The sequence below is a fragment of the Magallana gigas genome, chromosome 1 (assembly GCF_963853765.1).
Source record: "Magallana gigas chromosome 1, xbMagGiga1.1, whole genome shotgun sequence".
Lineage (NCBI taxonomy): Eukaryota > Metazoa > Mollusca > Bivalvia > Ostreida > Ostreidae > Magallana > Magallana gigas.
This window is the reverse complement of record NC_088853.1, coordinates 6,584,974-6,713,838: the sequence shown is the minus strand read 5'-3', so window position 1 is coordinate 6,713,838 and position 128,865 is coordinate 6,584,974. Positions and strand designations below refer to the sequence as shown.

The 128,865-nt window shown below is 32.5% G+C and overlaps 7 protein-coding genes and 1 non-coding gene across 14 annotated transcripts; 4 read left to right on the top strand and 4 right to left on the bottom strand.

Annotated features, from left to right (window-relative positions):
• Positions 1-9,262: 9,262 nt before the first annotated feature.
• LOC117680632 (transient receptor potential cation channel subfamily M member 2) lies at positions 9,263-21,866 on the bottom strand. 5 transcript variants are annotated; one of them, XM_034465626.2, is made up of 21 exons: positions 21,732-21,865; positions 21,011-21,209; positions 19,655-19,815; positions 18,927-19,059; positions 18,431-18,620; positions 18,248-18,359; positions 17,760-17,871; positions 17,349-17,635; positions 17,064-17,171; positions 16,916-16,981; positions 16,549-16,726; positions 16,168-16,323; positions 15,787-15,886; positions 14,719-14,950; positions 14,224-14,286; positions 13,980-14,132; positions 13,123-13,389; positions 11,777-11,969; positions 11,261-11,405; positions 10,611-10,783; positions 9,263-10,380 (listed from the first exon to the last, which is right to left on the bottom strand). In XM_034465626.2, exons 5-21 carry the CDS (start codon positions 18,574-18,576, stop codon positions 10,268-10,270), a joined length of 2,604 nt encoding a protein of 867 aa, XP_034321517.2. In that variant the 5' UTR covers positions 18,577-18,620; positions 18,927-19,059; positions 19,655-19,815; positions 21,011-21,209; positions 21,732-21,865; the 3' UTR covers positions 9,263-10,267. The 5 variants fall into 5 exon arrangements, with proteins under 5 accessions (XP_034321517.2, XP_034321516.2, XP_011425440.3 ...); XM_034465625.2 differs by having other exon boundaries at positions 18,431-18,578; XM_011427138.4 differs by having other exon boundaries at positions 14,112-14,132; positions 18,431-18,578.
• Positions 21,867-29,658: 7,792 nt separating this feature from the next.
• On the bottom strand, positions 29,659-40,775 carry LOC117687352 (uncharacterized). 3 transcript variants are annotated; one of them, XM_066081849.1, is made up of 12 exons: positions 40,577-40,775; positions 39,892-39,944; positions 39,338-39,405; positions 36,649-37,872; positions 36,096-36,183; positions 34,483-34,543; positions 33,857-33,956; positions 32,596-33,430; positions 32,088-32,138; positions 31,136-31,609; positions 30,646-30,744; positions 29,659-30,248 (listed from the first exon to the last, which is right to left on the bottom strand). In XM_066081849.1, exons 1-12 carry the CDS (start codon positions 40,726-40,728, stop codon positions 30,070-30,072), a joined length of 3,384 nt encoding a protein of 1,127 aa, XP_065937921.1. In that variant the 5' UTR covers positions 40,729-40,775; the 3' UTR covers positions 29,659-30,069. The 3 variants fall into 3 exon arrangements, 2 of the variants coding, with proteins under 2 accessions (XP_065937921.1, XP_065937926.1); XM_066081854.1 differs by having other exon boundaries at positions 36,096-36,180; XR_010713047.1 differs by having other exon boundaries at positions 30,226-30,248; positions 31,103-31,609.
• Positions 40,776-40,993: 218 nt separating this feature from the next.
• Positions 40,994-44,059, top strand: LOC105326910 (uncharacterized protein KIAA1143 homolog). The gene is made up of 3 exons (XM_011427144.4): positions 40,994-41,154; positions 42,068-42,200; positions 43,600-44,059. Exons 1-3 carry the CDS (start codon positions 41,050-41,052, stop codon positions 43,818-43,820), a joined length of 459 nt encoding a protein of 152 aa, XP_011425446.2. The 5' UTR covers positions 40,994-41,049; the 3' UTR covers positions 43,821-44,059.
• Positions 44,060-49,832: 5,773 nt separating this feature from the next.
• Positions 49,833-50,915, bottom strand: LOC136275493 (paraneoplastic antigen Ma3 homolog). Its single transcript, XM_066084889.1, has one exon. It carries the CDS (start codon positions 50,913-50,915, stop codon positions 49,833-49,835), a length of 1,083 nt encoding a protein of 360 aa, XP_065940961.1.
• An 8,666-nt stretch (positions 50,916-59,581) lies between these two features.
• On the top strand, positions 59,582-64,016 carry LOC117687328 (uncharacterized). Its single transcript, XM_066081841.1, has 8 exons — positions 59,582-59,704; positions 59,829-59,976; positions 60,649-60,720; positions 60,954-61,074; positions 61,755-61,864; positions 62,008-62,121; positions 63,115-63,241; positions 63,904-64,016. The coding sequence occupies exons 1-8, from the start codon at positions 59,666-59,668 to the stop codon at positions 63,974-63,976; spliced, it is 804 nt and encodes a 267-aa protein (XP_065937913.1). The 5' UTR covers positions 59,582-59,665; the 3' UTR covers positions 63,977-64,016.
• A 2,797-nt stretch (positions 64,017-66,813) lies between these two features.
• LOC105326912 (kielin/chordin-like protein) lies at positions 66,814-90,571 on the top strand. The gene is made up of 21 exons (XM_066084885.1): positions 66,814-66,931; positions 67,372-67,519; positions 67,970-68,044; positions 68,613-68,735; positions 74,215-74,334; positions 75,111-75,308; positions 75,745-75,867; positions 76,157-76,279; positions 76,697-76,888; positions 86,006-86,100; positions 86,463-86,484; positions 86,701-86,823; positions 87,175-87,291; positions 87,545-87,661; positions 87,920-88,036; positions 88,587-88,703; positions 89,007-89,123; positions 89,453-89,569; positions 89,662-89,778; positions 90,118-90,246; positions 90,546-90,571. The coding sequence occupies exons 1-21, from the start codon at positions 66,893-66,895 to the stop codon at positions 90,554-90,556; spliced, it is 2,340 nt and encodes a 779-aa protein (XP_065940957.1). The 5' UTR covers positions 66,814-66,892; the 3' UTR covers positions 90,557-90,571.
• Positions 90,572-97,199: 6,628 nt separating this feature from the next.
• Positions 97,200-98,684, top strand: LOC117687695 (uncharacterized). The gene is made up of 3 exons (XR_010713040.1): positions 97,200-97,310; positions 97,939-98,055; positions 98,568-98,684. It is a non-coding gene; the product is annotated as an uncharacterized protein (transcript).
• Positions 98,685-105,302: 6,618 nt separating this feature from the next.
• LOC109617062 (kielin/chordin-like protein) lies at positions 105,303-122,980 on the bottom strand. The gene is made up of 14 exons (XM_066084881.1): positions 122,895-122,980; positions 122,447-122,492; positions 122,200-122,316; positions 121,765-121,887; positions 121,320-121,453; positions 113,696-113,755; positions 113,049-113,091; positions 112,745-112,861; positions 112,357-112,479; positions 111,852-111,988; positions 106,351-106,387; positions 106,140-106,256; positions 105,747-105,869; positions 105,303-105,442 (listed from the first exon to the last, which is right to left on the bottom strand). Exons 1-14 carry the CDS (start codon positions 122,940-122,942, stop codon positions 105,303-105,305), a joined length of 1,365 nt encoding a protein of 454 aa, XP_065940953.1. The 5' UTR covers positions 122,943-122,980.
• Positions 122,981-128,865: the final 5,885 nt, after the last annotated feature.

Sequence of the window (128,865 nt, the reverse complement as noted above, 5' to 3'; positions counted from 1 at the left end):
ATTTGTCATATATTTCTTACACAGAAAGTAACTACGGTTATCATATTATTATTATTTTTATCGTCTCGTTGTCCACAGACACTGCAGTTAACATGGAAATAAATTATGCAATGATTTTATTTCTTTTTTAGATAGAGTAAAATATTAAATTCATATGAAATTTTAATATTTTTGTTATTAATTCGCTTTTTAAGTGCAATTTTTGACACAAATATTAAAAAAAAACCCTTTAAAAATAGTTTCTGATAATAAAATAATAAAACAATAGTTTATATATTTTGTGTTTTGTATTGTGTCTAGTTAAAGTATGTATGTGAGAAAAAGAAAAACAGAGAGAGAGAGAGAGAGAGAGAGAGAGAGAGAGACAGAGACAGACAGACAGACAGACAGACAGACAGACAGACAGAGGGAAGATATCAGTAGCAACAGAATAATTAAGTTGATTTAACAAATTATCTCTGTGAAATTGTATTCTTTTACAAGCCGCACTTGGTGTTCCGGTTGACATCATTTGGAATGTATTCCTTTGATGAATTCAACATGGTAAATATTTTTAAAGTTTCAACTTGAAGTAAACATAAACCAATCGCTTCTTCGTGTGTGGCCACAATTAAGGAATATTACGGATATCGCCCTCATTATTTTATTCAAATATTCAAGACAGAAGTTCAACAAATTTATCTTGAGACACAACGTGTGCATTGAAAATGTGGACTACATTGCAAATTTATCAGGAATCTAATAGATTTTGTCGTAACTAATTGTTTGCTTGTGAGCCGAGAACATTCGACAGTTAGGTAAAGAAGTTATAAAGGCTGAAGATTCAATTAAACAAAAAAAAAAGATTTTTTTTAAAACTACGACCGTGCAAAAATGTTTGAAAATGATCTCAATGGAAACAATTTTTGATCGTGGTATCATCAGTTCCGTTTAACTTAAAAATACACTTACTAATCCGTTTCTTTGAGCGTTCTTGATATTCTATTGATTCTTGCAGAATCATAAAGTGTTTAACAAACTGCAGTCGCTGTATTTGTCCCAGTGACATTGTACTAGTAATTAAATTTAAAAGGTTTTAACCTTATTAGTGTTTTTCTAAATTTAGAATCAGGAGTTTTGTTTTCTTCTGGTTTTGCTTGTTTTTTTAGGGTAGAATGTTTATTAATGTTAAAATATCACTTTCATATATTGATGCAGACCCTACATAATCTTGAATATACACCGACCACGATCTCTTGCATTTTTGTATCAGCCATCGCAATGAATTTGAATAGAAAAAAAAACCTGTCATGCTTTTTCTACCACATTATTGTTTTAAAAAACTAAAAATAAATAAATCTAAAATCACTTTAAAATACTTTCAGCCAAGTTTGTCAAAATTAATTGACTGGTTAAGGGTAGTTCGTGGAAAGTTTCAAAGGTTTACAAACAATAAAAAACCTATCAACATGAACAATATTGGAAAATGTATTGGATACGGGATATATGCCATTAATAATTCTGCAGGTTTTCTCGATTTACTTTGCTAAAGACCAAAAAAAGCCTGATAAAGTTTTATTTTTTCTCTTTTTTTTTAATAAAAAAAAATCTTTAAAACTACTTATTACACTTAAAGCAATATCATAGAATATACAGTACAGCTCACGAGTATCCCGACAAAAACACCGACCACCGTGTTTGAAAGTCCACGCTGAGCGTGGAAGTGTCGGTACCTTTGATCTATTGTTCTCTGTTACGGCCCCGAACGAGAAAAAACACGGTGCGACACGGTGCAACGCGATGCAACACGGACAATAACACGGTGTAACACGCAGTATTTACCTGTGAAAAAAGGAGGATTTAGGAATAAAACTTAAAAAGAATAAAATATTTATTGATGTACGTAAGAGAATGAAAGAAAAAGAAATAGAAATAAATAAAAATTTTAGGCACGCAATTTTCAGACGTATGTGATTGTTACGGTTGATTTTTGGTGATATTAAAAATCGATATCGCCCACATAAAGGTTTGATCAATTAAAACACTAACACTTTCTTTTCCTTTTTAACATTCAAATAAACGGTTCCATAAGTTTTTGTTTCAGTCCGTTTTTAAACGTAATAGTAATCGTAGTAACTGTAGTTTGGCAGTTTCAATAGTGCATAGAACCATAACTGTGATCTTTTCTCACTTATACTCTATTCAACGATAACAAATCTAACGGGTTGTCGAAAACAAATGTACTTTCTCTAAGTAATATAATTATACAGCTTTATATCTAATATATTTTCAAATTTTCTTTCTTTTATACATATGTGTGATGTACTTGTCCATGTAGTACAGCACGGTACATATTCATAGCGCTAAGCATCCGTGGATCGGTACTTGATATTTTTAATTTCATCTTTACAGCAACTTGAGTTTAGAAATTATTTGTGTTCCACGAAACTACAGTTTACTCAGTATTGCAATAATTACTGTTTGATTGTTTAATGACCGTCATATAAGAGAGAGAGAGAGAGAGAGAGAGAGAGAGAGAGAGAGAGAGAGAGAGAGAGAGAGAGAGAGAAAAGAAAGAGAGAGAGAAAGAGAGAGAGAGAGAGAGAATACCAGTATGAGTTTGATTTAAGTACATTTTACTTGTAATTCAGTGTAATTAGTTAGATTTATAGTTTCCATTATATTGAACCCTTTTCCCTAAAATTGCGATAGAATATATGCAGTCAGGGTTCACGTGCTATCCCTGTCAATCAAATCAGCCACGTGTTCCTTCCATGATATGGAAAATGCCGTTCTGTTGTTTTTTTAAGTCCGCAAAATAGAAAAATGTTTAACGATGAAGTATTCAGTGTTTGAAATATTTAGTTTCTTTATTCTTATACTGCATTTATGAGGGTTGGGATATTACGTTGTAAAATTCTCTCTCTCTCTCTCTCTCTCTCTCTCTCTCTCTCTCTCTCTCTCTCTCTCTCTCTCTATCTCTCTCTCTCTGTACTTTTGTGCAATAATTTTAGAATTATCAGAGTTCTATTTGTATGAATTTAATTCATCTATTTTAGATCCATGGTTTTAATAACGATTTCAGCACAATGACTTAAAGTTTGTAAAGTTCACGATGCATAAAGATTTTTCGTTAAAATTTCGACGCTATTTCACATCAATAAAGTTGTGTGTTCTAAATGCTTGCAAAAAGTGACCGGTATTATCTCATTCATCTTTTTAATCAATCAGGTATTTTTCGTACATACATGTTTGTGTACCCGGTAAATAATTACTTATCGGAAGTTAATACTGTGAAATTCCCTCATTTATAGAGTTGCTGAATTGTTTCCCGGATCCACGCGCCGATAGTCTTACGTGTAGTTGTTTGTGTACATATCTACAGACAATTTTTTTTGTTTGTTAGAGATTAGGAAAAATCATTGAACTAACAAAGTAGAAGTAAGATATACTCAGACCATACACACGACGGGTTGTGATGAGTTACCAAACAGGTGTTCGCGAAAAGGTGTGAATAACGGCATCTCGAGTACACCTGTTCAGACGTCCAAATATACACAAAGTTAGTTGTAAATTCCAATGACACCTAACAAGACAGACGATAACACCTGTTGTGTATAGAACCCAAGATGAAAGACAATGTTGTGTATCTGATCAGCTTCCGTACATTGCACGAGTGATTTTTTTCATGCGAAATCCCGAGGCCATTACCAGCTATAAGAAAATGAAGTTTAAAATTATTTTATGAAATGCGGGTATATTTTTAATACATGTACAATGCTTGAATATAATTTAACAAGAGTTTGTTCATGTATTTATCTATAATCTATAATATAAAAGTGATTTTTTGTTTATTTATTGCTACATAAATAGCTGAAGTCCAAATTATTCGAGTAACCCGTAATATGGGGTTGTTATTTACCACAGCACATCAACAGCACAAATGTTTTCATTTCTCATTTTTTATTGGTTTAAGGTAAGGCTGTAAATTAATTGATAAATCAGAAAGTGTTTACAGATAACAGAAATAAGACGTTTAAGCTCCCGACATTTTAATAGAATCGTCAGTTACAACATCACGTGTGTTTAGAAAAAAAAACAAGATGAATTAAATTGATTTGAATTTTGATTATATATTAATTGATTATTAAATATTTTTGGTGAATTTATTTCAATTTATTTAAGTACAAATGAATTAAAAGGTACCCATTTACGTCGAGTTTTCAGATCACAAAAAATGAACTTCACGTTGACAGCCTCGACAATTTTTTGGGTCCGTGCAACTTAAGTCGACATTCTTTTTTTTTTTAAATGTGAAAAGGATATATATGTTTCAACCCTTGTTTAGCCATAATTTCTTTATTTCTCAACATACGCTTTTTCTATCAACGTCTCAGGTAACGATATCCACGGAGTGACACATTGGCCACGGAGTTACACAGGCGGCCACGGTGCGACACGGTGCTTTTTCTTGAATTTTCCAATACACATACACGGTGTCACACCGTGTGCACGGTGCGACACAGACCTTTTCCACCGTGATTTTTACACGGTGGGTGTCGGGATACTCGTGAGCTGTATGAAAGGATACGTTTTGGTTTGTGTTTACATTACTACATTGGAATGAGATATACAGCAGCCGAAAGTTATCATTTTTGTTTTGGGGATTTCTTTGTATCATTTCTTCGCATATGTATGACTATAAGTTATGATATAATTTTATTGATTCTCTGTACTTCATATATACTGGCCAAAATTTCTAACGCCCCACTTTTTCTTTATTGTTTACAAAAATTTAACATTTAACAATTTTTAAGTCGTTGCCACCATCGACTGCTGTTTAAAATGCTCAATTGTTAATGTTAAACAATTGTAATCGAATAAGCAATAACTCGACCATGACCATATGTTTATCGGTTACATTTTTCAAAAGGACTCGATTCGATCGATTTGTTAACTGATACTAAAAAAACATAAAAATAATTAAGAAAAATGCGATGCATGTCTGCCCAAGCACCTTTAAAGTCAGTTGACTTGGTCCAAACAGAGCACGGTTCACAACTGGTTTGTTTCCTTTCACAATATTTGCTGTATTTACTTTTAACCTTTAAAAATGAAGTACTAAACAATAAACCAGCTTTTCCTGCTTTATAATTTTCACCACAGATCGCAAGATTTTTTACAGACACCACTAAATCATTCTAAGGCTTCAAGTTCAATGCAACTGGCAGTGTTAAAGATTCGCCAAAAAGGCCAAAATGTTATGTAATGACAGGTCAATATTACCGCTAAATTAGCGTAACTCACCTTTCTGATAGACACCGTACAGCACGTGCAACTGCACAACACGTTTTAGACCAAATTAATGGCCTTTAGGGGCGAGACGATATACATCCTAGAGTAAGAAGGTTCCTCAGCATCCGCATTTCGCAGAACTAGACCACATAAACATACGTAATAACCTTCCATAAAGGTTTTTTATTCAATCACGGAATCGCTATGAGATGCTACTATTAGTGCAAATGGGGAACGTATGAGGTATTAATGTTGTGATATTGATATCTTAGAGTACATATACCTTATTGGATTTCATAAAGCCCTAGAATATTTTTTTCTTGAGTTTTTAATAAAATGTTTTTGTTATTCTTTAATCGTTATATTTTATCATTGTCATGGTCAAAATAATTAGAATTACGAACAGTATTATACAAACACTTGCCTGGGGCGTTAGAAATTTTGACTAGTATATTTTACCCTGTTTTCTACACTTCCCACTTAATGTCATCAACACATAACGCAGAATGGTTTCCGAGGACGGCTGAAATTTGATATTTTTTTTTCCTTTAGTGTCAAAACACCTTATATAATTGCCTTGATCTTTGACTTTATTTTCAAAATGTACCAATAAGATATTGAACACCTTTTGAATTGTTCAAGAATGGCAATCTCCAAATCGGCTCCTCAATAACAACCATACAACTCATGTACCTTTTTATAAATCTGTTTTAGATTCTTCCAAATTTGAATGGAAAGTTTTCTTTTGTGAAAAGGCTTACCTTATGAAATTGCACTTCAACCAAGATTATATTTTATTAAGAATCCTTGACACATTTGCACAAAACGTTCAAGACAATGAAAAACATTTAAAAATAGATAAAGTGAGACATGACCACCATTTTTAAACGAAACTAGCTTTATTGGACTTTTGTGATTGAAGTTGCACTTTCAAACCTTCATGCATATTCGCTATTTGGTGATAGTGGCCTAACCATAGGTTCTGAACCCCTAGTTCAGGGGATATGAATCTCTCAATTTTGGTAGAGGGCATTGTGGATAAAATAATCAATAATTTATTATTTTTCAGTGTGTATTTTGCATCTTATCCTAGATATGCTTCAAATCTGAAACGAAAGAATTTGTCATGTAGTTTTGAAGAAGGTAAAATCGACTAGACACGTAGCACGACGCCGGACGAAAACCAATGGCACTAAATCACATGAGTGACATAGGTGACCTAACAATGCGTCATATAATCACAGATTCAAACTAATTTTTTAATTGTAATTCTTATTTATCTCAACAGTGAATCAAGATAAAAAGTTTAAAAGTTTTACTTAGATAAAGAAAAGTTCTCAAATAAATAATCTGAGGACTGTTTGTGTTTCTTTTATGCATATATACTTCTCAACATAAACTCTCCGAGCTCCTATTGTGATCAAAGCATGGATCGCGGAGGTCGCGGGCTTCGTGTTATTTTTTTAAATTTTCCATTTACTGCCTTTGTTAAATTCGCCGTGCGAATTTTGATTTTGGTGTAATTACTTTATCAATTCGAAATAAACAGGATGAATGGGTAATACATACCCAGTACAAAATAATTTCAAAGAAACTCCATGCACTATTCAAATATGGCATTTTGTTTCCCTCCTGGGACTTAATCTGTGGGCAGAGAATAATATTAAAATATAGGGCTTTACAAATATGACAAATGTTCAAGAGGAAAGAGACATAGAATAACGGTAATAAGATGCCGTGAACTAGTTACCGACATGTATAGACATTTTTATTGCTTCAATATGCATATGTTATGCATCAAACTTTGTTACCATTCGTAGGATGAAAAAATATATCTCGCAATGCATAGCCTTTAGATTGTATATCTTGTATTCGGAGAAGAATTAAAATAAAATTGAACGCAGTTATATGGGTAAGGGGGGGGGGGGTGTGCTTTAATGAAAACGTTTTAAAAAGAGTGCTTTAAAAGTATGTCCATGTATTATTGTTATACTAATTCACATTACCCCCGAATATCATCATTTTAACAAACATAAATTAACTGTATCATGCTTTCACATCAGATTTTTATTTTCTAGCTGAATAATTCATGAAAGGAGTATTTTAAAATGACAACAATTTATAAATATTTATTGATCACTTCCTTTTACAATAAGGTATTTTCTTTCATTTTATCTTAAATCCCATTTACCCAACGATGCGTTGTGTCAAGCTTTGTAGAATTCAGGAAATTGATTCCTAAGGAGGTAATAATGTTAACGTTACAGACAGACGGACCGACGACATACAAAATGTGGTCATAAATGCTTGCTTAAGATTTTAAGTCCAGGTAGGCCAACAAAATGTCAAACTGACAAGTACTTTAGATTTAAGACAAAAATGTTTCGTTATTTTTGTTTTCCCCTATTTTTCCCCCCAAAGACGATCATTAGCTCTCGAGCCTGGATCTTTTTTGTATTGAAGTCCGTTCGATTCATTAACAGCTATATTCCCTGTGCTGGTATCGGGGTAGAGTAGAGTTAAAAACTAATCAAATGATCAAAGGTTTTGTACTTGTATAGGACTCCATCAGATTATTCCACGGAGCCCACATTACTTAACCAGGAAGTGGTCTACAAATGGTTCAACACCGTGCAACGTAACCCACATAAAGGAGCTTTAAAAACTAATATTCCTTACATTGCTGGCAGCGATTCAACAATACGACATCCAGAAAAAGGACCAAACTGTTCAACTGATATACGGTCTTATACATAATATTTGTAACAAATTTGAATCGGTATGACATAAAAATACAAAAAAGGATCATTTATGAAAAAGAAAATGCGTATTCGTAGGATATCGTGTTACCGAAATGAACTTAAACTATTTCCCTTCGCATAAAAAAAAGCACTTCAGGAGCTCAAAGTAAACATCCTTTCAATGTCTTACATAAAAGCATAGATAAACAGGAATACTGTTCCTTTTTTATCATTATACCGATTGAACACTTGTGTCAGAAAATTGAAATGGACAAACACAGGATGAATTTCTACCATTCAGTCATTTTATAGATGACTGAAAGTTAACTAATAGGTTACTAAATGACATAGTTCTGCAATTTAGTCATTTTCCAGATTTTTCGGTTTACATTCAGTTAAATGAATGGCAGAAATGTATCTTCTTCATGTGAATGTTGACTGAATGGTACAGGTTTATCGAGGTAAAAAAAAAGAAAGACAGGTATACTTCTTGATAGAAGAAAAAATGTTTCTAATCATTTAAGCATTTCTTCACAAAATTGTAAAGTAATATGAAGGATTGTTTTTATTGATGACATTTGACCTCTCTGCACTTAAAAAACAAGTCTACTGCACCTGGTGAAATTGCTAAACATGTATGTTATTATCAAAATGTATTTTCTTTATTTTATGCAGTAGTTTACTGATATGATCAAGGATAGGTACTGTTTCTCTATAAAGAAAACGGTTATGTTTTAGATATATTAAAATAATGGTTACAAATTAACCATAGCGACAACACTTTTAATAAATTGACAAAAATAATTTTAATTTGTACAAAATCATTTTAAATTACTTTGTTGTTATAACTTTCCAGCTTAATCAATCTTACCTAACTTTTTCAGAGCAGTTAGTGGCACTGAAATAGATTTCTATGAGCCTGTGTTTTCTAGCAACAAAGTATCCGAAACACAGATTGAATGTTTATTAATGTTCACTGCTGATATCTTAACATGTTTATAAATAAATCGTCTGAATTTCGTACTAAGAATAAATCACCTCCTGTATGACTTTAAGGCGGGGTAGTACTTTATGTCTTAATAATGTCTAGAAGTACAGTAATTCGGAATGTATGTGTTTAGTTGATTAACTTTTTTATGCACATATGAATTTGATTGTTATGTATATATTTGGTAAATACTACAAAATGTATTTTAATAGATTCATTTTTTTATGATCAAAGAATTAAGATAACAAAAAAAAAACCCTCGCTGTAAAACAAATATTTATTTTTATCTAAAATGGAGTTCATTACAAGTACTAAACGGAAATTTGATACATTTCATATTTCCAATGTATATGTATGACGATGGTCTACAATGAGTTTTGTTAAACAGCTAGACATGCATTACATATGGATATGTTTAAAACAATGCATAACAACACGCACAAATTTACTACAACTACTACTTATCTATTACTTACGACATAAAAACAGAAGAGCTACAGATTTTTAACATGAAAATAGATAATAAAATGTACAGCAATTCATAACATTATAATAAAAAAAGTATGTATTACTTATTAGGTTTCTTACTCACTGACAACGGAAATATATCGGGTTGTTCAATATCGTAGACGACGAGGCGAATCCGAGCCGTCCTAGAAATTGATCTACCCGATACATTTCTGTAGTCAATCAGTAATGATCCAAATAAGTGTTTTGTTTTCCTGAGGACTATCAAGTGAGACATGTTTACAACAAGCAATGAGCGGCCTTACATCTTGTCCAGTTTTACTCAACTAAATGCTTCAAAATTATTTGTCGCACCTTTTAAATACTATTTCTTCACTACACCGTTGATTTCTTATAATGTTTTGTTGCTTTTCAAATTTTAACGCTTTCTCCTTTTCCTCCGCATAGTTTTGAGGAATTTGACAGTGTCATTTTTTTCTGCTCGAATGTCAATTTAAAGGGCAATTACTGTAATTTAGAATTAATTAAAGGACGACTACTCCAAATAGTTTTAGACCTTACAAAACGCAGTGTCGGTATTAAAAATTATGAAATATCTAAATGAGTAGGCAAGCGCCGGCCATGTAGCCGAACATAAATTCTCACTGGACGGACATAGAGTAAAGAAATGCAAACAAATAAATTTGTATTGGCAACAAACATTTTTATAATCCTTTCATCCTTTATGCTTCAGTTACTTTAATGTTTATACCTTATTAAAGGGTAAGTATGTTTCATGGTCTCCTTGTGAAATTGATCATAGTTTACTGTGGTTTCTAAGTGCTGTTATTTTCTGAAGGCTCCGCTGATATGCCTCGTTTTTCTCTCTTTTTCTCTTTTCCTTCTTCTTTTGTTCCAAGATGCTAATTTCTAAAATACAGACTGATTCATTTTATAACAATAATTTTAATTGTTGTTTTAATAAGCGGTAGGTCCAACACTTTATGATATTGAAACACGAATTAACCGATGCAGACTCCAAAAAATTAAATTAATTTAATTGCTTTATAACAAAAGAAATCTTTAAAAATGCATTCATAAAATCTTAAAGAATAACAACATTAAATTAAAATGCCATAAAAACAGATCGCAGTGCGTACGTTTACAGTGTGGTGAACAACAATCATGTTTCGCTAAATAGCGAAACAAGCGGTATGGAAGAAAGACAAGGTTAATAGGAGAGGGAATCCTCCAGTCGTAGTCGTTGATGACGGTGTATCTCTCAAATCTCCACAGCTTTTCCGAGTTCTCCTGTACCCTCTCAAATGTGTAGCTGAAACCATGTGTAAAAAACCATAACTCAAAACATATTTGAAATTCGCCATCAATTTAGATAAATGCATGAATAAACATATTTCCCATTATATTTTTTTTCTCTAAGCTAAAATCTTAGTAGTTAATTCCAGGTTTCTATCTTTAAACGACGTTTATATTGCACGGATAAGTATTGTAGTTACATTTCCTTTAACGGTTTTAACTGCCGTAAAAACGGGAACGAATGTACATACGTATTTGAGATCAGCAAGTTCTTAATTATTGGGGAAAAATTTAAACACTATCAGATATTTTGCTCTTTTATACACGAAATTTAATTTGTGTCATGCTAATAGAAATCCACATATATTGTATACTTATAAAAAATATACTATTCACGCTAGATTTGCTGTAAATGAAACATTTAACCAAATAATGCATTATAAAAGCATTGTAACTGCAACAATGTATTAAAATTGCCCGATAAATCCCAAACCTAAACATGGCGATGACAAGATTCACCAACAGGAAATTTGAAAATAACATGTAGATCGCTGCTATTGCCTGAACCGTCCAATCTTCCCGTGGACATTTCGAGGAATCTGCTGAAGTCACACTAGTACAATTGCTTTCATTACTACCTAAAAAATTCAAGTAACATTTTGTTTAAGTTTCATTGATTTCTGTAGGTCATTTCTATTTTTCATAATGCATATATTCGCTCAAAGGCTGAACTTTTAGCTTCACCGTATTTTGAGAACAAACAATATTATTAAAGGATTTAAAAGTACATTTTCTTTGAGTACATTAATAATTTTGTATTTATTTTAAAATTATCTTAAACATTTTCATTTATTTAGGATCCTAGTAGCCAAACCACACGATTCAAATGTGTGCAAAAGAGCTCAGAGCAACAACTTTATTTGTTCATGTCAGCTTTCCGACCTTTTTTTTCATCAAAAGCGTTTTTCAAAAGGTGAATAGCAGGATATATAGAGAAAAAGAAGCTAACCATCAAGATGATCGAGGTTTATTTCTGCATACAGTTGCCAGTATGGGTAGTATAGAATTGTCCATATTCTCCAGTTTTGCCAGCCCCCGTCCCACATTGCTTCGTAGTCAGGCCATAGGTTGGTGTGGTAATATATCCCTACTCCCAACACCACAAATACGGCAATAAAGAGGAACCTCAAAAGATCTTTCAGCTTGAAAAACACAATTTATGAATGATTTCATTCAGCAATCTTCAGTGTTTTAAGTGAAATACGTGTTACAAAGGATCGTACCTGTCATTATTTTATTGTCATTATTCAATGGGTATTTAGTTGTTGTTATGAATGTCCTACAGAAAGACAGAGATAAATCACATATTCAGAGCCGACAATAAAGGTAACTCCAATATCTTAATGGATCAGGAAGGGCTGTGTTTTAAATGCAGCTGATATAAGTGAGGCTTTACATTGTAGACAATTTCTCCATGCTACTTCTACATGTAAAAGGGTCGTCGTAAATTTGCATAGACAAGTGGTGTTATTCAGCAAATTGAAGACACAGGAAGATGAACTTGTGCCAAAAATTAGGTTTTTTTGCATCAAAATTATGTTTTGGTACCAAATATAGTGCGATATTAAATTAATTCAATTCAATGACCGCATACCTGAACAGTAATTCGACATGCGGCGCAATGTTAAAAACGAAATATCAAAGAGAAACAAACATTCCAAGAACGAGTTTTATTTTTTTTATTTTTCAAAAAGTAGAGATTAAAAAGAATGTAAATATGTTGATTAATCTATTATTTATGAAAACAAAATAGTTCGGTTATAACGAGATTTTCAATGATTTTATGTTTGTTTTTTTTTATAATTTGAAGTGAAATCGTAATAAAATGACGATGTCAGCGTTTAAGGCCGCGCAACGGTAATACATACAACTGTGAAAAAGAAGTGAACAAATCCCTTGACGATTTTAAAGTAAGTAAAAAAGACATTATCACTTGGAAATGACTTTTGATGCGTGATCTATAGTCAAAGTTCATCGAAAATAATTTTGTAAACTAAATATCAAATCATTTTAAATTTAAACAAAGTTGTTAGCAAGATACATTTCTAAAGTTTCACATACATATTTGAACTTTTTTTTTAATTGAAAACTTATTTGAGAGCAGTATTTTTGTATTGATCATAAAGAAAAAATATTTTCTGGTGCGTCTCAACATCTATTATAAATGAATATAAACAAAGAGATAATAATGTAAAATAAAACCCTATCTGTAAGTTTACATAAAGTATAATCCTTTTTTATCAAACAAATTTGAAAAAGATAAAATAATATAATAATGCAATATAAAACGCATACCATCTCCTTGATCATAATTAGCGTGGGTCCCAATTTTCTATGGATTAGAAAAACTTCAAAAAACCTCAAGTACATGACCAACAGGGAGAGAGCATATATGCGTCTTGCGTCAGTAAAGGGTTTAGATTGATGCACGTGACGTACAAACAGCGCCACAATAAGCAATGCATAGGAAAGTAAGTCAACCCCATTCCAGAAGTCATACAGATATCTCTTCATTCGTGAATAGTAACCTCTGTGGGAGCGACCTCTAGCCTCTAGACAGCCCTAATTTAATTTGTGAATAGAGATTATAAATGAGATAGTACATACTTCTACGTTTTATGATATATATATATATATATATATATATATATATCTATATCTATATCTATATATATATATATATATATATATATATACTTTTAATATATATTGTTTTTTACCTATGTTTTGTAATGAAACAAATGACGTAAACAACTTTTTACACCAAATAATTTTATCAGCTGTATTTTGTCTATTTTTGTATTTACTTTGTTGATGAAAAATAAAGTTAAAATGTCTATCTATATCTTTAATACTTAAGATTTTCTGAAATTCGATGAATACTTGTTAGGTTCAGTAATGCAGTGATTTATCTTTTATTGAATATATTTTCTTTGCTGTTTTAAGGAAAATGTTCGTCACAATTATTAAGATTTCAATGATAAATGGACTCATCCTGTAACATATACATGTTTAATTGCCGACATAAATGGAGCTTGGGTCCACAATAGGTAAACTAAGATATGTTCCAAATATACATAACTCCATTTTACAGGTATTTATGTTGATGATAGTTATTACTAAATGGATTTAAATGATTCGAAAATATTTACAAAACAGCTGATGGTTTCTTCAATCAAATCCCCTAATCCCCAGAGGTATACAAAATATTCAAACACTCTTGCGAGGAATACTTCAGAATAATTCTTTTCAATACTTGTCAGTACGAATGAGCTGTACATTACCAAGACTGTCAAAAACACCATCTGAAATATTTGAAAGTAAATTCTATTTACGTGAACACACCATGTATAACAAATGTATCGTAAGACATTTTTTTTAAATGTTACTTCTTACATAATTAAAGATGTATTTCGTAAGTGGAGCAGTGAAGAAGTTTTTCGGCTTTCTAATGGCAGACTAAAAAATAAACAACAAAAAAGAAAAATACTATCTAATATATAGAAATTCATATATTTTGGTATTGATATATAAATTTTATGATCCTAATATACGGTAAGAGAAATGAATGTGAATTTGCAATACACAATGAAGTATGCTATTAGATATAAAATACATGACATTATGAAATCGTCATTATATTTCATTATTAAGACTTTATTCACTGAATCAAAATAACATAACCCATAGAAATTCGAACATTACTAACACTTAATTAATTAATTGTTCCATACCTATTCAATGTTGTATAAAAACAGTATTGATATTGCAAATTTGAAAACACATTTTTTTCGGTGAACATTGATTAATTTGAAGAATTTTTTTTTGGAGGGGGGGGGGGGGGGGCGAGTGGGGTGTTATGGTTTTGATACTTATTCTGGTTGTATCCACCTGTAAAAAAGGCACTAGGTCAGGAGCCAAGTTGTTGTACCACTTGATGTTTATATATTTTTGAGAGCACGTGTGAGCCACCACGTCATACATGAAATTCTCGTAAGCAAAGGTTAATGGGCTCGAGTGAATTCCCCAAACTACAGCCTCGTCATCCATCAAATCTATCGCGTGTTGTGAATCTTCTTGGTACATACTGTCCATTATGCTAATGCACCGTTCTTCGAACAATCTACAGAATACGTTAGTCAATACATTGTGTTTATTCATTCATGATTATTACATCTTGATTTATTATTTTTACGATACTATTGTACTTATAATATAAAAAGATAACCACGACCAGAACAAGTAAATTGTATGGTCCGATTTGTTGATTATTTTGGGAAGAATTTTCTTACTGATTTCTAGACTTTTTTTGCATTTAAATGATTAAAATTGCATTTGCATTTCTTCAAAGATTTGATAATTACATATCGTAACAGTTTATTCCGTCAAAGAGAATGTAAAAGGCAATTTTTATAATACAAGGTATACATAAAGTTTTCTAACAAAAACTATCCTTGTGTATAATTACGTGTAACATGTCATATAATCAACACAACATGTGTAAGCCGTTTGGCCCAATACTTGTATGTCTTCTACCTATCAAATATCATCACAGTTATTGTTGTCCTTCTTTTTTTGGTTTTGCTTATCACTATGTTGAAGATGCTGACGTATGTCTCTATCACCCGCCCCTGTTGACTGTCTGATCAAATAATAATGCAAATGCCCACTGAAATCACTCACACGGTCTTAACCATTAGGGGAATTATTCTTCTCTACTCTAAGGCCCATTCGATACTTTAGTATGCTTCATCACTTAGACAATTTTATTTACCTTAGAAACACTGCTTTTTACGATAATATTAACAAAATGCTCATATTACGACATATTACGACAGATACCTCTTAACTAAAACCAAATTAAAACAGGGAATTCTAAGGTATTGTATAAAAGAGAAAATGCGGTTGCAGGTTATCTTTTATAACAGTACTTAGTTAAGTTATTTTGTATCCTCTTACTTTGAATGTTCCTCCAAATCAATGGATAAGATTTGCTCCTTGACATTGCTGGCTTTTTTTGAAAGTTTTCGAAGAATTGCCGAACATACTAGTCCAGTCACTACAAATACACAAAAACTGATACTGAATATTAGATTAACCAGTGATGAAATAGTATCACAGTTACTAACGAGGACCCAATAATAGTGTTGAAAGAAAAGGTGTCCCAAACATCTGTTTAAGGTATTAAATAAACAAACAAATAGTATACATTTTCTTCATTTAAATCATGCAAATTATGCCCAATTAAAGTTAATAATTTCTTATTGAATACTCGAAAAGCACGCAATCTGCTTTTATCACAACTATTTTAATAGCTTAAGTAAATGTACATAAAATTACGTAGATGGTTGTCGCCTCTGAGCCAACATATTTCTGCCAATTCCTTTCGATTTGCAAAAATTGCCCAGAGTAAAATGTCAGAAATGGTCGTATCTTTAAGGTTTACGTTAATTGTTGGTGACTTTTCTTTTTCTGAGAATTCGTCAGTGCTATATTCTATAAGAAATATAGATAAATAACGATTTTAACTACAAGTATGAAATTTGAAATTATATATAAATAAAATATAAATAACGTTATCTAAAATACTTTAATAGTGTTTAAAATTCCTGTAAATAAATGTTCAGCGTCAATCAAGATGACAATCGATAATCAACATCATACATCAGATGTCATTTTCAGCAATCGCGTTTTATACTTTAGCAAGATAGTCAGTTGTACCTTTGTATCGCAACAGTTTTCGACATAACCCCGTGGCTGCATCTGCTACAGAAACTGATAATTCTGAAAGCTCTTCTACAATATATTTTGCATTTTGTTGATTGCCGTGCTTTATTCTTTTCTTCATCATAGATCTGTATTCATGGCAGAGTTTTTTTGCTTGTTTCTCCTGTATTTGCTGAATAATACAATGATCTGTTAAGGCATTCTGGACCAATAAGACTTTTATTATGAACTTCATATGCAAAAGTTGAGTTTGTCCAATTAATGAGCAAATTAAAGCAAAACTTGAAGGAAAAAATGTCAATTATTTTTCTCTTGTTTTTTTTAATGTTTTACAATGTTGTTTAAAAACGCATTAACATACCTTTAATATCCACTGCATGTGAAGACAATCTTTTCTTTTGAACTTACATTTCTGGCAGGAAACGGTCTAGAAGAGAAAATAAAACCATGAAAATATACCAAAATTTGAAAATTTGCATCAGAAGTTCAACTATAGTACACATATTGACCTGTTCATAAAGTTCTGGTAAATTAATCATCTTTAGATTAACTCCTCGATCCAACAAAACCCTCACGTAATCGCATCTGTTCGCCTTCAATGCCTCCAACAGAAGTACCTGCATCCAAATGTATAAAGTAATACATGTGATGACGATGCAAGCACTTCATTACAAAAAATTAAGATATTTTAAAACTACATATGAATCATTGAACCAAAGAAATGTAGGATATTAATCTACTAACAACATTACAGATCTATTTTGACAAATTTAAATGTATAGCCAAAAACATACGGGTCCACATTCTTCTATCAGTTCTAGTTCTTGTAAAAGCTGATATCCGAAATAAAAGTACAACGGCAGGGATGTAGGAGTGGAGTATTTTGGATTCAAGACATATGGCTTAGACTCCTTAAAACCTTCAAGAACTTGATATATGATCTTTTCCTCGGGGCTGACGAAATTTCGACGCAGAAGTTTCCAAGCAAGCGATGAACCCTTGTTTGTGTTTTCATTCACTTCTGTGTGAGCGACGTCTGAATGGAAACTTGATTTGTCATGTTTTGGTATCTTAACACCCTCTGAAATGTGAATACATGTATACAGAATAATGTTTAATAAAGAGAACTTACCAAGGCAAATCTTTTTTGTGTATGAAGAAACAAGTGCTTTTCTAAAGTGAGATGATAACTGTTTATAACTCACCGTTTGTGTATGATTGGAGAGTACTCTCTATTGACCAGCAACTGACTACTGTCTCCCCTACAATGTTTGACAGCATTAAGGGGTCATCTCTTTCAAGGTCAAATACTCCGACCTGGAAGACAGAAAAAAATCGTGTTTTACTTTAAGCATTTATAATATGGGAAAAAGGAAACTGTTCACATCTAAGTTTAGTTTTTTACAAAGTCATAGACATCATTCGACACAATTACATACATATCTTTAAAGGGTTGCAGATAAAAAGACATTTTTGTCACCAATTTTGGATCTTAAGAATAAAAGATATTTACATACTTGATAACGTGAAAAAAGCTTACGTAAGCCATAAAATTATGCTTTTTGGTTCGTGTTTACTTTCATTTGTAAATTTAGGTTCAAATTCTCTTTCAACGGTCCAATGAACTAAATATCAAAATATTTTTATCTCTAAAGACTATAATTAAACTGTTAATTATGAATACATCACTTACCAAGTCCTTAGCTTTATCAATGCTTTTCAAATGTTTTTTCAACTCCTGATATGTGGTGTCATCAAATCGAATACCTAATAAAATGCTGGCTTTCTTTCGAAGTGAATTTTTGCTAAAAACGAAAAACGACGTTTGACATACATGTATGTTATCTAACAATTTTAAATTGATCAACAATAATACTTTTCTAGATAGTCGACAACTAAGTCTGCGGCCATTCCTGATCCTTTCATGATGATAACTGGGAGTTTGTGTTGGAGAGCCTTTGAAATATGAGCTATCGTCTCGATGTCTCCCTCACAGACGATGATTGCTATGGGAACCGGCATTTCTACAATTATTTGTCACTTGAAACACCATTTCTTAGTAGCTACTGCAAATAAAAACAATCCTTGGTCCCAAAAATTAGGAAAAAATTATATTTAAGTTTAATAGTTCCTGTTTCTTCACATTATTGAATACACGATGACGTTTCATTACTTCTTGGTCAACTTGACCCTAAATGTATTAAAAATCAATAGAGTAAATTTGTAAATAACGTACGATAGGTCTTAGTTGTGTTTTAATATGCATATACTAGCCTTATATTTTAATCTTTATTCTCAAAACATGTACATAATTATAGTGAACTATTTTAATTGTATAAACATGGATCATATAAGAATATACGCATGCGTACTGGTGTCCATTTGCTGACTAAAGAAGGACACGTCTTGTTCAGACACGAATTTTTCAAAGTCCAACAGAAATTCCTGCCCTTCCCCAAGTGTAGTTTTGAATTCCGTGGTTTTTTCTGAAGTGTTTTGAGATACCTGAAAAATTTATTGAGTGCCTAGTTGTTTAAGATATCCAATGTATATTCAGCGTATCGCAGAAAAACAAAAAAAACATGCAAATAAGTCATAATTTACCTTCATCGTTAAAATTGTAAGGCCAACACAATCACCCGTCAAAAATTGAAAACTTAGTATACCGTGAAATTGTACGATTATATAATCATTATATAAAACACTTTTAAAATATATATAATCTTTAGAAAATCACATTTTATGAAATAAACGTTACCATTTCAAAGATTCGGAATTTTACTAAGAACTCATTATTCAAACAGTCATACCACCTACAACGTATAATCAACATATATAATTATTTAAGATCATATTATCGGGGCCTTGCTTTCATATGCTTTCAGTTTTAATTTTTCCTTGTGTTATGAATCGTAAATGTAGTTGATTTGGTAAAGAAATTGCAGAAGAAGATCAAGATTTTCTTGAAACGTGAAACTCGTATTTTAAAAGGAAAGCATACCGCTGCTGCGATTTAATGTTCAAACATTAGATAGCCATAATCGTTGTCATTATCGTAAACATATCGCATTTAATTCATTCAGTTACGTAATTTTTTTACCTCTTTTCCTGCAATATTAACGAGTTTGACATGTCGGTCTGGATCACTGATTTTATTTTTAGCAGCCCTGGTTTTAAATTCAATATCCTCGTAGTTTTTGTAGGCCTCTCTTACAACTTTGGATAGTCCGTGTTTCTTTCCATTGTACAAAATCCAGGTTTCTAAAAAAATCAAACGTGCACATTTATTTTGAACCTGATGACAGCCGACAGCGTATTGACTATTGTAATTGTGAATATCTAGTTCAGCATGGATTGTCAGAGTTGACATACTCAATGAGTATTGACATGCTCAATGCAGAAAGGAATGAATGATAAATAAACCTTTCCTTTTGATAAACTCACCCCAATGTGGGAATGCACTTCGAAAATTCGTTTTTATTTTGTCTTCAAAAGTGGTGATTGAGTGTATATTTAAGCATTGCATGCATATTTTTGGATGTCGTCGGTCCTACAACACACCAAGCGGTGCAGACAAATTGAATATCTCGCGTTGTCTGCACCGCTTTGATTGTAACAGGACCGACGACATCCAAAAATAATCAACCAATGCTTATATTTATATTCATACTGATGTCTATTTCCATGAAATATGTGTGGTGTATTGACACTGTATATGCTCTCGGTCAGGGATATGAAACATACATGAAACAGTCATATTAACATGTATTTAGTTTGCTTCCTCGACTAAGGATATAGTGCCAGAAACTTTGTAGAGAACAATTTTTTTTTAAAGTAGTAAATATAATCTAATGATTATTTTTTTTTTCGACAATACATATCAAATTGGTTACGTAAGGTTAAAAGTTTAATCTTACAGAAATAAATATACTCAAAACACGTAAAGACGTTTATATTTGTGCTCATGGCGCATCGATTAGGAAAGTGTATTCATAGAAAATTGAACTTCGCAGATTTCCAATGGAAACATAAGAGCAAATATACACTGAGTGTAATTATAGGAAATTGAACGTCGCCAAATGCTAACATACATGGGAAATATACACTGAATATAAATATCATCATTTTAACAGGGAGACATCTAATGCACTATGTACAAGGAAAGGACAACCAAAGATACAGTCCTCTCTTTTTTATAATCTTATAAACACATCAATGGCGTGTAAAAAGGGGAAAATTGAACACGCTTTGCAGTAATTAAAGTATAGTCATAATTAAAATAAACAAGCTGACACAGCAATAGTTTCTTTCGTGATATTATACAAACTTTGTATCTGTCAAAGCATCATAACGTTGGTTCGAAAAGAAACCTTCTGAAACCAAACAATTATCTTCATACAATTTGTCATTTTTTCTCGCATAACCTAATGTTCTGAATCTAACGACAAAGACCTACCTCCACCACTTTTCGCCGCCTCTATGAGAGCTGTCTGAAACACTGTCTTTGGCCAGGGTCTGGGTACGAAACTGTCGGAGTCCCCGATCACAGAAAACACCATGGTAGGGCTGGTGTTCCCATCATCGGACGTACTGACGTTAGAGGTAACACCCTGTGTGATTTCGTTCCATGTGAATTTAAGGTCATTTGCATCCATCTATGAATATATATTCGATGTCAACGATAAACGATAATATTGACTTAAACTTTAAATAGGATTGTTGATTTCAAATCGTCCAACAACACTTTAGGTAAATACCTGCCTCATTTCGTTACTTAGGTACATACATCTATAAAATAGTCTTCAAAAATAGTATGGTTCTTTTTACTAGTTTATTCCAAATGAAAGAGTATGAAGTGTTTTATGAATATGTGGTTTTGCTAAATTTTCAATATTTAGTCTTTTTTCAAAGGTCACAATGCAAATTAAAAATTTTCCTTTAGAAAAAACAATCAATACTATTATTTGGAAAAAAAAAATAAAACTATTATTTGTAATTATATACATATTTCTCTTGCATATACAAAACGAAACAAGAGAGTGAAATAAAGTTCCAATAGGATTGATCTATAAATGATTTTATTGACGCCTAATTACAAACATAACAAAAGAAGTATTATCATTCCACTAGTCCCCTCATAAATATGTGATATCGTGATATAAGGAAAATATATCTACCTTGATATCCAAAGCATGAGGAATCAATCATTACCTTCACTATCCCTTCAAAACGAATAGATAAGTTTCCAAGAATCCGTTTAAAAAAGAATGCAACTGCAATCTAAACCTCCCTTTAAATTGAATGATATTCGTGCAATATTAAATTCATGAAATTGAAATGTTCTAAAGCAGGTTGCCAGTCAATAGGATTTGAAGGTCGAATTTGACTGTGAAAACTCGTCATCAATTCACGTCTATTCAACAATATTTTGGATTTAAATAACGATTATAAAAAGATTTATTCCGAGAACATAATGGACATTGATTCGCAAGAGAGCTGAATATACCTACAACTTGTAGAAACATGCAACTGGCTAATATCAAATTGTTTAACAATCTGCATACACCTATATACAAAACAAGACAAAGTTGATCTATCTACACAGTTAACAATGCTTGACACATGTCAAGATAGAAATTTCTATTTTAAAAAAACTTTCCCAAGAGTTCAGGGACACACGGATTGGTGTACATTAACAGTTGATTCTTATCGAGCGTTTTTTGTTGTTGTTGTTGTTATCATGACATACGAAAGGAATCACAATACCTTACAAAAGATTGTTTTGGGATTTATCCAATATGTTTTCAATAATGGGGGTGAAAATGATTGACTACGTTAAAATTTGTGTTTCCTTTATCATAAATAATTAGCTGTGTCACTCTACAAAAGATCTTTGCGGGACTTGAATGTTTTTGACTTGACAAAAAATTGAAGTACTTGGTTTGTGTGTAATCTAAGTAAATATTCCAAATGCGCGAAAGTCAGTTTATGTTTCCTTTACATATCTTTACATAAATCTAGATTCCAGTAGTGACTATTTTCTCGCATATTTTCAACAAAAATCCAATGTTCTTAAGGTGTGAACGTAAATTACTAAGCGACATTGTTGCAGAGAATTAGAGATATTCATCAACTCACTTTTGCTGTGGATTCATTTAAATACATGGAGCCAATTTTCGTTGATTGTAGGTTTTTTTGCTTATTCGTGAGGATAACTGCACGGAGCCCATATCCCGTAACCAGGAAGTGGTCCACAAATGGTTCAACACCGTGCATCGTGACCTACCTAAAAGAGCTATATGAACTAATATTTCTTACATAAGGTCATACATTTTACATTTTAGATTTATCTTTTCCTAGATATGCTTCAAACCTGAAAGAAAAGAATTTGTCTTGTAGCTTTGAAGAAAAAAATCGACGAGACACATGGCACGACGACGGACAAAAACCAATGGCACTAAATCACATGAGTGACTTAGGTGACCTAACAATGCGTCATATAATCACAAATTCAAACCAATTTTTTAAATTGTAATTCTTATTTATCTCAACAGTGAGTCAAGATAAAAAGTTGAGAAGTTTTATCTAGATAAAGAAGACTTCACAGCAATGCAAATAAACGGTTTGTAGGCATCAACGATCGCCTTGGTAACGATGTGATTTACAAAGTACATTATCTGGTCGGATGTAACTGCTGACTCTGCTATATCCTATACAATAGCATACCATTGTATAAAGTTATAGCGGGTTTTATGCAGCAACTGCATTCATATCAAACTATGAAGAAGTCGAACACCCGTTTCCCCAAGTATAGCTTTTTCGTACCCATATGGGCAATGACATGATTAAAACTATCTATATGATACATTAAAACTATATGACCATCTGAAGGTAGTTTGCCACGGGCTGATTAGTATATGTATAGCAATATATGATACACCAGATAAAAGAATCAAAGATTAAAACCAAATCTCGTATGAATACATTGCACTTAACGAATATGTGCTAGCAATTAATACAATCTTTTTAATGCCGGTGTAGAAATAGGTAAAAATAACCCATTAGAATACCGAAATCGAATAACGATAGTTAGAATGCTGACTGTATTTGAATGTATTGTTCATACTTATTGTCATTATTATTTACCAAATTGTCTCAATTATTTGGATCGATTCTTTTGACCATTTAAATAGTCTTTTTTATATATCTTTTTAAGGTGTCAGGTAATGTCGATGCCTTTCTTTTTAAGTTTTAATTATACATTTTGTAAATTCAACAGATTACCAGCATAACTATGTGCATAGGAATGTTAAATTTTTGAATTAAAATAAAATTATGGCTGCTATATATTAGGAGTGCGATTGCACTGTGGGGTAATTGGCGAAATGTAATTGTTGTACTTTTAACAGGGATTGAAAATGATGTTTAAATGAATTTTTTTAAAGTGTGGGTTTAAGGAAGCTAATTTATATTCTAAATAATCTGAGGATTGTTTCTGTTTCTTTTATGCCTGTATATGTCTCAACCTAAACTCTCCGAGCTCCTATTGTGGTTCTAACCTTGATCGGGGAGGTTGCCGGCTTCGTGTTATTTTTAAATTTTGCATTTACTGCCTTTGTTTAATTTACAGGTGCGAATTTATGATTTTGGTTTAATTGCCTTATCGATTCGAAATAAACAGGATGAATGGGTAATACATATCCAGTACAAAATGATTTCAAAGAAACTCCATACACTATTCAAATATGGCATTTTGTTTCCCTTCTGTGACTGTGGGCAGAGAATAATATTAAAATATACGGCTTTACAAATATGACAAATGTTCAAGAAGAAAGAGACATAACATTACGGTAATATGATGCCGTGAACTAGTTACCGACATGTATAGACAGTTGTATTGCTTCAAAATGCATATGTTATGCATCAAACTTTGTTAGCATTAGTAGGATGGGAAAAAAAATATATCGCAAAGCATAACCTTTTGATTATATACATGTATCTTGTATTCGGAGAAGAATTAAAATGAAATTCAACGCAGTTATAAGGGTGGGGGGGGGGGGGGGGGGGTAATGAAAATGTTTTAGAAAGAGGGCTTTGAAAAGATGTCCATGTATTATTGTTATACTAATTCACATTACCCCCCCCCCCCCCCCCCCCCCCGGATATCACCATAACAAACCTATATTAACTGTACCTGATCATGCTTTCACATCAGATTTTTATGTTCTAGCTAAATAATTCATGAAAAGGGTATTTTAAAATGACAATAATTAATAAATATTTATTGATCACTTCCTTTTATAATAAGGTATTTTCTTTCATTTTATCTTAAATCCCATTTATCCAACAATGCGTTGTGCCAAGCTTGGTAGTATTCAGGAAATTGATTCCTGAGGAGGTAAATATTGTTAACGTGTATAGACAGACGGACGGACGACAAACAAAATGTGGTCATAAATGCTCGCTTAAGATTTTAAGTTCAGGTAAGCCAACAAAATGTCAAACTGACAGGTACTTTGTTAATTTATTCTATAGATTTAAGACAAAAATGTTTCGTTATTTTTCCCTAATCTTTCCCCCACGGACGATCATTAACTCTCGAGCCTGGATCTTTTTTTTGTATTGAATTCCGTTCGATTCATTAACAACTATATACTTCAACAACGATAAACAATTCCCTGTGCTGGTATCGGGGTAGAGTAGAGTTAAAAACTAAACAAATGATCAAACGTTTTGTACTTGTATGGGACTCCATCAGATTATTCCATGGAGCCCACATTCCGTAACCAGGAAGTGGTCTACAAATGGTTCAACACCGGGCATCGTGACCTACAAAAGGGGGCTTTATGAACTAATATTTCTTACATTGCTGGCAGCGATTCAACAATACGACATCTGGAAAAAGGACCAAACTGTTCAACTGATATACGTTCTTATACATAATATTTGCAACATATTTGAATCTGTATGACATAAAAATACAGAAAAGGATATTTTAAAAAAAGGAATGCGAATTCGTTAGTTATCTTGTAAGCGGGATGGACTTAAAATATCTCACTTTGCATAAAAACACACATATTTATCGTCAGACAAAATAGCTTATATCAATAAGAATATTGCTCCCTCTCTATTGTATTGTATTGTTTATTGGCTAAATTCAAATGAATTATAAGCTGTTGAAACATATGTACATAATTATAAATATATAATGCTACACTCTATCCAATCAAAATCAAACAGTTCGCTATTGACGTTAAACAATATTCAAAAAAAATATTATTCATACATGTACATTCATAGGAGGAGAGACCCTATAAATCAATAAATCAAATGATTATAATAATGATAATAATGATAATAATAGTAATATTAATAATAATAGTGATAGTAATAATACATCAGTTGGATGTACTAGTTATCCGACATCCCGTTTTTTACCTGCCTCACGCAGAAACATTGCGAGATGGCACAATTGTTTGCGATTATGAATGGCAAGGAGTTGAACTAACTTAAACATTGAAGGACGAGACCAGTAATATTTTTTTAAATACAATACCCGTAGACTTTTATAAAATGGACAGATAAGTATGAAATGGAATTCATCCTCGACTTCACCTAAATTACAATATTTACAGATACGCATCGATCTGACAGTTCCATTATATCGGCCTTGCTCTACCAAAAGCATATGCGATGACAGTCTATATTTTGTTAAAAGGACAACAAGGTTTTCCGGAATATTTTTACTCAAATAAAATTGTAACGAAAAAGTGTCAGGCAGATACTTGTACAATAAACATTTAGAGGATGACTCAAAAAATGCGTCTCTTTCCTGAATAAAAAAATCAGACAATCTCTGCTTTACAATTTTTAAGAAAACATTAGTGTTAGCCACATTTTGTGAAAGCCAGACCTCATGCATACCCAGAGATACTAATAATTCTCTGACATTAAAACACCATGTATTTGGTATCAACTGTGAGACCATTTCCTCATATACATTGCGTAATATACAATTTTCTGTTTTAATCAATTTCAACCAATACTTAATGATACGCAATTTACGTATAATACTCATAGGTAGACGACCTAACTCTGAATAAACCATAAAGTTTGACGTACATTTTTTAACTTTCAAAATTCTTTTACAAAAATTTGTGTGAACTCGTTCTATTTCATCACCAGAGTGAAAACCCCATATCTCGGAGCCATAGTTAAGAACGCTAGATACATAGGTGTCAAAAATGCTTAATTTAGTCTCAATATTTAAATAAGTTTCATTACATAGTTTTAGAATACCAAACATACATTTCCTACCCTGCATTGCAATTGTTTTCTGTGTAACATTAAAATTCCCATTAAAATTCAAATTGATTCCTAAATAATTGAAACAATTAACAACCTCAACATGCTTTTGGTCATAGGTCCAAAAATCATTTTTACACATTCTACCCGCATGTCGAAAAACAACTATTTTAGTTTTATCTGTGTTCACACCAATATTCCAATCATTACTAAATTGATACAATTGATTCAACATACCCTGTAGACTCTCCCTTGAATTAGCTATTAACACAGTATCATCAGCATACATTAAAAGAAAAAGCGAAAGGTCTCTGAAGTCAACAGGTTCACAACAACTTCGGATAAGATCCATTTCAAAATCATTAATATATAATGAAAAAAGAAAAGGCGACAAAGCCTCTCCTTGCATAAGTCCAGTTGTTGACGAAAAATAATTTGACAGTTCAGACTTATATCTGACACATGATTTTAACTCACAATAAATATGCTTAATAATACTTAACAACTTTCCCGTGACTCCATTTGTAGCAAGTTTGTATAATAACTTGTTTCTATTCACACTATCAAACGCTTTTCTGTAATCAACAAAACAACAATATAGTTTCTTTTTCTTTTTCAAATATAAAGATACTAAACTAGTAAGTGCAAAAATAGCATCTGTGGTACTATGACCTGGCTTAAACCCAAACTGCGCATCGCTTATGATACCATTGTCGTCAGACCAGCGAAGTAATCTATAGTTCAACACTGTGGTAAATATTTTTGCCAGATTACTAACAAGAGTTATTCCCCTGTAATTGTTAACATCATTGGTGTTACCTTTTTTAAGAAGTGGAATTATTACACCTATAGACCAGCTCCTTGGGAAAGTACCTGCATCCAAAATTTTATTAAAAAGTCTAACTAAAACTGGTAAAAAAAAACTCTTTAAATTTAACAAAATATTCATTTAACAGGTGATCTGTTCCGGCAGCTTTACCACATTTTAATTTTTTTAATACTGAAAGTAATTCCTCCTCATCTATGGCTTCATCTAATTCACTAAAAACAGTATCAGTACTCCTCTGCTCAAAAAATGGACTTTCAATGTCTACAATATTTTCATCTACATTACAAACACTCTTAAAATATTGATAAAAAGCATCTAAATCTAAAGAGCTTTTAATTGTTTTTCTTTTCTTGAAAATCTTGTAAAACTGTTTTGGGTTGTGCTTTCTTAAATAGTTGAGTTTATTACCTTCGTGTCTGACAAACCTATTTCTAGTTCTAAGTACATGCTTTTTGTAGACACGTTTGTTTTCACATAAAGTGATACGATTTTGAACAGACCTTTCCCAATTAAAAATACGTAAGGAGCTTTTATAAACTTTACGGAGTTCTTTACATTTGTCATCGCTATTATTATAGCTATTGAATACTATGATATTAAAATCTACATACACAGGATACATTTCTGTCAGTCATTCATATTGTTTCTGACTGATTGTAACTAATAGGTGATGAAATGACATAGCTATGCTATTTAGTCATTTTCCAGATTTTTCAGTTAACATTCCCTTATTAAATGGCAGAAAATTAACTTCTCTCGGGACTAGATCTTTTTTTGTGTTGAAGTCCGTTCGATTCATTAACAACTATATACTTCGACAACGATAAAACAATTCCCTGTGCTGGTATCGGGGTAGAGTAGAGTTAAAAACTAAACAAATGATCAAACGTTTTGTACTTGTATATAGGACTTTTATCAGATTATTCCACGGAGCCCACATTCCGTAACCAGGAAGTGGTCCACAAATGGGTCAACAACATGCACCGTAACCTACATACAGGAGCTAATTAAATCAATATTTTTGACATTGCTGGCAGCAATTCAATAATACGACACCAAGACAAATTGGTAAATTATTTAACCGATTTATAAACGGTATTAAAGTTTATGTTTGCAATAAATCTGAACCTTTTGACATAAAAATACACAGCAAAAAACGAGGGAGAAACAAATATTTATGAATTTTTTAATTATAGGTACTAATAGCCTGGTTTTGCCTTGTCTTGGATCGGAGTCAATTTGAACAGCCGTTTTTTGCCGAGGATGCTTAGCATTCTTTAGATACCTTATTACCGAGAAAAAACTTTTAACTATTCCAATAATATTAAAAAAAAACATTGCAGGTGCCCAATGTTTTGTCTTATCTTGATTTTAAAATTCTTGTCATATACATGTAATTCACATGTTGAACGTTCCGCCATTTTTCGGTCTTTGTATTTTTTCCCTTAGAATACCTATTATAAACTCATTTCCGCAACATTGCAGGATTTTATTAAGTAAACATCCGATCAATTGTCTTATATATAGGTTAAGTCAATAGGAATACAGCAGTTTTTTGTTGTTTTTTTTTGGATGCACAATTGTGTACCAATTGTTGCATAACTGACAAAAACGTCATTAAAGTGTAATTTAAGATGTAACATTGGTAAGAGTTACATCATCAAAGGAGTACACATTTTTGAAGACCTCACAATGACAACAAATAATACACAACAATTCTGATCATTAGCAACATTCATATTTTATTGCAATTTCCATCGCTTTTTCTTCAATACTTCAAGTATTATAAAACACTAACATGCGATTATATATATATATATATATATATATATATATATATATATCATTCATAAAACGGCTTCCTCTAAGACTAAATGAATATCCTAATACTGTAAATGGAGAGATACCAGTATCATTAAATAAAGTGGGACCTACATGCTATTCCCAGTGTGACTTAGTTGTGTTCTTTCTGATACGTTCTTGCCCATATCACTATTGTGTCTATTCAGTAATGAGACATTACTCTTATATTTGCCAATTTTTTCCTCTTGCTTTCTTTATTTTGTTTTGCAGATCACTTCTCTTCTTTTCCTGTGCTGAGGCTTGATGTTCAACTCGACCAGACACAGTTTATTTTGTTCACATTCTAGCTGTTAATACTACTGTGACTACTCAGTACCACGACTTTTTCACGTCTATTACTCAGTTACTTATTCCTCAAGTGCATTGTGCCTTTACATGTAATTTGGTCGTACATTGAGGTTTTTCTTTCCTTTTCTTCTTGTATTAATGTAATGCATAAAACAAATCAGAAACTGTTCTTTTTCCTGAATTTCTTTTTTCTGCAATAACTTGCAATGATGTTCTGCTAACTATATGGCTCAGTTCACAGTTCGTTTTGCAGCTTCCATTTCCCGCAGTTTTTTCCATCCTCTCTCACGCGATGTTTTCCTTTCGTTGAAAATCTTGGTTCTGATTTTTTGGATCTGTGTTTTCTCCTTCAGTTCTTTAATGCAACCAATTGTGTGGGACTTCAAAAAGGCCTGGATTTCTTTCTTACCTGAAAAAAAAATAATCAATTTGAAAGTACTATTAATGAATACTAGGGCAAGTACAGTTTAAGTGCGCATGACTGTGCATCTTTTTATTTTCATGCAGACTTAGGTGCAAAGTTATAACTATCATTTGAACTATGTTTCTATACAAAATTAACATATTTACGTAATGTTCATTAGTTGAGAAAATGTGAATTTATGAATTTCATATGAATTTTGAAAACGGCAACTAGTAATAGAACAGACAAAATCACAAAGTGTTCATTATGAGATCTGTGTTAGAGATAATTGAAGCAGGGTGGACAAAAAATCTAAAATAAGCAAATATATGGCTAGTCCCAAAATAATGTAATAATAGCAGGATTCCGTAAAATATGTGTTTAAAATATTTTAAATACTTACCTGGTAAATTACCAGTGTTGTCATCTTTATCATTCTGTGTGTATATGTAGCTATGAAAATGACGCCTCAACAGGTGGGTTTCTTCTCTAGACCATTTTACTGCATGAAAAAAATATAGTTCTGATTCAACTGGGCAAAAATATTGAGTAAATATTACAGAAGAATTGAACAATCGGTAAAAATTACAGAAGTAATAAGAAATCATTCCTTGATTATTACGAGGTGATCGAATATGGTCAGGGGTGATCAAATCTATCACAGAGTTTTCCGGGCTTTACTGAATTTGATAACCTCATAATATTAAAAAAATGTTTCCTTATTTCTGAAATAAACTGTTTAAGTTATGTTATATGTATATCATACAATTGACGAGGTAGAAATTCAGTTGACATGTTAAATTGATTTGCACATGAAAAATACTTCTGGTAAGAAAGAATAAGATATTTTTAAATCATACCAACTTCCAGTTTTCATAATTGATCTGTCTAACCTGAGAATCTTCCAATCTTTTCAACAGGACATTTTTCTGTCTCCTCCTCAGCCTCGCTATGGACATTCCCCAGTCTGATTCTCTTGGCTGATCCATTCACTTCAACAGGAAATTGTTTAGGAACTGGTGTCCTGCCCGATTTCCTCTTTGGTGAATCATCAGATGTACCTACATCTCTGACCCCCTCCTCAGTGGCTGGCATACTGCTCGATGTATTGGTTGATGCATCAACATATGTACCCTGTTCACTGCTCTCTTCTCCAGTGATGTATTCCGTGACCGACATTCCAGTTGTTGTATCTTCAGTGTTAACATCCCCAGTAATGTGTTTTCTTGCTGATATAATAGATGACGTATTTTCAAATGTACCCTGTTTTGTGGTATCTTCAGATGTGACTTGTTTTGTGCTGGGTTCCTCTGTAATTAATTCACACATACCATTGTCTGCCTCCATTGAAGCATTATCAAATGGCTCTGTAATAACAAAACAAAGTGCATTATTCAATTGCTCAAAAAGCCATTCTAGTATTCTAGTATTATACTCATGATTTGCTAAGAATGAGGCAATGCTTTTCATTCTATTTCATGTTATCAAAAAGAAAACGTGTTTTTAACAAAATAATTATTGTTATTCTTTTCTGCTAGTCGGGTAGATTTAAATTTTCATTCAAATGGTATCTAAAGAACAGTTTCTGTATCTCATTATAAGTTGTCAACTGTTTTGGTTCGAAATTTTCCAAAATCTAAAGGGGTCATCGAGAAGAAGCTTCTATATCTCAGTTTGTTGTCACTTTTTCCCTCAAATGATTCTCCTTATTCTTAAATTATCAGCATCACTTTAATATTCCAATGTACTAAACATAGATACAAACCTATCACATTTCACAATGAACCAATATTAATTAAGAAAAGCTTTTTTGATTTTTTTAAATTTCATAAAACAACACTTTACCTGGGGGAGCATCCGATTCTGATATCCTTGTCTGCTTTTTTACAGTAAATCCTAATATATTTATGGAAATATCATTATTTCATTGCAATGTATCGTAATAATAATATGTATATCATTATATAACCATCTTGTAGAGAAAATTGCAAATGATATCATATACAAAAGTTAAATAACAGTATTAGATTTATAAGGCCAGCATTTACATGCAGTTACACACCACTATTATGAAGTTGTCATTTATTATGTTATTAAAAGGAAGATGATGTCATAACAATTTTATTTTACCTTCCACAGAACATTACAATTTAGTGGTTTATAAACCCAGAAATAAAAACAATTGGTTGTCAAAAGTGATTTTTTTTTAATTTCCTCCTCCTACAGACCTTTATCATTTTGTGGTTTGTAAACCTAAAAATAAAAAAATGCTGGCCTAAAAAAAATAATAAATATCAGCTATGCAAGAAACATAAAACAAGCAAAAACAGATAAAAAAAAGTTTTTATCTTACTTTTAATTTTACTGGTGAATGATTTCTTGAAGTTTACAAGGTCCTTCTTTGTTTCAAACTGTCTGGTACAGGTGTAGAATTCATCCAGAGATTTCACCATTCGTACGACAGTGTTATAAAGGGCTGATTCCTCCCCAGTCTCCGTATAGTTGCTAGATCCATTCAGGGCCTCCAACAGCTTCATGGCCTCCATCAAGTCCTTCATATTGTCTGTGTCAAACATGTCTTCTACTGCTCTTCCTGTAGCGCAGATGATACGGAAATGGAAGAACAACCTACTTAATTCCCTCATGTCTGTGATTGCAGTTTGTCTTGCTTCTTCACTCATCCCTTTCTTCATTCGATGTGTGTTGTAATACTGGTATCCCATGGTTTTTATTGAGTTGTTGGACTTGCAGAACTCATCAATCTCTCCGTGAACAAACCTACCCAGAATGTTCTGGAAGCCTATGTCTTTTTCCATGTTATCCATGAAGACTTTCCTGAGTCTTCTAGTGTCTCTGGAAATATCATCGGACACACATTTATGTTTGAAGAAGCAGCGTTTGGAGTAGAAGCCTTTGCAATCACTACAGACTTTTATTTCGTCTTCTTTGGATCTTGATTGGGTCCTTTCTCTCATCAATGGCTGATTTTTGCCTTTGTCCATTAGGAGAAGATTGTACAAGTAATTTCCCTCCCTCCGTTTAGCAGTGAAAAATTTCATCTGAGCTTCAAACGGCTTCTTTAGAATTGCCTGCACCTCTGGTTCAAACTTGTGTTTTCCCCTCATGTGATCGGCTATTCTTCCCCCTTTGATAATTTGTCTACAGTAAACACAGAATCGATCTGGTCTCTGGAATAAAAACAACATTTTCCATTAGGTAATTCAATTACTGTCTACAAGGTTATTTTTGCCCTACATAACTTTCGCCATTCTACACCTGTGAACAGTTTCGCCCCGTCTTGAATTTGTCAGACACAGTTGTGTTTTAGGTGAGATATTTTGAGGCAGTTGAATTCGATCAATCTTACATTTCTCTGATGACGAGGATAAAAGTGGCAAAAATAAAACAGGGCTAAATATTTTCCTGCATACATGTACAGAACATATAGTTACAGAGTTGTCATGGCTTATACAATTACATTATTGGAAGGGATTTACGAAAAATGTAGCACAATCGAATAATTATACACTTAGAATGACACACTGTCTTTATGATATAAGCAAGAAAACAGTATGTTAATCATTGTTCAAGAATCCAGCTATAAATCTACATACTCTCTTCTTTTTAAAGTTTGCTCTCCCTTTTCCTTTTCTATTTCTTCCTTCAGCTTCAGTGTCTTTTGATGGTGAAGGATATTTGGTACCAAATTCAAGACTGATAAAAAAATTAAATAATTTATCAACAAATATTTGCATCTACCGAACAATTTCTGATCTATTTCTAAAAAAAAAACCTTTTTTGATTCATAGGTCTATAAAAACTGACAGGGCTAAAATTTACATTATTCAGTTCTAACCAGTTTATTGATTGGACAAAACCTTCAACAAACTATGAAGAATCATTGTCAGCACGAAACATAACAAGTGATGTCAGACTCAAACTCTAATATAAGGCAACTTGGTTATTTTTTTTATCTAATGTACCAACATTCAATAACCATAATTTACTAACTCTTATTTACTCTTTAGTACTCTATACTAAGTTTGGTTAAATTTGACCCTTTGGTTCTAGGGAAGAAATCAAAAAAAAAAAAAAAGCTTACAGACAGATGGAGATACAGACACAGACAGATGGAGAGACAGACACAGACAGACTGACGCATGCAGTATAACAGATAATCAAAGCTCACTCAAGCTTGAACCTTTATTATGATAAATGTCTTATGTATTGTGTTACTTACTTTTTTCTGCTGGGCTTTTGAATTGTTGTTTTCTTTACTGCTGATGAATTTTTGGATGGTGCTGAAATACAAATTAAAACTGGATAAAAATACATGTAGATCTTCTTTATTCTTCTGAATCCTTCTACACAGTTATCAATTACATAAGAAATTTAAGACATTAACACTTTGATTATTATAATGATTTTTTGGACACAAACTATTTCATGTTAAGTTAATTCTGCACATTTCATGATGAGTGGGGAAAATTTAGTGTTGTCTATCAGAGAGAGAGAGAGAGAGAGAGAGAGAGAGAGAGAGAGAGAGAGAGAGAGAGAGAGAAGAATGAGAGACAGAGGAAGCAATGGAGAGAGAATTTAACTTAAATTAACCATTTCTTTATTATGCAAATAGACATAAAAGGATTGGACATCAGACAGTGCCAATGCAAGACCTCTCCCCAGTGTTAATGTAAAAATAAAAGTTAGGAAAATATCATACCGCATAAAAATTGAAATACCTGATCACATCTGAAACATATTTAAGCAGTGTTAAGTAATCTAACAGTGGCATGGTCAGCAATACACATAACTACAGTGTACAAGGGATGGGGGGGGGGGGGTCAAAATATCTTATAAAATTCCAACCATATATGCCTTGAGTACCATTAACAAAGATAAATCCTGACTTAGACCCCCAACTCCTAGACTAAGTAAAGATTCAAGAAATATTTATGACAACTAGAGGTACTGTGCAAGCTCACAATTGATACCCCCCGCTAAGATAAAAATCATAATGCGTGTATTTTTCCAATTATAGAAAAAATTGGATGAATCAATTTCAACGTCCATTTTCTATAAATAACAACTGCTCCATTTTTTTTTTAACTGTTGGTCATAAGCTATATTTGTGTGAAGTAAGAACATTCAATGCTTCTCCAAAAGAAAGATAATGACTGGACACAAATTTTGCACTTTTCTGCCAGTGACCTTGACCTTGCCCAAATGACCTTGGGTCAAGGTCATGACACACCCTTAGGTCATAAGCAATCTTTGTGTGAAGTAAGAACTTCCAATAACTCTCCATAAGAAAGATATGGACTGGACACGAATTTTGTATTTTTTCTGCCAGTGACCTTGACCTTGCCCGAATGACCTTGGGCAAGGTCATGACACACCCTTAGGTCATAAGCAATCTTTGAGTGAAGTTAGAACTTCCAATTATTCTCCATAAGAAAGATATGGACCGGACACGGATTTTGTATTTTTTCTGCCAGTGACCTTGACCTTGCCCGAATGACCTTGGGTCAAGGTCATGACACACCCTTAGGTCATAAGCAATCTTTGTGTGAAGTAAGAACTTCCAATGTTTCTCCATAAGAAAGATATGGACCGGACACGATTGCAAAGACAAAGGGACGGCCAGACGGACGGACAGACGGACAAGGTGATTCCTATATACCCCCCCAAACTTTGTTTGCGGGGGGTATAATTAGGCTCTTGGGAACCTCAAAAAGAACATTATAGTCAAGACACTTTCACAAGTATTTACAATATTTTGCCAAAAAAAATATGTTTTAAAAATGTTTGAAAGTGTAAAAATAATAAAAGCCCCACTTCATGATTCAGACTCACCATCACAGGGTTGCTCCTTTTCTTGTGGTTTGTAGGATATGGTAGGGGTTCTGGATTTCTTTATGACTGTTTCTTGGTTTGCTGCCTTCTAAAATAATTGATCATTGAGACTGGCAGAATTTCATGTACCGAAGTAACATTGATAGGAAACTGGGAAAGTTATAGTGATTTATAGTCAGTTTTAGGCCTGATAGAATCTTTGCTCTGGTTCATATGTTTAATATTTTCAAAAAAAAAGGATTAAAAGTCAACTTTTTTCTTGTTTACATATTAAATAGGTGAGGGAAGTACCTTTTTCATAGCACACAATTTCATAGCACACAATTTAAATTAAGTAACCAAAGCAAATAAAACAAAGAAAAATTGTTCAAGTTCACTACACATTCTTTAATCACATGCCTGTCTGGGTTAAGTTTATGTCAACTTACGGCAAAGGGAGAGAAAATATTTTCTAGACTAGAAATATACATGCAAAATGCAAAGAGAGGGAGGGACAGACTGATTGCTATATAGCACTCGCATGATGGTGCTTTAATTATGAAATTTTATGTACCTTGTCTGCGCCAGTTTGTATAAATTGGGCCTCCATCAGGGTGTGCAATATCTTGTTCTTTAACAAGACCACCACTGGTTGTTTACCCAGCACCTGCTTACTAGAGGTGGGTACAGCCACCGATTTATCAGGCTCTGGACTCTCCTTCTCAACGACATTGGATAATGACTCAACACTGACAATTACTGGCATAAAGGGTGCAGTCAGTGGACACTGAAGATTGTCTGTGGCAGTGGATGTAGACTGAAGATTGTCTGTGGCAGTGGATGTAGACTGAAGATTGTCTGTGGCAGTCAGTGAAGACTGAAGATTGTCTGTGGCAGTCAGTGGAGACTGAAGATTCTCTGTTGCAGTCAGTGGAGACTGAAGATTGTCTGTGGCAATCAATGGAGACTGAAGATTGTCTGTGGCAGTGGATGTAGACTGAAGATTGTCTGTGGCAGTCAGTGAAGACTGAAGATTCTCTGTGGCAATCAGTGGAGACTGAAGATTCTCTGTGGCAGTCAGTGGAGACTGAAGATTCTCTCCATCATTGAAGGCTACAGAATTTGAGTTCCCAGATAAAGCTGGTTCAACAACACAAGAGGACACTGTTTTTGTAACTGATTTATCAAATGCTGGGCTATTCTTGTCTTGATGAAGGTAAGCAGTGATGGATGTTGAGTTAAATGCTTCACAATTGATAACAGATTTGGAGTTTTCAGATAAAGCTGTTTCACTGTAATTTGAGGGCATTGTTCTCTGAACTCTGACTCCATGACTAGTAGAATTCACTTGATCAGTCTGTGAATGATTTGGCAAATTTCCATGAGTTGAAGCCAAAGGTAACACTGAAGAATTGCATTGTGTTGGAGGAAGTTCTGATTCAGCACTCAATAATAAAGTCTGCAAGGCCGCATCAAAATGATCTGTTTCTGCAGGCTGAGTGACGCTGGGTGACTGTTCACAACGTAACAATAGAGAGGTTTCCATGGCTCCCCTGGAAGGAGCCGATTCTTGTCCCTGTGTTACTTCACAACTTAACTCTGCTGCCTGATTCTTGTGTTGTGTTGAATCATGGATGTTTTGTATAATGACTGCCCCTTGACAGAATGAGCCATTCTGGTCTTCTTCAGCAGAGGTACTGGCCCATCGGTTGTCTAGGCTGGCTGGTGGAGGTCCTGTGTTGTTAACACCCTGGCAAAACAATTCCTGAGGATCCATGGATTGTGCATTACTGTTGGTCTGTTAAAGAGCAAATAACATCATGATGTCATTGACAAAACATTTATTATCATAATATATAGTTACATTTTATTCTCTCAGTGAGTGTGGTCTTAAATTTACATCTTACACTAAAACACCTAAGTTCCACTATAATTTCACATTTCATACATATTAACAATGTGTTTTCTTTGAGGTTGGTGGGTGGTATTGAAAGCCTTTTCTAGGCATACAGCAAAGTGATGAATAGCAATGTGGTGTGGTGGTTTTTTACAATTTAGACTTTCCCTTGTAAGTGGGCAGTTGGTCTGTGTTTTCATTCATTAATTTAATCAGAATCCTATTCTTTTATTTTACGAGATGTGAGTGGTGTTCTAATTGTATTTGTATGAAAAGCCTCTTTCTGAGCAAATTCCCCAGCAATAAATTTTGTTTAAAGTTAAATCCATCTCCAAGACATGAAGTCACTGAGGGCAGATGTTTATCTCAAGGGAGTTATTGACTCTCCTTGGATGGGACACCAGTTTATCAGGGCTCTACATTAACTTTTTTTCCTACTTGTCCATTCGGACAACTGACCAAGACATTTACTTGTCCGAACTTCAACTTCACTTGTCCGAAAAATTTTCAATATTAATGATCAACTATTGTCAACTTGAAAACTACAGTTCTGTATTACTAAAATAAAGTCATTAATTGATTATTCTAGCTATAATTAATAACCTGGCTTTTTAAAGGGAAACTTAAAGTGTAATTCCTAAATGTAACATTTAACATGATTTGTCAGCTGTAGCTTTGTCATGGCATATTACAAGACAATTTAAATTTAGCATCAGGTTTAAAAATACATGCATAGTAACTGTTCTATTGATTTCTCAGCTAAACACAGAAAGTCATCATAGTCTATCAATGATGAATGAAACCTAGAATAAATTACATTTCTTTCCATAACCCTTTATTTTTGCTACCTTTTCTTCCTTAACATGTGTGTTTGGTACTTTGTAAGATCAAATATTGAATGTTGTTTGAAATTAGTGAACTTCAATCTCGATCAAGAGTAACACAATTGCATTGCAATTTGAAATTCAAAATAACTAATCGATAAACTTATAACGAGACTACTGATAAACTTATCACAAAACTTTCTTTTTTAAATGTTGGAGACTTTTTTACATAAAAATGCACTTGTCCAGTCGGACAAGTGGCCAGCAATATTCACTTGTCCATATATTTTTTATCTGGTACCAGACAAGCGGACAAGCGTTAATGTCGAGCCCTGTTTATATTTAGCCAATCCCCTCTCCACCCAATGTAAGTTGGACCCTATTTCAGCTTGTTTGATTTATGAAGATACAATGCCTTGTCTAAGAACTTTACACACAATGAGTGAACATAACCTGGTTCTAACCAGCAACCTTTGGATTAAACTGATGACCACTTGGCCATGTGCCTCACAAGTGATGACATATTATCAGTCTGCCCTCACCTTATTGGTCCTGCTTTGATCAACTTGACCATCAATACTGGTAAATGGCTCTGTTTCTTCTTCTGCATCTTAAAAAGCACCACAAATAACAATTAACATTCAATCAGATACTGTGGAATCATTAAATTTCGTGGGGGCCAATTTTCGTGGATGGCTTAAATTTTACAGGTTCGTATGGACTTAATTTCATGTATTATTATATATCTACAAAAGGAAATATGACTTTATTATCCTAATTTATCAATTCGTGGAGGATGTTTTTTCGTGGACGAGAGGTACCCACGACTTCCATGACAATTGAGCCACCACGAAATCTAATGATTCCACAGTAAACAACAATTTTAAAAAAGACAGAATCATTAATTTTCATCATACTAAGTCATAGACTCTCCTCTTCAAAACAAAGTATTTGACAATGCGTTTGCAATTTTAATCTCTCTACTTCGCTCATTCAATTTTCCTATTTTAATTACACAGATCTGTATGGTGTTCGTTGACTTTACAGATATAAAATGCAGGCATTTCTTCCAACTTCCTTTAGATCGATAACTTACCTGGATCTTCATATATAAACTCAGGCAGTCCCAATTCATCAGCTTCAGGAGTGCTGCAAAATCATGGGGACATCTTTAATTGTAAAAATATAATCAATCAATTAAAAATAAAATCAATATATTATAGTGGCAATAAACATAATGTTATAAACACAACTTCAAAAATATGCTAACTGTAAAAGAATAGGAGAAATTGCAATGAGAAATGGACCAGACCAGGATTAAAGCAAGGCCCCTTGAATCGTAGTCAGTTGCTCTACCAACTGATTAGAGCTATCTGGTGCCGTTATTCAAACCAATCTGACCATTACACAACATTCAAACCAGTTGTATCTGCCAATGCAAGATATAGCTTAGTTTTTAACCTGAGGCCACAGGAAATCCAATCTAGTCGGTAATTACAGTTGCTGCTGTGATGAACTATTGAAACTGACAGGTTAACTATTCTGCCAGGTTAAAGATTAGAATGCTGTATGGGGTTTTTTTTCCTTTTTTTTGGGGGGGGGGGGGGTACCACTTTTTCTATTTTTTCTTCTTTGCTGTAATAAAAATTAATGGGATGCCAATGCGAATTAGTCTTGATGGGATTATAAACAACAAGCTCTATATTAATCGGGGTTTAATTAATTCTGCTAAAAAGTCTAGTGTTTCAGCATCACCAACTGCTTTTGTTATAGATGCTTACCTGTCCAGTGAACAGTGATCTTTACACGACAGACCGTGTACCTCCACCAGGTGTGAGATGATCTGACTGTCGGGTAACCAGTAGTAACGGCCCACCAGCCGCCGCCACGTGCTGGCGTCTTTTCCCGTCAGATAAAATCGATATTCGTTCATCACATTGTTTACAAATATAGCAAACCGAAAGCGCGGTAAAAATTGGAGAAAACTATTTACCAGAAAAAGACACAAGAGAAAATTGGAGGAGCAATACAATTTTTCTGAGAAAATCTTTTTAAAAATATAGTTTGACCGTTACAGCAATGCAAATTCCTGTTAAAATTTGAGATTATATTATTATTTTTTTGATAGAATATGGCGTAAAAACAAAGTAATGTTGACGGTAACCTGTGAAAAAAATTCAGATTTTACCTGTTATTAGTGAAATCGGAGTATTATTTGTTAACTTGTACTACGACTAGGTTGCTTGTTTACAAAATGCCAAAGGCTAAAATAGCTTATGTTCAGAACGACGAACCGGACTTCATCAAGAAATTCAAGCAGAAAGTCGGATACAAAGAGGGCCCCACAGTTGACACCAAGGTACTTGTGTCAGTCGTCTCATGGTAGACGGGCACCTGTTTATACCGATTCCGAATTTCCTCAGGAGAAATGTAGTGTTTAGTTTGTTTTATTTAATCGGGTCGGGATCTATTGCCTATATGGGTTAAATTAGGTCGTATTTTTAGTTATAATAATCCGTTTATAATTATAAATTTTGCGTATGATTTATTTGTTTTGGAATAGAAATGACATATCTACATGTACTATCGAATAGCTTTACTGTACCCGGAGATTTAGTTGAACGATCGAATTTATATATGGGTGTATCAACTGTAACCATGGTAACAGGATGGAATGAATAATGACCAAACAGACCGGGATTCGATCTTGAAACCCTAGTCAGGTGCTCTACCAACTGAGCTGTCTGGTGCCGTTATTCGAATCTTCACCCTCAAAGATGGAGGTTCATTCCCTCTGCAGGATTTAACCTATCAGTTCAAGGTGTTGACATGGCACCAAATGTAATGGGACGGGAGAAATAATGATCAACCAGACAGAGGACCTTGATTAGAACCTGAGCCCTCTAAAACTCTAGTCGTTGGTATGCGAACTGGTCTGACTGGCACATATTTCCCCTCCTAAATGATAATTGCCCTCAGACTCTTGACCTCAGCAGTACTCAGTGATTTTAAGTAATAACAACAATTTGAGTGCTGCATTGAAGTTGGTTCTTACATGTAAGAGCAAAGTCGATTGGTCCTTATAATAAGAGGAATTTCAATCTCATACCATCCCCCACCCCCACCCCCCATACCCACTGTCCACCCCGTTAACTCACTTTTGTGTGGATTGGTCTAATATGCTTGATACTATAATTATATTTACCTGCTTGATTAGTGAATCAGAAGATGCTATTTACCCTGATTCTACATTATTTGACAACTTTTTTCAGAGGGAGATCCCGAACTTTGAGGATGACGGTGATGAGGATCGACCTGACAATGACGATGAGAAGCCGATGATAGTACAGCTACGGGAGGGTGATCTAACGGCTGAGGAGGTGGAGGAACTGGAGAAGAGTCAAGGTGTGTGGATATTAAGAGGACTGGATAACGGGACCATATTTATACAGTATTGATCTTCTTTACAAGAAGAGCTCTGAATAAAGATAAAGGAAATAGTCAAATCTAAAATACAAAATGTATGGAATTTTTTTTTAACAATTACAGTTTTAAAATAGCAAGCAAATCATATTTAAAAACTTCAAATAAATCTGATGGCCATGGTACTAAAAACATACTACATTTGGCTGTGTATTCTATTTAGAGCTTTTGGCGGAATGCAGCTTCCGCTAAATCAAGTACATTGCTAAATGCCATGCATAAAGGTATAAAAAAAAAAGTCACATTCAGGAATACGCTAATTCAAATCTACCCAAACTTGTTCAAAAACTAATTTTTGCAAAATATACATGCCAAATGTATTACATTTAATATTGTAATTTGATGACCCAGCCACCTTAAGCAATTTTGCCTTCAATCATAAGCTGCAAATATGTAGCTCTACAAGGAAATGCAATTGGAAATTAACTATAGAGCTACAATTTGGGATTTATCACACACAAACTTGCAATCTTTAGCGCACAAAAACTTGCTCTTCTTTTAGACTTATTAACCGTTTTTCCTAACACATTCTGTACATTTAATACCTTAAATTTTCTCAGACATTTAATTTTAACAAAAGATGTCACATTCAGTTCAGTTTTTTTCTTCATTATTGCAAATCCTATTTTTTTAACACTCTCATTAGTCATTCCATGTTCATGAATTTTGTCCATTCATGACAGAGTTATCTTTCTTGGAACATGCTGCATTTAACTTTCTTCCAAAAAATGATGTGCATAGCAATAAAATGGTTATGATTTATATACATGTATTTACATTTGACCATGTTATCAACAACAAAATCAGTGTAGATGGTAGAAACAGTGATTGACCAGACAAGGATTCAAACCCCAGACCCCAGAATCACATTCTGGTCGGGTGTTTTACTAGCTGAGATAAATGTATCTGGTGCTAGCATGTGTGGATCTAGAAGTGGGAGGTGGTTACACCCCCTCCCCTCTCTAGAATATTCAAACTTACTAAGATTCCAGTCCATCAAAAATAGGTCCCTGACCCCCTACAGAATTATCACCATGAACCACCCCCCCCCCCCCTTTGAAAATTTTCTCAAACCACATATGTGCTAGCGATAGAACTGGCCCCGGGGCCATAAATCTTAGACGAGCTCACTTTTGATCTCAGTCTCAGTTTTACACTATAGGTTCCTTTAATTTTGTAAAAGTGAGACTTAGATCAAAAGTATGCTCATCTAAGTTTTATGGCCCCGGGGCCTGGTCTGACTTTAACAAATTCATATTCCTGTACATGTGTAAGTCTACAGCGTATGTTGTACATGTAATCACTTCTTTGATTTTTTCAGAGCCTGCGTCAGATGGGAAAATCAAGTTCAAGAAGCCGGTGAAGAGAAGTGGGGATGAAACAGAACTGAACACCTCAACAAAGAAAAAGAAGGAGCAGAAAGATGAAGCAAAGAAGGAGGAGAAAGAAAAGAAAGACAAAAAGGAAAAGAAAAAGTCAGGGAAGGCTGTCAAGAACTCGACGCTGTTGTCTTTTAATGAGGAAGAAGAGGATGCTACTTAGTGTTATCTTAATAGAGTGTTGACTAACTTGTATTCCGCATGAAAATGTTGCCATAATGAATCTCTTGTGGGTAGAGGCAGTTTGATACAATTGATGAAAGCCGTGCTATCTTAAATGATCATACAGAGTCCTCCATGCAATAATGAAAATGGTATAAAAATCGTGTAAGGGTTTTTAAATGGAGAATTGTAACCTGTATTAATATTTGCTGAAATGAAATCATCTTAAATAGTGGAGAATTTTTTGTTTACTTTTCACTCCAGAAAAGTCACTTTAAAAGTAACTCTTCTTTGAGAATTATGTATTCTCAACAAAATACCAGTGTGCAATTTTGAAAATGCAATTTTGAAAATGATTAATGTATTATATTGATCATGCAGTCATTGACATTTTTTATGAAAAAAGTACATGAGTTATTTTTTTTATCCAGGTTGATCAAGTCACAAAGTCGCATATTTAATAACAAGAAAGCAATTATAGCTGATAATTGTTTTTCATTCAATTTATGATTTAACAACAAAAAATAAATGAATGAATGAAAAAAAGTTTCATTTTGAGTATCATTGTTGAATATTGAATTTTATTTTAGAAATGTGTTATATGTTAATACTTATATGTAACCGTGGGTTTTATCATCAAATAATAACACGCACAGCCATTGAGATTTCGATTGATGATTTATGGTGATACAATTTAAACACCCTACAAAATACATACAACATAATCAATATTTAATAACAATAGAACGTATTTGATCACATTTGTAAATAATAATAAATAGACATATTTATCATCAAGCATAAAATCTAAAATATTACACTGTTAGCTAACTTCATGAATTTACTATTCAAAAGGAAATAGGTCTTATTACCCAAATTATAAATAGTAAACTTATAGATGGAAAAGATCAATAATTACCGAATTGTGGACTCAGGTGACTATTACACGTAATTAGTCTAATACAGACATTGACAATGTATGATCAGCAATACATGGCTTTGACCTGTATATACAATAAGGTACTTGTCAATCTATGTACAATGATATATAATTATCAATTGGTCAGATTTATATCAATCTATATAACACGTAATAATTGATTGCTATAGCTCCGTGTAATTAATAAAACAACTTGATATTCTTTATATCATCAATTGCTTATTTACTTCTCACATCAATCACTTGCACAGAATCTTTCATTCTCTCACTAGCAATATTGTTAATGGAAATATTAATAAAAGAACTTACTTTCTAAGGTCATTGTTGTGTCCAATATAAATGACTTAAGAAATATATATAAACCACTTTAGGACCTTCACTCTTTGACTGTAGAGTTGAAATTAAATTATACATAAAACAAACTGAACTCTCTAGGAATTTGACCCTAGAATAACCAATGGAAATCCAGAATTCTTGTTATGACCAATAGACTGTCACTGACCTCTAAACTAGTTCTTATCTAAAACTAGTCCTAATGAATATTTAAAGTAAGCTAAGAAAGATAACTCTAATAATAAATTAGTAAGTTCCTGCTTAGTGAAGTTAGTAGTATGTAAATGTACTACATGTATAATGTGTAGTTTAACTTTTAAATTGTTTTATTTATTTTAAAAATATTTTATTTCTGAATTTAATTACTTAAAGTTTATAACCCTTAAAATAACACATTATCACATACTCCCCCCTGTTGAAAAATGACGTCCTCGTCATTAGGAGTATATGCATGAACAGAATTAAAACACATTTACTTGTTCATAATATTTGCAATCAACTGAATAAAAACATTTTCATACTTTTTATCGGTAGTTGCCATGAGTTGCTGTAACATAGACACTCTTTCTTTCCAGTCATCTGATACTCTGTAACAATGATAATCAGATAAATGACTGGGTGGTTTACTTACCCGTTTACTTCTTCTGACTGATCTATGCGACTCTTCCTCATCTTGATCTATATCAGTATCATGTTCTTGAACATGATTTTCTACTTGTTCAAGTTCGTCTGGTGGAGTAACTTCCGCCTCCTCCTGGGCTCCGGAGTTCCCAGTTTCCATCACCTGACTCTCCTCTCTAACCTCAGTACATCTACGCCTAATGTCAGTGGGGACATTTTTATGTACTATCCTTACCAGCTGGTTATCTGAATCTGAATCATCATCAGAGTCGTCTGAGTCAGTTTCTACAGCCTTCTCTCTAATAGGCTGTTTTATCTGTCTTGGTCCTGTTATTCTTGGTCTTGGTTGTGGCTTTGGTCTACTGATACTTCTCTCAACACTAGTCTCTTTATTACTGAATGAAACATCTGTATCTAAGTAGCCAATTGGAAGTAATAAGTTCCTATGTAATGTTCTTTTCTTTCCTTCGCCATCCTCTCTTTCTACGACGTAGACTGGGATATCTGCATTTGGCTGCTCCTTCACTATATACGGCTTTTCCTCCCATCTATCCATTATCTTATGCTTTCCCTCAAATGCTAAAATTTTCACTAACACCCTATCCCCTATATCTATCCTTGCCCCTCTGGCCTTAAGATCATATCCTTCTTTCTGCTTTTCCCTTGCTTTATCTGCAACGTCTTTTGCTATTCTAAAAGCATCCTTCATTCTGGTCTTCAAGTTCTTGACATAATCGTTTAAACCTTTAAAATCTTTTCCACTGACATTTAAAGCTAAATCTATAGGTATTCTTGGATGACGTCCAAACATAAGAAAGTATGGTGTTTGGCCTGTACTTTCATGTCTTGTACAATTGTAGGCTGAAACTAAAGGTGCTACATATTCTTTCCACTTGGTTTTCTTATCTGGGTCTAAAGTTCCTAACATGTCAAACAATGTTCTATTGAAACGCTCCGTCATTCCGTTTCCCATCGGATGGTAAGGTGATGTCCTGGATTTCTGAGTACCTGTAATTTTACAAATTTCATGAATGATCTTACCTGTAAAATTAGCCCCTTGATCTGAATGAAGTCGATTAGGATATCCATAATGAAAGATGAAGTTCTTAAGTAGTGCTTCTGCTGTAGTTCTTGCAGTCATGTTTCTGGTTGGTACAGCTTGGACATATCTAGTAAAATGATCTGTAATAATTAACATATGTTGATATCCTCCTGATGATCTTTCCAAAGTGACATAATCCATACAAACCAACTCTAATGGATAGGTGGTCCTGATATTAACAAGTGGTGCTATCTGGTTGGTCTGTGATTTCCTGTGAACACACCTGCTGCATGACTTTATCCAGTTCTCTACATTCTGTGTCATACCTGGCCAAAAGAATCTATCTTTAAGCAATGACAGTGTTCTGTCTCTACCTGGATGTCCAAATTTGTTGTGAATTTCTGTCAAAATAAAATCTATTTGGTTTGCAGGTACTACTAACTGCTTTCTTGTTTCATCCTCAATTTTGATTTCCTTGAATAAAATATTGTTTTCAATGAAAAATCTATCAAAATTTCTGTTGAGGACATGTGGCAAAAATTTCGCACAAATTTCATCTGATCTAGGTTTCCTTCCACTTCTCACTACTCTCTTCCAGAACCTTAGAGTCTCGTCTTTATCCTGTTCTTTAGCCCAGTTAATGTGCTTGGTAACAATTTTCAGTGATGAATCACTATCTTCCAGATTCTCAAAATTGTCATCCAATACCAGACTCTCTACATAAGGTTGTTGGTGTAAAGTTTGACAAATAGCCTTGATACAGCTAGGAATGATAATACCTGCACCCGATGAGTCTATCTGTTTTTTGTCTGATAGTCGGCTTAGTCCGTCTGCATCTGAATTGTTCTTACCAGGTCTATAACAAATTTCTAAATCAAAATTGGATAGGGCTGCTAACCACCTATGTCCCGTCGAGTCTAACTTGGCAGTTGTCAGAATGTAAGTTAAAGGATTGTTGTCAGTAAACACTGTCGTTTTCCGTCCATAAAGATAATCAGAAAATTTTTCCGTCACTGCCCATTTTAAAGCCAAAAATTCGAGTTTGTGTGCGGGATAATTTTTTTCTGACCTACTTAGGCTTCTACTTGCATAACTCATAACTCTATTGTACTTACCTTGTTTTTGATATAGTACGGCTCCCAAGCCATGATGACTTGCGTCTACATGTAATTCAAAAGGTTCCTGATAGTTTGGGAATCCCAGAATTGGAGGTTGAGCTAAGTGTTGTTTCAGCTGTTCAAAAGCTGCTTCTTCCTCTGAGCCCCACTTCCACTTCTGCTGTTGAACCTTGTGGCCTTTCTTCTTGATAGGATTTGGAAATAATGCAGTGAGGGGTTTGGCAATCTTACTGAAATTAGGTATAAACCTCCTGTAATATCCTATAAACCCTATAAATTTCCTTACCTCCTCGGGTGATCTAGGTTGTGGCCAGTTTAGCACTTTCTCTGTTTTCTCTGGGTCTGCTTCTATTCCATTCTCTGACACTATGTGGCCTACATACTTGACCCTCTCTTTGCAAAATACACATTTCTTTGGTGATAACTTCAATCCAGTTGTTCTGAGTTTTTCAAAAACCAGTTGCAATCTCTCTAAATGTTCCTCCAATGTTTTTGAAAAAATAATCAGATCATCCAAGAAAATAAAACAAATTTTCAGATGTAACTCCCCTAAACATTCCTCCATTAATCTTTGATAAGTTGCTGGTGAATTAGATAACCCAAATGGCATTCTATTGAACTCGTAAAACCCTAATGCTCCAACTGTAAATGCTGTTCTTTCCTTGTGTTCTTCTTTAATTTCCACCTGATGATATCCTGATTTAGCATCCAAAACGGTAAAGTACTTGTTTCCGGATAAATTCTCTAAAATTTCTTCTATTCTGGGTAAAGCGTAGGCATCCTTTTTGGTAATACTGTTTAATTTCCTATAATCTATACACATACGGAGTTCATTGTTCTTCTTCCTTACTAGAACAATATTGCTTGAAAATGGAGACTTGGATGGTCTAATAATGCCTGTGTCCAAAAGTCCTTGCAAATGATCTCTCACCTCCTGGAACATTGCAGGTGGGATTCTGCGGGACCGCTGCTTAAACGGAGTGTCATCTGTCAGCTCAATGCAGTGCTGCACTGTTGTCACATGGCCTAGATCATTTGCGTTCCAAGCAAAAACATCTCTGTTCTTGGCAAGTAGTTCTCTAACTGCATCATACTGATCACTTGTCAGGTTATCTGCGTTGATATTCAATGTGTCAATATCCTGTTGTTGTTCACTCTCATCATCATTTTCTTGTGATGCTTCAATACTAACAGGTTGAATTTCAGCTATAATTGTTCTGGGATGAATCTTTATTGTCTGCGTTGTGACATTGCTTAGTACAATTGGTATCTGGCTATTTGTATTTTCATAGTCATACATGATAGCAGTTGGTGTTACATCAACATCCGATTTCCTTTTGTTCATCTGTATCTGCTGAATAATAGCACATGTTCTGCTGTATGGAAGTTTCTTCTCTATAAATCCGTCAATACTCTTGAAAGTATTTGGTGGTATAATGACAGGTTCCCGATTTGCTGATCTGATGACTGCTAGCCTCAATTCCTGTTTCTTAAGTCGTTTCTCCCTAAGATTGATGCATCTAAACGCTATGTACCAATTCGTCCTAAGATTAGCTTTCTGAAGAAATCTTTCACCAAAATATGCTTTAGTGTCTTCCATCAAAGCTTTTAGTATGTTGGTACCAAGTAAAATTGGCACTGTTGAATGATAATCAGTATCATCAACGATCAAAAATAATCCTATATGTTCTTTTTCACTTCCTATTCCATCTGATTGTAATTTTACCTCTATACATCCTTTGTAGGGCAAAATGCTGCCATCAGCACATTTTAGATTGAACATCTCTTGCAGCTCTTGAATAGGATAATTGCTCAAATATTTCTCATGAAAAGATGCTGCCATAGTAGATACAGTAGAACCTGTGTCAAGGAGTGCTGTTGTCTGAATATTCTCAATCTTGATTAAAACTTCCACTGGCTCTCCTACTAATTGATGACGCTGTTCATTCATCTGCAGACCTACTTGCCGCGTCTCGCAGTAGGCCTCCTCATGTTTAAACCATGAGGTCTCCTATGATCTAAACGCACCCTGCATCCATACTGAAGATGTCCCTGTTGTCCGCATCTGTAACATGTTACATCTCCTGCAGATTGTCTCCCTTGAAACTGTCCTTGTCTGTAAAACTGACCTCTTCCTCTAATATTTCCTCTGTAATTCTCAAATCTAGGTGAAGAATACTGTGGAGACATATCTTTGTCCGAGTTCTCATTTGTCGAGTATGCTCTGTTCTTCATATCTAATACATCTTTATTAAGGTTTTGAATCATAGCCTTAATTTCTTCAATTTCCTCTGTTGTTGATATTGCTTGAGTCCTTTCAGTTTTTCTTGACTTCTTCCTCTGGATCATTTCTTCTTCTTTGATCCTTATTTCATGCCTCAAGTCATCAAAGTTTAGTGTTTTGTCAAATATAAATGCTGTGGTGTCTTTCAGCTCTGGTCTCAATCCTTCATAAAACATGTTTTTGAGCATATCATTTACAGCTGCGGTTTGAACTAATCCTTCTTTCCGAGCATGATTTAACAGATCTTCCAACCTGCAACCCCATGCTGCAACATTTTCTTCTTCCTGCTGTCTTGCAGAATAGAATTTTGACAAAACAGTTGCTTTACTGTGTATGGTGCCATAAACACTCTCAAATTTGGACAGAATATCAGTGATATTGGCATCAGGACCCAACACCATGACAATTCTAGCTGCATCACCCTTCAGTGACCTCCTTATTGCCTGTGATATGACTGATTCACAGTAATTTTCCTTAAGTAAGCACTGCACCTCATATTTCCAAAGATCAAAATTTGTGTCTCCTTTCTTATCCCCACTGAAAATTGGTAGCCTGGGATTTTTTTCCAGAAGTTGAGATGTTGTACCTCCAGCAGTTGCACCTTCTTCTGAAGTAGATTCTCGCTTTACTTTAGGTTTTGCTCCTTTTTGAAATTCCTCTAGCCACTGTTTAAAATGTTCAGGTGTATCGGCTTTGGGTTTTAAACCCATCTCGGTGAAAACTTCCGTCATAGAATCAATTTCCTTTTGTTGTAACATATTGAAACTTTGATTGAATTTGTAGAATTCAAATAAACAAATGATGAAGTATGTGACAAAAATCACAAAAATACATGAAACTAAATGCATTCGCTACCACTGCAAAAGTAATGCCACTCACTCACACGCGACACAAAAACCGAAGAAATTTTGAGTAACTTCGAATGAAATTACACGTCGGATTCGGAATTTTCAACGATTCGCAGAATTTTAATTTGATTAACACTGAAAACAAACTGTTATTACAATTTGTTTCCTAAAATTTGACTTTGATGTTTAGTTTAAATGTTTATACCAGTTTTGTTTTTTTTTTAAACCCCAACAGACAGACAGAAAATGACTGACCTTACTAATTTTATGATATAATACCTTTGTTTAATATGTTTAATATATACTGTTAAATGAACAGGTTTAAGTTTTTACTTGTACTTTATATTTGTATGTGCTCAAAGTTTAAGTGCAGTGAGATTAGTAATGTGCTTAAATTCTAATAAAGTCTTATCTAGACTCTCTAAAGTCTTATCTAGACTATTCTAAACCAAAAGAAAACAAAGAACCAACTGAACTGAAATCAATATCAATCAAGTCAAACCTTAGAAATATCTTACCAAAGAACTGCAACACTGTCTGGTCTACAATGTAATGTATAAGGTCAATAAAGATAGTTGTTAATACTAGTGTTAGAAAAATTAACTTTTCTCACTCAGCTGTAGTCACACACTCTCTCTCTCTATCCTACTTTCACTTTGAAAAAAAAATTGCAAAAAAAAAAATCACATTCAATTAGATAACTTCAACAAAAAGTAAAAGTGCACTAATGAATAATTATAGGCCTGTTGAATAGTTATTGTAATTGATATTGATGAATAACTGAAACACAATTATCAAAATATTGCTACAACATGTAGAAATCAATCAGCTGTTCGATGTTCGTCACCACGTGGGTTTCCTCGGAATTGGGTCAATTCAAGTTGAACACAGTATGCATATATTGCAATACAAGGATTGTCTATGCAAAGTTAATAACAGTTGGTTACGATAAGTCTTTGCTATCTTAGTCTTACCACAGAATCTTCAGTAATGCGTCCATACGAAGGCACAGCACATTTTCTTTCTCGCTTCCAATGTTTACAGTCTTTCGGAATACCTCCGGTGATTACTAGTTTCACTCTCGACTTCCGGTGTCTTCGGAATACCCTCCTACGTCACAACACCAATTGGCGGGAATTCAAATCACTCATCTTTGTGAAATCACAAATCACGTTGGGCGCCATTCTGTAACCGTGGGTTTTATCATCAAATAATAACACGCACAGCCATTGAGATTTCGATTGATGATTTATGGTGATACAATTTAAACACCCTACAAAATACATACAACATAATCAATATTTAATAACAATAGAACGTATTTGATCACATTTGTAAATAATAATAAATAGACATATTTATCATCAAGCATAAAATCTAAAATATTACACTGTTAGCTAACTTCATGAATTTACTATTCAAAAGGAAATAGGTCTGATTACCCAAATTATAAATAGTAAACTTATAGATGGAAAAGATCAATAATTACCGAATTGTGGACTCAGGTGACTATTACACGTAATTAGTCTAATACAGACATTGACAATGTATGATCAGCAATACATGGCTTTGACCTGTATATACAATAAGGTACTTGTCAATCTATGTACAATGATATATAATTATCAATTGGTCAGATTTATATCAATCTATATAACACGTAATAATTGATTGCTATAGCTCCGTGTAATTAATAAAACAACTTGATATTCTTTATATCATCAATTGCTTATTTACTTCTCACATCAATCACTTGCACAGAATCTTTCATTCTCTCACTAGCAATATTGTTAATGGAAATATTAATAAAAGAACTTACTTTCTAAGGTCATTGTTGTGTCCAATATAAATGACTTAAGAAATATATATAAACCACTTTAGGACCTTCACTCTTTGACTGTAGAGTTGAAATTAAATTATACATAAAACAAACTGAACTCTCTAGGAATTTGACCCTAGAATAACCAATGGAAATCCAGAATTCTTGTTATGACCAATAGACTGTCACTGACCTCTAAACTAGTTCTTATCTAAAACTAGTCCTAATGAATATTTAAAGTAAGCTAAGAAAGATAACTCTAATAATAAATTAGTAAGTTCCTGCTTAGTGAAGTTAGTAGTATGTAAATGTACTACATGTATAATGTGTAGTTTAACTTTTAAATTGTTTTATTTATTTTAAAAATATTTTATTTCTGAATTTAATTACTTAAAGTTTATAACCCTTAAAATAACACATTATCACATATACACTAAACAAATATTATATATAATTGTAAATTAAGCAGTGTTATTTCATACATACCAAAGATTTGATTTTTTTCTTCTTAAGATTAATGACAAGATTAATGACATTATGAGAAAGGATTAAAGTAATGAACATTTTTGTGACTGTTATTTATTATTTAGAGATCATACAATTAAGGTACATGTGTGTCTCCCACTGGTGTTATGAATTGGACCCAGGTTCAATACCTTGCACCCTGTAATAAAGTGTGTACATGTACACCTACATGTAAATATGGCCACATTTGTTTGTTTGCTTTCTCCTAAATCAGTGTTTTACGGGGGATGTTTGAGAATAAAAAGGTAAACCTTATTTGAACTGGCTTGTTTCTGCTCAAAACTATTGTCCAAAAAAAGAAAGAAAAGCCAATACTTTATGAGATTCTTCATGTTGTAGAACCGGAACATATAAATCGTTAAATGATTTATCAAACATTTGCTAATGACCTTTACAAAAACCATACTCTCGGCCTAAAAGTGGATAAATTAATGCTGAGCTTGATAACCTTTAAGCCACGTCACAGAAAAGAATGTCAGTATGAATATACGTTAAAAGGTTATTGAAGTGTTTATTTTTATATCGTTTTCATACGTAATATGTTGCCTATATTTACCTTTACAGATGCAAGTCACTCATTTACATGTACACATGTGAAGTAACAACCCGCTTAAATGAATGTCCCAATTCAGGTGCAGTTGCCAACTTGCAGACACATACACTTAGCATCGTTTTTTAAAGTTTCATGTCCGTAAATGGAGGGGGATTCCCCAACACAGTTTGAACAGACAGGGTGCCCTTGCTTGACATGCATGTCCTCAAAGGCTCTGTGAGAGTGAAAAAAGTAGTTTGCAGTAGGTGTCAGGAGACGGGACACTCTTGGGCTATATGACAACCCAGAGACATAAATAACATGCCATTTATGTCCCTGGACAACCTTATATAATTATTCAGTTGCAGTGTTTAATTAATGTACATGTACGGAAGTACTGATGGGAGTTGATTTTATGGATAATTGATTTAAAATTAACGCTATGTAATATCGAATGACAAGTAGTTTCTTAGTAGTATTAGAAATACGCACATTTTTTTCTAATACCAGTATGAAATTTTGTTTGTTTTTGTTTCCCGACAAAAATTTGGATAAAACCCCACAGAAATCATGTTGTGTAATATTTATCGATGGAATTAATTTCATTAACCTATGTATCTGCATGGCTGTCTCCGTAAAGCTCCGACAAGCAGAGTCTCTTTGCTTGTCGGGGATTTAACAAGCTTATCTTTTGAAAAGATTGGTGAGCTAACCATTATAAAACACAGAAGCAGATTTCTAAAACATTGATTTAAATATCTGAATCGATTAAAATTTAGAAGTGTAAATCTAGAGTGGGCTTCACATCGGCAATGTCATAGCTCATTGACTGCGCCTTTATCATTATGTATCTACTTTAATTTCAATTTCGAGGTGAAAATTTTAAAGAACCATTGGTACTGTTTTGTAGCATTCGTATCTTCTCGGGCCTTTCCGGCAAGCTCGGAAAACATATCCGAGGTTATTTTCCGAGCTTGAAGGAATTTAAGATAGAGCAAGCTTTTTATCATAATATTTAAAATAACCTTGCATTAAAAGACCTAAACTACTCAATCGCAACTTCTCGGGCTTTTCCGGCAAGCTCGTAAAAACACCTCGAATGTATTAACATCACCGGATGTTAGAATTTTATACAAAATGGAGTCGCTTCCCATTATAATAAATATCGGCTAGACAGCATTGTAAGTCACCTCTGTGGTATATTTTAGGGTATATCATTGATTTTAATAGAATGTAACTCACATTTCAACAGATCTTAAAATGTGTTGAATTTATATCAAGTTTTATAAAAAAGGGGGTTGTCATGGACGCTTAGGTAATACATTCGAGGTGTTTTTACGAGCTTGCCGGAAAAGCCCGAGAAGTTGCGATTGCTAAACTACTGTTACTTTTTGACCAATCGCAACTTCTCGGGCCTTTCCGACAGAGCTTGGAAAACACCTCGAATGTATAAATTCACATTGCCGGATGTTAGAAGGAGTCGCTTCCAATTAAAACAAGACAGCCTTGTATATCGCTTCTGTAGTACTAGTATATTTTAGAGTATATCATTGACTTAATACACTCAAGTTGGTTTCCGTGCTCTGCGGAAAGACCCGAGAAAGTTGCGATTGACTTTTCGACATTTACAATCAGACACAAAACTTCATGTAAAGATGATAAAACGGTTCATTTTATCTACAGTAGTACGATATTCCCAGAATCCCCTATTATGGAGTCGAGCATGCGTATTCCAGTGAAAAAGACTGGCGTAGTTGCTAGCGCTCTCGAGCGCTAGCAATAAGACAGCAGGGCGTCTAGTTGAATAGACTATCATAAATAAACCCTTGTATAGGAAGGAATTATTCCTACGCCAGAGTTCAAAATGTAGTTTCGTATTCCGAACGCATTTGACTACAAAATTATCTGAAATGCTCGTTCCATTTAAAATTTAACTATTTTTAAGGTATTTATAAATATTTTTCCTTGAAAAACTATGCCTCTGAAAACATTACATCGAATTTATCGATTATTTTCAATAACGAAGTCTTGTCAACGGTTATGATTCGAGCTTAGGTCTGTTTCACTTCCGGTGTTGTATAGCAGTTTTTCCCCCATAATAGCTTCTCCCCCCGGAAAACCTACTATATAGTAGCCTTTCCCCCTGGGGGGAAAAGCTACTATATAGTAGCTTTTCCCCCATAGTAGGGTTTCTCCCTCACGTTTTTGGTTCAGATTTATAAAAATTATTGATGGAAATCCAGTAAGGATTAAAATTAATGTTTCTACTCTCCCAGGTTACATACATGTTAAGTTAAGGCTAAGTTTCGTTTTGCCGATTTATTATTTTTATAGACTATGCTAAAAAATGAACATGTGTGTAATGGAATTACACATAAAACTTAATTTAGGTAATTAATTGAAAAAAAAAAATACTTGGTTTTACAAGTTATACACTTATATGCATAGTTCTGTGTTCTGAAATTGTACTAAGCGAGAATGTTTTAAGAATTTTTGATAAATCTACCAGACTGTCTGTCTGTTTTTGAAAATTTCATCCAGGCTAAACCTCTGTTTTAAAGAGATTTTGTTTCCAATGTTTCAGAGCCCGATTTTTAAAATCCTATTATAATGATTATAGTGCTTATTCTTAAGGGTCCAATGTCTCATAAACTAGAGATGACCATATCACCATATTTTCATAGTGGCAGTGGTTTACCACTTGTTGATGACTCTAAAAAATTTCAGCCCTCAGGGTAGGGGACATTGATGTTTCAGGACCCGATGTTTAAAACCCCATTATAATGATTGGATAGTGTTCTATAAGTGGGGATCCGAATCTCATATTCAAGAGATGACCACTTAACCATATTTTCACAGTGATAGTGTTATACCACTAGTAGATGACACTGAAAATTTTAGCCCCCATGCAGTGTAGGGGCATTTGTTGTTTTCGAGCCCGATGTTTGAAATCCAATTATAAAGAAAATGTATTTTTTAGGGCCCCATATCTCAAAAACTAAAGATGACCACATGAACATATTTTTACGGTCATTTAAAAGTAAAAACATCATATAAAAATACACAATCGCTCATATATTTCCTTATCAAAATGATTGAAAATTACGATTCTGCTTTTCTTTTTTAAGAACTATATATAACATGATTTAAATTTGGCCCCTATAATTCGCAATTTTTGAAAGTGTTTCTGGTACAGTAAAATGTTATGTTATTTTTTAGAAGAGTTGATTTAAAATATATTTTTTACCTATTCATTTGATTTATTTGCACTCACTTGCAGTATATGACGTCAGAAGTAACGCTATTACTACAATCCAATCAAAATCGGTCAAAAATTGACATTTTTCTTATCCGTTTACGAATGGGAAATATAGAGCGCATGCTTGAACAAAGATATTTTTTGTTACTTATTAGTCTTGGCTATATATATCTCTGATTAAAATATTTTGTTTGTTCAAGCATGCGCTCTATGTTTTCTTAAAGAAAAACTGCTTGAAAACAAGCTGTTTTATGCTAAACTTGCAAAAATGGCGGGAAAAGGTTGTCTTCACGATGTCATATTTCTTAAATGTGAGCACTTGAATCAAAATGAACATTTTGTATAAACATCACATATATATCTGTACAAAGAAAAAAAAAAAGAATTGAAGTAAAACGACGATGTTCATTTTAGGGGGCCATCTAAGGCGCCCATATCATATATAGTCCAAAGTTTACGAACAATTTTTTTTAAAAAGGTACGCTGGTAAATTCATTATTCTTCAAAACATTTAATCAATTCATAAGATGACTAATGATATAATAAATAACTAGATAAATAAATCAATAAACTTTTATTCATAAAAGGAGCAATCGAAAATCAAAAATAAATAACCAACCTAAGCGCATACATGTATACGACTTTTTTAACTTGTTAGTTGATTAGAAGACCAAGCTTATATTTAAAAAAAAAAATAAGTCAGCTCCTCACAATAGATATGTTGGTTTTTGGGGGTTTGTTTTTTTTTTAATTACCCTTGGTTCATTGTTCGAAGAAATGATATGGTACACAAGTAAATCTTTATTGCAAAAATATGAAACAAATAGTAATATACGATTTTTAGGTAAGTGAATCGTATATCTTGATTTATATGGCATCGTTTTCAAAATTGTATATTTATAAATCACGTTGCAAACTTAAAAGTGGAAAATTAGCAAATACTGAGTGTAAATATATACATAAGGTCAGTTCAGGCTCCATTTCACATTTTCCAAAGTAACCAGGAAAGATACCGACATTGTTCTGGTTGTGAACACATTTCTTTTTTTTAAAACAAAATGTTTACATTATAAAATCTGGCGTTTCGTAAGAAATGTCCTAAAAAATATGAATATTCGTAACTTAAAAAAAAAAAATTGTAAACACTCACTTTTCACATGATTTTAATATATAATCAATTAAAATACCCCTTACCCATGATTTAGAACCCCATCAATCAAAATAAAACTAAAACATTTCAGTTCTCGATCATCATATCATTGCACCCTGTCTCCCGTTTGATATTTAGAAGAAATATATAATTGTTTTTAAGATCGTCAATTCGAACGGTATTAATTTAAAATTGATAGCCTTTTGGACGAAGGGAGTAATACATTTCCACTTTTTATTCCCTTCCTCTACAAAATTAAGTCAAGATTGTACAGTTAGTTCCCTCGGAGAAGCTTATACAGAGATGTTAGTACATTAGAAAATGAAAGTTCCAAACCAGCGTATTTTTACTCAAATGTGTTCTCACGTGTTCTTAACGTCGAAGTCGAAACTGTAGATAAGCATCGATTAGATGAAAAAGATTCGAGGTATTCCGAAATCCGTGTAAAAGGTGTTCCAAAAAGGTGTAAAAACAGGTGAAATAAACGATGATGACACATGAATGTTATGGAGGCGCATGCCTTAGTTCATATTTGGGGTTAAAAAAACCATGAAATACTAATTTATTCTATATATTAATAAATGCCATAATCATCCTTTTTTATGAGAAAATAATATCATATCAATTATTGACACGAATGGTCCACCATATACATGGCCGGAATGTAAAAAAAGGGGGAAAATCCACTATATAGTAGGTTTTCCGTGGGGGTAATCTGGCTATAAAATGGGGGAAAGCCCACTATATAGTCAGCTTTCCCTGGGGGAAAAACTGCTATATAGCCATTTTTCCGGGGGGAAGAACTGCTATATAGCCATTTTTCCGGGGGGAAAGATGGCTAGGGGGAAAAGGCACTATATAACACCGGTTTGCAAGGGTAACTGCAAAAAGGATTTATCACTGATAGAAAAATTAATCTGTTGTTTTTTTCTAGTCCATCTTGTTCGGGTGTGTGTACTTTAACTATATAGGATTTGGGTTTTTAAGGTTATATACATTTATATCAACGGGGGATAATATCATATGCACTTAACTTTATCAGTTATTCTTAATCAAAAAAAAAAAAAAAAGTCAACATTGAAAGGGTTAATCATGTGGTGATATCATGTATGTAAATTAATTGGGTTTTTTTCTTTATATATGGTAGATTGCATGGTAAGGGCGTGTTCACAATACAAATACGCTTCAATAATTCACATTAAAGCCTAAGTATTCCCCAGCATATGCCCTCTCAATGTTACAACTGTTTTAATATAATTAAGCTTGGATTACATACATTAACGCGTGCATCCAACGTAAGGGTAGGGGTATATAAGTCATATACTATCAGAGTATATACTTAATAGTTACCAATCACGGACAGCTATAGTACACAATGAATCTGGCATTCACTGTGATCCTCTTTGTCACCAGCGTAAGTTAAGCAACTTTTTCAGGCACTTGTGAGTGTTTTGCTGTCGGATTTAAAAATTGTTAAAAACGGGGGGGGGGGGGGGGGGGTGTAGTTATGAAACGCAGTTTTTGTACATTTTCTGTAGGTGTTGGCGACCTACGCCTCTCGCCGCCCTAACTTCCGCCCTGTGGGCAAACAGAAGCCCGGCAGGTGCCCAGTGTCCAATATAATCACAACCTGTGACTGTAGACCCGAGAACATCAAGTGTAGAGGCGACCAGGACTGCCCCGGGGGTAAGGCGTTACAAGATACACAATTGTTACTGTACATTTATCAGGGGTTTTTTTTTGCGGTTATGCATTGTTCGTCCTTTTCGCTATCATTTTTTTAAAGCAATACACGCACATATTATGTGGTATTTTATGTGTGGAATTAAACACACCTTTTTTAATCGAAAAAAAAAATACGAGAGTCAATTAATAACACCTGAAATCAAAGTACTGAAGTACTGACGGGAGTTGATTTTATCGATTATTAGTCTTTATTTGAATTACGCACTTTTTATAATATGAATTTTAATTAGACTTTTCAGACAAGAATTTAGAGAACCCCCATATGAATCATGTTGTGTAATATTTAAAGATAGATTTCAAACTATGTATTAGTAATCGAAACAATTCTAAAAATTGTATGGATCCAAGCTTGCACTATTGTTATCGAACTCCAGTCTCGTTCAACCAGACGCTCAGCTGTCTCCGTTAATCTCCGACAAGCAAGAGAGTCTCTCTGTTTGTCGGAGATTTACGGAGACAGCCGAGCTTTTGGTTGAACGAGACTATATTAAACTCTGGCTTAGGAATACACGAGACTACATAAATAACTAAATTGTTCGTATTATATAAAATCTTACTATTTTCAAAGTTTTTATAGATAAGTTTCCTTGAAAAACAAACTTCCTTATCCAGTTCAGAAATGCTGTTCCTTTGGCTGTGGATGCAGAACTAGGTGTGTCAATCCTGCAGGGCGTCCTCGTAAAGGTATATCTATCTAAACTTTTGCTGGAATACCACAAACGTTGGCCCAAGTAAATGTCCCATCCTTTCCTCTGTGGTACTGGAAACTGATGAACGTTTATGTACAATTGTACTATAATGTCCGAAAACTGAGTAGATATTGGATATTATCCTAAAGTCAGCTTATAATTAAAATAAAATAAATTTTATTGCACACATGCAAAGGACGAATTATATCCACTGTTTTACAATTGCAGTTTGTAGGTATAACATAAAGCTTTATAGGGTGGGACAGAGGTTTCCCGCCACGGACGGGTGTAACACGTGTCGATGTGGGGCTCAAGGTCGGGTCACGTGTTCAAAGAGGAAATGTGCGACGTAAGAATTTGGAATTATGGAAGTAAAGCTGAACACCGCTCGTAAATAGGGAAGTCCGCCATATACTTCTCTTCTATCACCGGTATCCCTACAATCCCAATGAAAGACATCTTAACAGTTTAAAATGTTTGCGGTAGAGGTCTCGCTTGTGTGGAGTACATCTTGCTCTGACGTGTTGGTTGCGATAAGTAGCAAATTCTACGCACTTCTTTCAAATCAGGGGAGCACTAATATCAAACAAAACAGGTCAATGCATCATATACATAGAGAATATGCCCATAAAATAAAAAAAATAAGCACATAAAATCCAATGACCACGTAAGGAATACTACACGTTGGCCACGGATTTCAAATGTGCAATCGGAGGTGTGTTCAACAAAGCGAGTGCTCGCCAAATTTCCCTGTACATGTACATGCAACGCTTTTAGCGAGCGCTCCCTCTGTTGAACACGCCCATGGTATATGAAACCTTTGATTTCGTTACACTATTTGCGAGCGGTGTTCATCATTACATATGTAATATAAAAAATTAATTCGATAGTTTCCGTATTAATTTTAATATTCTGTATAGACTGCATAAGACCGGTCTAGCATCAAAAAAGACTCTTATGCAGTTTATATTATTTTAATACATACTGATTTTTCCCATTTAATACCTTTATTTGAAATTTTTCAAAAAGGGGCAACTTTTGTGATCGAGAAGGGCCGATATCATTTCGACCCCGTTATGGAAAGTCCATTCCAAACTGTCTGCGAGCTCCTGGGCCCGTGAAAAGACACAAGTTTATAAGTAGGTCATATACAATTGCTACTGATGGGTTAGCTTGTCGAATTACTGTTACTGTTTTCTAACGTCACAAGGAACCAATCATAGGGTAAATACCAGACATCATGCTTTATCATTTATTTATCATTATGTATTTTGAAACCTAGATATCAACATAAACAAGTCGGTGCCTTACCGCTGTCCAGGTAAGGGGTATGTGTGTGGATATTCCAGGGTCCCCAGGGACAGGCAAGGCAACGTCCTAGTCAAATGTTGTACAGGTACACAGTACATACCGGTATAGTGTAAGGTCCAACTATTAACACATATACTTATTTCTTCTCAGTATCAGACATATCTAGTTTAATCTGAATTTGCATCAACAGTCAGGCACGAAGCATCGTTTTTGAAAGGGGGGGGGGGGGGGTGGGAGGGCAAACTCATCCAAAAAATTTTGACGAGCAAAAAAAAAAAAGGGGGGGGGGGAGTTTAAACTTTCCCAAAATTTTCAAAATCCTAATCCATTGGGGGGGGGGGGGGGGGCAACTCCATGATAATTCAATTTTTTATATGTATATTTAAAAAAATGTGTTGCTGCGAGAAAAAGTTTTTTTTTGGGGGGGGGGGGGGGCATGCCCCCCCCCCCCCCGATGCTTCGTGCCTGCAACAGTTACATGCAAAAATTTAAATTTAATGTATTGTTCTTTAGAAAAAAATAATAAATGAAAAAATAATAATAAACAAAGTACAAAAAAAAAAATAACAAAAAATTAAAAAAAAAAAAAATGAAAAAAAAAAAAAAAAAAAATAAAAAAAATGCTATTATATAATAGTGCCTGTTTGGTAGGGTAACAGTTGAAATTGACACCCCGAGAAAACCATGCAATGTCAACCGACGCGAAGCGGAGGTTGACAATGATTTTCGAGGGTGTCAATTTCAACTGTTACTCTCCCAAACAGGCACTATTTATTTTATTATACTGAATGTCTTAATTTTAGAGAAAATTTTACTGCTTTTATAAAGAAATGACATTGATTCTATGGCGAACTGTACGCGCATAATTTCCGCGCATGTAACAATTCATTGTGTTACCCGTTGCCAAGAGTGTTGCTAACGCTGAGGGTAATAGAACGGATTGTCAACTGCCTTTAAACCAATCAGATTTCAGTATTTAAAATGAAAGTATAATAAAATATTTAAATTGCCTGATTGCACATTTACAATATATATATGATAAAACAAGTCAAGTTTACTTCCATCTCCTTGGTTACAGCCCAGGATGTTTCCTACGACGAAAGTGAATGCGTCCGCTATTTCCGGATCGAGAGTCCGAAATCCCTGTCACCAACGAAACCCGGATATTTTCTTGTTGGCTCAACACCTTACTGTCTTTCCAAAAAGTAATTATTTTATTTTTGAAATAAATAGAATTCACTTGAACTTAGTTTATGTCGATTTCGTGGGCAAGCTCCATCCACAAAAAAATCAGAATGATTAAACACTATGAACGACTCAAAATCTGAAAATCTATTGCGGTCCTTGCGAATTCAATGAATTTACATTATAATATTTACATTTTCCAGTGTCTTTGCCTGTGATAACACTACGTATCGATTTTGTACTATATAACCCATAACTTCAAATGACGCCAAAGCGGGCTTCATTGGATTTGATCACGCCCAGACCAAAATTATCAGCTCATAATATTTACTCAAAGATTGATTTCTTATTCCTTAATTGAATAGGTTATTAAGTTCTTAGACTGTAACAAAAACCGAAAAAAATATAAAAGCATGTACACTGGTGGCAATTTCTTGGTTAAGTGGCGAAATCCATTTATTATATCTAAATTCATAACAAATCAAATTATGGGAATCAAAACTTTACGAATTAACTCGTCCGTTAATCTCTCTACATGTATATTAAATAAATATATTTTTAATTCGTTCTGTGATCTGTGTGGGGAATACAATTATTATACTACACAGATTTTTATGATCCAAGTGCATTAATTTCCTATTTACAAAAAAAATGTTCTTATTTCATTTTTTATTTTTTTTAGCAAAATTGGATTTTACAACGTAGAATGCCGTTTCCGAAAAGTCAAAGACCAGCAGAAAAAATACAGACGATAAAATTATCTGTTACCCATAATGAATAAACATTTAATTCGTATTTGTTTCATGGCTTTCTATGTGTTGTATTTTTGTTATTGCCATCTATGTGACTTTGGACAGTCTCAAGTAGCCTAACAACAGCAAATCGCTTCAATAAGAATCAGTCTCTTCGAGGCGGTGGCGCATTTGATAGCGTCTGCTGATTTGTTTTGAGACTGGTCCGTCGCTATCGCGGTAACATTGTAACCTTTGACAAGTAACTTTACTCCACTAGTTCGCCCCCCCCCCATCCCCCATGGTCCTTCTGACTGCTATTATCTATGTTATCTTGGTGAAAATGAGGAAGACGCTATTGATGACATTCACAGCTTCGATGGGATGGGGGTAAACTGGAAATAAAAGTGGCATATGTTGTTACCAACCAAGTCAATTCAAAATGTACATGACACAAGAATAGGACGAGTTACCCCGCTTGTAACCGTATGCACATTCTTCTTTTAATGGAACTTAACCAGTCCACTTACACTCAGAAATTGTTGCATCTTGTTAACTCTCAGCAGTTTTCAGCAGATAATCAAATAAAATGTGTTTAAATGACACAAAACACATGCGTTGATCCATACAATTTCTTTAGGGATATTTAAGTTTGCTAAGGGGTCAGAGGAATATTTTCGGTAATTTTACAAAGGCCACTGAGCTACATGTTTCACTGGTGACAGTTATATACATGTAAATAGTTCCTCTTTTTTAGAAATAAGACTTGAATGAAATGAAATCGAAGAACGCCAGATATGGACAGCTAATTTTCAGAATTGATTTGTAAAAAATATTAATATGAAGTTTTTGAGAAATGCATACTTTTAAAATCAATGAGTGTTTATAGATCATTCTGCCACGCCCGTTTTCATTTTCAAAACAGATGAATATTAATGTCAACAATTGTCGATCAATAGTCACATAAATGTCAGTTAGTACAATATTAATAAAAGGTCGTTTCATTGTAAATGCTTCTCAATCGTCAACGTCACAGCGTTAATGTGTCTACATGTAATTTTCAGAACTTATTTCTTACATTGGTGACTTCTTATGTGACAACAAGAAATGAAATATTGATTAAGTGTCCAATTTTATCAAATAAAGTTTGGCTACATATTGTTTTTTCAATTGTATAAAAGAACAGTGAAATGTAAAACACGATTGCTTTGAATCAGAAACCGAATTAAATGTTACAATTAAATTTAATTTCAATCCTAAAATAAATGCTAAATGAATGCAATAAAATGATGAGGCAAGGCGAAACGATTTTGTCGGTCATTAAATGTACCACAGAATGCTACATAATCAGGAAACATGAAAAGATACGATTCTGACGTTTATTAAAATAGGAGCCATCTAATTACACGTAAATGCATTAATCTAAAGGTTAATACATATAAGATATGACATCAAGACCAATTGAGTCGGTGCGAGACTTTTAAACTTTATTAACTGAGAATATGTTTGGTCCGTTTCTATGATAATGATAACATTAAGGTATCACTTTATATATGTCAACAGGTGCTTGATCCGACGTTTATTATACCTGTACGGAACAGTCATAGATCACAGAATACGTGTGTATGCAAAACAGACGACTAGCTGTCACTGCCTGATTCGACATAATTACCTGTACATGGAGGAGTGAGAAATGACAGTTTAGGTGTAAGCAAAAACAGAATTAGGCCAACGACCGTCCTAGTTTAGAGACAGCCGTCTTTCAGTTTTTTGCCATACCTGTAAAAAAAAAATAATGAATTCGGTAAATGAAATGTATGGTGACATATGACTGCCCCTTTATGCAAGATAAAATTATGTCAACATGCAGGATAATTATATGTCTACATGCAGGATAATTATATGTCTACATGCAGGATAATTATGTCTACATGCAGGATAATTATGTCTACATACAGGATAATTATGTCTACATGCAGGATAATTATGTCTACATGCAGGATAATTATGTCTACGTGCAATATAACACTTTTGACATGAAAGTTACAAATCTTTCAAGATGATCTAATTTTTTATGGGTAAAATGACTTTCTAATGCCACATCTGACATCATGGATGCAAGATGCAACATACATGTAGTTATGACAACATTTGACTTACTTATGTTGACATAGGAGATGATTATGTAGACATGCAACATATTTATGTTGACATACAACTTATTCATGTCAACTTGCGAGTTAATAATGTTTAAACAAGCAAGATATCTAGTATGTCAGCATGCAAGTTATCTCGCATGTTCACATAAATAAGCGCATGTCAACATATAAATAAATCACATGTCAACATAATTATGATGCATCTTGCATCTATGATTTCAGATACGGGCGTAAGTGTTTTTACCCATATAAAATCAGGTTCTCTTAAAAGATTTGTAACTTGCATTTAGACATGATTATCTGGCATGTTGAAATAATTTTCTTGCGCATGTTGGCATAATTTATCTTGCATGGGGGGGGGGGAGGGGGTAGAAATATGGTACCTTAGAAAACCTTAAATGTTGAAAAGATGAAAATAATGACGACGAGAATTGATTTCTCGTCAGAAAACTTGTTAAAATTTACCTCCTCCTTATAAAACCAATGGCATCTTTATTACCTATCAAGGAGAATATGTTGCAAAAAGTGTTTACATTTGCATTGCTAAAAAAACGATAATACTGAGTAAATTCTAGCATTTCTTAGCATGTAGTCCTTCGTGTTACAACTGTAATACGTGTATTTCTATGTTAATTTAATCAAGCGATGGTTATATGCGCGAACAGTGTACATTTGTATGTGTATTCAACGTTGGGAATCAAATCAAGCTGAAACGGAAGTGTATAAATATCTTGCAAAAATTCACTTAAGACTTAACTCAGTGACTATCTACTATAGGAAGATGAAACCAGCCTTCCTGGTCCTTCTGTTTGTCACCAGTGTAAGTGTTACAGCAAACCTCAGAGATATTCATCTGCTCATATCTCATATGCCAAAATCTACATGTGTATTTTTATAATACCTCAATATTTATAAATGGAAACGATATCATTCTCGCAGTTTTAAATGATATTCCATGTGAATGATGATTATAAGTTAAGTCGTAATTCATTCTGGGTTCTAAAGGAGTGTAGATGCAATATCAGTCAAAAGTAATTGTTTGTTACCCTCTCTCTCTCTCTCTCTCTCTCTCTCTCTCTCTCTCTCTCTCTCTCTCTCTCTCTCTCTCTCTCTCTCTCTCTCTCTCTCTCTCCATGTCACGGGTATGTACACGTAGATATATAGACTGATGAAAATTTTGACAACTCGACCAATACTCTTAAACCCATAGATGACTTTTGAAATGTCTCCCACTCTTACGTCTAAACATCTTTTCTGTAGGTGTTGGCGACCTACGCCCCTCGCCGCCCTAACTACCGCCCTGTGGGCAAACAGAAGCCCGGCAGGTGCCCGGTGTCCAATATAATCACTACCTGTGACTGTAGACCCGAGAACATCAAGTGTAGAGGCGACCAGGACTGCCCCGGGGGTAAGGCGTTACTTATTAGTGATTCATAATTTTTGTGTTATTTTAATTTTTTGCTATAATATTGCGTGAAACATTTTGCAAAAATGGAGTCCCCTTTTGTAATTTAAATGGCAAATTGTGTTTCTTTGATTTCATAAATCTTTTATGATGTGTTAAAAGCTTATTACCTTATCCATTGAGCGATATTTCCCTCTGTATTAAACAATTCCGAAATGTTCAACGGAACATTAGTTAGAGAACAGGTATGGATTTGTAATCTAGGCGTATTAGAGATTTGTACATGTAATAATGACAGGTATATCTAGGCGTATTAGTGATTTGTACATGTAATAATGACAGGTATATCTAGGCGTATTAGATGACTCTGTGTGTTACTCAATCGTTTATATATAGGCTTCCTACATCTCTTCCAGTTCAGAATCGTTTATATTAGACCTATATCTCTTCCAGTTCAGAAATGCTGTTCGTTCGGCTGTGGATGTAGAACAAGGTGCGTCAATCCTGCAGGGAGCCCTCCTCGTAAAGGTGAGGTCACTGACACAGTTCTCGTTAATCAATAACTCCAATGTACAGGTGATTCCTGTTACCTGCGTTAAAGTTCATCATTCAAACAATTCAATTAGATACATGTGTATGTGCACTGTATGTCATGCGGTTTACCAAACATTTGTCTAGACCGCAGCTAGGAAGTAAAAAAATGGCTTCAAACTGACAGTTTGTGTTGTTTTGACAATGCTACTGTCAATATTTGACAGCATACATGTGCATTTACGACACATGAAATAAGGCATCTAGTTGTCCTACTTTGAATATGCAAATACAAAGAAGGTCGCGGTTTACTTATCATAGCAAAGGAAACCTTGTATTACAATGAATTTAGAAAGGAAAAGATTGATTATTTTTCAAATCAATTACATGAAGGTTGTGTGAGAGTGCAAATAAAATATGGAAAAGTTTACAAAGTGAGCCAAGATTTTGTGGGTTGTTTTTTTTTTCAATCTGATGACACATTTATATTAAAGTTGAGAAATGAATTATGACACATTTTTTGTAAGTTGAGAAATGAATGACATTCACTACGCTGTTTTATTAGTGTGCAGATATAACGGGAAAATCTACAAAGTCGGTCAGAGCTTCCCCGCAGTAGATGGCTGTAACACGTGTAGCTGCTCCTCCAATGGGCGTGTCCGATGTACACTCAGAGCATGCGTCAAAGGTAAAGGCAACGAACACTCGAATCTAGAGGGGGTTGGAGGGGGTTTATCAAATTAATAATTTATCATTAAGGCCTCTGACCCTCACTTTTCCTCCGGCAGACAATTTGTCCGCCGACCCCTTCCTTCCTGCTCCTGCGTCATTTTTATTTAAATCTGTGCATACATACTACATGTATATGTAAATTAAGTATCTCAGTTAACACAATGTAACATTAGTGCATGCATAGCATAGGAAAGTCTGCCTAGAAAACAATGAATTGCATTTAAAGCAATATGTACGAAAGCCGAGAAGGATCATTCGAGATTCGAGATTCGAAATACGAGATTCGAAATACGAGATTCGAGATTCGAAATTCGAGATTCAATATCTAAATTAACCAATCAAATCAAGGATCTGAAAATATGTATCCTAGCGACATCAAACTGTTCTAAATAAAAATCATACGTACATGCTCTTATATACAAATAAATGCTATGTTCACTTCTCCCTACCTAACTAAATAATTATTTGTATTTACTTTTACACAGAATATCTAAGTAGACTAGTAATAATGCAGTGTGCTTCGCGGATCTAAGTGATTTTGTTTGCCCTGGTGCATTTCCACCTGATGCGTTTGAACCCTAAGGTATTTCACCACCAGTAATAGTTTAAAACCCGGGTTTATTCACCCCTTTTGTGTAAAAATGCGGTTATGGTAGAGAACTTCATAAGCGTAGCTAATTTTTTCTGTAGGGGGTCCTAGGCCAATTTTAAAAATTTTTACTATGTAAATCTAATAAGCTCCAATTTTCCCGAGGAGGGGGTCCAGATCCCCTGACCCCCTCCTTTCTAGATCCCCGCATGAAGATTAGTACATGTATCTAAATAATCTAAATATAAATAATCTGTCCTGTTTCACTAATAAATATAAGCATTGCTTATCGTTTTTATGTATGCATACAGTGATACACTAGTACTATGATTATAAACAAATCATTGAGATATTTTCACATCATACGGAATTATTAATAAATACAATTTTTTTTCCTTTTCCTCAGTAAACAACTTATTATGAGTCTTACTTTTGGAATTGTTTTCAATATAGAAGGATACCTACTCTCTACAATTAAAGGTAGGGATGATAGGGTGCCAATTTGTTCACATTGCCGATTTCTTGTGCAGAGAACAGTAAAACCCTTTATTTGATTGTGCATGAATATTTCAAAATTAATTGTTGTACATATTCATTCATTGATATATCAACAAGAAAGAATAAAAGCATATGTTTCACAGCCAAGTTCAGTTTCTCTGTAGTTTCCTACCCCCTACCCCCCACCACACCAACATTGACAATAATTACATATAAGTCATACAAATGTTTACTTTTTTTGGAAGTAAAGATCTAAAGATGTAAATAAGCACTGCAAACAAAGATGTGTGTATTTGATATACTACTACATTACACTTAGCCAGATAAAATGTAATCAGGATGAAGCTACAAGGGGTGAGTGGTGCAAATTTACCAATTTGTCGCCATACACACAGAACACCAAATAAAGAAACTGTGAGTGGCCATGGTGTGTGGAATGCATAAAAGATGGCGGCAAATTATCTCAAATAATCAATGCAAAAACCCACAAATAGGCTGTTATTTGTTACATATCCTGCAAAAACATTGATAAAAAATGTTATCGTCCAATAACATAGCCGATTAAGTTAATGTGTGCATATGGTCAACGTACATGTAATTCTAATATACAAGAAGGCGGACGTATCAGGCGGGGATCCAGAAAATTAAATTTCAAAAATGATCGGTTGAATTACATTAAATGCTTTGAAAATTGTTTTAACTATCGCACGGGTCAAAATGCGTGATAGAAGCTATGTACAGTGTAATTGGAAACTTTCATTTTATATCAATATGTAGTATTACCTATATTATAACAAATGAGAGTATAGCACAACTGCCACAAGCAATACATGTCCTTTACCGGCACCACCTCCCTCCCCATAAAAAAATGAAACAATTGTCGTTTTATTTGCTAAAATGTGTGTGGTTCAAGATTTTTCTAAAGGACATACCCGATTAGAATTGAAAAAAGAGTCGTACGTTTAAAACTAATTTTGTCAAAACTTTTAGATTCATTTGGTTATATTTTGGTCCATTTGGGTAAATATATGCACCAGCGCAGCTCTAATTTATATATAATCAGGCCATAAATTCAAAATATTTTCAAAAATTAATAGCTTTAAATCCAGTGGATGAAAAAAGAGGAAAGCAAGTCGAACTCGATGAGTGCTAATACCTGTGTTGAATGAATGGTACAGTAGGATATGCGCAAAAAAGTCCCGTCTACTCTTTCCTACCCTAAAATTATTGGAATATTATATCCGATTATAAGAGTAAAATTAAAAATCAAGTACGGATATGTACCTGTTTATCAAAAGTAAAACTACTCATAATTCATCTACAGTGCATCGTTATGGAGCTACACAGAAAGTTTTATATTAATTTGCCGAGCCAAATAAAAAAATCCTGGAAAACGAAGAGAAAACAAAGAGAAAACAAAGTGGGGACAGAATAACTGACAAATTAATTAGGACTATATAGCCCCCCCCCCTCTTGAAATGTATATACTGAAAACAGATTATTGGCATATAACATCCGCACACAATTCAAAGAAAATTTCATGGTTTTTTTTTTTTATCATTTTCGCTAGCTAATGTAAGACATCACAAATACCCCAAGCCCCCTCACGGAAAAGGAAATGCTAGGTGATGAGAGAGAGAGAGAGAGAGAGAGAGAGAGAGAGAGAGAGAGAGAGAGAGAGAGAGAGAGAGAGAGAGAGAGAGAGTAAATCACAGGTGCGCTAACACCGTTAAAATTAAAGCTTGCTAGTTGGTCTGCCCTACCCTAGCTACTTCCTCTCTTTTCTCGTTTTAGAGGCTTAATTATTGTCTATATATGCTTGTAACAAATCAAATCAATTTCAAATTTTAAATCAAACTGAATTTGACACTACAAACGCTCTCTGTGTCTGTCTGTCTGTCTGTCTGTCTCTCTCTCTCTCTCTCTCTCTCTCTCTCTCTCTCTCTCTCTCTCTCTCTCTCTCTCTCTCTCTCTCTCTCTCTCTCTCATATCGACAATGGCATTGTCATACCCTACAATACACTATTCTTATCTGGATTTTTGTCTTTGAGGTTGTAAATCATTATATCTTCTATGGTTTAAAACTTTATCATAACCTATATTTTGACATGTCGATTATTTTTTTGAGTTTCGTTTCATAGCTAAAACATTTAGATTAAACAGATCTTTCTTCGCGAGCCGATTTTTACACAGTTGGGGCGAATACACTTCGGGTTAAAATTGTTCGGGGGGAAATACATACTGGGCAAACAAAACCACTTAGATTCGCAAAGCCAACAGTGTTATTTCTAATTTAATTGTTTATACTGTGTGGAATTAATTCATCAATGTTAATTTAACCATTTTATAACCACTATATAAGAGCTATTAAGACATTTATTTGTAGGAAAGAGCATGTACGAATGATCTTTATTTAGAACAGTTTGATGTCGCTAGGATACAGGTTTCAGATCCTTGATTTGATTGGTTAATTTAGATATTGAATCTCGAATTTCGAATCTCGAATCTCGTATTTCGAATCTCGTATTTCGAATCTCGAATCTCGAATGATCCTTCTCGGCTTTCGTAAATATGAGCTGTATTTTTTAGAATTTTATTTTGCTGCAAAAACCTGCTAGTATGATAAGTCTATCTGTAACTTAAACGTTTATGATGAATAAGATTTGTAATTTAATTAAATTTTGTCAGGAGAAAGATCTCACTTATAAGAAATATATAGCCGATCAATTTTTGTACAGGACGACAATAATTCATTTTTTCTTCAATTAAGAGTTCTTAATGGCTTTTTTTCCACAGAATTAGAGCTAACAGAAATTTAAAACCCATGATAATTTTTGTCATTTTTGTAGAAAACAACATTTTCTTTTTTTAAAAATTCCAACATGAAAATTGCAGCTCATATTGCTTTAAACAAAAAAAAAAATGACTACAATACAGACACAATATTGACAAGCTATGAATTTTCAGATATTGATCGGTAATGGTTATAAATAACATCAACTGGGCGTGTACCTGCTGTTGTACGATCCGTTAAGGGGTTCACATAAACGGGGCGTCACCTGCACACGTATATATGTTAATGCGTCGGGTTTTAGTTGTAAAGGCATTCAAATATTACATGTATGTATATAGTCGGTCGGCATATGCTAAAATGTGAAGTCGACGAAGTGGCAAATTGATACGCACCCACAAGATAAACAAAACAAACAATAAACACACTTATATTTCATCACTTTGTCAGAACAAAAGAAAATAAAGTGCTTCTTTCATTATACATTCAACACAATTTACATAACATTATTATCAGCACGATTATTTGTTTCTTTATTTTATAAACCCAATTTAGTATTGCAACAGTCCATATTTTTCGCCATTCCCTTGTACACGCCGCGCTTCACAAGAGCATGACCCTATAGAATGTAAACATTTAGATCACGTGACTTGAATCTAATCAAACACGTACAACCACGCCACGCGTAATTTTAAGAAACCAGTCATCATACACGTAATTGTTTTTATTACAACTAAGGAACGGATAAACAAAAAAATACAATAAAACGTTGTACCATATCTACCAAGTTTTTTCCCCCCTATTTCTACTTCTAGTGTATCCCATGTAATGATCCCGATTGCAAAGAGTGAGTTATATAAGAATGACATGTTTTATATACAGAGTCGTGAGGCTAGTCACTTAATCAGCTAGGTGTGTACCATGATTTCCTGGTAATTTGCAAGGAATGAACGATTTATTCGTACTTATGCAGTAAGCTTTCAATAGGCCAAATGTTCTTTAAATGACAATTCTGATTTCCTTAACATTTAACTGTTTCTTGTCATTTCTTTATCAAATTCACTTTATATTATTTCGATTATCAGTAATGCAAACCATTGTTACTGATTAATCACCATATTTTAAATTACTATGTTTTGTAAGTTTTGTGTTCATGAATAATTATGATAAAGAAGGTAGATTCATGTTCGATAATCTTCATTCGGCAACAACTAGAACCATTTTAACAAGACCTTGGACTTTCAATAGGACGTTACTATCTATTTCTTGCACCATACAAGTTAAAACTGACGCTGGTTTCGAGTGAAATATACACCGATTGCGTAGTATTAGCTCAAAAGCCAAACACATCTTGTTGATTTCAAAAAGCAATGGCTGAGTCGCATACAATGAAATAGACAGGCCTACGTCACATTACTGTTTGACACCAACTACCCAAAGTCCAAGCTCCTGCTAAAATGGTTCTAATATACATCTTTTTCTGGCCGTTACATATCTGCTCCGGCTGTAGAATTGTCTTTACACGTTACATGTACTCACATTTATTCCTGATTTCAGTGTGTAGGTACCACGGCAAGGTGTACAAAGTGGGTCAAAGGTTTACCTATGGCTACAGGTCGTGCAGGTGTTACTCCAGGGGAAAGGTCATCTGCACTAAACGAGGACGCCCGACCAAAAGTAACATGCTTAACTTTTTGTCTACGATTAAGGTGGTATAGCACACCTACAAAAAGTCTATAAAATACCAGTTAATTGTTAGATTATGAAAGATAAAATGAAAAATAAACTTCACACATGTCAAATAAGAAATTTTGTTTGCAGATTGGGGAAAGAAAATGAATATCTAAAAAACTCAATTCAGTATGTAAAAACAAAAGCCCCCGAGAGATTCGAACTCGGGATGTACCGATCACTCGCCCGGTGATTTATTCACTCGGTTATGGAGTGACTTAATTATTGTCGTTGATAAAATCCTTTTATTAAACGAAATGTCGGTTCGATTAGAGGGCAGCTACTTTGTGATGGTGTGTTATTCCACCTGAAGCGTTCTGAAGACTAAGGACGTCGTTTTAGCTAACGTTGACTTCCTCTAGTTATATGTTGTCACAGCATGAAGGCACGTCACAACCGGTAAAAATTAGGAAGGGGTTGGGGGTGGCTTCTCTACAAACTAATGGAAAAGAAATGCGCATTTTTGAAATATTTATCGATAGGAAAATGAACATTAAAGTCAAATGGTCTTTTAAATTTTACATGCCCCTTAATTCATGAACTGGTGCAATGGAGTGATCGAAATTAAAAGGATTTTATTCTGAGAATTAAACATTAAATGTGAAGGAAGATGACAAACATATAGAAAAGGCGACATATATAAATAAAATATACTGAAATTATCCACACAACATTGAATTATTCTTATTTTTCAACGTGATATCGGTTTTTTGCCATTACAGAATTCTATAATCCAAGAAAAGTCTGTTACCAGCCTAAGGTCCCCGGCCCCTGTAGGGGATCGATCCCAAGATGGTGGTACAATAAACGGACAGGGCGCTGTCAGAGGTTTATTTATGGGGGGTGCAAGGGGAACAGCAATAACTTCACATCGAAGCTGGCCTGTCTCCGGAGATGTGGAAGGACAACCATAAGAAAGAGTAGGTTCACACAATCAGAAACCTGGCAAGCGTGATTTGCTTGGAAATATTCTATGCATGAAAGAAGCGGCTTCATTTCATATTTTAATGACAATTGTTTATTTGCTGTACTGTTGACCTGTATTTTTACTTGAGTTTATGAATAAATGAGGGTAATTTCAGTTTTCATCTATAGACATGAACATCTGCTGTGATTACTACTAAATTTTACCATTATTTTAATTTATTTTAATAACAAAAAGAGGTTATAAACCCTTATCTAGATATGTCTTAGCACACTACATATATGGGATAAAGACGAAATATAGTAATCACTTATAAAACTTAATAAATGTAAATACATGTACTGGTAGTATTGAACTATACCTTTGAATCGTAAGGATAAAACTCGGATGATATATAGTTCTGTATGACAATTAAGCGCCCTATGTTCTAGCATGTAGGTACAGGGGCAAGGTCTACAAACTGGGACAGAAGTTCCGGTCGGCTGACGGATGTAACACGTGTCGGTGCAGAACCGGGGGTAGAGTCACATGTACAAGAAAAAGATGCATCAAAAGTCAGTTGTTCATCAAAATAAATAAATTCACTAAACCCCCTATAAGCATTTATTGTCAATGCATAAAAATATAAATTGTATTCAATAAATGCAAATACAAAAACAGAACATAACAAAAAGACAAGTTTTAAGTACATGTCATTTGTTTCAAATTCTTTATTGCGGTAGTCAAAACAATGCTTCAGAATTCAACAAGAACACTGCTTACGCTTACATAGGATTCCTTTAAACAGTAGTAAGACTGTTAGGGTTCACACAAACGCCCAACATTCCCCCTGTATCTTTTCAGCGTGCAAATACAACGGAAAGACGTATAAAGTGGGACAGAGCTTTCCCGCCAGGGACGGATGTAACACGTGCCGGTGTAGGGCGGGAGGCCGGGTCACGTGCTCCAGAAAGAAGTGTGTGAAATGTAAGTATGAATGTAACAGGCTTATTTATCAAGACGATTAGTTACTAACTGTAACACATCCGGTCATTAAATATGTATAAATGCGACTCGACACAATCATTTTTTTCAAGCAATTTCGTTGGTTTCGTAACATACTTATTACTAATTATAAATGTATGTATTTTTGAAAATCGAATACATACATTAAGTGTAAAGATTTGGGTTTTTTTTTAAATCAACTTTGCATATATATGTTATCAAATTGACAACTTTTTGCGTTTATACATTGTTGCAATCTCAAAACATTTAACTTGTTCCGCAGAAATCAATTTTGAAAGGATAGTCTTAGTTTTACAGTCATATAGGTGACGCATGATTTATTCCTGCTTGATGTAACAAAATATACAATTAACACTTTTTATTTTCCTTGTACAAAAGATCCTGCTAAAGGGAGAAAACTCTGCTACCAGCCAAAGGTTGTCGGTCCTTGCAAAGCCCGCGTGCCGAGATGGTGGTACAGCAAGAAATCCGACTGTTGTGTCAAGTTCTACTACGGAGGATGCAGAGGAAACGGAAACAACTTCAAGACCAAGTCAGCCTGTCTCAGGAGGTGTCGACGAGGAGGAAAATGTGAGTGATTTTAAAATGAATATATTTAATGCGGGAGAACATCTTTTAAATCATCTTATATATCCGAATGACATTAGGGTTGGTATTCATTCAATAGAGTTGTATGCACCAGAATTAATGGCATGGCACCATTTCTGATGTCTTGGGCTTTTTTATCATTTCAGATTACGGATGAAGTAGAGTGTGACTATTGATGAGTTTCATTTTATTTAAAATGATTAAGTTTTTCAATAAATCATTTACATTTGGAGTTATTAGTCTATTTGTTTAAGTGAAGACCCGACCCCAGCATGCAGTCGTGTAAAACACATTTCAGTTTTTAATGATCCTCCATCTATGCATCCATACAGTTTGGGAAATGTTCCCAAAGTGGATGACAATTCATTTGATTTTTTACTGAACAAAATCAATGCAAACAATAAACAATTTAAAGTGCGTTAAATTTCAAAGTCAATGCACTTTAGATTTTTTTTTTCAAATCGGCATTGCAAAGGATTCGGATAACGATTGATGGTTATCAATAACCACGCACAATTTGCAAACGGGTTTTAACAACAAAGAAGTAAAATATGAAACTTCAATATGAAATATGAAACAACTGAATATAAGGTATACTCATATCAAAGAAAACAAGCCGATCCAACATGGTATGATGAATGAGAGGTCCATGGGCTACATCGCTCACGAACATGAGAACAATATGCATGATGATTAAGCTAAATGAAGCCAAAATACAAAATATTTGGACAATTTAGTACAATACATGAAGATTCTGAATAAATGAAGATCTTTTATCCTGGATATTTATATGTTTATAATAGAATAGTCCCTATTCTAACCGGATTATTTTGTAGTCATGAGCATTGCAATTCTCAAAAAGATCTTGAAGAATGTACATGGAGTATAAACCTAGATCAAACTCAGAACACCTTCTGAGGCCCAATAATCGTCCAGGGACCAAAGTGTATACAATTTTAAAGAATCGGTAATGTGTCCAACGGCTTGCATATAAGTAAAACATATTATATTATATTATAACATTTCAGTTTTTGAAAATAATCAAAATATTTTCTTTGTGAAATTAGATCCTTAATGTGGCCCAATCCTACCCCTCAAAATTTTGATTTTAACGAATTGAGTTAACATTATCTGCAGATGCTTTCAGTAAAGTTGCAGCTTTTCTAGGCAAATGTTTTTTTTTCTAGAAGATATTTAACGATTTTACTCTAAATATTCCAATAAAAAACAAGCATTCCTTTTAAAGGATCGAACGGCATGAAATATCATTGGTCAGCTCCGTTTATATAATATACGCTACATGCACTAAACTATATGTAGCACCGTTTTATTGATTTCCGAAATGGCATGGCATGAATGAGCTTTACTTTTAATAGGAGAATTATACTTCTGACTAATATCCCTACGCATATGTGAAAAAACGTGATTTGAATCATTATGTATGTAACTCTATAACTGTTTTATTTTCAGGGTAAACGGATAAGATTACCGTTTTAGTAATCTACGTCTAATCAAAGATTTGAATAAGGTTGTCATTGCATAGTAAATAAAATAGTGCAAGGCGCAATGCATGCGCAAATAGTTAAAATTTGCCGGATGCCTCATATGGACACAACTGACACAATCGACCGAAGCCGATCACAAAAATAACCACTCCCCCATTGTTGCTCCACCGTATCCCCGGGAATCATGATTTGAACAAAATTGAATCAACCCCATACATGAGGATGCTTCCAAGCAAGTTTAAGCTTTTCTAGCTGATTGGTTTCTGACAAGAATATCTTATATGATTTAGTTTATATATTCCCATGTAAAAAATTGACCCCTGTTGTGGCTCCACCCTAACTCATGGGATCATGATTTGAACAAACTTGAATATATCCTACCTGAGGATGATTCCAAACAAGTTTCTGGCTGATTAGTTTCTGAAAAAAGATCTATAAAGATTTACTCTATATATTTCTATGTAAAAGTTCACCCACTCACCCAGTTATTGCCCCATCCTACCACTGGGGGTTATGGTTTGAACAAAATAAAATCTACACTACCTAAGGATGCTGATGTACATAATTGATATTTCATTATTAGAGACTCTGAAATTGTTGAATTTTTTTTTCAATCGGTTGGTACCTAGGTCCATATTAGGCGCTAGCCTTAAAAAAAAAAACCCAAGAGGGAATAGTTTAACATATAGTGATTCTTTTTTTGTGCAACTTTGAAAAAACGAAGAAAAAGATGAGAAAAATTTGAAAACACAGTATACAGAAAACGTAAATGTATATATTCGTTTTGTGAAACATTTTATTATTCATTAAGAAGAACGTTTATCTAATGTTAACTATCGATTTGTAAGGTCAACAAAATTTGATGCATAATCTTTAGTTGAAGTGTAAGTCGGTTAATGGATTTTCTCTTTGTTAAATCTTGGTCATCTGTTGAACTTGGTCGACATTAAAACGCCCGCTGATAAATTGAGAATTTAAATGGATCGCTTATGATAAATCAGAAAGTATTATGCTAAATTTTTTTTTAATTTGAAAAACACTTTAGACGGCATTTTGACCATGTACGTTTTCTAAAAACACAGATGTTAATTTTGTACTTAATAAAATTTTGGGTTAAGTATTCATATGATGTGGAGAGTGGTACAAAAAATAACCATTAGTATTTCTTTTGCATACAGGAAAAAACCATGTTCCCTCAACAGTTTTATTGGCGAATACTAGTCTAGATTAGTATCACACTTCTCTGGTATTCGCTGACAAAGTGAGGGGATTAGTTTGTTATCTTTCGCACTCGTATTGCATTTAATTGGGGTTAGCATAGAGCGTAAATCAAATAGAATTAAAATAAATAAATATGTGCTTTTAATATTACATTAAAACGAAATTTATGTTAATATTTGTATATATGTGTTTCTACTTTAATATTAAACATGCTTTTTAGTGAAAAAAAAACCTGTTTTGTTTCATTTCTGATAGAAAATAAAACATAGTTTAATGATGCAATGTTTTGTTTATTTTTGTTCTTATATATTTCGTAACACAGCGAAACATTTATACAAATATCGATAAGAAAATATTCTTCTAAAGGTAGAATGCTCTGTGTTAGGAAAGAGTGTTGTCGCAGTCATTAACCTTGTAATATGGTTTGTATACAAGAAACACAAATAACCCTTCAGACTCTGACCTGCTTGCTTTAAAATTATTTTATCTAACGAATGCTGTGTTTAAAAAGACGAAGACTTTATCAGTTTTCTTGCCCGCTATTGTATAATGCTTTTATGTATTGTTTATTGTTTAATTCCTAACCTCTTTGCACAGAATAGTGGTATTTTTTTCAAGGGAGATGCAGTGCATATTGGAGTTTAAAAATATACTTCTCAAGAATTTAAAAGAGCTATACCAGTTAATAAATATTTGCAACGAAAGAATAAGTTTTAAATAAAATTTATAACATCAAAGTCACTACTAAATTTCTTTGTTCAATATCGGTCCTCATTTAAAAACTCTATTGACCAAATGCATGGGTTTATTAATTGAGGTCAATTTATAAATCGCACAATTGTCGCATAATACATTAACACATTAAAATAGCACAAGTGTTTATTTTGTACTTGTTGAGCTATTTAGTTGAAAATAGCTAGTTTATAACAATCTAATGTAAATGGATAGCATCGTTGTACTTGTATAAAAATTGATGTAAATGTCACAACAATCGGGATAAATTAAGCAACTAACTGGGGTTACCTTAGGCCAGATTATTGCTATGAAATTTAATTAAAATGTGCTTTATAGATAAGAATACCTTAATTTTTCCTAAAGTTTATATTTCGTAATTTTTAAAAGAAAATTTAAACAACTGCTTTATTACTTTTTTTGCAAAACAATTGAAATATAGTTGTGGTTGTATGGTTAATTTTGTTTTTCATCATAGATGTTCTCTCTTATAATGAATCATTTTTATCAGATTTGCTTCCACTATTATCATAAATAGGAATTCCATAAATTTATTGTTATTCTGATACGTGCACGAGGTGTAGTATATTTACAAAAATAAAATGATGTTTTATAAATAAGTATCGACACATTCCAACCTGCCGCTTGCTTGAATAAAATGTTTTAAGTAGATCGGATATTTATTTGAAATTTATTTATCTATGTAGCTTTATTATCTATCTGTTCATTTGAATAGAATTTTGAAAAGGAATTTTGAGCAATAGAATCTAAACAATTCAAAAAATTTTGGCGCATCAGATGATTTCCAACAAGTAATCTTTACTTTGCAAAAACTATTTGGAAAAAAAAAACCTGTTTGATTTTTCCCCAAAAGAAGGTGTTTTTACAAATAGAAAAGGGTATGGCACAACCTTTGGTTAATGTTAAAGTCAACGTCAGCATTTATATATAATTATATGGTACTTTTGATCTAAAAATTAAGAAATGCTCTTTAACATTAACAAAGGCTAACCAAGACCTCATTAAAACATTGATATAACCCCGGGTTAGAACTTGCTGAGTTAGTAGTTTAAATGTTTATTCGGTTGAGAAGTCATTACATTTAAATATGGGTTCTAAATTCATTAAGTTAGCATTTGCATAAGTAGTAAACGGAATCATGACATTTAAAAAGCACATTTATATATGTTAATACTTTAAATGAATTTTATTAATAGTCCGCTTTGTTTTTAAAATTTTCTATTATCTGATCACTAATTACGATACTTTATCTTAAAAATGTCGTGATGAATATCAAAATAATGATTTTTCTTACAAATTTTATATACAAATTTTGACCTCATAATATGTTTGTAAGCAGTATAGTTTTGCCAGCTCTAGACTAAATCCATTTCCATGTGAAATAAAGGTTTTTGATAAACTTGGTGTTGCGCAAATGTAAAGCTAAAAACATTTACATTATGGAAAGATGAAATGATTAAAGTGTGTTCGCAAGGATTATTCCAAAACTATTTTAACGAACTTAATTTCGGTTCTTAAATTGCATAAGTGTGTTTAAAAACCTTTTTTTTATTTTAATATTTTAATCGATTTAATCTGTTCAACTAAAAGTTTTTGTGTTGCAAAGTGTTAATTATGGTTTTGATAACATTTTCAAAAAAATGAATAATCTATTATCCATTTATTTAGTATCCACGGGTTTTCTAATAAACATGCAGCTGATTCACAACGTTAGTATTGTGTTAAGTATGTTAAAATTTAATCAGTCAGGAGATTTTCTAATAAAAACTGCATTGATAGAGTATACTTAATTTTGTTTTTTCCTTATATATAAAAAATCTGCCTTTTTGACCTTTTGTTTCATATTCTGTTGAGTATTGTTAAAATTAAAAGAAAATAAAAATGTAAAATACATCTTGTTCTTTTCTATAAAAGAATATTAAATATTTTCTACATTTATTAAAAAAAAAAAAGATCTTATAAAATCATTTTATACATATTGTGCCGGACATGTCATGTAGAATGAAAAACTCCTAAAAAGCGCACTTGACTTTTGCGGTCACAGATGAAAAAAGGCAGATGTCGCTTGTACTACTTTGTCATGAAAATTTCAAGTTTATAATACTATGAATAAATGAACTTAAAATATATATGAAGTTATCTTGTTTTACATAAAGAACCCCATAATATTTGCCTAAAATATCTAATACAGGTGGACTTTCATTTAGTAGCATGTAATTGGAACGACCGTGTTAATGCCATTTTAATTATGTAAGCTCAATTAACTATTTAAAAGAACTATGTTAATACTGTTTGTAGAGGAATATTTTTTGTAAGTTTAAAAACAATTGCATGACAAGTGTTTTCTTCTTAATTTTATTTATTTATTCATTAATTTATTTGTTTTTTTTTAAATACCCACATTGATGGGTTATTAGGGCTAGTCAGTAAATGTATCAATACATTAGTTGAATTCAAATTACGCTCGTCTCGTTTAGAAATTGATTTTAAATTCTAATTTTTTTGTATTTTCATACAAACCCAATAAATAAATGACGGATTGTGTTTAGAGGCTTTAAAGAAATCACCAACGTATCCAAACGTCACTTAAGATAAAACAACATTTCCTCGTCTCACCGAAGAGACCAAACTGTATCTTTTCTTTCTGTTTTTCTGAAAGGATTAATTAGACATTAAAAAGAACGACAATACATTAGACGCAGAATTTATTAGAACTCAGTGATATGTTAACTTTAACATGTCAAATTTAAACTTTTTGAAATAATGATTGTGCAACACAACCGAGCTTCAATTAATGGAATATTTCATAAAGATATTTAATATGCTGTTGTTATATTTACCGGACAAGATTTATGTACTTATGAGTCAATTGTTATAATATTTGCAAGTTGTCTTTGAGGTAACTTTAGTAAAGTTAGGCAGTCGAGACTTCATTATTATTGGTAAAACTTTGTATTGATTAAAGGGACCAGGACACGATTTCAGATGAATTCTTTTTTATTTCTATGTATAAAATAGTTTACTATTGTATTTTGAATGATTCACCAAAATTTGGATGTTAGAAGTCATGTCACAAGCGAGATACAGATGAAAAAAGTCGTCATGTAAGAAAAGCTCGAGCCTTATATTTGTTTACAGATACTGTAAAGAAATGATATTGCCATTTCTTTATCAAAATAACTTGTGGAGAAGCAACATAGACTGATATACTGGGTTCATAAATACTTTCATCACAACAAAAAACAACATTAGGTTGAAAGGTATACCAGTACAACAAATATGTAAACATTAACAGGACTCGAGCTTTCTTTACAAATCAAAGACTTCTAACATTTGTAACGCGTTTGTAACTCAAAATTTGACTTTCAAATTTTGTCAAAGCATTGAAAACATCTATAAGAATGTTGAGCTCAAATTGTGTCCAAGGCCCTTTAGTTAGCAAAGAATTGAACTCGACTCGCAAAATGCATTAGCGTTATTGTGTTTTTCTTTTATTCGTTGCTTTATCAATTATATTCGATATGTTTTTGTAATTTAATGATAATACAATCTCTTTGTTATAGAAACCTAATATTCGTACTAAAGAATGTTATCTAATATTGCCATCACTATCTTTTTCCTCCTTTTTTTTCTCAGGTTTCAATGTTTATCTAGAAACATCTCATTTTTTAACGAGAAGGAATAAGGCATATATGTTAACATCATTTTCTGTATCTAAGGTCACCTTTTTCTTAAGTGACATTCATTATTCAGACTGTTGCAAATAACCTTTTTCATGCTTGGTTCTAATACAAGATGAATGTTTCACTTCAAAGTTAACATGGATTTATTCTTCCAGTCGTTTAAAAAGTCTTATTAATATGCCTTTACCGTCTGCTTAATTAGAACAAATTATATAAACCGGTTGACAAATCTTAGCAAGGGATACTTCACTAACTTGTCTAAAAGGGACACTCAGCTTGTCAAAAAAATGCGTCAAACTAGCTCGGTAATACCTATTTTCATATTAAATTATCGTATGCTTCTAATGAATGTGAACATCAACCGGTGGATTGGTGGATTTTGTTTTATGCAGACGATTGCTTGATTGTATTTGTTTTTATTTATATCAATATAAAGAACACAACAACAGTTTATCCCCTGGTTATGATCTTCGAGGACGACGGACCTATTTTGTTCTGCGCAAATATATCGCGCACGGAAAAGAAGTTGATTGTCACGAGCATCAAATTCTCAATATTACGTGACAATTACTAAACACAATGAAAAATGCCTTATGACGCTATATATAACTGTTCTACGTCATCAATGCTCACTTTAAGAAGCACAAGTAGTGGCTGAAATTTGTACACTTTTTGGCTTGTCGTAATTAGTCTGAACTATTTTTTTGTTTCTTATTGTTTCATTTCTATAAAGCATAGACGCCCGTTTTCATTGCTGGAGACTTGTTTGTTTTTTAGGTTAGAAATTATGCAAATCTTCCTCACCTAAACAAAAACAGCCGAACACTCAATAATGCAGTGCATTCTGATGTTGAAATAGATATGAAATAGATAGTGACGAGATAAATGTTTATTAAATTTACGGAAAACGTTCAAAAAGTCCCTGTTTATTGACAAATAATGAATTTTGCACGTATTGATTTTCATCAATTGGAACCACCTCTTTTCCGAATTGCTGGACCCGCCTCTGAATACATTTCAATTCGTTTCAATACTAACCAAAATTAAAGTCAAACCGTCCCTGTGCTTGTGTTTGAAGTATTTTATCCTAAAAAAATAATTACTACAAACATTAGTTGTTTTGTTAAATTAACTAGCCGAAAGTGATGCATAAAACGTTTTTCCTTTAGATTTATCGCAGCACTTTTTTGAAAAATAAATGAAGGAAAATAAAGACATACCTCACTTTTGCAAATGCCCCTGAAAAACGTCTATGAGATGGCAATCTTTTAAATGATATTCATTCATAATCAATATAAGTATCATATTTTAATTTGAGTTGATAATTTATTGCACATTTTTCAAAATCAATTTTCTCTCACACGAAAAATTATAACAAAAGATTTTCAAAGGGTTCCCCCCAAAATTTGATTTAATTTTGTTCTTATTTTTTATTGATTTTAATATATTTGTAGTAACTCTAAATCATGTGAAATTTTCATGAAAATCATTAATGTAAAAATTAATTTGTTACGTCGTCTTTAAATATATAACCAAAAAAATATAACGCTTTGATACTTACTTATTTATTTATAGTTGTTTATAAGTTTTACAAAGGACTGATTTGATCAGACTAACGATACCAAGGAAACAAAGCAATTTTATCTTCAAAAGCATTTTATGTGGTGAACAATTATGATATTTTTAAGCAAATGAAAAGTTCAAAAGTACATGTAGCACGTATTTCCAAAATGTGTTATCACTACTACTTTTTTTATAGCTCACTTCATGCATATCTTGGAGTTATCAAAATTATTCATAAAAATCATTGACATGAAATTCGGATACAACTTTCTTTCCTTATTGATAAAAAAATTGAAAAAATCACATAGTCATGTTTATATTAACATTTTACGAAATGCAACAACGCATGCTCTTGAAAGTACATGAATAATCAGACCACTATAAAAGCGTTCAGAAGACCAGTCTAAATCACACTGCCCGACCTCTCACAATGGAAGGAAAACTTCTTATTCTTCTGATGGTAGCTTATGTAAGTGTTTTGCTTTAATGCTAGAATATTTTTCTTATTGTATAAGAAAGCTCTCCAATTTAGATACTTAAAAGAGGACTTAAACGTAAATGGGAGGCAACTGAATAGAACAGATTTATCATTCATTTACATTTTCCTTTCCTTTACAAAAGTTTACCTTTATTTTACGTTAAGCTGCAGATTCGCCTTGTGCTTTAGAAATTCGTATAAAACCGAATTATTCCATACTTTGGATAATGTAAAGCAAACTTTTCTTTAAGTCTAGAGTTAAAATTATGAGAAATATATGTTTTGCTGAAACAAATGTTTATTTTCATAAGTTTTATATTGTTTAAAATTTTCTCCTTGTTTTTCCTTTTCAGGCTAGCGCCAAGTTTCCAAATGGTACTCATTTGTTTATCACTTTCTTTTCACACTGATTAGAATATTATTATTACACCCAATTCTCTGAACCTTACGTTCAGAAAATCATAATAAAAAAACACCCATCACACTAAGCTTTTGTTCTTGTCAATTAGAATGTGTGTATCTGAAATATAAAGTTTTATTACTACTATAAAATTTAACCCATGTTAATGGAAATGATTCTGTCAATCCAAGGTTGCGACTACCGAGGTAGGAAGTACGACATAGACCAGGAGTTCTCTGCCGGGGACGACTGCAACAAATGTACTTGTAAATACGACGGCCAGGTCACGTGTACACAGAAGAAGTGCCTCCAATGTGAGCGAAAAATTTCATTCTTCTTTTCTTTATATTTGAAGTATTAATCTTGTACAGTAAACTATGATTGATCTACCTTTCATTATAATTTATAAATACGTGAGTAATTTATCAAATATCATTAAATATATCAATCGCGAGATTATCTGCATTGAAGGTATAGTGGCTTTATTGATTGCTATATAGTTAAAGTTTGATGTATGCAAAATTAGTCTCATGATAATGACATATATATTTAAGTACAATTTATAAGTTATCAACAGAATGACAGTTTCGACTGTTTCAAAAAAACAGAGGATGCTTTGTGGTTGCACAAGAAAACATATGATCTGTTTAATTTATATTTCATAGTTTGCGACTACAAGGGCAGAAAGATCCCCATTGGAATGACCAAACCTGCTGGTGATAATTGTAACACCTGTACATGCAGACCTAACGGACGTCTTGAATGTACCGAGAAAATCTGCTGTATGTACTGCTTTGAATGCAATTCTGTTATTTTTTAAGCAACACAATTTATTTTTCCTTTATTACAAGATTAATAAGACAACACATTATGCATGTTTTTTCTACATTATATAACATGAAATGTCTTATATGATCCTGCAGCCTTTCAAATCTAAAAAGTAAAGAAATTAAATGAAATCATCCGATACTTCAATCTAAGTATTTTATTTTCCTATTAAGTCTGTAACTACAAGTGTATTATTTTCCTATAAAGTCTGTGACTACAAGAACATGAAGGTGAGGATCGGAGAAACCATCAAGTCCGGAGACAACTGCAACACGTGTACATGTAAACCTAACGGGCGGTTGTCCTGTACTGATAAAACATGCTGTAAGTAGTGAACAACCAACTGTAAAACTTAATGATACAGTTTGTTACCTACAGAAAAAGACAGGTTTGATGAAAAATCTTTAACAAGACTTACTTCAGTAATATTTTTGGTCATCAATGTACATACCCATACTGAGCTCCTTGTTTCCAAGATATCGACTTTATCATTAAATGTCTACTACTACCTAGCCTTGTAATAATCAAACCATTCATAGTTTACAACATATCAAATCAAATAAAATACATGTTTGTTGATAGTCTGTAGCTACAAGGGCCAGGAACTGAAGGTTGGACAGACAGTCCCCGCCGGAGATAACTGTAACAGGTGTACATGTAAACCTGATGGAAGTGTCAGCTGTAGCCAGAGAACTTGCTGTAAGTAGCCCTAATCTCGCCTGTAGTACGAAGACTATTTTGTCACTAAAGCTAAGAAACTTTAAGTATTTAACACAAAAAGAGTTTAGAATCATTAAAGCTGGTGATGACTATGATTTTGTGGATTTCGTAGCTCACATCATCAACAAATTATGGTGGATGTTCTATATGTATCATTTTTATGCTTCATTTATAATTAATTACAACGCTTTCGCAAAAAAAAAATGGCCAAAGGAACGATTGAAAATATGAGTTAACAAAAATGACCCTGAACATTTTGAAACGAGTCTACAGAAAAAAAGTAAATGCCAATGAAGGTACCACATGGAAATATTACTTAACGATGACTTAATTGTTGGAAAAAAAGAGAACATTGTAACAAATAATATTTTCATAACTTGTTTTCATCTAAAAACTAAGTCAAACAAAAATCCAAATTTGCATATTGAGCGGCGTTGCTTTAAACATAATTTCGTTTAAGAAACGTGCAATCCACTCCACATTAATACCACGGATTTTTACTCTGCTTTACTCATTAATTGTTTGACAGTCTGTATGTACAAGGGAGAAAAGAAACAGATTGGAAGCACATTCCCTGCCGGCGATAACTGTAACAGATGTACCTGTAGAAAGGACGGCAGTGTCAGCTGTAGTGATAGAACTTGCTGTAAGTAGAATGCCTGAACAGGCATGTGGATACTTGAATATGTATCACCATGTAACGCAAATGCTGTCACTTTTTAACTTATGGTATTAAATTCAAAAGAAACGTCCTGAAAGAATATCCATTTTTAGCCATTTTTATTAATGACTATTAACATTTATTAGTATGTTGATAGCAATCAATTATCAATCAAAACCTATAAATTTTTTCCTTTAATTTCAATTTTATTAATTTGTAAACCATTGATTTTATCTGATATAAAATCTTCCTGAATAATGCTTCATTGACATTGTAATTTAATTGTAGTCTGCAGCTACAAGGGAAAGCAGTTTAAAATCGGAGATAGCTTCCCCAAGGGTGATGAATGTAACACATGTTCATGTGCTGAAAACGGACGAGTGACCTGCTCCGACAAAAACTGCTGTGAGTAAGCGCACGACTGAGTTCCCGAAAACAAGAAAATCTTTTAACTTTGAAATCAGATGACAGAACAATGATTAATATATACTGTAAACAAACTTTTATTCGCAAACACATTATTTTTGCAATTTCATGGAAATATACTGGTTAGTGATGACTTATCTACGCAAAACCCGTATTAAGATCCGTTTTGTTTTTACAACCATATGACAAGGAACTGTTTGCGATGAGAAATATACTCGACCGCAAGGCTTCCGCGAATCTCGCTTGATTTTCTTGATCGGGAATAAAGGTTGGTTTGCAGTGCAGGATTTTACTATTGGTTATTTCAGATTGTACCTACATGAACAGACAGATTCCAGTTGGAGAGAACTTCCCCAAAGGCGACAATTGTAACACTTGTTCCTGTAACACTAATCTCCAAGTGACTTGTTCCGATAGAATATGCGGTGGGTAAACTAAGAGTCTGAAAGTCATCTAGCTTGATTTTGAAAGGTCCTTCAATTGCATATGGATCAACCTAATTGTAATTTTATTACAGCATGCCATTTCAAGGGAAAGAAGATCCCCATTGGAGAGACCTTCCCCAAGGGCGATAATTGTAACACCTGCTCCTGCCTTAGACGTGGAAAAGTATCCTGTTCCGAAAGAGTTTGCTGTGAGTATTCCTTTAATTAATTAGAAACAAACATATTTCTTAGAAATATGTATCTCATCAATAGACTCATTTTGATCTGAAGAGAGCAACATATTTAGGGGGCATTAAATAAATAACGATCTGTGTGGGTTTTATTTCAAAACCTTGTTTTAAATCCATAAGCGAATTTTAAACAAAAAAAATGATCCCGATTTCTTGATGTTCTGTTTTACTACTATTCGTATAAATAAGAAGAAGAAAAAAAACAAAGTAAAAGGTCCATGGCATTGTTTGTTGAAGAAGTCCTAGTTCTTCATCATCAAATGACACACGCATACAAATCACTGTCATATTTTACAGTCTGTGAACATAACGGAAAGCAGTACAAAGTTGGAGAGAATTTCCCCAAGGGTGATAACTGCAACCGATGCTCTTGTGGACCCAACGGGCTGGTGAACTGCACAGACAAATACTGCAAAAAGGAACAATGTATGTTTTGCACTTACACGTAAATTTATTGTTTTAGTGCCAATAGACAAAGTGTGGTTTTGTTATCGGAACTATTTTTTCCACAATATTCCATTCAATACACCGATGTTCAATAATCTCTGTCGATGCATCTTCCATTATTTTCGAATTTCTTTTTATCTCCGCAATATGAAGATTACCTTTACGTAATTTCATAATTATATTTTCAATTAACATGATATTTTTCTGTTTGGATATATGTAGTTTTATTTGAAAATATGTAATATACGTTTGTTAACCAGCATTCAATTCTTTTGTAGACAAACCATGAAAACCTTGACTAGGTTGAAACGCAAGGACACAACGACCAATGAAACCTTTAACTTGTAGTAATAAATGAAGTTGATAATCTGTACATATTTACTAATGATATAATTGTTCTAAATAAAAAAAAAAACAATCAAAACAAGTTTTCTATGAGTTTTAATTACAAACATTTTGCATAAAATATGGTACATTTCTATTCAATGAATATTGTTCATGTAGCTGAACGATTTGTGGTTTCGTTTTTCCACTGCATTAGGGTAATCAATCATCTGGATTTCTATCGTTACATTCACGGTTTCACGGTACTTTGATTAGAAAAGAAAATCTTGTAATTGTGTTTATCAAAAGGTTAAACAAAATATGATTCATTTGTTGATAAATCTTGGTAAAAACAAGCTGAATTCGACAGTGATGTATTCAGTAGCTAAACAAAGGAGATACAATATCAAACCTATAAAAAAATTCTAGTGTAGCTATCGTCGTGTATGTATGCACTATAAAGATGTGAAATTTACATAAACACAAACCAATGTAACAAAAAACCAAATGCAAATAACAAATGACTATATCAATATGCATAGGGGCACCTTTCAGATAGAATATTTAAAAGAAATCGACTGTTTATATTATTTAACTAATGTATGACTTCTTTTTATATGGTCACCAGAGACGTTCCTCAGTTTTATATAATTTTCCTTGAAAAAATAATCCTTATTCATTAACAATTTAAACCTGTTAATTCCCCAAAATTACGGGGTACATTACGCATTACCTTTCGGAGTTATAATATTAAGAATTTTCTTTAAATTAGCTAGCAAAATGCATTTGATTGCTTAAAAATAGAGTCATATTGTAATGTATATTATTATACAATATATTATTTATATTATACTTTTTCAATTGAGCGCTTTATATCTTTATGAAAAAAAAATATCATATAACATACAAAAATCATTATTGAATTATTGAAATCTTCACATAGTGGAAGTAGGTAAAAAAAAAGAAAGAAATAAATTAAAGATAGGTCGCGTCTGACCTCAATCCATGAAAACGTTAAAAGGGTCAGTTATGACAATGCTTAGCGCAGGTGCGTTTGCAGTCTTATGAAAGACATAATCTAACGCACAGTTGAAATTTAACATACTTGGTAGCTTTTTCCTAATTGAGACGTTTTATTCATTTTGAAAACAAACATGTCACTAAGATTTATTTATATGCATGAATTATAGAAACTAGGATGAAAAATGACATCTAATTTTGTGAATATGTTCGAATGATGCTAAACTGTTGTCCCATAGTATATTTTTATTTATTTTACGAATGTTACTAAAATATGTTGATAAATTTCTCAACTGTAAAAGATGCAATATTGAATTTTAAAACATCTTATTTATCGATTTTTTATATTATAAGAAAGGACCCATTTCAAAGATAACTTATAGCTTAAATGTAACATTATTGGAAAAGTTATGGATGTAAAATATTAAAATTCGTCGTATCATATATTGTATCATAAATATATAGTATCATTAAAAAGATTGAAATTAGAAAGTTCTTTTCTCAGCTAATTATATCATTTTTACTTATTTACATTTTTCAATTGCAACATATCTTTATTAAAAATCCACAAAATACAGTATTATCGCCAATAGGGTTATCGAATCTCATTGAAATGTAAATGTGAAACCAAACTGTTATCGTTCATAAAACTATAAGATATGGATACAAATACATATTACAATACAAATACAATAATTATTATTCAATGCTAAATAACATTTCAAGACCCGCGTTTATATCATTTTAAATGAATCAGCTTTGTAACTCTAATTTAAATATTTGATACAAATTCAATACTGAACAGACAAAATCAAACCCAAATAGAAATCCAGTGATATAACATAGCTATATCTATATATAACATAGCTATATCTATATATAACATAGCTATATCTATATATAACATAGCTATATCTATATATAACATACCTATATCTATATATAACATAGCTATATCTATATATAACATAGCTGGTTTGAATCTAAAAGAACGTACAGTTACTTATGGATAATGTTTGACAAAAATTTAAATCTTTTTATATTCACATGAAATAAGACGGATACATATTTTTTTCCTTAAAAAAAAGGTTTTAAAGATTTAATACTAATCAATCACAAATGAAATATATCATTACAAAATTTTTCATCACAAAGAAGATTGAAAAAGAAATTTGTTTTTTTTTATTTGAATGGGGGGGGGGGGGGAATAAACAAATGCAGATGAAAAATTTAGAATCTTTTTTGTATAGAACGCTTACAACAAAACTATCAAATCTAAGAATGTGTATTACTTCTTACAGATACTTTAACAACTGAATTTCTGAACCATCATCTTATTTGTCCTCATTGAATCGATGAATTCAAATTCTCTAATGAACCAAATTTTAGCTCCGGTTTTCCCATTGTATTAGTAATTAAAGACATTAGTTTGGCTAGAAGATCTTCATCTAAAAATTTAAACATACCTCTGGAAAAAAAAAATTAATTAACACATAAATTAGTAAGACTTCCAAAAGGTCACCTTACATAGCGTGACATTTGTACCGTCAGTTTATGTATAATAATGCCGCTAATGTTTTTTTTATACATTCATTTAGATAACGTTCATAATATAACAAATATTTTGACAGGTAACACAGTGAGTTTTTCTCGTCTTACAGCAGAGTACATTTTATTCCATTTCAGTCAGACATGAGCGAATCAGAATGCACATTTATAGGATAATATGATGAAAATTGGATACATTTGTTTAAAAAAACAATGAAAACGAAATGATATCAATAACAGCTTACTAATACATGAAATGATGTAGTTATAAATATCCTTTATCTTTGATTTTTTTTGCACTTATTCCGAATTCCTTGGTTAATATCTTAATTAATGATAGCATAATCAATGAAACGGAAAATTGTAACGCTAACACCACTTTCCGGTGGTATCGATATTGGAAAACTAAAACACGATTTTAGAGAGTTCAATTAGAATTAAATTGCAACGTTTAGGATTTGGCTTGTGTATATACTAATTTGACAATTTCTGTGGAAAGCTGTAGTTCATTCCAGCAAACTAATGTTATTGCAGTTGAAATAATTTCATTAGAAACAAAACATCATTGATGGCTAATAGCAATGCCCTTTTCGTGTCATATTTGTACTTTTGATATAAAGTCACTGGTATATATACGATTCCGATATTTGGTTTATATCATTTTGTATACAGAATAAGTTTCAATAATGTTTCTTCTTTATCGATATTTGTGTAAAATAATTAACAATAAGATAACAGATTTGTATTATCATTAGAAGTCATAAAAGTGTATAACTGGGATAAAAATTGCAGCATATTAAATAAGAAAAATAATCAAAAAGAAAAAAATACTTTATAACTTTCTTGATAAACAGTATAATGCGCAATCTTTAAAAATAAAATCTAAAAATAATTTGGCATGTAGCATCAATATTATAGGGTTTTTTTTAAATCGTTGTTGTCATAAAATGCTGTAAATATTAAAAACATAGTACATGTACCTATCAGCCTGGCTTCTTGTCATTCAATATTTACCAATAGCTTGCTGTGTAATTCAACCAGAGCAGATCATCTTATCAACAGCAAACCTCACATTTGTACAATTGAATGCAAAGTCTGCACAATGATTGCATAGTCTGTGTAAATGATAACATAGTTTGCACAAATGATTGCATATTTTTTACAAATGATTGCACAATTTATTTCGATTTTGTTCGTGTTTTTTTTTCTTTTTCTCTGCTCTAATACCTAATGGTGATATATTTATTATTCATCGTCATTTCTTCTGAAACCTTTTATTAGGAATAAGACGTCATTGCTAAAATATTGTATGGTACGCATTCCACTTGCTATCAAAAGAGATTTTTGAAAATATCACAGAATTCTAATATAGAAAACAGGTCACCGAGTTACTTGAGAGTGAGTAATTTAAAACAAAAAGAATTAAAAAGTCTTCATGTAAAAGTGAGGTCATACATGTTGATTAATTTGCCGTCTGAGTGAACGTCATTCTTAAATCATATCAAGAAATGAATATTATATTACAGTTTAAATGGTAATTCTCAAGAGTTAATTTCTTACTTTTAAGAAACTTGAGATGTATATGTTTCCTTATTGATACTTAAAAATATTAAAATTGTAGAGTCATGATTACATTAACATTTGAAGATCTATAACACTTGCCTGACCGTAAAACTTCATGAATAATTAGTCCTTTATAAAACTCCACCGAGACCAGGCCCTTTGTCACTGTTCAATCAGCAACAATGGAAGGAAAGCTGCTCATTCTTCTCCTGGTGGTCGGCGTAAGTCTGTCTTTACTTTACAAACTTTTTAGAGTTGCTAGATTATTCATAAAAGGTTTGCTATTTAAGACAGAAAAAAACCACACAAAACATAATATGGTTTTTTGTTCTCTCTAAACTTTTAAAACTTTTAAATTTGGCTAAATAATATTTAAAGTGGTTTTCTAAAAATCAAAGAAGTAGTTTTTGTTCCTTTGGTTTTTGTTTGTGTTTTTTTTTATTTTGCTTTTTGGTATAAAACTTTTCATGTCTTTTTACCCAAAGTATATGAAAAGACTGTTAGGTGGTCAAAAATGTCATAAAGATGAAGAACTCGAATAAAGATCCAGCTAATTGTTAAAATTTTATTTGCTTAATCATTGGAATTCTACTTAGTTAATTTTTTTTGAAAATTTTTTTTTTTTTAAATCTAGAGCAGATGTAATTGATTACTTATCGACAACCAACCTACTTTGATGTTTTACTAAAATTTATCTTTTTTTTAATAATCCGTTAATCATCACGGCTTTCTAAATCAATGTTCAGGAAAGTAAATACCTCAAAATATCACAGTTATTCTTTATACTAATATTAGCTTTGAAATAAAAAATACCTTTATTTTAAATGAAAAAAATACTCCGACTTATATGACATATTTATTTTTTATCATTATTCTCTTTCAGGCTAGTGCTAAAGTACACGATGGTAGGTTTATTGAATTTTTAGATACGTTGAATTCAACCGGCTATTAAATACACATGATATCGTGAAGTGCTTTAAAAACCTTAAAATATTTATTTGCATGGAATAATATATGAGTAAAACAGTTATATAAATATCTTTTGAATGTACATATAAGGTACATAAGGGGGGGCATGTATAAATGTATATTTCGGAAATCCCGGTTCACCTTTACGACACGTGTCTAATAAATCACAGGAATTTTAAACTAAACAAGATTATTCTATCAATCCTAGTTTGCGATTACCGAGGTAGGAAGTACGACGTAGATCAGGAGTTCTCTGCTGGTGACGACTGCAACAAATGTACTTGTAAATACGACGGCAAGGTCACGTGTACACAGAAGAAGTGCCTCCAATGTAAGCTGAAAATTTAATTCTTCTTTTCTTTATATTTGAAATATTTTTTTTGTACAAAAAGTTATGTTTGATAGACGTGAGATATCTGTCAAAAAAAACACCAATTGATTTATCAAGTGGGCCTCTAATGTAAGTGCAAACTATTGTGCACATTTAACTGAACGATAATAAAAGACCAACAATATTTTTGAATTAAAACTATTGACCTTTTATTCCTTTAAAAGAAAATAATAAAAGCTACATTAAAAAATAAAAGACTAGGGTATAAAAATACAATGTATATGTTTTGAATTCAGATTTGGATTTAATAGAAACACCTATGCAATCTAAAAATGAGGGTTTTTTTTGTTTAAATATAATTCATGATCTGTATCATTTGTGTTGAATAGTCTGTGACTACAAGGGTCAGCAAATCCCCATAGGAATGACCAAACCCGCTGGAGACGATTGTAACACTTGTACATGCAGACCCAACGGACGACTTGAATGTACCGAGAAAATCTGCTGTAAGTACTGCTTTCATATCAAAGTGTCTTACTTCTCATGTATGAGCAATCATACGAGCATGAAAGACATTACGATAAAATATCGCATTTTTTTAAAATCATATTTGCGCGTTATTTCAATTTTTGTTCGAAACTTTCATTAGCAAGTTTAACAAAAACCGAGTTTGAAGACTGAATTTTTTACTCACTTAGACAGAAAACATATTTCATGTAGTTTTTGGTCATGATGTTTCTTTCATTTTTTTTTCTAAAATAAAGTCTGCAGATATAAAACAATGAAGGTTAGAATCGGAGACAGCGTCCCGGCCGGAGACGAATGTAACAAGTGCACATGTAAACCCGACGGACAGTTATCTTGCTCCGATAGGACCTGCTGTAAGTGGAAACCATTTTATATTTGATAGAGTAAATGTTTATCTAAGCAAGTTAATTTTCGGACATTCTTCATAATGACTTGTTTAATCATGTTTCATTAAGGATTTTGGTTTCAATTCAATTAACTTTATCTAAATATATGTATTTAAATACATTTAGCGAGATCTCATTTTTTGTTTATAAAGATGTCTAACATTAAAATAAAAGTAATCAAACATATTCGAAATTTTTCTTACAATTTTTAAACTATCATTTTGTAATATTCCATTATTTCCACGTATCCGTAACAGTCTGTAACTACAAGGGCCAGCAGTTGAAGGTTGGACAGACAGTCCCCGCCGGAGATAACTGTAACAGGTGTACATGTAAACCTGATGGAAGTGTCAGCTGTAGCCAGAGAACTTGCTGTAAGTAGCCCTAATCTCGCCTGTGGAACGAAGACTATTTTGTCTCTGTAGCTTTGATACTTATTTAACAAATCAGTTATAAATCTAAGGATGTTCAATCAAAGCTTGATACTCCAGAATCCTTAAAGCTTGTGAGGGCTCTGATTTTGTTGATTTCGTACTTCACATCGTCAACAAATTGTGAACGATGTTTTATATTTTTTTTTTTTCAATTCTTTAGCTGTACTTTTTTCTTCTTTATTTTTACTTAACAAAAAGCCTTTAAAGATTTTTTTGATTATTGCAATAAACGAAAATGAACCCAAAAGTATGAAATAAGTCAACATTTTTTAATAAAACTTAAAAGTAAGTAATACCCAGGCATATTGTAAAGATTTGTATATGCTTTTAAAATGGAAAATGATATACCCGTTCATCAAAAACCTCATTATTTTATATGAAACGATAACGCGTTTTATTTTTTTCTACAAGTTAAAAGAAAATTCGCATTTATATGACGTTACTTTGAAATAATAAAAGAAAACCTTTATGTATTGTTTTTATAACATATAGGTATTCATTTCAAATTTTCTCACTGATTGTAAGTCTGCTTTTTTGAATTATGTTTTATCTTTTCTTTGTTTGACAGTCTGTATGTACAAGGGAGATAAGAAACAGATCGGAAGCACATTCCCCGCCGGCGATAACTGTAACAGATGTACCTGCAGAAAGGACGGCAGTGTCAGCTGTAGTGATAGAACTTGCTGTAAGTAGAGTGTCAGCTGTAGTGATAGAACTTGCTGTACGTAGAACGCCTGAACAGGTGTGAATACCTGAACAGGTGTAACAATGTAACGCAAATGCTGTCACTGGTATGAGATCCTTAAAAGATCTCCATTATTAGACTTTATAATTAATGCCCCAAAACATTTAATAGGTATGTTGATAGCAATGAATGAATGCTGCAATATATCTATTTTATTTAACTGAGGATATTAGAATGAAAACAAAATATTTTAATGCCAGTTAGGCTTTGTCTAAATCACCTGCATTTTTAATTTCTATCTCTTCCGTATTCTGTCACGGTCTAGGAGAACCTTAAAATGAACATTGTTTAATATCTAGTTCACTGTAAGGATTTGTAAGTAAAAAATTAAAAGAACACCAAAACAATATTATTTCATTTTAATTTATTTTTCTCATCAACTATCCTCTAGCTGGACAGTTTTAATAAAACTGTACGGCAGGTGCCTCATAACGACCACGTTTTAATTTTAGTCTGCAACTACAAGGGCAAGCAGATCAAAATCGGGCAGAGCTTTCCTAAGGGGGATGATTGTAACACATGTTCCTGTGCTGAAAACGGAAGAATCACCTGCTCAAACAAAAATTGCTGTAAGTAAACGTATAAAATAAAACCCATATAGAGGAGTGCATCTAAAGCTTGAAAATAAATGACATGATGTTGCTACTGTAATCGTATTCAAAACTGTAAACGTACATAAATTACCAAAATAGAAAAGTGCATCTAAAGCTTGAAAATGAGAGTCTTGATATTGCTACTGTAATGCATGACTTTGCAACTTTAACCATTGGTTATTACAGTTTGTACCTACATGGACAGGAGGATTCGTGTTGGGGACAACTTCCCTAAAGGCGACGACTGCAATACCTGTTCCTGTAACACCAATCTCCAAGTGACTTGCTCTGATAAGATCTGCTGTAGGTTGCGACGCAAAATCAGTTCTTTTACTAAACACTTACCAAAATTTCCAAACCTAAGATGCTAGTAATTTGAATAACAGAGCAAAAAGAAAAAATGAACATTCCAGGTTTTCTATTTGATATAAATTGTTTCTTTGGCAACTATTTTCATTTTGTCTGTTTAAAGGCGATCATTTTGCATTATAATTACGCACAATTGACAAATAATGACTTTATTCATCTTTTTTTTGAATTTTCATTTTTTAGAATAACATATTGTTTTTGTGACAATAAAAATCTGCTTCATCAATAACTTATTCTATCTTTTCTTGGCAGCAAAAATAAGTTCGAAAAAAACGTGTTGTTTACTTAAATGTTATGAAATATTTTTTCAGGAAATTGTTGAAAATGTAAAATCAAAAAACCTTCATAAAAATTTGACAGCATGTTTACATAGAAAAAAAAATCAACGTATTTGATTAAATATAGATTGAGGACATTTTATACGATTTCGTACTAAACATTGTATCTACGAAATGAAGGAATCTAAATATATCGTGTTTTGTCTTTAAACATCTTTTACTCATGTAGCACGTATGAACCCTTTTAATACAAAAGGAGCTCGGTTATAATTTTACTTAATCTGACATGAATTTGAGTACACGTTTGTGCGTGATTTGCAGGTATTCTAAGAAAGTCGGGGTAGCTTTTTTGATTACCGTCAATACGTCCATTGCATAATGAAAATATGACTGAAACTTCATTTTAGCTTGCGATTTCAAGGGACGAAAGTACTCTATCGGACAGACCTTCCCAAAAGGTGACCGATGTAACACTTGCTCTTGCGTTAAAGGAGGGAGAGTTAGATGCTCCGAGAAAACATGCTGTGAGTATTTTCTAAGAAAATAATAATAACACAGTACATGCAACACTCATATAGTTTCATACAGTAGAGCTCATTTGAATATATCTCACAATATGTTTTATCATCTTTATAATTACAAAGCGAAATTGGCTAAATATAAACAATGCAACATAATACAATTTCTGCAAATCAAAGTTGAACAAAATTCAAGTAGAAAATATTTGCTTTCAGTCTGTGATTACAATGGTAAACAATACAAAGTTGGAGAAAACTTCCCTAAGGGAGATGGCTGCAACAACTGTTCCTGCGCTCCTAATGGTAGAGTCAACTGTGGGGAAAAATACTGCAGAAAGGGCTCTCGTAAGTTGTCATGATTCTGTTACTCTATACAACTTTACCTTTCTTTACTATTCATTTGTTTAATTCTAAAAGATATGTGTTTTGAGTGCCTTTCGACTTAAGTCTTCTAATTACGTTTAATTGGTTGATTGCAATTAACTAGATACAACAATTTGTCATCGTGCCATTTTATTATTCTAAGGCAATACCACATAATACTTTTGTTTCTTTTCTAGACAAACATTAAAGATGACGTGACTCCGTTTTATCACAGCGTTGCTGTAAAAGCAACGCATGCGTTAACAATTGGATCAATGATTGTAGAATATTATTTCCAAAGTCTGTAGATATTTGCTTATTAAATCTTTGAATAAAGTATTTCATGACATAAGGTATTGTTTTGATTTGTTTTTTTTACATACACCTATTAAAAAGTGGTACAATAATGGTACTGATCTGCTATATGAACTAACTAGAAGGTATAAACAAATTTGTGTATGTAAGAAGAATTTTAAAGTTTTGAAATTAAAATCTAGGAAACCACAAATCGAATCTTCCCGCCTTTGGCAGAACTGAAATAAAGCATAAAGGTGATCTCAACACACCGATAATTTTATTTCACGTGTTCCATTAGGTGTTCGATGTATTTGTTAGTGCATGATTTATATGAGACTAAACGTTGAGATGACAGATGGGTATGATAAAGACCAAAGACCAATCATTTGTCTTTTTTCCCCCCACAATTTCTCTGATTTCAATAAAGAATAACTATAAAGAGACCCAGTATCTTAAAATAAAGACAAAGGTTACCAGAAAAATGTAACGTTTTAAGTGAAACCTTAAAAATGAACATTTTCTAAATATTTCACTTGACATATTATTTTACACTTATTGGCTGAATCAACAAAAATTATACTTAAAGTTTTTTATTTGTAACGGATGAGTTGATATTTTACAATTGGTCATTATAAATCTACCTATAGTTTTGCATGCAGGGTTTTTCCTTATAATAGTATGTTAAAAGGTTATGCACGATAATTGTTGTATTTCTTCGAACTTTCAGCTGAATAAACTGTCGAGACTTAATTGTTTATGTTGTCAATAACTTTCATACACTGTACATAAAAAATGTACCTTTAAAACTGATCTTAAATCACTCATACAATGATGCGCATTGTTTTAGAAAAAAAACCTCTCCAGGTTTCAAATCAATGATTATACATAATTTATATTGAGACAAAGGAAACTCCAAGAAAAGGTTCATAAAAAGCCATGTTATAAACTTAAAACTCATTATAGCAAAATATTACATAAAGGGCCAATTAATTTTTGCAAAATTCAATTTGGGGGTTAAAACCCAAAGTAAAATATTTTTTTTTAATTCCAATGAATTGCTCAGGTGACAGTAAAAGTCAAAAGTTCTTTAGTTTGAAAAATACATGTAGTGTGGTGCTGTTCAGAACATAAAATAGAATAACATATACCGTTTAGAGAGAGAGAGAGAGATATGGGCTGACTCTCTTAGCTACTTCAAACTGGATAACGACCTGAGTTTTTTCGTATGCTGATTAATATTTCATTGATGTAAAAAAAAAAATTTCAACTGTTAAGTAAATTCATTTGATTATTTTTCGGTAAATCTAGTTTTGGTCAAAATGTTTTTTCCCGATCTTTAATGATTCATTTTGGCATTTTGTAGGCAACCGAACTTTAAGTGTCAATATGAGTTAGTGTAGAGCTTACTTCTGTGATATGATAACAACGATTTTTTATGTTTGGAATGTTGAAGTACAAATTCCAGTTTTAGACCTGAGAAAGATGTATTTGATGATAGAATTTTTTATTTATGCTTAAAATGAATAAGGAGATTGACAAATCAGCTGTAAACATTTTTACTGGTAAACTGAACCTATGTTAACAAAATTAGGGCACGAGCCTTGTTTACATGACAAAGAATTGTTAGCCCTGTACATGTACTCTGCTTATACATCTATGACTGACTCTCAAATGTCATTTGATCAATAAAAATAAATCCCTAAAACATCGTGAATGATGAATACAGAAAAATAGAATTTGACCAAAATCGTGTCCGTGCCTTGTCATGATCAGATTTAGATACACGTGTGTGTGTTGTTTGTTTTTTGTTTAATCGGAATCACGTACTTTGATCGAGAAACAAGGAGAACACTAAGTGCTAGAAATTGATACAGTAGGATTAAGGTAGATAATATCAAGTGAATTCCGAATGACCTTATGATAAATTTGACTTTAGGCCGTATTTAACCACCCAAAGCAATGAAAGACTGGTTTCATATTACCCTTTTGTTTTATATTTATGTTACTTTAAACACATTTGTAACATTTTTCTCATTGTTTATGATTAGTCCAAATCCGTCCTGCGTCTTATCCGCGTCATTGATGAGATGTATTTGACTATATGTTACTGAACTGGTTCAGTGTGTTACATTTGTATCACAGAGAAACACAATGAAAATATAATTACTTAATTTTAAAAATGGATATATAAAAGTTTACACCTAAAACTATTAAGATATGTTTTGTGATTTGTCCTAAGAAGATATTTATCTTTCACCGGATAAATATAATGTAGATTCCGAATTAATCGTGAAGACATAATATCCGCGTAAAATCGCGAGAAGCACTCTTGCCATTATTTTTTGAGAGTTGAGAACTATAAAAAATAAGGATAAAAGTTCTGCGTTTGCGATTTTACATTCTTGCACTTTGATACTTAACAGCGGGATCCTGGAATTAAGAACTCGCGTAATATGAGGAATTTACAGTTACATGCACTGGATGCTATATAAGATTTTTCCATGATACCAGAATACAATAACTTAGCATTCTCATTATCCGAATCTAAATGAATTGAAAAGAAGTTTGCCTTTTGGAAAATAAACAAAAGAGTGTTTGTATCAGGTAAAACATCACACTTTTTAATATATCAATGCATACATTATTTTGAATTATTAATGTTTGGTAATTCTTTCGATTTATCATGGTTTTACCTCTTTAATTAAAGTTCAGCTTAAATGCATTTACGACGACGCAATTTTACATTGTAGCCTTCTCTATGTGCATATATTTGCCATATTTATTCCTTGGTATTAAATTCTCGTATAGAACTAGTTAAAATATAGAATGCATTTAAATAACATTACAATTTTCAAGTGTGATTCATATCGTATTTGATGTAGATGATATTTAGTACCAAACACAAAAACATTCAGCATTTTTTGAAGGAACAAAAATACTGATCTACAAAATCAAAGTAATAAACAATATATTTACTGTTACTGCATTGGACTTATTGCAATAAAGAAAACATTTGACGCAACATTTTTCCCATTGAGGTACACCAATATGTTAAGAAACTTTGTTGCTCATTGTATTATTGCATAATATTCATTCCGAGTCGAAATAGTACTCTGGATGATAGTAAATGATCTTAATAAAGCTAAAACCCCAATAAAAGCTATTTTTGGTCCCCACGTGTGATTACTAGTTTATGAAATAATTGAAAGTTGTAGATTTTTTAATTATTTACATCAAACGTTCTATTCACCTGTTAGTGCAAAAAGAGTCTGGCATTATTGCTCTAAGTCAAAGCATTATTTTGTGATGTATTGTTATATTTAATGGTTACTCATCAATTACATGTAATAGGTACCTGTTACTTGACCTGCTAACCGTAAACCAACTTTAATTTGCGATTACGGGACTTGATGTGGTTAAGACGCCAAAAATAGCCCTCGCAAACCAGTTTTCTGTAAATAAATCCCGAAATAAAGTCGTTGCGAAAAAATGTTGGTTTTCAGTATTAAACACGAGGAACTAGTATGTATTGAATATGCCTCATTTCTGACCCTTCCTGCGTAAAAATATGTTTACATTCCTACTTATATTCTTAAACACTTTTCATCTTGAATTACTTAAATGCTAGATTTCGTGGGGTTTTTTCTCCATACATCCCATTTCATAGCTTGTTTGCTTCCGCCATTACTTTTACGAAACTACGCAATGTAAAAAACAACTATATTCTTTTTTTGTTGATCAATGCGAGTTTGATTGTGTTCTGCAATGCTAAATACAAGTACTTTCATTACTTCGTGATGATAAGTAAAGAGATTTCAAAAGATAAATATAATATTTAACAATAAAATATATTTTTTCATTTCTTGTCGACTAAGAGCAAAATCCTCCTATGGGTTTTATTTTTCAACGATGCAATTTACATGTTTGCATTGTTTCCTTGAAACATGTTTACTGCGAATCCATTTAAATTACTGCTAAGAAGTACATACCGAATTACATATGTTACAAAGTTTACCATGTATACTGTATGGCGAATATTAATTCCGTGTACATCAAGTAGATTTAAAAAAATGCACAGCTTCCCCTTAATTGAGATGACTGTTTGTACAACAATGTCATTTTTAATGATGCAATTGATTTTCTTCTTGATTTGCACATTGCTCAATCCATTTTAATTCATAATTAACATATAACATAATTATTGAACAAGTTTTAATCTTTTTTTTTTTTTACTATTCTTGAAATATATATATATATATATATATATATATATATATATATATATATATATATATATATATATATATATATATATATATATCAAATTTATCAGAAAGAAATCAACATTCAGTTGGCAGTGACGTATTAACTACTTAGCATCATAGAAGTAAGAAAAAAGGTCAAGCTATAAAAGCAGGCATTAGGTTTGTAACTCATTAAAAATACACACGTAGGTCACATTCAGGAATTTATTTCCAAAAAAAAAAATTAAAACAGTACAATAATTTGGTGATCATCACACGGCTTTTGTGTGCTAAATAAAAGAAAAGATAAAATAAAAAAAATATAAATAACATTCAATCGTTGTAAAACAACATTTTCAAATTTAATGAGAACAAACATGTGAATATCAAATTCTCTTCACATATGGTTATGAAATTTCATCGTATTATATGTAAATATAGAAGATATTGTAATAAATCATGATTGTCTCTAAACATTTTTGAAATAAACAACTTACTTGATTATATCTTGTTATCTGCTGTTCCCTAGTTGTATCTTGGAGGAGGAGGACAATACTTGTCGGAGCAGGACACACTTCCGTTAGATTTACAACTACAGGTGTTACATCCGTCTCCTTTAGGGAATTTCTGTCCTACCTTGTATTTCTGACCGTTATATTCGCAGCCTAAAATTAAATTATCATTTGTTTAAAACCAGGAAGTAGTGTTTCAACAAGGAGGACAGTCCCCAATATGGCTTCTATTTGTTCAGAATGAGGATACAAGGACTTCATAGCTACTTTGTAATTAAGAATTTTTTTCTTTGATATATTCAAATTAGCTGACCCTACTGGTTTATACTTGACACACATGTAATAAACATTGAGTATCAATTTTTTTTTAATCACAAGTTTGCATCGTAACACCAATCTTGCAAGTCACTTACCTTATCTTATTTATTTTTCAAAATTATGTAAAAGGTATCCTTACCTGTTTCGCAGGTCTTCTTGGAGCACCACACACGGCCGTTAGATCCACATGAACACTGGTTACAGCCATCGTCAGCGGGGAACTTCTGTCCAACCTTGTATTTTTGTCCGTTGTAGTCACAGACTGAAAAGGATAAAAAAAAACAACCCATGAATGACCAAGAATGAGATACATTTCAGTGGTGTGACAACTTATATTGTAACTTACATAAATAAAGAGATGATTTGCACCATGTAGACTATCTGTGTACATAACTTAAGATACATATACCTTTAATTAATTACAACAAAAGTCGGACGTGATTTGTGTATCTAAGTATGTTTGAAGTTTGTTTTAAGACCAAAAATCATTACTTATTGTGAAGATAGAATGGTATCAACTAAAAGTACTTACAACATGTCTTCTTTGTGCAAGAAACGCGTCCACGGAATTTACAAGTACAAGTGTTACAGTCATCTCCAGCGGGGAATTTTTGCCATAACTTGTATGTTTGTCCATTGTATCTGCATTCTGTTAAAAAGAACAAAAAATGTTATCTGCAAAATTTGACCTGATACCTCAATGTCGTTTTGATTAAATGACACTAATGTGTTGTAATTATTACCTCTTCTAGATGATTTCCCTCCAGATTTTCCAGTTGCCTTCAAACAGAAAAAAATCATACTACTGAATGATATATTAAATGTATGAGTTTAACACACAGGAATATCTAAGAGTCCTATGTTTTCTGTAAAATGTTAAAACAAGATTTGTAAACTATATAATTTCTGATGGTTGCAATACGAAGATGGTAAAACTAAAATTGTCCACATTCAATGAATCGAGATTCGACTTTGTTTTGAGCATATTTTATTTTGCAAATATATATTTATATAAATGGATTAGGCCTATGGAAGCTTTCTGCATATGACTTTATTGACTTTATTTTATACGTCAAGCGTATAATGTGATATAAAATCAGAGACAAGTGCATGGAAATAGGATAGTAGATGGTTTGTTTGCTTCCGCCATTACTGTTACGAAACTACGCAATGTAGTTTCTTCTATTTTAGAGAAGTCATGACTCTATCTAGTAAAGATATTTTCTTTATAGATATTTATTGAACAAGACCAAGTTTACAAGATATGGCTTCTTTCAATATTTCTGAAATTTTAAAGCAAGTTCAAATGGGAGTCAAAGAGAAAATAGATGTGATATCACTACTGCTATTTGATTTTCGGTCTAGTGCAAACATATAATTACACATTTAAATATCTTACAGAATGAAAAAAAATATTTTCAATAATCTAAATTATTGAATTTTGTTGAACTCATTTAAAACACCAACCAAGGTGAGGAAAGTTGCATAAAACAAACAATAGAAGTACTGATCAAGAATGACAAAGGTCTAACTTACAGCAACGCTGGCAACAAAGAGCAACACGAGAAGATACTTTCCTTCCATCTTGGCTGACAGTTTCAGAACGGTAGGGAATCGATGTACTGACAGAGTTTTTATACACAGCTAATTATTCATGACCTTTTAAACTCAGTATATTAACCTGTTTTTGGACGTTAATTGAGAATGACTCTGACTTTTTTTTATTTATTGTGTTTCTTTCAGGAAGCGATTATATGTCACCTTTAACCGTATAACTCAAAAGCTACTTAGTACATGGTACAACACAATGCATAAAAGATTTTGTTTACATGTGATATTCATTTAAACTACAATTTCATCGTTACTGGAATTGTCAAACGTATTCATAACAGTGAACCTAAAACATGTGCGAAGAATATATTGATATCTTTTTAAAAAAAAGTACAATGAAGAACTCAAAACGATTTCGTCTAACGCTTTGAAATGAAGACAGATATAAACTGATTAATTACATTGGAAATTTAAAAAAAGATAGAAGTCGTTATTAGTTCATGTATAAATGGACATTTGGATGTTTGATATGATCAGATAATTGCTTCACCCTTTGTGTGTTGTCGCAAAAAAGTACATGTAAACTCTTTTTTTTTTAACAAAAACCATTTTGTTCATGCATTTAAGTCACTATTGCATAAAGAGTAATAAATCACAGTAAACAAACGAAGCAGATTTTGAACTTTATTATTATTATTGATTTTAGGTAACGTATTTATTAAAATCTCTACACATCAGTTAAAAAAATAGATCCAACAAATATTATCATACTCGATTTACAAGAAATAATTTGTTGGTTTTTTTTTCATTATGTTCATGCTTTGCTTTTGCTGATGCTTAATGTAGAATATTTATACGGGTGACCAGCCTCATGACAGAATACGGTCATGACAATGATATGAAGAAATTGAAAGAGATATTATTAAATAACCATGTGATAAACACACATTGAAATTGCGGGTGAAATGTGACCACAACAATAAACAAAGTTTTAGGTTAAATAATTTTTCCTTATTTTATTCAAGGGCACACGATTTCATTTACTTACTAAATAAATAAATTCATGATGTGTGGACTTTTACGTATCTAAATATAGAAATATGTTTTATACATGTAGCTTGAGAAATGTTTACAGTTCTTTTTTTTTCTTTATATTTCCATTTTTTCTGTATCTTTGAACTATATTCTTTATGGTTGAGATATAAATTCCTCTATTAAACATGCACAGAAAACCTTTTTAAAGCTTTTTTTAAAGTTTGGTCCCTCCTCGACAATATCTTAGTTGAGGAAATTTCATTACTTTGTACTTACCCTTCGGACAAAAAAGGAATTTTCACGTTTAAATCACATTTGCAGACAAAATAAGAATTTAAATTATGTAAATATAGCTATTGAATCATTCTCAGTCTCATTACTGCTATTGCGCGTTACTCACCATATCGTATGCGCACATCGCTGCAGTTATGAGACTGTATCTTTCAAAAAAAAATAATTTAATGCTTAAATAATATCTGTACATTTTAGTGCAATATGACACATGCCGATCGTTCAAATGATCTACGCACTTGAGGTTTTTAACCCGCAGTAACTATTCCAGAGGACGTTGCAAAAATAGGTTATGGGTGGTCAAATTATTGAATATTAAATATATTACAAGAAATATCAGGAATGTTTTGCAAGTGTAACTGCAATTTTAAATCGTTAATTGGTTGTTTGACTCGAAATATATTTTTGAAATCATAAGTCGTACATGTACATGCTTTTGAGAGAAAAAAATAAAACATTGAAAATTGTTGGTGTACAAAACAATCGATGATATTAACAGAAATGAAAAAAATTCAAACAGTACTAAACTGATATTTATTCAAAAACAAACTACACAATACAGCTTACTCCACTTATATTGAAGTCATTTAATTTGAAATTCCGCTTATTTTGAAAGTGAAATAAATCCCAAGTTTTTGCCTCTCATTTTCTTTGCATTGATTTAACGGATGTAATGAAATCGGCTATTTTGTAATATCACTTATATTGAAGCCACTGATCGGTCCCCATAGGTGATAATTAGTTGTTTTTATAACGGTTATATTGAAGTACTTCCTGGCGGCTGTCGTCACGGTTGGTGACAGTAATTATGCCAGACTGACCAGTTGATATACAAATTTGTGATCATTATGTGTGTTTTATACTTCTTTTTAAATAGTAACATTTAATCACTGTTTTTTTATTTGTATTTACGTATACGGATGTATTGAGGCTAGACGTAAAATACAAACTAGTTATGGCTACTGATAAAAGGACAAAGCCTAAATTCGAAAAAGCTAAGGATTTTGAGATTATCGCGAGTACACTTACGATGATATACAAGCAGCGTTTAGCAGTTTGAAGCGTTTGAGACTAGTGATTTTTCTCTAAAACGTAAAAGAATGCGACCGGAGATTATGATGAGGCTAAAATTTACGGATATAATTTTAATAAAACTTTCAAGGAATAATATTCCATGTAGTCTGTTCACTGTAATAAATAAATGATGATCAATTAATTTGTTCGGGTTTGGTTTTCTATGCTTACATCGGGATTGAACTTTCAAAAATGGCGGCTTCACGTCAATCAATTTTGCTTATATTGAAGTACGGATATATTGAAATAATTTGCATGGTCCACTGAATAATAATATATCCTTAGTAGGCTGTAGTATTTATTTATGAAAATACACGGATAAACCGTGAGACTAAGGCTTTTTTGTTGTTCTTTTGTTTTGGGGTTTTTTTTGTATTCTTTTATTATTTTTCAGCATTTATGATGGACTATTAAAAATGCCCCAAAAAATGTTGATTTGACAAAGTTCAACGTTCGGGATTTGACTTAATATATCGGTAATAAATTATCAACTGATAAAAATAAACAAATATAACTTAGTCACAGAAAGCAATTTCTCAATAAAAGACATTTAAATGTATAAATGATCTTTTCTGTCCGTATATGATACAGTGTTTCAAAAGACTACATGTTGTATCATGTTTTTATCTATAACAAAATTTAAATGTAAGAAAATAGTTAAGATTATATGAAAGTAAGTGTGGAAAAAGGTTACAATGCCGTTGTAATGTAAAAGTGAAGTTTTTCTCTGTTGATAATTTAATGTTTGGAGCAAAACAATGGGTGTTCTCCGATGCTTCTTTCGACTGAAAAATATCGACCACATCCTGCTGAAATACCATTCTTTGTATATGTTTGCTTATAAGAATAAACATGCTTGAAATAAAAGTAATTGAACATAGTTGCACTCTAAAACTCCTCATGCGAAATATGATTGAAGAGATGACATTTAGTTGGCAAAATACAGGAATTTTCTCATTCAGGTGACGTTTTCAATACACAGTTTACAAATAATGATAACTTACATCAATTGTATATTACATACAACCTATGCTTAATGCTTATGAGGATTTTAATGCCATATCATTCAAAAATTAGTTCTAATTGGTGGCAGATATATAACCAGTTCAAATATAACCCTTTTATTACAACTTAGAGCACATAATACATTTTGTTATGCATCAAATCGCGAGAATATAAAATTTCAAAAGCTGTATTTATTGTAGGTACATTTAGTTTATATCTGTCAAGAAAAAAAGCAACATTTTAAAATCCGCGAGACGCGCTTCTCGCGATGTTACATGGATGTTTATTACTCACGTTCAAATAGGAATCTACAATATTTACCCTTCAAGGCAGGGTTATTAATGACACTGGCTAACACTGGCGGTACGAGTGATTATACGCCTTTAGATGTCTTACATGTACGTAAGACGAATAGATTGCACTGATTGCTTTCAATAGGTTGCAAGTGACGAAACATTGAAAAATTGAAGTTATGATAAAAGGTATCTGTTTTCTGCATGATTCTTGCCAACTACAGACATGCAGTGTTTTTAATTTAAATCGCTATTGTTTTTTTTTAATATGTATATGATGTAAGTTCACTTTATCTGTATGAATTACTAGGAATCATATGACAACAAATTACTGATAACGCAAAGTATATCATATACTCCGTCGGTCTTCCTTTTTGCTACCTAGAAAACAATCTCTGGATCAGATAGGACATCCATGAAACTCTTCTAGTAGCATTGCAGTTTGTTTTAATTTTTCTTTTGTAATGGTTCTTTGGATTCCCCTTCCTTAGAAAACCCGAAAAAGTAAAACCAAATTCCATATTCAATACTCGCGAAGAAATTAACCTTATTCAAACACTCTGTCATTAAGTATTCAGAATTGGTATACATGGGTGACGCCATATATAAACATTATTTAAACTATATATATAAGATATAGCTTTATCGAAAGTCTTGCATCGGTTGTTTAAATTACAAAAACATAACGCATAGAATGAATTCTACAATTTATTTCCAAATTAAGAAACATGTGAGACAAACAGAATAAAATTTAAAAAAAAACTGACACGAAATATCGCAGGTAAGTTTTTTGTTCAATCTGTAAGACAAATAAAAGCATATATTAGTTTCAAACTTGAAAAATAGCAAATTATAAACAAAAAACAACGAACAAAATAAAAATAAACAAAATTGAAATTTGAATGTAGAGGATACTGTCTTAATTAAAAAAGATTAACTTCCATTTAGTAATGAAATAAAAGTTTACTTGTCATATATTATTCACTGTTATCCTAGTTGTAACTCGGGGGAGGGGGGCAATACTTGGAGGAACAAGACACGCTTCCGTTAGATTTACAACTACAGGTGTTGCATCCGTCTCCTTTAGGGAATTTCTGTCCTACCTTGTATCGCTGGCCATTATGATCACAGTCTACAATGTATGTCAAAACATTTATATAATAAAACCTCAAAAGTGCGACAGTATTTTTCAGCTACAAAAAAAGTTTTAGCGAAATTGTATTTTAACTGTTTTACCGTTTGGATATCAATCTCTTAATATGTAGAATTGCAAGCGCCAACTTTTTTTTATGTAACTAGTTTCAAGCTGTCAGACGAAAAAAGACCCCAAAAAAAGAGAAATAATAACGAGAAATGAATATTTGAGGGTTGCTTATAGAAATAAAACCCAAATTACAAAAAGTCAAGTTTAATTCGGAATGTACTTTTAACACGTTTCGAATCATTTAAAAATCAAAATTGTTATTGCTTCTCGGGGTTTCAATTTGACATAATACTTACACTTGATACAAGCCTTTTCAGTACAAGACACACGGCCGTTTGATTTACATGAGCACTGATTACACCCATCTCCGGCGGGAAACTTCTGTCCAACCTTGTATTTCTGTCCGTTATAGTCGCAAACTGAAAGTTTCAAAAACAATATAAGAAAAAATGCATTCAACGTAAACATTTCGTAACAAATAAAATAAATTTTAAAAAAAGAAAATAAAACATCGATAATTGCAGAATCTGTATTTTCTTATGATAAGAAAGGATTTTATTAAACTAAAGTGTTCATGTTACCCCAATGGCTTTAATAAGCTCATTATGAACTGTCGTACCGTTTCAATGTGGACATTAATGGTATGATAAACAAGTCATGCCATTGTAAGATTAAAACACTTACAGCAGGTTTTCTTTGAACAAGACACACGTCCTCTAGATTTACAGGTACAAGTGTTACAATCATCTCCAGCAGGGAACTTCTGTCCCACGTTGTATGTCTTTCCTTCGTAGGTACATACTGTAGTGAAGAAATAAGAAAATCATGAGTTTTTATTTATTTCTCCAATAATTAAATTGTGTTGATAAATTGACTAAAAGTATTCTTAATCAGTACCTAAAAATTTTAGGGTAAAAAGCATAAATGATCATGTTCTCTTTTACTTTTGCATTGAGATCAAATAATTATTGTAATTTCTTTAAGTTACCTTGAGAAGGAGTTGGGTATTGTGGCCTGTACTTTCCACTAGCCTGTTGAATAAAAGAAGGATGATCAGGGTTCTATCTAAAGACAGATAAAATGTTAGCAACTTAGCTTAATTGCAGTATGACATAATTAATGAACACTTTTAATTTGTAAGATTCTTTCAAAAATATATACGATTTTGAGAGCAGATACTTGGACATCAATAGTTAGTAAAGAGAATAACCGGAAGGAATAGTTTGATCTTGTTGCTTCGAGTAGGGTATATCCGGAATTTTCTTTTATGATCATATCATCGCTTTCTTTATTTATTGACATGATCCTTTTTAAATCGCAAAACATCAAATTTGCCAAAAAAAATTGTCCGGTTTTTTTTTTTTGGGGGGGGGGTGTTTTGTTTAAAAAGAAAAATTACAATTGCAAAAAATGACTGCCGCAAATAAACAATATTTAAAACATAACTAAAAATGAACTTTTATAATAATGTGACATTTATCGGCTTTCTTGAAAATATCGGGAGAAAGAAAAAACTAAAACCAAACCAAAAAGCGTAAAAAATCAAAGTAAAATAATTTTTATATATAATTTAAATCAACAAAATTATATTTTAAACAATTAAAAATAAAAATGAAAACAAGATGGATGACTTACAGCAACTGTAGCAACGAACAACAGGACAAGAAGAAGTTTTCCCTCCATTTTGCAGACTTTTTAAAGACTGGTTAAGAACCATTGCATGAGCGGAGTTTTATAGAAAGCAAATTATTCATAATCTTTGTTGGCGGTACCTATTAGCACTTTTTACATTCTAATTAGACAATTACTAAGCAATTTTCCATAAGTATGGACTTTTTCTTCTAATTTCAGAAAACAATTGCATGTCACGTTTAAAAACACGTCAACAAGAAAACCACGTACTTTGTACAAGTCAATGATTAATAAATAAATCAACAAAATTAGTAAACTTATCGTTTACTAACAAAATTGACGTTTCATCGTAACACTCTAAATGTAACTACATAATTTTAATCACTCAGATGACCTTATCCTATCTGTCCGTCGTGCGTCGTTCGTTTGTACGTTCGTAAGCTTTTGAACATTTTAAGTTTCTTCTTTGAAAGCTCTGAACTAATTGTAAACAAATTTATCATGTAGTATTTATGGGTAAATGGGAGTAACAATTGTGAAATTCATGGCCATTCCTTGGATCTGAGAAGTGGTGCTAAAACCATCAAAATTAATACAATCTTTAAAAAAAATCTCTGACTCTTACACATCAAACAGTCAAACTGCTGGTATGATTGTACTAAGCATTGTGCTTTCTATCAATAATTGAGGAATTCATGACCCCTGGGTCAACGGTTCTGGCGCTAGGCCGGGGCTCTAATGAATATATACTTAAACGACATTAGTTTAAATTTAAATTTAATCTAATTTTAAATTTAAATCTTCTCTTATCCTGAGTATTTATCCAATTAACAGAGCTATAATGAGGAAGAAAGTCTTCCAAACATTTTGGGTCAGTGTTTTTGGTATTAGGGCGGCACTATAATAATTGCACAGCGATGATACATTAATTCTCTGAAAATATTCTCCTCTGCTTTTTGGTATTATCCAATGAACTAAGTATAAAGTTATGTAAGGAATAATGCTTCTTCAAGAAGAAGTTCATGACACTTGGATCAGGGATTCTTGTATAAGGGCGACACTCTAATAATTATACAGTGAAAAAGTATGATTTTTTTATTGCCTAATTTTCTCTTTCTTTCCTGGGTGTTACGCCAAAAATCTAAGTACATAGTTATGATGAGGAAAACTGTCTCTTCAAAAAATAGGTCAGGGGTTCTGGTGTTAGGGCGTGGCACTAATGATTATATGAAGAAACTCCATTAATTCTTCAAAATTTTTTTCCTCTGCTCCTGGATGTTAAGCAGATGAACTAAGTACATAGTTATGATAAGGAAGAGTGCATTTTCTAAAATTGTGAATTTCATGGCACCTGGGTTAGGGGTTCTTGTATTAGGGTAGGCTTTAATGATTATATAGTGAAAATAAATCAAATCTATGAAAATCTTCTCGTTTGCTCCTGGGTATTAAACCCATAAACTATGTAAATTTTTATGAGTAGAAAGAATACACCAGAAAAAAAAAATAAATTTCATGGCCTCTGGATCAAGTCTTCAAGTTAGGGCATGGCTTCAAATGGCTATTTAGGGTGCAGTGGTGTAATTCCGACCAATTATGATTTTGGTACTTCATATTTGTTCAATTATTCAATGAACGTTATGCTATAATTAATTAATAATGGTATTTCAGAATTTAGAAAGTTTATTGGATTAAACTATCCCAGAATATTAAAAATGATCTCATAATCCTTTTGATTATAATGCACATGAATATACATTGCAAATGTTACACTGCCGTTTCTCAGTGACCGATCAGGCCCATGAATTTCGTTTTTGCTGTAAAACGGTTTAATTAAGCTGCTGGTTAAGAACGCGCTTTCTATGGTCAATCATTGCACTTGGGTATTAAATAAGTGGATGTGTGATGTATTACTCTAAGAATTGATTTTTTTTAATTTTCTAATAACCGTGATTTTTTTAAATCCTCTGTTTCCTACCAAATTTGTGTTGTACATGTTAAATTATTTTATTAATAATTCAAATCTTAAATTTGAATCGAATTAAAAAAAAAAATAAAACGTAATATAAATATACAACTTTTTTTTGAATATCAAATTTAGCAAGCATATTTGGAACGAAAAATAAACGCTGTGCAAGGCAAAGCTTCAGTTGTAAATACAAAATAACCAAAAGACCACAACGGATTTTGAACAAGCGACTTTTCAGTTACTGGTCAAAGGCCTACGACCAATGATCCATATGCTCATAAAAATGCCTTATAGCTCGCAAGAATAGAAAATAAAAAATAAAATTGTTTAATATTGTCAAAGAAAAAAACAGACACGAAGTTTATTTTGATCGATCTAATATCTTTTTATCTAACATCATGTAATGGTCTCATTTTTTGGTTACCTGAATTTGTCATACGCAGAAGTAAAAAAAACCGTCATAAATAAGACAAACGAATCCGTACGATTCATGGTTTTTTGTATGAATTGGCAATATTTTAACATAAAAATGTCACACGTCAAATTTATTTTGAATTACAATATGATTTATCTGTTTTGGCGAAAACTTAAACTCTCTCGTGTAAATTACAGAGTATCCATGACATTTAATGTAATGTGAAAATATATGATCAATTTATGCAAAAACCATTAAACACAAAAAGGTTAAAAAAGAAACCCAAAAAACATGAAATCAATAAACATTATATTTTGATTGAAATTTGATGGCTCCTTTTAATCGACAGTAATGCTATCAAAAAATGTCAATCTTTTTCCACGCAGGCCTCATGTTGATAAGTGTTCTATAATAAAAGAAGCCTCTAACAATGGATTCAACTATCTAATTTGCCAGTTTGATGTAGAAAATATATCAATGCAAAGATTTATGGAGTTAAAAGAAGTTCTTACAGTGCTTATTTTACAATTATATCATGTTGCACATCAATCAAATTGTAACGTTCATGTACACTACCATATCACGTTCAATTCCCTATCTAATGTTCGTAAAATGTATCAGTATTACAAGATATTGGGATTTATTAATCTAATTAATTGCATAACTTCTTGACTAATGTTCATATTACAAGTAAATAGAACAATATGGTGCTGTTTGTTTCGTTTTGTTTTGTTGTTAATTTTTTTTTTGTCTTTCTTAGCATTTTACATTAGTTTTGAATTAGGTTAAAAATTAGAACACTTTCAAACATAATAAGGAAATAAAAGTGTGACATAATTTTGTGTTAATGTGATGGTTAATTGGCTCTTCACGACATCATAGCAAATAAAACAAATTGGTAATAAATTCCAATGAAAGGTCTTAGTGACTGATTCATTTGTTGACACAATACCTAGCAAAAGTTTTGATTTTGTGACAGGCACTTATAATAACGAAATTGATATAGTTCGTTGTACAGTGAAATTATGCACAACGAGTGGTAATCTATTTTTGTTTTTTTGTTTTTGCTTACAGTGCATTTAAGAAACTACAACAATTTAGACTAATGATAACAGACGCATTAGCAAGTAATATTGAATAAAAAAAATTACATATTTCATAAGCATAAAATTGTTTTTACAAATGCAAACCGGACCAAGTCATTTGCTTTTAAATTGAAAAAAATAATTAACTAAACAATATGCATTTTGATAAAAATATTGACATAAAGAAAAGAAAAACCCTTATATTCCCTCACAAAACCTGTACATTTAACCAATACGGGAACTTTTATTGAATCTTTTTTCTTTGATTTTTTTAATTGATTCATGATAGAGAATCAAAGCTGATTAGATGTTTTTCTCTATTAGAAAACATGATCTTAAAAAATGTACTTACGATACCAGTTATATTAAAAAAAACAGTAGTGCTTTTAAAGGGATAATCGGCATGTAATATCAAAAGTCAGCTGGTTTATGTAACACAGAAGCATAACGCTAAATGCAATAACTATATAAAGTCCCGTTTTGCTGATTTCCGGAATAGCAAGGCATGAAAAAGCTTTTTCAGTAGACAAACTATACATCCAGTAATCTACGTGTAGTTAAATATTTAAATGAAGTTGTAATTGCATAGTAAATAAAAAAGTGCAAGATGCAATGCTTACAAAAAATAAATAAAATTTGCCGGATGCCTCAGCTGGACACAACTGTGATTGGCCGAAGCCGATAATTAAAAGAAAAAGAAAGAAACAAGTTTCAAGATCGTCAGTCGTTTGTATAGTCAAAAGATTTGCTATTCTGTATTTTTAGTAATTATGCATATGTGATCTCCAAATCTTGTTATTTAATCATTATTTGGTCGATGCAATTTTGACATTTGTACTTGCGTCATTTGTGATTTTCATTTTAACATTTGCCATTTAATGTATCGTTTTGCAGACATATGAGTTTTGCAACGTCGAATCTTATTGTGAACATATACTAGGACATAGGATGTACATCAACATTTATCTGTGAATGTATTTTGAAACAACATATTTCATTAATATATACCAAAAATGCACATCTATATCGCTTTTTAGAGGTACTTCAGCACACCTACACTTACACTTTTTTTAAGACACTACGTCACTAGATGGCGATTTAAATGTTTTGTTAAACTGTTTATATCGTTCGATAGCTGAGAGGTTAAAGTATTGGGCCTCTGAACCGCAGATCATAAGTTCAAATCCGCATGAAGATTTTGTTTATGTTATTGAATTAAATTTTTGAAAATGTAATTTTTCATCCAAAATTGCACATTTTTTGCCTACCAGACTAAACTACTTCTTATCCATAAAGATATCTATCATAATCAGGTAATTTTCTGCTGATTTGAGAAAATATTTCACGGTGTAGTGAGCCACGTTACGTTCTGTTGGTCTTTCTTTCTTTGTTTCAGTATGTGCCATAAAACTTTCATGTTTCATCAACACTTGTTCTCTCCTCCTTTGATAACGTGAATGTTCTTAATGTTGTAATTCAAAGTTAATACTTATGAATTATTTCATTAAGAGTTCTTTTCAGCTATAAATTGTTTATTAGAATCTATGTATAATACGAATTTTAAGATTTTATATCGTGGTATGAGTTACATTGGAGATTTAAATTCCTTTGAACCTTATCAACTAAGAATACAGTTTTCGTTATTCTAATATAATAAATAATTGCCGAAAGGATCGTGTAAGGCTTAATTCATTATGAATCGGTGCAGCTGGTAGAACGCATAACTAATGTACTCTTCAGCATGTCGCAGGCGAGGCAACAACTATTTCCCTATTTCAAGAAACTTATCGTTGATTGTCAAGAAATTACGACGGCAACTGGCCATCTTTTCTTTCTGAAAATCAACGTGCAAGGATTAAATTACCTAAAACTGTCTCAAATCTAAAATACATGAAAACTAACGCGTTTACTTCTTTTTCTTTTCGTATTTGTAATCATTTGCATCGTAAACAGATTGAAAACGACCAGTTTTACATAAATAAAAGTATGATCATGTTTTGCTTGCTCAACACATGAGTGTGAAAAGAAAAAACTCATAGCAATTAGCAAGTTGTTTATGTCTTTATAGATAAGATAAAATTGGGAATGAAACATTTTTGACCTATTATCTATTTCTGTTAATATTTTCTTCTATGAAAAGAAATTTACAGTTGCCTTGAATAAAAGAGACAATTATGTAGTTTAATTAAAATTTCGTTCGGTTAAATATGTAGTAAACAATAAAAATATTTCAAACGTTGGTCATTTAAGCATGTTACTGAACTATTTCATGGAATAATATTATTCAATGTCACAAATGTAAGAACACTACGGGTATCGTTATTTTTAAACATGAACACGTGCACAATACCAAAAAAAAGTTAAAAATTTTCACTCACGATCGCATAAAAAAAATGTGCAAAGTCATACGCAGTAGCATTGTAATTTTCCTTTAAGTTAAATGAGTATTCCGTTTGTAATAAGTAAAAGGAAAAACTGTCTTTTTCATAATATTTCGTTTAGAACATGTGTTTAAATTTCATATTTTAATTTTCATAGGGAATAACATTTCAATTAACATAACCATTCTAGTTTTGTAGAACATGTCTCCATGATTGGTTACATATTGTCTTATTACAAAGCTTAAAATTTAAGCCTTTTAAATTACCCCCCCCCCCTCCCCCAAACAAATGAATGAGAACATAAAACAATCTGAGCTTTTTTTTTAGGTCGGTAAAAATGGAGATCGTGAAGGTTGTTTTAAAAGTTTCAACTTTAAGTTCATACATTATCTGCCCTCTTTATTGTGTACCATCCTATCGCACTGTTTATTGTGTACCATCCTATCGCACTCTTTATGTTGTTTGTTATATCGTGTTTTATTAATATCCTCCGTGTTTGAACTTTTCATTTCTATATATACTGTGGAAAATTATTTAGATTAGCATTTTGGTATGACTAACAAACCTTGACATAGTTAGAGTGATACAAATACAAAGTGCCGGCTTAATTATGTGCATATATTAGCCAGCTTTATACGTGTGTATTGTTCAAAATAAGTTTAAAATCTAGAACACTATCAACACAATAATATGGAAATAAAAGCGGTGTAGGTTCTGTACTAATGTGTCTGTTCATTTGTACAAATGAACCAATTAAATTAACTGTAATGTAAAAAAAAACATGTTGGTTTTCCTAGCATTTGGTGCTTCTTTTTATTTTAAATGTGCTGAATCATATTAATTATGAAACAATAGGAATTGCAGTTACGCTAAGAAATAGCTAATTTTCTTCATTTTTTCTTTTTTTTTTAAATTTAATCCTTATTAATCTTACTATCTGCATCTTAATAAAATCTTTTTCATCACATTTTTTTTTTAAATTTGTAATCAAAATGTGTACATTAGTTAAACCGAATATTTTTGTTTTACTTGCGTATGCTTTGGATGCTTTGGAAGTGTAAGCTGTTTTATATAAATAATCGAAGCATATGGTACACACCGCAAAACTAATTAAACCGCACGAAAAGACCTACACTTTAATTACTAGATACAAAAAAAAAAGAAAATTGACGAACGCTCCAGAGTTGTGTTTAGATGAAATAGATAACACACCAAACTTATTACGACAAGAGCACATGGCGGGTGTGACCGGTCAGCAGAGGTTGCTTATTCCTCTGTGACTGATCGTACCTCTGATTTTTTTATGGGGGGGGGGGGGGGGTTCGTGTTTATTCTGTTATCAATTTGCATTTTCAGACTTTTGATTGTGATCACTGTTATAACCACATGTCATTTAAGTAAAATGACTCTTTTCTTAGGCATTACATATATGAAATGTATGATTTCAATAACGTTGATCGTTGATTTATGAATTCCTTAAACTTATAAAAGAGAATCAACATGACAATGACGTATTCATCATTTATTTTCAAAACAATTTTTCATCTAAATAATGATTTAAAATGTAAACACAGTTCATTGCAGGACAGCTCATTCGTTTTACTAGAAGAAAAGTGAAAAATAAACAAAATTTTAGTTCTATATTTGCAAAATATTTTGGATGATTTAAATGAAAGTTATATTGAAATAGCGTTGTCTCCACTAAATCCATTGGGGTTTTTACTCTGTAAAAACAACAACTTACATCGGTTATTTTTCTCTGTCGTGTGTGGATTTATTAGTTGTAACTTGGAGGAGGACAGTACTTGCTGGTGCAGGACACACTTCCGTTAGACTTACAACTACAGGTGTTACATCCGTCTCCTTTAGGGAATTTCTGTCCTACCTTGTATTTCTGACCATTGTGCTCACAGACTACAAAGTGAAAAAAAAATGTTATAAGTTTAACAATGAAGAAGTTTTCAGATATTTTCAGTCTAACTAATTAATATGTCTTTTTCGTTTTGTTGATATTGTATTTCTGTGAAGTTTTTCAAATTGCTAAGTTTTGGTATGTTATATATTTAAAAACTGTCGGGAAATCAAAGCGATATGTGCTTCTTATGTTTCCACGCGGATAAGAAGTCCAAGTGTTTAATTGGAGATCTTAATTTTACTTCTTTCCTACCATTCAAACGCCGTGTTAGATTTAGGTTTTTAAAAGTGTAGGATTCCAAATTACTTACATGTGATACAGGCCTTCTTAGTACAGGCCACGTTTCCGTTCGATCCACATGAACACTGGTTACATCCATCATCAGCGGGGAACTTCTGTCCAACCTTGTATTTTTGTCCGTTGTAGACGCAGACTAAAAAAAAAGTACAATAACCTTTTTTTCAGAATTGATAGAAAATCAACTATACTTAAACGTAATTCAAAATATGCTTTGTTTTTGTGACGATACAGATGTTGAGTACATACACACAACAACTTTTAGTAATTTTTCTTATTTCATTAAACCTTCATTTGTTTTAAAACTAAATATACAAATAATAGATGTTATTTCAATACAGTATTTCTAAAATTGGCAATCTTTTTTTCGTTTTGAATATTTTTAGATCAACTATAACAAAAACCCGTCGTGCCTATTACAAATTGGTTAAGAAATGAAAATACGTACAACAGGATTTCTCTGTACAGGACACCTGTCCTCCAGATCGACAGGTACAGGTGTTACAATCATCTCCAGCAGGAAACTTCTCTCCCACGTTGTATGTCTCTCCTCCGTAGGTGCATACTGTAGTAAAAAAAAATAGCCCCGAACGTAATCAACTGAGTTTTCGATTTGTTTTTGTTGTTGTTGTTTGTTTTTACATAGAATTAAGAAAATGCTTAATATAATGACTAGACCCCTTCTCGTCAATTACCTGGTCGTGGATAGGAAGGATACCCAGGTCTATACTTTCCACTAGCCTGCAAACAGAGAGGTTACAATACTTATTTGTCTAAGTATAAAGTCTTTGATGTACAATGTACATGCAACTAGCACAACGCTAATATGCTTGTTCTGTTCCATTTTGACTTTTTTTATACGAAAGATATTCAATTAGCAAACACTTTTGATCGTTGGAAAGCTTAACGAATAAATGCTTATAATTCATCAACATTTTTTTATTCGAATCAATAGGAATATATACTGTTATGCCATTGACGTTGAGATTCGAAAGATTATCTTTGATATTTAATCTTAGTGCAATAGACCGAAAGAAATGACGACATTTATTGCGATTTAATTACATGTAAGATGTTTCGCCGTTAAGAAATAAAACTATCAAGTAGATAGCAATGAATAAAGAAATGCATATATATACTTACAGCGGCACTTGCTACAAAAAGAAGAACAAGAAGAAGTTTTCCCTCCATCTTAACAGAGTGTATCAGACTGGTGAAGAACAAGTGTTTGCTCGGTGTTTATATAGAAGGCTTGTCATTTACAATCTTTTTTCAGGTACTTATTAACAATTTTAAAAAGCGAATACCTAAGCATTTTTACCATAATGGTATGCAATTTATGTAGCTTTCAGAAAACAATTGCTTGTCACCTTCGTATTGCATATGTTAAAGACATTTTTGAACTAGGTATTATCCAGTGCATGGTAAATGTCATTCTTGTTAACTTATCATTTTTAACAACAACTCAAAAACATTTATCTGCAGAGATCCTTGTAACTTCAAGTTTGTTAATTAATAATTATCGAAACATCTTTTGATATGCCCATAATGCAAATATCATGCATTAAACATTGTTAATCCGGATTTCTGTTTTTAATTTCATTCAAGGAAAAAAATGAGGGAAAAAAAAAGGATTCATAATAAATTTCTTTGGTATATATGTCTTTTTTTTGCTGCAAAGTGTAAGGAAAACACGGATGAATTAGTGATAAATAAAAAAAATTGGATCCATGTAAATTCTAACTATTCATATTATCTCAATCCTTTAGAGCAAACTCAATATCTGTTTCACATTGTTTTGATGAGATTAAAGATAGCTTTACAGCATTCTCTAACGATACAGTGGCCACTAATAATATAAAGTTGCATTAATTATTAATTAAAATAATTTCCTCGTTGACCTTTCATGATATAATTCTTATTGAATTAGAGGACGAACTATGACCGTTCTAGATACAATTTAGTATAAAATAATATTATTTAAAAATTTGCATTTTGCATATACCCTTGTTTATTTCTCTGCTGAGAAACATGAGTGTCAGACATGTATAGTAAAACTAATTGTATCATAAACGGCTGAAGTTTATCCTCTGATTCAAAAAAATATCATTAAAGGTCAACGATGTACCTATTTTGGGGTTTTTACTTATATCATTCATAAACGTGAATTTTGTCGCCTATGATAACATTTTGAAATTATTTCATAATAATGGACAGTTAGGTAGCTTGTTAATGATAAAATTATCAATAGTGGATACTGTATCATTAGAGGTTGCTACATAGTTTGTCTTTTATCTTTGTAAAAAATATCGAACATATCTATAAGACCTCTCTTCACTATTCACAGCCTACTCAATATTCAGGGTCATGAAGCCTTGGGAGCATTCACTGTTGTCTCCAAGAGAGACAACTCTTAAAAACGTGCATTGACTATAGTCTGTTTCATAATCTTATTAAAATGAATATATTGAATAAAGTTTTCAAAGTAATTTAATTATACATAATTCATATAAAAATGAGTATAAGGCATGGAAAATGCATGAGAGAAGAACATTATCAAATATAAAAGGCTGGTACATGAACCTTGTAAATATTAAATGTATATTGCTTGTAGGTACATGTATAAATCTACACAACTACATTTAATTAATACACAGTATTATTAAAATTGAAAAAGAAAATACACAGGTTGTAAGAAATCTTTTCTTAAAATGAATTTTGTTAATATGATAAATAAATTAACGAAATTGCATATATCATTCTAAAAAATCATAAAACTATTAGACATGCAGTTTAACATAAATAAAGTGATATATTAATTAAAGGGATAGGATATACTGAACAGGAATTTTTAAAGATTTAGATGTCATTTTTCATACGAAAGGTAAATAAAAATTAATCACTAGACTCGTTTCAAAAACTCCATACCAAAGATAGTGCAAGTTGGTAAAAAGGTAGAATAAGGTTCAATCCTAATCCTAGTGCATTCCATTCAAGAAATATTCATAATGTCATGGTCTGGTAACTAAAATAGAATAAACACAACCTGTTAAGAGAATACATTCTTGCAAACATCGTGCACTCATCAAATACATGTACTTCTATATTCATTTCAGTTATTTCAAGAATGTGCTAAAAAGTGATAGTGACAATGTAATCTTTTCTAATATTGTACATACATGTATTACATCATTTTGCCACTAATTTTAAACCCAGATGACAGTTTCTGTATCTTTGTATTATATATACAATAACAAAAGATAGTTACATCATGTGCATGTACTTTCAGTAATTTTAAAAGCCATAATAAACATTTCAATCCTACAAAACACTTTAAATTATTCAAATGATTTCACAAATGAAATGTGTACTTATATACCAGTTTAAAAGTCACAAGTGATGTACTTTATAAACCAATATCACTTATATGACAAAATCAGGAAACCCAAGTCAATCAAGTCTGCACACTTGTGAAAAATGTAATGAACTAAATATTTAAAACAGATTCACCAGAAACCATCTGCCTTTGTTACCAACGGGTGTAACTTCAAAGATATTTAGATTTCTAGAGGACAGAAAAATATTAAATATATTGAACAAAGATCAAAGTCATAAACACTTATGTAACAAATGAATATCTGTATGAGTTGCAACTATCAACATTCTATGTACACCAAAATAAGATTGCGTCCAAAACAAAAATTAATCAGAAAAACATATTTCCAGTTTAAGAAATTCGTGGTATTTCTGTAAATCACATTCTCTCAGAAAGTGTAAAAGACATTTTGTAAAGTTTGTAATATTTTCAAACTCCTGGCATTCCTTTCAGAGGTTCCCACCACTTTAAATACCGAAAAGCATGCAGTGATGCAACAAGATGCCAATAGAAACCTTTCACTTTTACAGTGACATTGTAGCTATTAAGATGACTTTGCTTGGCTTTTAATCAGCTTAAACCAAATATATTTACATGTGGAGGACAAGTTGTAAGTTTATTACATTACAAAAAAGTACCTCCTGGTCTTCAGCAGACTTGACTGGGTCATTTGCAATATTAAATTGACAATATTTTCTATATATTCCTGATCTTCAAATAATCTGGAGGCCGCAGGTAAACCTGTAGGAAAAAAGATACACTATCATTACAGAGCTTAATACTATCATTATCAAAACAAAAGGGTGTGTCCCAGATTACACTTTTTTATGGGCATATGCAGTATCTGAGACATGGGTCAATAAATTACCATGATAACAGCATAACAAATCCTTTAGTGGGAAAATACATATAACTATAAAATTTGTCTTGTCTCCCTCCCTCTCTCTCTCTCTCTCTCAGTTTGTTCTCTCAGTTTGTTTTCAAAACTCATAGACTTCTGTCTGTTTACAGAATCGGTCTCCTTTCAATGAAAGAACTTTTCGAACATCATCAGAATAACTGTGAACCAACTTTTATTTCAGACAATTTTTTTCGCAATTTACCTAATATGAAACGTTTGCAGCGACAAATTGTTATTAACACAGTTAAAAAATACAGGTTCGCGGTGAAAAATATTTTTGACGACGAGGCTTTCGAAAATTTCTAGCACAGGAATAAAAGTTGTTTTACAGTATTCCTCTTTTGGAAAAAAAACACATAATGGGCATGATTAGAAAAAGATACCGTTTCGTTTCGTTCCTGAATGATTAGGTTCAATCATCCCGCACTTAATGCATTGATAATATAGAAAATAAACCTTAGATATATAAGTGAGCTTAATAATATACACAGGCTTATTTTTTTATTCGCAAAAAACATGACTATTTAAAAATCGTTATACGGTTATGTTCGCCTCGACGTCGGGGGTGGATTTTGATATAAGGTTAAAAACCGCAGTGCACTTTAATGTCAGTTAGTTATGTAAAAACATGAAGTTTTATGATGAAAAATTACAATGACAAACTGTCAACCATCTCAAAATCCATAAAACCAAATACAAATCCAAAGCAGAGCAGCACGGACCGTTAAAAAGATAAAGGTAGGATCAGGTGCCTAGGAGGAGTGAGCATCCTCTGCTGGCCGGTCTTCTTTAAATATGGCTTAATTGACCGAGGAAACTTCTGCAATATCTTGTGTTATACTCATTCTTGACGTGATGTTTTACTCGTTTTTTTATACTTCATTAACAAACAAATTAAAAAAAATATACAAAGTTTATAATGTTTCGTGATACCCTTTTCGAAATTATTTGTTTGTGGTTTTTGCACATTCTTAACATTTATTTTATCACTTGGTTCTATTCCACTAATGGCACCAAACATTAGATATTAGTAAACGTGTGTGAAAAAGTCGTTTCCAGCAATTTTTGAGTAACATTTATTATGTGTAGGTACTAACACACTATATATATGCAAACTATTTAAACTTAATACTATCAACACGTTCATAATATATCATTTTTTGTCGTCGCACGGCGATACCTGTGGTAAACATTACCTTGTGTGTTTATCCCCCAAATTAATTATGTATGATATTAACATTTTTAATATTAATATTTAATATCAAAAATAAATAAATATCTAATATTAACATTAACATATTGAACAAATATTATTATATTGAAATTAACCAGCCTTAAAAAGATTTATATAAAACAGGATTTAGCTGTTATTAAGTTAATATTTTGATCAATTAAATAACTCTCGAAAAGAAACTTGAATATATCAAATGATCTCCAGCAGTTCTGCTGAAACTCTTTTTTGCATTAATCTTGATTAAACTTTTTTTCTGGCAACTTTATTATAATTGAAAGCAGTAAGCATCATTAACACAAAATAGCAATCGATACATACGCATGTTCCAATAAATTAAGTGTTTTGAATTAACTTTTGTAAGGAAATCAATTCTTTTTTATGTTATAATGTAATTATTGTGTACGTACAAAGTGTGAATGCAAAAAACGCATTGACATTATAAAAACATAATTTGAAACTGCTGCATAACACTACTGGCTTTAAAAACCCCTGTCCGTATGAAAATCCCCTGTCTTCCCCTGTCACCCCCTGTGTTTTCACTGTCTTCTCTTGTACAACCCCTGTGTGCCACTGTACAGAGCCCCTGTATACCCTGTTATCCCCTGTGCAGCCTGTACACATCCCCGATGTGCCCCTGTAAGCCCCTGTCACCCCCTGTACGCCCCTGTCATCCCCTGTTAGCACTGAATACCCCTGTGCATGCCCCTGACATCCCCCGTACGGCTTTTGACTGGTTTTTTTTCAATATAACTTTCTTAATTCAACTTTTGAAATCACATATGTTATATTTTGAGCTATAAGTCAATATTTGCACTCAACAGCGCCAAATCACAAGTCACACTGTTATCGTTATTTTAGAAATTGCATGTTTTAGTTGATAATTTATTGATACTTAAATAATCATGCTCACAGCTGAAGGTTTGACATTCATCGGGTGGTAAACCTCAGGTGAGGGCGGGGATTTTTTTCATATTAGGTGCAAAAGCCCTCAAGACATGTAGTCCTTTAGAGCTCGGGAACATCGCTACTCCCTTATCTTTGAAAAAACAGACGAAAAATACAACATAGACTGCACATGTTGGGTTTTTTTAAATTTAATTTGTATATATCTTAACATAGAGGTGCGCACTAAAATCAAGAAACCAGTCAAAATATAGAATTTATATTCAACCATGTGCATGTAACGATAGAGTACACCTTTCTTCTTCCTTTTTTTTTAACCAAACTCTTGGTTATATCCTTACTAATGGCCTGTGAATAGCAAAATAAACTTCAATAGCTTATATAAGTTTGCCTAAGAAACTATTTTAGTATGTTTGTTCAGTATGTTTCTGACCGGCTTATTGGACTCCTGAATTGAATTTCAACTGATGATTTATTCTCATAATCAATTTCATTAATTTCTAAAATCTAATTTTCATATCAATTTTTTTCTGCAAAGTGTTAGTAAATGGCCAGTGAACAGAAATCTGCCGCCAAGGTCAGAACATATAAATATTCTCTTTACATGTAGGAGGTTAAATAGATATTGAGAAATTTGAAAAAAACCCTGATAAATCATGAAGGAGAGAGAGAGAGAGAGAGAGAGAGAGAGAGAGAGAGA

What these genes read in the sequence shown, in the direction of transcription:
- LOC117680632 (XM_034465625.2), bottom strand. Translation starts at nt 21,209, where the DNA reads ATGGATGCAAATGACCTTAAATTCACATGGAACGAAATCACACAGGGT. An exon ending in AAGAAACCATCAGCTGTTTT is followed by an intron (nt 13,390 to 13,979) that starts GTAAATATTTTC and finishes AAATTAAATTAG; the next exon opens with GGCTGTCTAGAGGCTAGAGG. An exon ending in TAATTATGATCAAGGAGATG is followed by an intron (nt 11,970 to 13,122) that starts GTATGCGTTTTA and finishes GTGTTTTTCAAG; the next exon opens with CTGAAAGATCTTTTGAGGTT.
- LOC117687352 (XM_066081849.1), bottom strand. Translation starts at nt 40,728, where the DNA reads ATGAACGAATATCGATTTTATCTGACGGGAAAAGACGCCAGCACGTGG. An exon ending in GATCACTGTTCACTGGACAG is followed by an intron (nt 39,945 to 40,576) that starts GTAAGCATCTAT and finishes ATGATTTTGCAG; the next exon opens with CACTCCTGAAGCTGATGAAT. An exon ending in CAACACTGGTAATTTACCAG is followed by an intron (nt 30,249 to 30,645) that starts GTAAGTATTTAA and finishes TTTTTTTTTCAG; the next exon opens with GTAAGAAAGAAATCCAGGCC.
- LOC105326910 (XM_011427144.4), top strand. Translation starts at nt 41,050, where the DNA reads ATGCCAAAGGCTAAAATAGCTTATGTTCAGAACGACGAACCGGACTTC. An exon ending in GCCCCACAGTTGACACCAAG is followed by an intron (nt 41,155 to 42,067) that starts GTACTTGTGTCA and finishes AACTTTTTTCAG; the next exon opens with AGGGAGATCCCGAACTTTGA. An exon ending in GGAACTGGAGAAGAGTCAAG is followed by an intron (nt 42,201 to 43,599) that starts GTGTGTGGATAT and finishes TGATTTTTTCAG; the next exon opens with AGCCTGCGTCAGATGGGAAA.
- LOC136275493 (XM_066084889.1), bottom strand. Translation starts at nt 50,915, where the DNA reads ATGTTACAACAAAAGGAAATTGATTCTATGACGGAAGTTTTCACCGAG.
- LOC117687328 (XM_066081841.1), top strand. Translation starts at nt 59,666, where the DNA reads ATGAATCTGGCATTCACTGTGATCCTCTTTGTCACCAGC. An exon ending in TGCAGGGCGTCCTCGTAAAG is followed by an intron (nt 60,721 to 60,953) that starts GTATATCTATCT and finishes TTACAATTGCAG; the next exon opens with TTTGTAGGTATAACATAAAG. An exon ending in CCTTACTGTCTTTCCAAAAA is followed by an intron (nt 63,242 to 63,903) that starts GTAATTATTTTA and finishes TATTTTTTTTAG; the next exon opens with CAAAATTGGATTTTACAACG.
- LOC105326912 (XM_066084885.1), top strand. Translation starts at nt 66,893, where the DNA reads ATGAAACCAGCCTTCCTGGTCCTTCTGTTTGTCACCAGT. An exon ending in AAGGACAACCATAAGAAAGA is followed by an intron (nt 75,309 to 75,744) that starts GTAGGTTCACAC and finishes CCTATGTTCTAG; the next exon opens with CATGTAGGTACAGGGGCAAG. An exon ending in TTCTTCTGATGGTAGCTTAT is followed by an intron (nt 86,101 to 86,462) that starts GTAAGTGTTTTG and finishes TTTCCTTTTCAG; the next exon opens with GCTAGCGCCAAGTTTCCAAA.
- LOC109617062 (XM_066084881.1), bottom strand. Translation starts at nt 122,942, where the DNA reads ATGGAGGGAAAACTTCTTCTTGTTCTTCTTTTTGTAGCAAGTGCCGCT. An exon ending in GTCCTCCTCCAAGTTACAAC is followed by an intron (nt 113,756 to 121,319) that starts TAATAAATCCAC and finishes ACCAGTCTTTAA; the next exon opens with AAAGTCTGCAAAATGGAGGG. An exon ending in CCCCTCCCCCGAGTTACAAC is followed by an intron (nt 106,388 to 111,851) that starts TAGGATAACAGT and finishes TTCTGTTTGAAG; the next exon opens with GCAACTGGAAAATCTGGAGG.